This window comes from Haliaeetus leucocephalus, unplaced genomic scaffold (assembly GCF_000737465.1).
Source record: "Haliaeetus leucocephalus isolate CR32 unplaced genomic scaffold, Haliaeetus_leucocephalus-4.0 Scaffold696, whole genome shotgun sequence".
NCBI classification, from domain to species: domain Eukaryota; kingdom Metazoa; phylum Chordata; class Aves; order Accipitriformes; family Accipitridae; genus Haliaeetus; species Haliaeetus leucocephalus.
In genome coordinates this window covers 3,859,162-3,995,089 of record NW_010973132.1, presented here as the reverse complement: position 1 = coordinate 3,995,089, position 135,928 = coordinate 3,859,162, and the positions used below count along the sequence as shown (strand labels likewise).

At 37.5% G+C, this 135,928-nt stretch overlaps 3 protein-coding genes across 5 annotated transcripts in view; 2 read left to right on the top strand and 1 right to left on the bottom strand.

Annotated features, from left to right (window-relative positions):
* The first annotated feature begins 20,978 nt into the window (after nt 1-20,978).
* Nucleotides 20,979-41,683, top strand: SPI1 (Spi-1 proto-oncogene). Its single transcript, XM_010580148.1, has 5 exons — nt 20,979-21,324; nt 27,862-27,955; nt 35,382-35,569; nt 39,991-40,147; nt 40,838-41,683. Exons 1-5 carry the CDS (start codon nt 21,280-21,282, stop codon nt 41,152-41,154), a joined length of 801 nt encoding a protein of 266 aa, XP_010578450.1. The 5' UTR covers nt 20,979-21,279; the 3' UTR covers nt 41,155-41,683.
* Nucleotides 41,684-52,418: 10,735 nt separating this feature from the next.
* Nucleotides 52,419-113,709, top strand: MYBPC3 (myosin binding protein C, cardiac). Its single transcript, XM_010580147.1, has 35 exons — nt 52,419-52,571; nt 61,544-61,810; nt 62,440-62,535; nt 62,797-62,883; nt 63,031-63,179; nt 64,013-64,130; nt 65,542-65,590; nt 66,791-66,835; nt 69,187-69,243; nt 69,956-69,958; nt 74,215-74,238; nt 74,968-75,134; nt 75,978-76,110; nt 76,348-76,350; nt 76,785-76,909; nt 77,491-77,596; nt 81,662-81,828; nt 82,213-82,378; nt 83,304-83,410; nt 83,737-83,766; nt 83,935-84,071; nt 85,615-85,692; nt 86,960-87,119; nt 88,201-88,305; nt 92,289-92,477; nt 94,524-94,658; nt 95,865-96,032; nt 97,390-97,478; nt 102,026-102,221; nt 107,437-107,576; nt 108,342-108,501; nt 109,064-109,200; nt 111,772-111,958; nt 113,053-113,095; nt 113,605-113,709. The coding sequence occupies exons 1-34, from the start codon at nt 52,547-52,549 to the stop codon at nt 113,061-113,063; spliced, it is 3,816 nt and encodes a 1,271-aa protein (XP_010578449.1). The 5' UTR covers nt 52,419-52,546; the 3' UTR covers nt 113,064-113,095; nt 113,605-113,709.
* Nucleotides 113,710-124,071: 10,362 nt separating this feature from the next.
* Nucleotides 124,072-135,928, bottom strand: part of MADD (MAP-kinase activating death domain) — a 71,604-nt gene continuing 59,747 nt past the window's right edge. For 2 of the 3 annotated variants that reach the window (XM_010580144.1, XM_010580145.1), the window contains 3 exons: nt 132,181-132,250; nt 127,259-127,305; nt 124,072-125,607 (listed from right to left, as the gene is read on the bottom strand). In XM_010580144.1, coding sequence (XP_010578446.1) covers nt 125,500-125,607; nt 127,259-127,305; nt 132,181-132,250 — 225 coding nt within the window. In that variant the 3' untranslated portion in view covers nt 124,072-125,499. Of the gene's footprint in view, nt 125,608-127,258; nt 127,306-132,180; nt 132,251-132,504; nt 132,514-135,928 lie in introns of all 3 variants that reach the window. The other variant, XM_010580143.1, reaches the window with a different exon arrangement.

Sequence of the window (135,928 nt, the reverse complement as noted above, 5' to 3'; positions counted from 1 at the left end):
CCCCCCCTTCATGCAAGCCTTAATTATTTTTCTTCCCAGGAAATGCAAATCCTCAGTGAAGCCCAGCTTCAGTGGACATAATCATAGAGACTGAGACTGATGGTTTTGAAGGCTAGAGACTGAAACTAATGGTTCTGGAAGATGCCGCACCAAAATCTATCTTTAACTCCTTCGTGGAAAATAGTAAGTAAAAATAAGACAGGAAGCATTGAAAAACCAGAGAAGATCTGAGCTGATCTCCTCAAAGTGGTCCTTAACCCATCTTAAGGAAAATCTTCTACCCGATCTTCTGAAGTTCTGAGTAGTAACGAAAGTTCTTACATTCCTGAGGGCTATAGAATAAGCAAGTGTTGATTTACCAGACAGGTCTATGGCAGCTGCAGTCTCTCCCTTTGCAATGTCCAGAGCAGAACAAACATTGCCCTCGGACAACCTTGTCCAACCATTTTGTCATCTGATTCAGACTCAAGCTCTCTGCTCAAAGGGAAGAAGTACTGTGAGCATCTGCATAATTGAAACCTGGGACAAGCATCGTGTTAAATAAGGCTAAAACTGCTAAAAAATTTCTCAAAGAAGGGAAACAAAAGTCTGCTCTTTCTCTGAGGTCAGCTCTATCCTGAACATAGCGCTAGCTCTGTCACATAATCCTGACATAAGGAAGTTACTCCCCCTAAGAAAATTTGGTGGAACCAGAATGAAATTGGCATGTAGAAACCCTCTGCCACTCAAAATATACAATTTGCATATTTTAGATACTGATAAAGCGTTTGCTTTAAGCAATAAAGCAAGCTAATGATGCTTTTTCCCTTAAGCTCTGATTACATCAGGAAAAGCTGAAAATTTTTTTCTGCAGTGGTTTAGTTTCAAAAGTACTACTGATCCTATAAAATACTTTATAGATCATATGCAGCTCTGGAGAGGATTAGATTATTTATTGGTAAAATATCTAGTAGTGTAAATGTTCCAACAACTGCAGCTGAAATCAAGAGACCTCAGGCCCTATGAAAATTAAGTCTTAAGTGTGTAAGAGGAGAACAGTCTCCCTTTCACGCTGTAGAAACTGTAAACAGAGTCAGAGTTTGAATTAAACAAAATTATGCCTCCATTAATGTAATAAAAATTCTGTTTTGACCTAACGTTGAATTAAGAAATTGATGGACTAAAATATATGTTAGCCTGAAAGTGATGAAACTGTGTTTTGAGCTTTCAGCCTTCCTTTCATTTTTCTCTTTCTCCATTGCTCCATTGGTCTGTCAGTTTTGTCAATTAATACAAACAACCAAACAAAATATAATCAAATAAACCTGAACCATATTTCACAAAGTGAGTTCTAAAGAGTTATAGCTTAGCAAAATTAGGTTATGAGGGGTTAAAAGAAGCTGCTGACTGCTGAAAATACAGAATAGATACAGAACAACTAGAGTGATTACCTTGCCAGTGTATTTAAGAGAACAAATGAAGGGACAGAGTGAAGTGTGCAGAATCATTTTCCAATTAAAAAAAAAAAAAATCAAACCAGATGATTTTGAAGTAAGAAAAATGTGTTATAGAATGGCTACTGGAGAAACGATGGTTCCTCTTGCTCTCAGTGAAGGCCTATAAAGCTACATATTTATGGTCTTTACCTGAGGCCTTCTATAATCTTGGTAACAACAGCTGAAAGGAAAACTAGAGGAGCCAGCTCAGAGACTGCCCAGGCAGAGTCACAGCCAGGAGGGATACCAGCAGCTTGACATTTTGAAAAAGTTCTCTCCGAAAAAATAGTATGAAATAACTGATTGAAATGCAATCAAATGTAACAGCCTCCTGTAAGACAGATTTTGTTCTTCAAAACACTGACCATGTCCACGTTTTAAAGACTGATTTCCATTTTCCATTTTCTAATCTGCACCCACATGATACAGTTTAATAGAAGTTATACCTTTGCTCACAGAGGGTGTTTTTTCTAGCTTTAAGGGCAATTTTGTACCTACTTGACTTGCAAAGGGCTATGTCAAATCCAACCAATCAATGCTTTCTCCACCAAGAGGCACAGAAAAAGTCTTTCTGACTACAAGAATCTCTCAGCTTCCTAAGCACTTAAAAGTCACTAGTCCTGAACACTTTCTGAGTTCATTTGCATAAAATGCACCCCTTTCCTTCTATTTCTTGCCTCACACATCAGATTATTTTCATACTGCATATTATTAGACCACTAATAAGGTACAAATTTCAGAGAGCATGATCTAGTCTAATAAGCACACAAAGTTTAAGAGGACTGAAAACCCCTGGTTCCCCTGATCATCTTCATTGGCTCTGTGTTTTAGTGCAATGAATTAGTGATAATGTGTGATTTTTTTTCCTCTCAGAACTGACATTTTTATCTGCAGAAGTTAATAATACTCATTTTGGATAGGTCATAAGGAAAAAATCAGTCTCAATAAATGTTAAGCTAGAAACAGGTTGAGACAAATCATCAGACCTCTGGAAAACATCTGGAAGCAAATTGTGAGTTGTAGTCAAAGTTGAATAAAGTAAATGAGGAAGAACTGGTGGAATAGTTTGTTTCTGAATGTTTGGTTTCCAGAATGGATTTTCACAGTAAAAGGCATGGTAAGGATCTCTTCCCTGCTCGGGACAGGTTATTTTTCACATTTACATGGCTGGGAGATGGAGTCCCAGAAGTCCAGTCTTAAGTACATGCACAATATTCCCAAAGGGACAGAATTCAATCCAGACCTCAAATTTAAGTGAGCTAGTGATTTGTGTGTGTGTGTGTGTGTGTGTGTGTATGCAGAGTGGTACGACATATCTTGGAGTTTAAGGATGTGCTGATTTGTACAAAAAATAATAATAATAATTAAAAAAAAAATTCATTAAGCCCTCCATGGAAAATCTGTGACAATTGCATGAACTGGGACATTTTACTAGAAACAAACAGGATCAGCCATATATTTTGCCTAGTTTGCCACCAAGAGAAAAGGATGACTGTATCATGGTTTTCAGGACAAAAGACATGAACAGCACAGCAGTATTCTGTCCAGTAAACTTCATGATTTTATTAATATTTTTAGAATTTTGAAAATAGCCAACGGACAGAATAACCAGCAGGAAGAGACAGATGTTAGGTCAAAATGAAGAGCATATGGATGTGTTAATATTGGAACTAGACATGTTGCTAATCTCTGTGCACACTTGAAATGAAAATGTATTTCATGGCAGGAAAAAAAACACAGTTATGAGCTTTAGAAAAATTCCGAAGTGTGTGCTGTTAAGAGAGTTAACGTAATGAGGGGAGTTACAAGACAAACTGAAGTTGCCTGCTAAATGACTGTGCAGAACAGAAACAATCTGTATAGAATGAGTTACTTCAAAAGGAAGTATTATGAAGTTTTCATCTCAGATTAAGTATTTTCAAAAGTAAGCTGTGCTGAAAGTGTTACAAACTCCATTCTAAAGCAATCTGGAGAACAGAAATCTGGATAGAAGACTCCCCATAGTAACAGCAACAGGTAAAATATTAAATTTATTTTTGGTAGAACTACATTTCCATTCACCATAGAGTAAGATCAATTGAACTGTGACAAAGAAAGAAAACACTTAGGAGCTAGTGCTGAGAGACAAACAAATAAAGCATTTATCCACTCTGCTGAATAAGATATTTGTCTGTAATCCACATCCAGACAAGATCGCTTAAAGATCCGACATACACTTCGTTGCTTTAGTAAAACCAAGCCAACTTTGTAGGGATATTTGTCTAATGTTCTGATGACATTGTCTTCAAATCTACATTTACTCTCTGTATAGCAGTTTCAGCACTTGTAATATAGCTCTTAATATTCTCCATCTTCCAGTAATGCTGAAGACCAGATCTTAGGACTCTGACTGCTTTTCTCAGTTTGGTTGGAGTTGTGGGAATAATTGACTTTTACTGGCTGAATCAAAAAAAGGAAAGCGGGGGGAGAATGCTAGGGAATTAATTTTCACTCTGAATAATTTTTACAATTTTCTTACAAAAATGGAAATCCCTCAAGATTTAATTATGAGTTGAATGAAACACTTGTTTCAAAACAAAATTACATACTTTTTCATTTCAAATTTTGTTACATTTCGAAGCAAGAAAAAATTCCAGCTTTCAAAAGCTTCAGCTGCTGACAAAACAATTCAGAGAATTTAACAAGAATTTACAAACAGTTTGGTTTCCAGGACCAGATTCTCAAATCTGCATTTATTGGACAAATGAAACATCTAGCAGAGAAATAATGCCTAGATCTAGTCTCAATAGCTAACACCATCTTCCATTCCTGATCCTCTCCTGCCTCATATTAATGGCACTTCTTTTGCAGCAGCTTCTCTAATTCACAAATCCTGCTTTTTTTTAATTTAAAAGCTCCTACTAAAATTTTACTTGCCCATCATCCAGCATATACACTTGCATTTTTTCCCCTTTGATTTTGCAGAACAAATTTTCAAGATTATTGTAGTACCCGAACACAACAAAAAACCTTCTCAAATTTCAAGTCTTTTTGCATGTTGTATGTCTATTTTCACTTTTGCTTGTTGTGGAACACCCTGTTTTTCTCTTTCAGCCATTCCTAGTTCTATTCCATGCCCCACAGCACCCCCAAGGAATGGTGTTTCCTACTTAGAGCAGCTTATCGTGCTCCTCCTTTTATATGCAGAAGGCACCTCTATCCTCTGAAATGTTATGGTACAGGCCTTTCTCTGCAGCCACGAGAGTGAGAAATATTTCTTCTTATTTAATACGAAAAACATCCAACTCACAAGATATACATATAAATCTCCACCCTAAAACCACCCATTTCTTCCATGTTGCCAAGGAAATGAGTACACAGTTAATCATGACGAACAAAACACAGCCCTCTTCACCTTCTCTATTTTTCAGTCTGTCAGGCCTCCAGACAAGAAGCTTCTTACTGCATTTCTGTACAAATCTGGGGGATGACACAAAATAATTAAGCAGAAGTCTCCACATTCTGGGTAACAGCATCCTACCGTAGGGGATTTAAGCTCCAATGACTGAGAAACACAGGACATGTTGGCAACTGAGTTAGGCTATAGGCCTGAGAAACTGAAGCCAGGAATTGCACAGGCACCCAAAGGTCAGCAGATTTCGCATCTCTTTCTCTGTGTACCCTGCAGTGTTCTGTTAACATTTTGCAATAGGTTCAGCAGCTAAGTTTTTGGGGTGGGTGTAAGAGCGCACCACTTCCTGTGGGGCCGTTGTGCTTCCTGTTTTCTCAAGGCTGATGGAGACAAGCTGGCGGGGCTGCTGATTTTGAAACAGGGGCAGCTGCATGATTGTCTTGTGAGAGCTCAGAATGAATCACCATCCCATCCTTATAGAAAAATCCCAAATCTTTCCAGAGTTGGAACTCTAACTCTGGTGGCATTGCGCTACCTGCTCGTGCATCGAGACAAGGGCGGGGAATGCCCAGAACGCCAAACAGTCAAAAATCAAGAGCCGGACCACAACAGATCATGAGATCAGTTCAAAAATCATACAACTTTTGGAAAAGATTTTTTTCTGTCCACTTAATTTCCATTCTTTGAGACACATCCCACCTTCTGCAATAAGAGCAAGAAATCTTTTCTTTTTTAATATGAAAAACACAAAGCATCACAAGACTTAATAAAACCACAAGTCAGTAACAGTAGATGGACAGGAAGGTTACTGAAACACGAAACTACCTTTATACAGACTTTTGACCAATAAACATTCAAACCATTGGAGGGTTCAAGTATACACTAAATTCAGTATGTTGTTAAAAGAAGGGAACTTTTTGGTAAAAGACAGGAAAGGAAGGGGAAAGAAATTGACAAAAAAAATGCTCTGATGTAGGATAAAAGATGCAGAATAAATCTATCCTGTTACAACTTTATCCAGTTTTTATTATTAAAACTCTTGTATCAATATGAGACATTCTTCATACCTATTTACAAATAAGTACAATATAAGGAGGATTACAGAACATGCTTCCCTGGGCAGGCCACTCTCAAAACTGAAATGAATATTTGAAGCACCTGCTTGCAAGAACAACAAAAAAAAAAAACCAACAAAAGAAAAAAAAAGGGCAGTTAAATTCATACTGTACTTTGAGCTCCAGACTCACATTGGCCCCTAGATTGTCTAGAAATTTGAGGCTAACACCTGTTAGCTAACATATGCTAATAAATATGCTTGAGAAGTCTTGCATAGACAAGGCAATGTGCATTTTACCATGCACTAAGCTCACTGAATTAAATACTAGGCTTTCCTCTATGCTTTAAGCTATCCGTCACTGCACTAGATGTTTTTGGCAAACTAACATGATTTTTTTTTTAACCTGTTTCAGTTCAGATCCAAGCTCCCCAGCCTGCTCCAGATAGTTTCACAATTAAGGCCGTAATTCATTGCTGATGTCTTCAGTGCCATGCCCAAAAGCAGACCAGGTCTACATTTTGGAAAAAAGACCTACACAAAATGAAAAGGAGACAGTGAGAAAATAATAAGAGCCTAGAAAATCTCTGTTAAGGCTGAAAGGAGCAGTGGTAAAAGGCAGGACTGGCAGGACCCTCCTGGGGAGACATGTGTGGTCATTCCTGACATTTGGAGCCAGCCCAGAGAGGAACAGAGACCACTATTTAAACCAAATAGCTCTGTTACTCCTTGATATTATTGTAAGTCTTATGCCTCAGAGTGATCATATGTTCAACCCAACTGACTGTCAAATGTTTACATTGTGCCGGATGCATTTAACACACATACTGGAGAATGCTTTTATGTTCCATTACCTGTATGCTAACACTTCTGCTTTTAACCATTTATTTGAACCACATGCTACATTGTCTAAAATACTCCCAAATATTTGCACATCATTTTCCACTTCCTCGACCTTCACACCCTCCTACTCTTGCCTGGTGCCCCATAATCCTAGACTGGTTTACATAATTATTCAATATGGATATATGTCCCTTTGCTTTCTGAATTCTTCTCATGGGCCTGCCCTGAGTTTTCATAGAGAAGTGAATACGAAAGAGCTTGAGTTCCTCTCCCCACACTGCATTTGTTTCACTTTCTCCTCTTTTCACTTGCTGAAGTTCTCTGAGCTCAAGTGTAAAGTTCCTGAATTCCCAGTTCACAGGATGAAGACATTAGCACTGCTGGAGGATGCAAGGAACGAAGACACGCCATTAGGTATCTTCCTGATCTGGCTCAATGGCTCTACCTTCAAGCGTCCATTTCTTTACTCACATTCTTTTCTGAAAATCTCATCAAGCCTGCTTAGCAGTATCTACACAGGGTTTTGCATATAAAACACTAGAATAAGAAAGGGCATATCCCAGTCTCCCTACCATACGACTGAGCAAAACTCTTCTGAGAATCAGTCTATGGTGCATTATAAGATAAATTATTTATTTTTCCTTCCTGGCTTTAAAAGTAGAATGACTGCAGTCCCCAATCACATACATCTTTGATGGTCTGGCATGCAGCTCAGTCTGTAGCAATATGGAGCTAGCATGGTTCTTGCGAAGCAATTCCTTATAACCTCAATTGAGGTGTTTACAAACTGGAGAAGCAGTGTAGAGAGGTGCAGACAAGTCTCGGAACTTGAGAGGAAATGCAGTGCTAAAAGACGTGGAGGATGGTAAAATGGACGTGCATGGTGGTAAAAAAAGCCAGAATCTAGGGATATGTCATCTATGGATTTATCAGTGTCCATCATTTTGCATGACATGATGAATGATATTAACTTTCCCAAAATGTCCAACAGTGTTTTCTGGAACTGAACTAACACAGAGGATCAAATCACATCACTTTGCAGTTTCTGATGTACAACAGCAGCTCCAAAACTTCTGCATAAGGAAGTAGGCCTTTGCAGACCTGTGTGATAAACCTGCCCAGTCCTTTGGAACCACATAACAGGAGTGACAGAGCCCATACTGACCAGAAAGGCAGGCTGCTATCTGGAAACTGGCTACCGAAGACTGCTACAAGTCCGTGGCTAACCATCAAGTCAACTGTCAGACTGTTAGGTGGGGGGGTTGCAATGTTGTTATGAAAGTTGTTTATCCACTAATCATCAACAGCAAGAATGTACATGAAATAACAGCAGGCTTTTGCAGAAAGAGCCTCTAAATTGCATTATGGTAACAGATGATGCACTGTGTCCATGGTTTGTGCTCTAGCAGAAGCCCGTAAGTTAACTAAAACCAATCCTACTCCTCTCTTCTTCAAGGCTTGATAAACACAGATTGATCAACACCAATGTGGACAGCACTAGCAAAGTGCGGGATGTGGGAGTTCTAGGGAAATCATGCATATGCAATGTTGGGCGATCTGGAACCTTATTCTTTCCCATAATCATCAGCAGAGTCCACTCCAGACACTGACAGTCTGCAGTCTTGTCCTTTCACATAACATTGGTGTTTTTACTTCAGATGGTCAGGTGGTATGGGGATGAATACAAGCTTGAGCTTGTAGCTATCAGTTAGCTAAATCTTAAGTCTGTTAAAGAGAAAAAGTTGTGGTGACAGAATTTCCCAGAATTTAACAAATTCATATCACTGCATAAAAGAACATATTTATGAGAAGTTGCAGGGCTGGGCTAGATGACAATTCAAAAAGAAGTAGTTAGGAATTCAGGGCCCAATTCTTATTTTCCAGGTAACACCTTTTCTCTGCTCAGGACCAAAATCATGTGTGTATATCAAACCTACAAGTTTTTTAATTTGGATAAAATGGTACGGAATATGGAAGAAGAACAAGACCTTCTATTCTTAATTAAGAGGCCTGTAAAAAGATACTACTACTTTTAAAAAGAAAAGTCCTTTTCTTCATCTTCTTTTCACTCTTGTTCTTCAGGTTCCTGTCCTAATCAAACTGGGAGAACAAGTAATATGCTTTCAACACTGTAATAAGAAACTAGTAAAAAAAATAAAAACTTTCCTAGCCTGAGTGAAACCTCTTTGACTCCCTTCTATATATGAGCGTAAGCATATGCTGGAGACAGACATAACCAAAGCTACTGCAAAATATGAAAGGAGTAGCAAAAGTCAGCAACAAACTGTTCCAAGGTATGTTTTCTGATTGTTTTATGAACAGTTTTATATATAATTTTAAGAAACTGCACCCAGGGGAAAAATGACTGAAGAAATACTTTGCAGAAATTCCTTGCATTTCCAGTCCAGTCAAATACAATAAACATGCTCCCCTGAAATATATACACAAAATCTAGAGATAAGTCATCAATGGATTTATCAATATCCAGAGAAGGAGAGGCTCTGTTGTAAGAAAGAAAGAGAACTCCTCACATGTGCAAGGCTGGTGAACATAGATGATACTTGTGGTGCATGTGTATGTGTGAGAGGCTTTAAGTATTTTGTCTGATAATTGGTACTGAACAGGATGTGTGCCATTTATCCATATACAGTTGGAAGAAAAATAAAGAAAAGTAGTACCTTGTCCTAATAGCCATATGTTCCGCAACAAATCCTACATCTCATTGGTAAAAGGCATATAACAAATGTGAAGGAAGAAAGTGCCTTGGGGATCCATGCGCACAAAAATAGAAGAACGAGAAACTGCGGAAGTACTTCATACCTTTACAACTGCTTCAGATGTTTTGTTCATATTAATTCCAAGTGGATTCCCTAATGACAAATCAGCAATTTCTGACTGCTAGGAAGATGACCACTGGAGTCCTCACCACAGGTTTATAGAAGAGGTCTCCCCCAAATCTAACATCTAATCTGTCAGTCAGGTCACAGAGTAATGCAGTGCAAATGCAATACATTTAAGACAGGCTGAGAAAACAGTTTTAGCCTCAGTGGAGTGTGCTAAAATGCTAAAATAAGAGGAAGGTCCCGCTGGCTGATAGGATTTGTGAGAAAATTGTCCTAGGATTAAGACAAATTCTCTGGGGGAGATTTTTTTCAGTGTGCTATAAACTGTCACAAAGTATGTTTATCCTGAATAATATATTATTGTGCAGAGATCTTCAAAGTGATGCCTGGGGGAGGTATGTGACATACAGTGGCACGGCCAGACCCATGGCTGAGCTGAAGTTTCTTCTTAGTGCCTTACTACTTTGTAGTTATACCAGTTTTTCTGGAGGATCTTGAAGATGCTGCTGCACTCTGGGGTGCGGATAATCCTACTGTGGCCCTCTAAACTGTTTAGCTTTATTTTGAGACTAGAAGGCCCTAAATGTCTAATGTGCATGTTTAGCATCATAACACATAGAAATAACCCTTAGGGGAAAATCCCTGAGAGATTGTAAACTCCTTGCTATATAAATTAGCAGCTGTTTTAGTTACTTTTGTGTAAGGCTTTATTATCACAAGATCAACCTGTAAGGAGGATCTTGCCAAGAGAACTTATTTTCAGACAACTCGCCTTTTCTGAAGTGATAGCAACAATAAATAGTTTTTTATGAAAAGGTGGTAAATAAACAGAATATCACAGATTTGACAAAATTTGACTCATCAGATCTTTGGGTTTCCAAAATGGAGGTGGTTCTCTATAAGAAAGTAAACATGAATCAGATTTAAGAAGAATATATTGCCTTTTAAACTTACGAGAACTACAGGCTAACATATCTAGTTTCAAAAGTTAAGTCTTGATTGTTTCAAGAATGTAAAGAATAAAGATTTTGAAAATTAATCTGGGATGGATTAAGCCTTTACCTGAAAAACAACACTGAAAATGGTTTACATTTAATTTTGTTGAAACAGCATGATAATGACTTCCTGATTTGGGTTATTTTTTATATTTCAATCAAGTGTCTTTCATCAGTGATGTTCCCAACACGATGCCAGATGTAGTCTTGTGGGGTCAAGGTGAAAAATTTGTCCTTGTTTCTTTGAAAGCATATCTAGACCATTTGGTGATGACTGACCATGAAGGTGTTGAGGATCTGTTCACTATTCTTGTCTCAGGAATCATGGTTTTATGCGTAACTATAATAGCTGCATCCAGTTTTGATCTTTCTAAGAACCGATTGGATCAGGAGAATAAACAGAAAAATAATTAGGAAACTTTCTTTCCATTATAGCAGAAAGGCAGCTAGGAGTGATCCCAGGCTTGTGCACATTGCAAAAGAAGTGTATTTATTGGATGGAAAGGAAGCTACACAGTGTCTCTCTCCAAGCCTACACATACCGGCCATAAAGAAAAGCCTGGTCTCTTCTGACCTCATCCAAAATCAGAATAGAAAGAAATAGGGAATGTTGTCTGAAGGAGATTCTGAGGAAGAATACATATCAATTAGGCCATCCTTTCATCATCAAGAGGTAACTTGTGAAAGAAACTAATTTCAGCATTGCCTCTCTTGAAGGTTTGATGTTAATGTTTCAGCAAGGAAAAAAAAAAAAGAGCACTGCAGATCCCACCACCAACTCATAGCTGTTTGCTAAATATGAAGGGCTCTGGCACCAGAGCTGAAAACACCTTGTTGTATGCTGGTATTTCAGGCACTACAAGCAAATGTGCTAATAAGTTTGGTGCCAAAAAGTCAATGATAAAGGGAAAGACGTCATTATAATAAAGTTTGGTGCTTAAACAACCTTTTGCAACTACATTCAGCATTCTAGCAGCCGGGAAGTCATGGGATTCACGTGTTCTGTTACTGACTTTTGCCTCCCTCTTACAGAGGAGAGTTGGCTAGTGCTGTGACCCATACTGCAACAATATAGGTTGACTGCAGATTAAACATGTCCTCATTTTATCCTCAAGGATCATGCCCAAATTTTCTAGGGCATGCCAATGGCAGCCCTCTTGCTAGGAATAACACAGATACTGAAACAGATTATGACATCTTTGTATGTTTTTCATTTTGATTCTTTGTGTTCAGATTCAGAGCAATGAACATGCAGAGAGACTCTGCCAGGTCCTTCTTTCAGAGAGCTAACCATACAGTGTAACACAAAATGCAGTTAACCTGCCGAGCCCCCAAGGTCTTTCCTTCTGCAATGTTTCCTTCTTCCTGAAGTCCTCTGACTATCTCTACAAAAATTTAATCCCATCTCAACTAAAATACACAGAATCAAAGCTGTGATCCCAAAATGACACAAAATAAAGGAGACTAATCTAACTATTTTTAATCATCAGCCTTTCTCACATTATTCCTCTGCTTCCTGGGCTTAGCTTTCCAGTTACTCTCCCTTTGATGCAGTGTATCTTCCATCACCTGGCTTAGCACTTGCAATAGGACCCAAGATATAACCTCACAGGAGGCTTGCCTTCTGGCTACAGAACTTCTGACCAACTAGACTTCCTTCCCAAAATGAAAGGAGTTAGTCTGTGTCCCAGTCCCCAACTGAGCTCTTCAAGAGCACCTTCCCATAGTCCTAACACCCAGTACAGGACAATGCAGTCAGTAGCGCCTTAAATGATTTCCTGCTACTGATGGTTTGAAAATGAGAAGCAGTCTTTCACTTTTCATAGGACAATAAGAACAATCAAGTGAAATCCACAGCCTGAAGTGGATGGGAACATCAGGAAACAATCTCGAGAATAGCTCAGCATATCGTGCAAAGGAGGAGTAAAATGGCAAAAGCTGTTCTGGTAAACTTCTATTTACTGGCATGCTATTGAGCAATAGTTTTGGTAACATGGTATATATTCATACTTACATACATACACAGTTTCTCATATGTATGCACAAAAACATAAAGAAGTCCCTTAGAATTTGGACATGATTTGCAGGTGCTTTTCAGAAAGGGATAAATATTGTGGGATGCTCAGTTTGTGAGGTTATCGCTGTTCTTCACAGCACGCTCAACAGCAACTTAGAGCCAAATCTATTTAAAAACAGTAAAGGCAGAGAAGTGAAGTTGCCTTTGGTTGTGCTTTTTTTTCTCTTTCCCGCTGTAGCTTCCTCTTTCTCTTCACCAGCTCAGCATTGCTGGCAGCTTTTTATAAACTCCGATTCCTACTGCTGTCAGCTTGTTTGGAAACTACATGGTGAGTTCAGTCCAGCAGCCACTGCTGTGGGTTTGTGTTTAACTGCAGACCGGATTTGCTTTAAATTCTGTACCCAGCACCATAATTTTCATTCCAAACACTCAAAGAGCTCTGCATATTCAAAAATATTCAGTACAAAATTTTACACTAAATGTATGCAGTTATGTAGCATAAACTAAAAGTGGAAATGCATTCCCATAAATAAGTAGTAAAGAACTTCTGCACAATGCATAGGGGAGTGATAGCCTCTGGAAGGTTAGACCATGGCAGGGCAGTCAGTAATGCTGGGTTATTCTAGGTTACCAGTAATCTGCACTGAGCATGCAAAGTGATATCGTGACCAGAACAACAGCTGTGAAGCAAAAGGCAATATTGAGATCTTTGTTTCTAGAGGAATCTTCTGCAATACCTCAGACACCTTTAACGCCAGAGTCAGGGTGGATGGGGTGAGTAGAGTGCTGTCCAGAAAGATTATGATTACATGAATGATTAGGAATAAAACAGTGAAAAAGCTTCATCTAGCCATAGCATCAAGGAGAGATTACTAGGAAAGCAGGTAGAAGCAACAACGAGGAGGAGCAGGAGTGGGACTGAGGAAACACCGTGGGTTGGGATAGTGAGATAAACAGCACCAGCACTCCTGAAGTCTTCGTCCTCTGCCTGGTGCTCCAAAGGCAAACTTTGCCATTGGTTTGGTGGAGAAACTAACTTGGGACAAACACATTATAGTTCTTCTCGCCACAGCAGAAATCCTACAGCCAGTCAGGGACTGGGGGATGATGGCAAGATCTTGGCTGGAGGCAAACAGTACTCAGAAGAAAAGCTAGACAAAGAAAATAAAATCGGAGGTTCCTCTAGGTCACAGAGTTCAAAAACTTTTTTACATGCAGATCTCTAAAATGCTTCCATGTGGGTGCAAACATATGTGCAATTTACACGGTCACTTTAAGCCCACTGATAACAGGGTTACTTTTTGTTATTTTTCTCAGAATCCTCAGAAACATTCCATGGAGTTGCAGAGGCCTACAAACCATGAGCTGAAAAGTCACTAAATCATGACTGGAAAATATAGGTCTAAACATGGTACTTGTACTAGTTAAACTAAATTTAATTTCTGTATTGCTGAATTAAATGAAAACAACAACAATGGTAATAGCATGCCGCAACTGTGAACTATGTTAAATTTAGTCACTGTTTAAAACACACAATCCAGTACTTCAATTAAATTTTAAATGAACAGTTAAGGCTTTGTCTGTAGGTGAGGTCTGGGACTGAAGAGACAAAAAACTTGAGTAAGCCCAGGGGCATAGGAGTGGGAATAAGGTGACTGCAGAAGAGTTGAAGCTCCATTTATCAGCAGAGCACATTTTATCAGCAGCTTTACCTACATTTGCCCATGCTGTACATAACTGCATGTAGTATTCCTAATACAACTGTAACTATCTCAGCCCGTTGTGTTATCAGTCACAACAGGTCACAATGGCTACTAACAAGCCCCCCCTCAACAGATAAAGCCATTGGGAAAGTCTGTCCCCTTCTCAGCTGGCAGGAATCCTGCAATCTGGGGACAGAGTCAGCTGAGTTATAAATACTCAGCCGTGGCTCTGTTTTGGTGTCTACTCCTCTGTCTCCTACCATCTCCTACTCAGAAAAGAACCATTTCCCTTTTCTTAATGACCACTGAAATCATTTAGGGAATTTCCAGCACACGGTGTACAGATTCTGATTCACTTTAACCCCAGAAAATGTTTAACTCCTTCTGGGAATTATTGCGAATTGATCCAGTCCTACAAACTAAGATACCCCAAGTTCCTCTTTCCCTTTTTCCCTTGCAGCCATATAAAAGCACTTAGCATCCAAAGCACTCTGCTCCTCTACACCCCTCTGTCACTGCAGTGAAATCTTAGTCACGAGACCTTAGGCTCTCCACACTGTTAATTGCATCAGATCTGTGGAGGTCTTTTCTCCTAAAATGGGAAGATAATTTCATTTTTCTCATTTTCTGAGATATAAATACACCTCTTAGCTTATTCTTCTGTAACATTTTTTAAAATGTTTCACTGCTACCACTAATATAACATGGTCAGAACAAAACCTCTCTGTTTTCTTTCCCTTCTACCTCCTTCTTTTAAGCAAAGCTATTCTTCTTACTCTCACTGTCACTTGGGTATTGTCTCTGACACTATGCCAATCTACACAAGCAGGCTTTATCAAGATTGTGCAGCTTCCTCCTGCAGGACACCTATAAGATCAAATTTTTTCACTTTCCTTTCATTGCCTAAACTCTCACCCACCAATGGCCTGAACTGTGGCAGTCTCCTTCTCTCTGGCCTTCCTGGCTTCAGACTTTCTTTTCGCTTTCTCTCCTTTTGCTGGTGTAAGGGGGGATCAAAATACTCTTCAAATGCTCTCTTTTGTATTTCTCCACTATATTCCTCTCAATTACCACATCAAAAAAATTTTTTGAAGTCTTTTTAATACCCGTCACACAACTAGTCCTCCTTAGTCTTTGTTTGTTTAATGTATAATATAATACAATAATGTAGTTGTTTAATGTTTGATGTAATACTTCTGGCACGACAAGAAGAAGAGTTAAATACAGTTCAGTACAGTCAAATACTGGACTGTAGGTACAGAAAATTGCTTGTATTAAAAAAAAGATTGCAAAATTAGGAGACCAATACCCACAGTTTTGAGAACAAGAGGGAGGAAATAAAGTATCAACCCATATATTGTTAGCAGAACAACTTCACAAAAAATAGTACCAAAATACGGAGCAAAACAATTGCAACAAAACAAAAAAAGTATCAACTCCTTCAATGGGCCTGCAGTCTTTACATGGCTGATGTAGCATTTGTCAAAGCAGTAAGCAAACTGTGCTTCTAAAAAACTGAACAGCTTAAGATGGAGCTACTTATCTCTAGAGTGCTAACTTTTTCTACCAGAAGATTAGTGAAAGATGTCAGCTTTTTACCAAACTCTGCAGATTTCAAGGCACCCGAAAAAACCCACAGCCAGAAAGCAAAAATGAAGACTAAAGAATCTAACTGCATGTGACATATAGTAAAGATGGTCTAGCATTACAAAAGAATGAAATGTAATTAATTCAAACACAATTTTTCTTATCAGTAACTACTTCCGTATAAAAAAAATTTCTATAGATAATATACTAAAGAGTGTGTCATACACAAGTCATACACACCTGTCCACATCATACACATAAAGCTGTGACATAAGGCTTGCATGCATGCTTTACTCTTATACAGCCAAAAGTCTACTGTGAGGATGTATAAAAAGCACTTGCTTCTGGTACTTCAGTACCTCTGTTTAGGCAAAATTCCAGACACAAAGTCCTTGTGAAAGTGGTGGCAGAGAACAGGAAGTGCAGTTGTAAACCTACCTAAAGACACATTTATTTGTGAACAGTGTTTCTCTCTAGAATTCTGAGATATTACTAAGAGATATAATCCTAACAAGATGCAAGTCTGGAAAGTATTATTTACATTAGGAGATCAAGACTTCTTCCCAGATACAGCTGCACTCTCAAGAAAGAACTGCTGCCTAAATATCCAAATCAAACTCCATACAGAACTATTTCTGACACAGCTTGGCAGAGGTCACGATGGACCCAGGGAAAGAATTCTCTCTAATGGTGGGTGTAGATCAGCGATTTAGTTCAGATCATAAGTGCACTTCTAAAATTAATCTTCTGATCCTTTCCGCTTACTGTACTTTAATTTGCACCACATAGCAGTATTAGAGCGCATAAACTGGATTCTTTTCAGATTAAACTGAAGATGTTGCTCAGGACTCCAGCTGCAAATGGGAATTCAGTCCATGGCATCAGACTAGAGCCGGTCTGAAGTGACACCCCTCAAAGGAGATACAGGGTGGTTGTTGAGCCTTCAGCAACAACAATTTTTTTTTCTACAGATATGCTCTTATTGAGCCGTATGTCAGATGCACCTCATCCTTATAGTTTAATTTTGACTGTTAAAGTATCTGCTTTTGGCAGGGGGAAACCTCAATTGGACTGGAGGATCAAGGCACAACTCTATGAAGGGATGTTAGACAATACTGCTTGCATCTTGCTGGTGCTACTGACTGTATGTAGTACGTAGACTGGATGCAGACTTCAAGAGTAGATGGTATTAAAGCATTCTTCCATGTTAATTGCTTGAAATGATACAAAAGTTTTGAGAGATTGGATAACTATAAATGCAGGAATGTGTAAAAATGAAAATCTCTTGCTTGCAGAATGCAGAAGATCATCAAAAACTGACATGAAATCTTGCAGCTATTTGAACATGCCTTAAAGCCAAAACAAGTTTTTCCAAATACAGTAAATAATAAAATGTAGCTGAGATGCAAACAGATCTTGAAGCCATATGAACTGCCAAAGGAAGATCTTCTTCTTTGCTGAAATCTGCTTTATGGACAGTTTAAAAGTTACTAATAAAGTAAGAAATTAAATGCTTTTCATTTCTGTAAGTGATTGAATATCATAATGGTTCTTAAAAAATCCATGATGCTTTCTGGATTAGTACTGACTCAAATTGCTCCCCTTCCTGCCAGTGAAAATCGTTATCTTCATTCTGATATGGATTTATTCTAGTCTATGCTTGAAAATCTTTGCCAATATAGTGAAGTTAGTTAAGACTGTGATATTTTGATTACATTTTTATGATATTTCCCACTGGCCAAAGTCCTTGTCCAGGTGCCATTACATAACACTCAGGAACTCATGAAAGCTGGAGGGTCAAAAGCAGGTTTTTGCCGCTAGGAACTGCATCAACTCTAGGAGGGGATGCCCACATAGTAAGGAAAAGTCTTTGTTCAAATGTAACCATGGTAATAAACCTGTGGGTATCACAAGGGAACATCAGTGAGTGATAATGTTTCACAGTGGAAAGGAGAGCACATATTTCAGTGGAGTCTACATTCAGACTGTTAAGGATCCTAAGGTGAAGCTCCACATGAGAAAAGGTGGTAACAAATTCTTCTCAGCCAGTAACTTGCAGCAGCCATTTTCTGGCTTCTACTCTCTCATTATGGAAAAATGCAACAAAGATATTTCAACTCATACCTTCAACTCAGTAGCAGTATATGTAACAAAGAATTAAATGCAGCGGATTGTGCTCTAGAGCTCCAGATCCCACAGGTTCCACAGCCAGAGACCCATAGGCTCTCTTAAGAGAAGAGGGCAGACTCCCCCATGTCGTCTGAATGGACATTCAATGTTAAAGGACGGTATACAAGACTCACAAGCCATATTACCTCTAGATAAAACAAGTTCAATGGAAAACATAGCTCTGGGAAGAATATGGAACATACAAAGGAATCCCTTGCTTAGAGGTCTTGTTTCATTGTTACAAGAAAACTCAGTAGCGGAATCTATGTAAACACCTATTTCTGAATAAAAGACTCAGGATGAGTGATGTTGTATGTGGTTTTAGTAAGGAGAAAAATTACCTTTCAAGCACCAAACAAGGTCTGAGGTAACGGGACCTCTTTGTGATGTGGCTGCGAGTTGAAACCCTTTTGCTTTGGTAGCTTGTGGTTAGAAATAGCTTGAAGAATAAAGGGGTAGAAGTAGGGGAAGAACTCTTTCAAAAAACTGCACGCAGTGAGGTGATGCTTAGAGGGAAAATCTCTCAGATTAATATGAATGTTAAATGTTTTCAGAAATAATCTTTCAACTCAACAGATTTTTCTCTAGTTCTCCAAATTCCCATCATGGAGAAGGATCCCTAGCCTACTTCAAAAGCCTTTTTGAAGGTCAGATTACACGCTGTGAGTACCACTTCACGTCATATGCCTCTGGAAATCAGTTCTCTACAATTGTTTGGTAACTTCATTTGTTTTCTGCATGTAAGTCATCTAATAAGGTACTGCAAGGATCTGGGCCGAAAGTATCATCTCTAGTAGGCCTTCCTTTATGAGTGAGAAGATTCTGTGATTACATACATAGAATAAAACACCAGTTATATGCAACAGTGAGAAAATAATCTATGTTGAATTTTAGCAAGATTGTTACTAGTGAAGTTCCTATACAAATATGATAGTGTAAACAAGCATTTTATTTTGCTTTCAGCATTTCTATTTATGGAGATACTCTCCTTCCTTGGAAGCTTATTCAACTTCTGGACTTCCTGCTGGTACTCAAACTTTATGACATATTATTTGGTTCTAATTCGTCATAGAGAGAATCAATTTCATTATTTATATTGATAACCTTGGTGTGCTTATGATTACTCATATGGTACATGGTATCAAACATGGTTGATAATGCTGGTAATCTAGCATTCCCTGAGTGCAGTAAGGCTGGTGCAAAATATCTATCCTTATTGGTAATTTCCTATGCTAAGACACAGCACAGAAATATCCTCCAGCATATGAAATATAGTTGCATTCCACTTTAACAGAAGCCTCTCTGTGTAAAACACTACAATTTTAAACCTTCCCATAGCTGCTTAAGCTATCTTTCAGTTTATGATGAATCAGATAGCATATCTTCTTTGTTCTGAATAGCCTTTTTAATAGACACACAATTTCCACAATTACTGTTATCACCTATTATCCAATTACCCACTTTAAGATTTGTGTATGCTATTGTTTGCTCCCTTCTCCTCTGTTTGCACTGAATTTTATCATCAGGGCTGTGCTTTGCTTCTCTCCTTTTCCCCCAGGTTGTTCTGATCACGTTCAGGCTGGTATCCAAGGGGAGACTTGAGAACCATCTCAGAGACAGAAGTGGACTGTTTAGCAGCTTGCTTATTTCTAGGTTAAAGTCAAGATTTCATGGTACTAATAAAATAAGAATGAAATGCTTATGTATTAACTGATGCTGGTGAAATTCAGTTTGGGGCTTCAAGAGTTAATCTCCCATCATGTTCTTAATCTTATCCCATTGCTAATATGGTTTGCTGGTTGAGTTCCTTAGGGTGGGGAATGAGAGGAACTTGTGAGTGGCCTCTGGTTTTACCAGTGTACGAGGGAGGAAGTCTGTAGTGGCTGAAATTCCCCCTCGCACATAGACCCAGGTGAGTGGTGAACAGGCTACTTTCAAAAGCAGAACCTGTGGCACATGGGCATAGATTGAAGGGGAACAACCCAGACAAAGAAACTTCACTTTTTCAAGACATTAGTAACTAATTGCAAGCAAGAAGGCATTTTGCAGAATGAGCGCGTTCTCCCCTTGTAGCAAGGCCCCACCCTCTACATCCTGCCCCATGGCCCACTCACCCCTGCCCCTGCCACAACTTTAGTATGAAGGGCATTTATTCAGTGCAGCCAAATGCAAGTAAAACAGCAGGAGAAAGGGGAGAACACCATGTGAGAAGAGCTAAAGCAAAATCTCTACAAGAAATTTCGGCACCTGACTCTTAGATACAACTCTGCAAATCTTGTTCTCTACTCACTGTAAAAGGCACTCAGGATCTCAGAGAAGTCAAATCTTTGCATGAGACATGTAATACTTCTCCTTTCCCCCACTCACTTTCTCCTTGCAGGAGCTAGAAAAGACATCACAAGAAACAAATAAGAGAACTAAGTGTCTTTCACTGAATTATTTTGCTTTACTGCAAAGTTTATGAAGAAAGTCTCATGGGCTTATCTTCAGTGTTTTGCAGAAACATAAGACTGTATATTTGAAACTGCATACTTTTTTTTCCTTTCTGCTACGTATTGCCACCTAATTCCAACACAGGACTACTATGAAAGCAAGTCTACGCCACTGCACTGTCCTCACAGAAGTTGTCAGGACTATGTCTCTATGATACATCATTAAACCATAAAGCAGCACCATCGTGATGGTTCATCTACAGTGGGAAGCACATAGTCTTCCACAAAGCACTGCACCCGTATGCTTGTTTATTGGTAGCAGGCCCAAGCTCTGGGTTGCTGATTACACAGTAAGCACCTGCCCATGGCCGATCTGGCTCACAAGCAGACTTCCTGCTACAGCACCGCAGCTCCCTGAAATGAGATTTATGCAAACTGGCTAAAGCTGTGATGTCACAGCAAGCTGACAGACCCAAGGGCTATCTCCCTTCTACAGACATTTGATAAAATCAGGAACTTCACGTACAACTCGGGAAGAAGTGCACCTCAGAACCTATTAGGGCAAACTATGAAAACTTGTTAGGGTCCTTCTCCTATCCTGAGATCCATCAGCAAAAGGACTTCACGGAGTCCAAGGATCTCACTTTTTTCTTGTTTTTTCCTTTTTTTCTTTTTTTTCCCTTTTTTTTTTTTTAATGTGATTTTTTCAAATCAGTTATTCTGGATGTTTGAAAACTGAATTAAGAAAAATTCACTCAGAAGTTGGCTGAATGTTGCAAGCTTGCAAAATGGAAGGATTTCCCCTCATTCCCCCTGTGAGTATATGGGGTTTATTTCTAATATGGATCATTGGGCTCAGTAGCAAAAGGTTTTATTATTTGAGAATATCTCTATTTTGGTCTGTATTTGTAATGCCAGGAAGTTGGGCTTAGGTCAATGTATAAAGCTAGTGACAATGCTGAAATGAATGGGAAATTAACATTTCCTCCCTAAACTTGTATCTGATTTTGATCTCCATTTGTTTTCACAGATTAAATGTATGGTATTTTTGTTCGGTATGTGTACAAGTCAGTAAATTTTTTTCCTCAGTGCTGGCTTTGTGATATAAGGCCGAGTCTTTCTTCCAAGTTGTAATTCTTAATAATCTGGAGTCTGACATACTTTATGTGTTTAATTATCTACAGATCTGTGAGAGAAGAGTTGCTGAATGCTGATTTTATGTATTGCAGATTTTAGGACTCTCTGCTCTTTGTTATTATGGCATTTTACTTTCTACCTTCAGCTTCTCTTGAACTGAATTCTCTTGAATTCACTTGCTATGAAAAGCAATTGGTGAATGACGGGAAAAAACCCACAGCCTTAATGGGGACTTTCAATGTTTTCTCTAAGATACAAATTTTTCTGTATGCTTATGAGGCTGTTTCTATCCTTTCTTTAACTCTGAGGCATTGTTACACTGCTGTAATTTATTGTATGGTGAGTTCGGAAATTATTATTTATGAAGAACTTATTGCCACTAACCTGTTGTTCAGAAACAAACCTTAATGGGAAATCTCTAGGCAGAATGTGTAAAAAAGGCCCTAACTAGATTTTATTAGGTTTGTAGAAGCTGAAGAGATGTCAGATAAGGTGTTTTACTTGGCTTTTTATGCGGTAGATGACTTACAGTAATTGCTATATGTGTTCAGAAAACAGAAGGAAACAATGCAGATCCAAGAGTCCTTTAAACAAAACTTGTATCAAGTTTTCTTTTTGTCTTGTCCCATGTAATGAAGGCTAAAGACATGTTTCCTTATCTTCCACCCAGAAAGATGGCCCTTTGAATTCCTTTCATGTTTGGTGTCCATGTTGACTGAAAAAATATGTCTTCTTTTTGGGAGACCCTTTATTGTAGCAGTTTGTCATCAGTGTCCCTGAAATCCCCTATCTACCCAAAGGGTGAGAAGAACTGAAAAATCTTTTTTCTTTTTCTTTTTCTTTTTCTTAATCTACTGAGTTGCCCAGTGGATCTACTTTAAATGCGTCAGGATCGAAATCTGAAAAGAAACTGAGAAAATGAAAAAAAGTACACAAGACATTTCTCAATACGTTACGTATTGAGCTTAAAAAAAAATTAAAAAGAAACCCAAACCTTGTCCTCAACTACCCCAGAAACCAGCATCTCCATTTAAAAAAAAAGATATAATTGTTAATTTTCTGTCCACTCATTCACTTACAGCCAAGTTTTCTGGACTCTTTTTTTCAGTATGGAATTCCAGTGCACACATTGAATAAATGGGGTGAAAATAACACAGTCTGGCCCATATTCTAATTTGCATTGCAGTTAACATTCTGGCTGAACTCTGTTCAGATGAATGATACAACAAGCAGTGAAAATACAATTACGTCTTACAGGAGCACTTGCCAGGGCAATTTTTTTTTTATTTTTGTGATTAAAATGTCCAAAAATTAATAATATTGTGTTTTGTACTTTCAACATTGTTTTAAGTGTGCTCTGAGCACCACCAGTTAGAGCCCCACATGGCATCGTTGTAAATGTCTGTGCCTCCTGGGACTTTTTCAGAGGGGAGACAGAAGCCTGTTTCTAGACAGGGGTTTCTGTGAAGCAATACTTCCCTCCTCTGCCCCTCCCCTTTCAGTTGAGGGTGGGTCAGTAACTGCCCTTCTCTTGACTATGCTAGGAAACTCTTACCCTTCATTTGGAAAATGCTGCTCAAATAGTTTAGGAGTACTGCATCTTTCTCTGAAGATCAGGAATTTTGTATGGAAAAAGTTCTTTAAACTGGGGCAATGTCTTCCAGCGCATGATAGAATCCAGTTGTGCTACGGGGCAAAAAATTATTAATGCCTTTGCCTAAAGAGGACCCCAGTTATTTGTGAATCCCTAAGTAGCCACCTGTAGAAATCATAGCTTTGGAAGTATATTTGTATGAGAGCGAAAATGCCCCATAGAAGTGCTTTGTTCCACATAACTGTGTTGCCAGCATGGTCCAGTGAGGCTGGCTCAATGAGTGATCATGTTAATATTTTTACTCATCTTTTCTAAAATAGTTATACTGTAATTTTTTTCCAAGGAAATATGGTTAATCTTGGCCTTAAAACTTGTCTCAGCAACACATCATTGGAAATTTTGTGGAATATTTCTGAATCACATGTCAGTGAATACTTATGTGAGGATAACAAAGATCAGCATTTAGTGAATTTACAATCACTTGGAATCATGTGACAAAGTCTTAGTGAATAACAAGAATTTTCAGACTGCTTTTCAGTTGAGTCCTCTGTATGTCTCTTAACCAATGCTAACCAAGCTTTCTTGAAGTAGTTTTGTGGCTTTTCCCTTGATTTTCGGGGCAAAGAAGGATGATGGAGGCAACTCTCCATTTATCAAAGTCTGTGACAGATAAAGTATTGTTTGCTGACCTCTTGCTTGAGGTTGGAATACAGTTTTAGATAGCGTACTGCACCTCATGGCATGTAGGAAAGGAGATATCAACTTCAGACCACAGCTATGAGTTGCTAACAAAGCTTTCTATCACTCTTTTACATTAAAACAATTGATAGAACAAATGGCCATTGACATCAGTTAAATATTAAATTGTAACATAAGCCATTCTTTGCTTTTTGTCAGGCAAAACAAAACAGCTCAGTGTCATGGAAGCGCTATTAGTAAGACAGACGATGAAATGGGTGTGTGGGTGGGGAGGTTCCAGAGAAGGACAGGGCAAGTGGGTAAAGATTGGTACAAGAGGCAACAGCAGCACATGGTGAAACCTCTTCTCTGTAACTAGAGAAAATCTGTTAATAAAAATTAAAAAACCCAACACAGATTAAAAACAGGTTCCTGGAAATAGTTTCTCTAATGAATAGAGGAAAATATCCCACCTTTCCATACGATAATCAGAAAGAAACCATGCTGCACTGTCTCCTTTGACCACCATCTGATTAAGTTTATGATACATAAACTTTTAAATATTTAATATACATCTTCCCATATTAGTTACTGTACCCTTGAAGATCAGACACCAAGACAGAAAGTAGTGCCAATTCAAGTCCTTTGTGGGGATGGATCAGTGCAGGTTGCATGAGTTAACAAGGATATACACATACATATTTGATCAAATGGATCACTGAGCAGAAAACAAATTTAAGGAAGAAAATTCCCACAATCAACAATAAAGAGATTTTAAGTCCCAGACTTTCAAAACAGAGTATGTTAAAAAAACAATGATCTATGTGAAAGCAGACTGGTTTTTACATGTTGAGTATCTGCAACTCGCTCTGCAGTCAGCCAGATCTGTAAATATTAAGGGAATCACTTTTAAAGAGTCTACTTAACATATCTTCCTTTAGCTCTGGTCATTGAATACACATCTGAACTTGTAAAACTAGCTTTTCAATGGTAGAAATACTTCATTCTCAGCTCCCGGACTGTGAGCCACTATTGCCTGTTACAGTATATTGGACTGAAATGGAGGAGTTTGGAAAATCTTAGGGAAGAAGAGACAACAAAGGAAGAACACAAATAGGAAAAGTAAAAAATCCTTTCCCATGCCTAAAATATGTATTGTTTATCTACTTTTGGACTGATATAGCCTTCCTGCCAAGCTATACCTCTGTAAAGATATGAGTGATAGAGCTTTTGTTGTAGCAGTGGAAATTTTCTATATAGCAAATTAAGCCTAGATTGACAGGACACTGATTGCTTTGGAAATTTGTTTACTTTTGGCTAAATTTTTATCAGAGCTACAAACTTTGATGTGTTTAGATACAGAAAATTTTTATAACTTCAGTCTGTTTCTGGTTTTTAGTTGAAAGGAAGCAAAGATTTTTCTTTCAAACTATATACATTTATATGAGGTTTTTAACCTCCACTTCTCCCAACTAGTATGATTTTCCATTTGGATGTTGAGGTCTCTCCTTTTACAGAATATGAATGCCTTCCTTTGAGTTATGACAAATTAACAATTCTGAATATGAAGGCAAAAACTTCATACATTCTTCAGTCTGATGTGATTTAACAGGGAGCATATATTTAGGGAAAGGAAATGGGGGAGTGGGGTGAATTAATTTGCAAAGATAATGAAAAGTAAAAATTCTGTTCAGAACTTTATACTGAAGAAAGCAAAACACAGTCTCATTACTTTGTCTTATCAGAGATCAGAGTACACCACAGGTCTAAGGAATAGGGGTGAGTGAATGCGTATAAACACTCATGGTTAGAGAGAACACAAAGAAAATATGTAGAGGAAAACCAGAAGCATCAGAGAGAATCCATGCTGTACTGTGTCCTTTGACCATCCCTCTGAAATCTGGAAAATAGGTTATACTTCCCATTAAATCTCTGTGTAGATGAAGGGCAATTATATTGGAATCATATTGTTGTGGAAAGGGAGACTGCACCTACGTCCTCAGGAGACCAGAAATAAGAGGAATCCCTTCACTGGTATCCCTACTGCAGATACAATTAAATGATGATTTGCTCCTTTTACTTAGTCTTTCCCTTAGATTGTCTTTATTGTGGGTTACTATCTTCTCAAGATTTCCCCAGAACAATTATGCACCGCCACAGATTATATTGGGAGCTGACAGCCAGGCAATGGATTTGCTCCTGAGGCTTTGAATATTCCATGGATCTGATGGCCAGTTAGTGTGTATTCTGGAAGTCATGACATTTTAGGCAATCTTACCAGTGCATTTTAATATCATACACTAATATGGCACGCAGCTGCTACTAAGGATCCACCAAGGTCCAAAGTAATTTCTAGAAGTATTTTCTTTTTGTGTGTGTGTTCTAACATCTTAACCTTCTGGGAACAAGTCTGTCTTTTTCTTGATCTAATTTCTTCAATGTTATCACAGAAATCACATCCCTGGAAAAGGACAATCTTTAAATCCCCACATTCCAACCGAATGAACTGAAGGAGTTAACAGAGTTAATGAGCAATGGTAACTCTGATGTAGTTTTCACCAGAAAAAAAAATCTTTTCCTCTTGCCAGCTGCTTATCTACCACCTCCATCTGGATTTTAATGGCAGCTACTGCTTTAGGTTTCATGTTCTGGAGTAGTCTAGAGGAGGAAGAAAAAGAGAAGCTCGCTTGCATTTCTGGCATGCTGTCACCATAGCCTAAGCTTACAAAATGCTGGTGTTCCAAAAATGAGACAGAGTTATGGAGGGAGATAAGGATTTGGGACATGCAGATAGGCATATGAACATATAAACATAAAAAATATGTCCATCATGTAAGTTATCATGTTGTTTTAAATATTTGTCCTCTAAAGTTACTTATGCTGAAGTCATTAACAGAAGAAAAATGTTTCTATTAGTATCTACTAGAAATAACTTCCTTTCAGAACAAAAAGCAAGAAGGTGTTTGAGTTCTACATTGCTGTTGACACTGTAAGAATTTGTTCAGATTGGAAGAAAATATTGTAACAAACTTAATTGGACAAAAGTTTATCAAAGCCCTTCTCTAACTCTTCATTCTGGAAAAAGACAAAACTAAACATTAAATGAAGCAACAGAATTGTGCACAACTAATAATAAACAGACCACCTATGCTGAAACAACATAAGACGTTAAACAGCATTAACATTGGAGTACTAGGCATGGGAGGAAGACAAGTGGGAAAGTTACCCTACGTCACCTGTTTTAAGAAGAGAAGACTCTAATTCTACAGCTAAGCATCCAACAGGTCACGACTCAATATCTGCCCCACATTTGGACTTTCTAAGTCTTCTCTGTGCATACCTAACAGCCCTGTGCAGCTGATTTGAACCAGCAAACATTTACTGTTCACCTTGGACAAAAACTGAGAAAGAAAGTGTTTTCATGCCCTCTGTCAATGTCATTACCCTCCTACAAACTGCCACCATTTAGTGAGACCTCCTGGAAATACTCATAATAACATGCTTAGGCAAGACAAGTTTCTGCTTTCTCTTTTGTGTACAGGAGGAATAATAATAATAAATGTCTGTCACTACCAAGGAAAAGGTTTCCCTGCCGTGCTGGTGTGATGGAATCTTGGCTTGGGCCTGATGTCCTCTAAGTAGTATCCACAGAAGGTTGGAGGGCGGGATGTCAAGAACTTGTGTAATACCACAGGACAAGTTCTGCTACACAGACTGGGTCTGAGGAGATCGGATTACTCTTTTTTTTATTATTATTTTTTTGCAAACCAGTGTTTGGTGTCAAGCATTTTATTCCTGCTGATTCAGTAAGAACTTGAAGCCTCCACCTTCTTTCCCTAGGCAATGTAATATGTGTTGGCATCTCCCCTTCACTAACTATACAAATAATTTTGAAGGGATTTGTGTAAGCTTACAGTTCTAAAAATTCCTCTTCTCTTTACAGCCCTCTGAAGATATGGTACCCTATGAGTCAGACCTCTACCGACAGCCTCATGACTATTACCAATATCTCAACAGTGATGGAGAGAGTCATGGTGGTAAGTTAAAAAATATCTCCTTGGAGCATAAAGTCTCATGGGGTACCACAGGAAAGAGATTTAGGACATTCAGGAAAAGAACAAACATGTTGCTGTGATCTATAATGTATAGGCACATATTTTGAAATAAATTTTTTATTCAATCAATTCAATCAATAATCAATTATTTTTACCAACAATATTTTATTCTGCTTAATGGCACTGTTCCAACCCTGCAACTGCAACACAGTTTCTCTGAAAGAGAATTTTAGAAAGCACTGAATGATACAAGGAGCTTCCAGTACATTCAGTGTATTGCCAGGAAGGTGGGATCTCATGATCTCTATCCTTCATTATCTTCACTGTGTTTTTACTTTCCTCTACAGATCAAAATCACTCTTGCTTATTTCAGAACTCTTTGAGGAAATGGATTTGCAATATTGTATTTCTCTTCTTGTGTTCCCATCTCCAATTCCTGTTTGATTTAGGTCCTACATACTGTATTTGTGCCTTCAGTTTAATTATGTTTCTTTGGTATTTGGCCTTTTTCGACTCCATATATTTACCTCTTTCTTTTTATCTCTTTTGCATGCTGCCACACCTAGCTTTAACTTTCACTCTTTCTCCAGTACACCCAAGTACTTCCTCTCTCTAAACCTATGTAAAACTTCCTTGTAGTTGTAGCTAGCTACAGCTTCCTAGCTCAGCATAAAAATACTGTACAATTATTTATTGCTTCAATTTATGTATGTGATTTCAAAGCTTTGGTGTCTTTTTATTTTCATGTCATCTGGGCACTGGACTCTAAATCAATGCAGAGGGGAGAGTCTTGCTTTGTGAATTTTGTCTCCTGTGCAATGCAAGGGTCCAGCAACACCACCCTGGAAATATTAGAGTCAATATTGACTCAGGAAGGAAAAGCACCGTTCTACTGTATCACTCGTGGCAGTCCCTTCAGATCCTGGAGTTTCCCTAAAAGACTCCCGCTGATATAGCAACTAGACCCATCACTGCTTAATTTAAGACATCTAACAACTTCACAACATGGCACTGTTCTATCTGTGGCAACAGAAGCTACCTTAAAGGGACAGCAAGTTACAGAATAGGATTGTTCTGAGCATTTAACTGGAAAAGATTGCTACCTAAATTTGTTCTCTACATTGCATTCAAGAAACACATATTATATCCTTAACGCCTGGAGACAAAGAATTAATTCAGTTTTTATAAGTTATCTCATGGCATCTGTCAAGTCACATTAATCAAACAACGCAGCAAATTCCACATGGAAATTCAGGGTTTTTACATTATAACCTGTACCTGTTTACACACCCATAAAATGAGGATAACATTTATTATCTCAAAAGGCAATTGTGACAATTAAACAATAAATATAAAAGATGCTATGTAGGAAAAAGCACTGGGAAATAACTCTTCTGTCATTAAATCTAGGCTACCTCAAGCAACAACATCTCTTTTTCTTTCATAATCTTATCATCCCATCTGGTTTACCGCCCATTTTTCTGGTGGAAGGCTGTTCCTAAACTACACCGCTTAGATCATTAACATGTTTTTACTCATCATAATGAACACAACAAAAACTCAAAAGTCACCTATGTGGTTTATGGCCTAAGTAATACCTAAACACCCACTTTGGACAGAAATTTGTCTCTTCCAAAACTTGTGTTGCACTTGTCCTAAAGACCAAAAAAAACATTGCGTAATGTTTTAACTCCTACAGTAAGTGGTTATGGAAGAGGCAACTTAATCCCAGCACGCACGTTTCAATCAAATTTTTATTTATGAAAGCACCTGTAATGTAGTTGGTTGTATCTAAATACCTAATATTCCCTACGCTTTCCTGAATTGCTCACAGTCCAAAAGAGCAACGAACAACCAAAGGGGAGTGAAAAACACAAATTAACACGTTTTGCTTCTTTCCTATAGATATTGAGAAACCCAACTTTGGCTTTCATTTTGTTAACATGACAGAAGTAGTGGGTCTTGAGAAGAGCTGTGCAGAAGAGCAGGAAAGGGACGTCACAAACTGCTTTTAGAAATATGCACTAAGTGTTCAGAACAATGTAGATAAAAGCACAATGATTGAAAAATGGTGGGGAAAAAGAATAAATAAGGTGCTGCAGTGACAGCAGTCAAGTAAAAGAGCTGAGAACATGATTAGATAGGAAAAAAGAAATAAGTAGGACAGAATTGTGAGAGAGGAGTTCAGCTTGGGGTACAGTGAGATCACTGGCGGAACATAAAAAATTATTTTGCAGGTGTATTCAATATTACTATGGACCTCAAAGAAAACCTACCAGATAAAGTAAATAGATACAACATGACAGAATAATACTTCTGACTTTGCTGATAAAGGACCGCTAAAGAAATAGAAGGACTTGCTCAGGTGTCAGACTAGCTCTATCTCACTGCTAGCAACTTAAGTTTGTTAAAGAAAGATGGCAATATCTTAATCTGTAGATCTGTGCTACATGCATTACTGTCACTTTTCTAGATCATAATGCTGAAGGCAACCCTTACTCCATGTTTACATGAGTAGGCAGTAAAGTACACACAATAGTGTGTCACTAATTTAATATGTAGGAGATCATTGCCAGTAAGTGAACACTAAATTTAACAAGCAAAAACACACCATAAAAATATCCATATGTTCATAACAACATGCATTGTTTGCACTTATTTTGTATACTGTAGTTTAACTGTTTTGTAAACACTGTAATAAACACAGAGACACAGTCATGAAGGACAGAAGCTACTTCAAGTGATCATGTATTAGTCCATCTCCCTACCCTGAGCTTGTATGCTAGTAAGTCTGTAAATGTAATACAGCATATTTTGTAACACTAATGCAATCTTAGTAATTACAAAATTCCACTGCAGCTTTGTCTCTAAGTTATTACTAAACATTATTGGTTTAGTAAAAATCACTTTTTGTATGAAGCTGAATACTGACCCTTGTTCACTTTGTTGCTAGCCTCATGGTACTTACCAGATTTTGTGATTTGGGATTTTATTTTCACCCCACCTCCTGGAGTAATGTGATCATTTAAAAATATCAGCTTTGATTTTGTTAGGACTTTACCCCACACAGAAGTGGAGGAAAGTCCAAACATGTGAACCTTAGTCTTAAATGCTACATGGAATATAGAACTCCAAACTTCATGAAAAAAAGCCCCTCGCTTCAAAGCCATCTTCGTGATTTGCTGGGGTCTGACTCATAGATTTTCGAACATTTGGCATTATTAAAATCATGAAGTTTGTAAAGTGAGAGCTAATGAGATCCTACTGGCGTTATAGATAAGACCACTGCACTGCCTCAGAGCAGAGCATTCCACTCAACAGAGAGCGATTCTGTAGGGAATCAAGACATTAATTTTCCGGTGTCCTTCAATATTTTTCTCATTTCCTCTATGGGTTTTTTCTTGGCATGTTTTTTCAGATGAGCGAAACACAGTGGGAACATCTAAGCTGTGCAATGTAGCACTGTGTAAGAAACCCTCTCCTAGTTCAAAATTACTTGGAAAATCTGTACAGCACAGAGCAGAACCACTCAGAGACACTGGCCTAGACCTCACAAATGCAGCCATGTCAACACAGTCACCTCCCTAGACCAGGCAGGGTGCTGTGCTGACAGAGCTGTCACGTTTCCGGTTCAAGAGCTGGCTCATGAATTTCTGCATGGTTTTGCACTCCATGATGCAGATTTAGCCTATTACTCCACTTTATAATAAATATCTTCCGTAAGCCTCTTTCATATTCTAACTGCTGGTTCTGACATTATTCATCTATTAAAACAGGAGCAAAGCATTTTACATTGGTCAAAAGATGACTGAGTTATGTTTTCTCAGTTGTAGAGTGAGAATCTACCTCCATGGTGAATATTAACACAATGCCTTTAGGTCCACTATTGCCTCCCAACAGGCTAACATCCTCTCTGTCATGGGAGGGAGTTCAGGATTCATGACTGTCCTTCCTCTAACCTTTCACTACATACAAGACCAAAACAAACATGATCTCCATGTCTCTATAAGAGCGAATTTTTTTCACATCCTCTTTCACTTCACATGAAATTTCTCATAATGACTCCATTGTGCAGCTATATCTTGGCTTTTAATGACATTTTCCTTTACCCAAAGAACAGACACTTTCCATTTCTAGAATTTTTCTCTCCTTTCTTTTTTCTTCCTTCCACCTTTACGTTCTGAGAAAAGAACAGAATTGCTGTGTGTTACTGACATAACACTAACAAAGAACACAGAAGTCAATAGCTGCTGATAACTCTAATAACTGCAGGCACAGATATTTAGAATTTTTTTATCTTTTCAAGTGCAATATACTTAGCCAGTGTGGTTAACTGCAGAGGGTCTTGTGGAGACAGAATTCGGAATCTCTCTTTTAATGTAACTAAACCAATATTGTTTTTCCTAAGCATCACTGTCAAATTATAGATAATTTAGAAAGAAATATGGACTTTTCCTCCTGCCACAACTTCAATATTTGGACACAAGTTTGTGTTGAAGTAATTTCTGACATAGATTTATTTTGTAATGTATTAGTATTATGTGGTCACTGTAAGTCCCTAAATGCTGTGCTATTAGTACTATTCTATTGTAGTATTTTTACAGCACCACCTAATTCCTTAAAAAAGGAATTCAGTAAAGACTAGGCTAAATATTACATAGTGATTAACATGAATATGCATAAATAGTGTTCCATAGGTTAATTTATTTGCTAAGAAAGAGTTTAAAAGAACAGTTCTGGAAGCAACAGGAATGTTGTCATAGGCTCCAAAAAACTAAGACGTATCTTGAAGTATAAAAACATGACTGTTGATAAAAAAAATATTTAAGAAGAATCAAAAGCAGACCACTGAGAGCATGCACAAATACTCATGGCTATGCATGTTGGGAATGTACTATGTTCTCCCTTGACCACCATAGTTACTACTAGTAAGGCATTCCACAGCTGAAGACCTGCCTTTGACAGCCTCAGAGACTTTTGCCTGGGCTTTGTCATCCTCACAATTATGCATCGATGTCATTTTCTGTAGCAGATTATCAAAGACAAGGGGCCTTTGAGAATATACATTGCCATCTGACAGAGGACTTTCTGCACAAGGAGCAGAGCCAGATCATTCTAAGGAACGAAAGTATAGATTACTGCAGCAATATATTCTCACCAATTTATTATACAGGGCTGCCCAAGGTATATGGGGCCTCAATGGTTGGCTCTACTTAGAGAAATCAGCAGTAATTTAACCCAGAAAAAGCATGAGTTAGTGTGGCTCAGTCTTCCAACTAACAAAAAAGTTTCAGATTGAAAGTGCCCAAAGCCTCCTACCAGGACACAGCCTTAGATGATCTGTGGATTCAGACCCACACACACTCTGCCATCTCCTGGGTTGGAGCAGATGTGAATGTAAAAGTACCTGGGTACTTTGCACCCATAAAACTCACTTTTTTACCAGAGAAAACAAAATTTTTCTCTAGCACTACAACATGAAGAAGTGCTATTGTGCATTGTAATTATAACTTTGGGCTATAAAATCCACATGTAGCCCAGAGAAACCGCTATACAACAAAGCAAAGAAATTACAGAGTATTGCACCTTTCCGTCCCTTTCACATGCAGCAACATGGTTTATCCATGAATCAGAAAAGCAGGAAGGGCAAAAAAGTAAGCACTGATGTGGCAAATGGTCTGATAGAGCCTCCAAATAAATTTCTACAGGCCTGACCCATAAAGGCAGCTAAAAGAGCTTACAACTTCTCAGGTACAACTATGTTTGGTATAAACATATCGCTGAGTTCCCTCTAAAGGAAGCCACATTCAAAGTCACTATCCCGGATTTCAAATGCTCAATGACATTAGACCTAATTGTTTGAAACATAAGTGGGGAAGCACGAGGAGACAGAAGCTGAGAGAAAGAATGAAACTGGTATTTAAGAAAAAGTATTCACAGCACATTAGTATCCAGATAATGTCATACACAGTAACATCATATTGCAGAACAAGACAATTGCTCCTCTGTAAATTCAGTACAACTACACGTGGAACAACATGTTCAGTTCTGTCCATTGCATTATCAGAAGGATGTCAACAGCTGGGAGAAAGCTTGGAGAAGTGCACAAGTATGATTAGGGGGGTGAATATACTGATTTATATTGAAGGACTGAGAGCTAAATACATGCAGCTGGGTTAAGCGATAATTAGGAGTAGATCATACGGGTACCTGATAGCAACCTGAAAACACATGAGGGGTAGGACAGAAATTATTTATAGTCATACAAGGGAAGAAAACTCAGAATAGTAAGATATAAATTAGAACTGTTACACTGAATATCAAAAAGAAATTTTGGGCATGCATAAAATGATGCATGAAAAGTTAAACTATGGAAGATCAGCTCCTGGTTCAGTCAGAGCAGAGGGCGTGTTGTTGACTTTTTGATTTTAAAAAACAGAATGTACACAGATACATGCATAATTAGGCATGCAGCTACTGTATGTATGTAAGAGAGAAACAGACTTTGCAATGCTTCACATTTCCTCTAGCAGATTTTAAATTTTGAGCAGCAAATATGAAATTGTAAAAATGTTGGAGGATTATATTGAAGTAAAAAACCAGAAATCTAAAACTGAGAATGATATGGAAATTAATTTCAAAAGGAAATAAGTCAGGAAACAGGATAGTGGTTATCTGAGCACTTTTTTATGTTTTTGAAAAAATCTAAACTATCACAGAAATTGCAAACATACTAAAGAGATTAAAAAGGTAGAGAAAGAGTCTGCATCAGAATTTAGCTTCACTGTAAACAGTGTACACCAGACTGCTGCAACAGTTCATCCTTTTATTCTCTAGTACTGGTACTGAAACATGTGTGACATACCAACACATGATTACAGGAAATATCTAGCAAAATGCCAAGCCTTTTCTGCAGCATTCCTGAAATTTTGCTAGGAGAGTAAAATAAAGACTGAAGATAATTGCAGAATAATCTGTACATTTTCTCCATCTCCTCATTTCCATGCCATGAGGAAGAGTGTAATGAGAATATGACAATATGTAAATCAGTAGAATTTGTTGCCTCAATAATGAAAATGTAAGATTGTTATGGTCTCTTCTTGAGAAAGGTGCCAGCACTAATGTCTCTTGGATCTTGTACTAAATTATCATTGAAATCCATCTCTCCATCTAAGAGTGTTCTCTTAATTAAAGTGGCCTAAGTATCACTTTCCAGCCACAGGCATTTATGAGATTAGGAAAAGAAACTTTACAGGGATCTATATAGAATGTCACCAGAGACAGGTCAACAGGAATGGTGTGGAGAGGTCAGAAATGACAGTGACAGAAGTAGGAACCAATGAAAGACAGGTAAATCCCACATTTCGTAATCTTCTAATGACAGACAATCTTTTTTTATTTTCTTTAGATCATTATTGGGAATATCATCCACACCACATGCACAGTGAGTTTGAGACCTTTGGAGACAATCACTTCACAGAACTGCAGAGTGTACAGCCTCCCCAGCTGCAGCAGCTGTACAGGCACATGGAGATTGAACAAATGCATGTCTTGGATTCTGCAATCCCAACCACACACATTGGACTCAACCATCAGGTATGGTTAGCAACCCTTACTCAGAATTTAGGATGACAGTTAAGGGTAAGGAAAATAATGCACCAGGGAATGCATACTCTTACATGAAAGAGATTGCTGAAATGAATTACACAAGTTCCTACTGCACAAGCACTTGATACAAAACTCTTCATTCTCAGGACAAATGTGGTTTAAACATTCTTTTTATCTGGATAATGAGGAGTCATGTTCCTCAAACTGCACCTAAAAAGATAATTGCATTTTATGGAGGTTTTCAAAATTTTGTTTAATTTGGAATGAAAATCAACTGTTTTGAAATTCTGCAGAGGAACTGGACCTGAGAAGCTATGCATTGTCATAGCAAGGGTATCCATGACTACTGGAAAGTATTCTGAGCCTCAAAGTAGTAGGAAAGTTTTAAATATTTCCATGCAACCCTGACAATTTTACATGACCTGTTCAAGAAATGCTAACAAAGACAAGTCACTGGTAATTTTTCCACAGTGAAACGGGCTGAGGACAACCTACTTGTGTTTTTACCTGCAAGTAAATAAGTCATGAGCCAAAACACACTGTCTTGTCTCTGCTCAGATTTTACGTGAAGCCAGTCATGTCCCTGTAAAAAAAGATACTCCATTGTGCAGTAAAGATAGTCACAAAGTGCCAGTGAATTCCCAGTAAAGATGAAATTATAAGGGTTTCCATCATACTGCAATGATACTAAGCAAAGTGGGTGTGATCACTTCTAACTCTTGATCCTACAAGAATATGCCCAAAGTCATTACTGGGAGCAATAAGAAAGCTGGGTGATCCTGTGCTAAGGAGTTTCCCAAGGCAGGCAAGCTACCTACAATGTGCTGAATACAAGACAGAGTAGGACTGAGGTCAGAGAAAAAAGTGTTTGCTGATTACAGTGCTGCATATAATGGTGCCATTGCTGAAGTTTTGTGAGAGAAGCTGCATGCATGGCATTCTCATTTTGGGCTTCTTTGTTCAAAGCAAAGTGAAATTGTGTACAAATACTGTATTAATCAAAAACAAAGAAGGAAAAAAATGGAGTGAATAAGCTAACACTGTCAACAGGAAACTGACTGCAAGCCATCAAACTTCTCACCTACTACTCAGAAAAAAAACCAGGAATAGAATATAAGATGTAGATACAAACAAAGAATTAGGAACAGAAAGTTACAAATATAAAAAATGCTTGATGGAGCAGCAGTCTGTGGGAAGCTTCAAGTTGTTTCAGTTGCTCACTGCAACTGCTAATACATAATGACCAACCGTTACCTCCAACCAAAGGCAAGGAATAAAAATTAGCTCCTTTATGGATGTCTTTGGAAGCACTACCGAAAAAACAAGAGAGGGTGCTTCTGCTTATGCCACTTCATTCTACTCAGTTATCACCTTTAATTTCAGGACAAAAGGCAGAGAATTAATTTTGTTGCAACTTTTGATAAAGAGCACTGCCCCACCCCACCCCAAGCTGCAGAAGATACTAGTAGGTAGAATTCGCCACTACCCTTTTCTTCCTTAGCAGCTGGGGATCTTTGGCTTTTTTACTTTAACCTACAGTAGCTCATGCAAGTGGTACTTGGCGTGCTCTGAGGTTGAGACTCTGGCGTGCCTCAGCCGCAGTCGCAGGTAGCACATACTATTATTCAAGGTATTTTCAAAGAAACAGAAGCAGGAAGCAAGCTTTAATCCTCTGCTGAATTTGCCAGTTACTAACTGCACCCATGCTTGTCTGCAATATCAGAGTTACAGTTTGCAAATAAAGGAGGAACATGCAAAGATATTTCTCTAATTTTCTGTTGATAACACATTATTTTGTGAAATCAAATTTGAGGCTCAAGCTGTTCTTGGACAAGATTTCTTTAAAAAGTTTTGTTAGCCTGCCAACAGGTGGTCTCACAAATAATAAATTAAGAAAATAATAGTCATTCTGAGGGGAGAATTAAAGAAAAGCTTGGGAAACTGTGAAGAGCTTTAGAAAGAGGAAAATCACAAATGGATGCCACAGATCCTGAGACAACATCAGAATATGGAAAGTAGCTAGCAGTTTCTTAAGCTTTCTCTCTCCAGAACCATATTAGTAACCTGGCTCTTTCAGACACACTAACAGGTCCTTTGTGACTCTCTGTAACATAACTGTGTGACACTGTATGTATTCACCTACGCTGAGTTTCAGGTGCAGAGTAAGCGTAAGCAAAAACAGAGCAGATAGGGAAAGTGAGGACAGGGTGGGGGAAGCTTACTCAACTCCCCAGGTTGGCCTCTGCAACTGCCTTTTCTTGTGAGACACCATTGCCTCTCTGTCCCCCACAGCGCTCTCCCACCGTCCCCCTCCAGCCCCAGAGGAGCAGTTTCCTTACTCCCACACCACCCCCCGCAACGCACTCCAGGTTTCCACAACCTTTTGCTCTGCAGGGGCACCAATCTCTGTTCCCCTCCCCTGTAAGACACTGTCCCACCTTCTCATTGCCCACCCCCCCCACCCCCCCATGGCAGAGTCTCTCCCTTCCTTCCTACCCCTGAGGCCGCAGCTTTCATAACTGTAAAAAGCTAAAGGTGACTCTGTGGTGAGGGCTGAAGTTTCGCTCTTGGGGATCTGACAGGAAGCTTACACATACTCTTACCCAATCCTGGCTTTCCTGCCAGATCGGCTCCAGCCAATCTGCCAACTCATTAACCGCCAGCTGCTGCACCCCAAAACCAGCCCTTTGCACACTCCTTATTGGGACATTTTAAGCTGGTGCAAAACTCATCTGAAAAGCACCACTCGGCAAAGCCCAACATGAGGTGGGTGGTGTGACTCATGAAGTGAACACCCACTCCCCGCTTCAGTGCCTAAGGTCCCCTGCGAAGGGAATCATAGAATCATAGAATCATTTAGGTTGGAAAGGACCTTCAAGATCATTGACTCCCACCATCAACCATGCCCACTAAACCATGTCCTGAAGTACCCCATCCACTCGCTTTTTTAATATCTCCAGGGATGGTGACTCAACCACTTCCCTGGGCAGCCCATTCCAATGTTTGACAACCCTCTCAGTAAAAAAATTTTTCCTAATATCTAACCTAAATCTCCCTTGCCTCAACTTGAGGCCATTTCCTCTTGTCCTATCTCCAGCCACCTGACAAAAGAGACCAACACCCACCTCACTACAACCCCCTTTCAGGCAGTTGTAGAGAGCAATAAGGTCTCCCCTCAGCCTCCTCTTTTCTAGACTAAATAGCCCCAGTTCCCTCAGCCACTCCTCATAAGACTTGTGCTCCAGGCCCCTCACCAACTTGGTTGTCCTCCTCTGAACACGCTCCAGCAACTCAATGTCTTAATCAGGGTCAAGATGTCTGTTCTCGGTGGAGGGAGGGAAGAGCTGTTCAAAAGGAGCTGACCTTCCAGGACCATTTATCTGGCCCATTTCCTGAGAACCACTTTCTATACGCTGCTGGGTTTGGGGAATGTTGGTTGGGATTTTTTTAATGTAGGAATTGGGTTCTGACTCCCTGCCCCTCAGACTGATCTGTTTCTCATTCTTAAATAAGAAGCTGCAATAATTCATGGCAACTGGTCATGATCCCTAATAAACCAGACTGCAACTGAGAATTTACAGAGCTGAGGTATATTCCACACTGCTCCTGACAAGACACCTATATAAGGGCAAGAGAATTTAGCACAAAAAGTGGCTTGGTAGCTTTGCAGATGAGAAATCCCCATTAATGGGGAATTTTCAGATAGCCATTTAGGAAAAGAATGTGAACAAGCATGATGTATCCTTCATCTTAGTGCTAAGGCTATTGCCCTCCTCACAGGGGAAATTCAGGATAGGATGCTGACTGACCCATGTAATGCCATCTCCAGAGCTGGATGCAGTGCTGTAGGGATTCAGTGCTGTCAGAAGGTACTATGCCTGAGAAAGGAAGAGTACCATAGAGCCAAAGCCAGTCAAAACAGCCATGCTAGGGCAGAACTGTTCAGCTCTTTCAAATTGAAATGAGTAGTTCCAGAAGGTCTGTGTCAGAAAAGAAGTTGTTCTCAGAAGCAGTTTTACACTGGGGATAGGCAACAGAGATCAAAAACTCATTAGGAAGAATGCTAGCTCCGGGGAGGTATGGGGGAAGAGGGGCAATATCACTTGCATAGGATATAACATAGGGTAAAGTTCTGATATTCACAACCTTATTCCTCCTTCCCTCTTGTAAAGATGCATCTTTGTACATGTGTAAGTGTTGACCTGTTAGCTGTCAGTGTTTCTTAATTGCATAGTATTTATTATAAATGTCAACAACGAAGTCACTCAGTATTACCCTAAACAATCTCATATACCTCTTACTTTCTCCCCCCTTTTCTCTGTAACTCTCTCCATGACATTTCCTTTTTTTATCTCGATGCCCCACTCCCTATCACTACCTCCTCCCTCTCCTACTCTTTCCTCCCAAAGGTGTCCTATTTGCCCCGGATGTGCCTACAGTACTCCTCTCCACCACAGCCCAGTTCTGATGAGGAGGACATAGAGAGGCAGAGCCCCCCACTGGAGGTATCAGATGGGGAGACTGATGGTGTGGACCCTGGGCCTGGAATTATGCATGGAGAAACAGGTCAGTGAAGACAGAGGGACGTCGTAAAGCTATGTGCTGAGCAGCTGTTACATTACCATAAAACTGTAGAACTGCTGTGCTAGTATTTTATCCCACTGCCAAAGCTTCGCTTTCCCTGACTGCTTGCAGTCTCCTGTCCTCCGAATCTTTTATGACCATAACTGTGTCTATATCTCAAGTCTTGTTTCTTCACATACTCCCGCTTCCTCCTTCTGCCTTGCCTATTCAGGCTTCCTGAATGGAAATGGCTTTAGCCATTTCTACTCCAATTTCCATTAACAGGCGAGAAAACCAAGGCAAGAATGTCCGGGAACGGATTTTTAGAAATATTTAGCTCTGTTTGCCCAGTACCTGAAAGTCAGGTTCCATATAACCTGCCCAAATTAGCTTCAGGTTAGTTTCAAATTAGCAATGTTTTTCAGTTAGCTTCAAATTAGCAAATTAATTTCAAAACAAGGGTTTGGCCTTTGGAATTCCTTATTCCTATTTTTTCTTCTTGGTACATCAATCCACCACATTATGTCCTCACTGTGTAACACTGTCTATTGTTATAAATGTTGCAAACTGAAGAAGTTACGTGACTGACAAGCTAGCTGAAAGTTAAATGAATTAAATACGTTCTGCTGCTTCACCAGGAGCTACATGCTAATACTAATGCTCCACTGCCTTTCTTCTCTGACACTCACACAGGTAGCAAGAAAAAGATACGTCTGTATCAGTTCCTTCTGGACCTTCTTCGCAGTGGAGACATGAAGGACAGCATCTGGTGGGTGGACAAGGAAAAAGGTACTTTCCAGTTCTCCTCCAAACACAAAGAAGCATTGGCACATCGCTGGGGCATCCAGAAAGGCAATCGCAAGAAAATGACCTACCAGAAGATGGCACGTGCTTTGAGAAACTACGGCAAGACAGGGGAGGTCAAGAAAGTCAAGAAGAAGCTGACCTACCAGTTTAGTGGAGAGGTGATGGGAAAGGGGGTCACTGATAGGAAGCATTATCCTCACTGAGGCCATGGGACCCTAAGCAAGAAAAATATTAAGACCTCCTGGCTGGGTACCAGCAGAGGAGATGGACGCATCTTTCTCTTTGCTTCCTGCGCCCCCTTCTCTGCCTTTAAATGGCCTTTACCGTCAGATGTTTCTGGTACGAATTCCCTTCTTCAGCATCTGAGAATCCTAAACGTGACAGAATTCTTTGCTTCCATCCTACAAGTTGGACAGAGTTGGGAAATTTAAACAATGTACAAATATATTATTGTCAGGAAAGATTTGGTTTGATTGTATTGTAACTAAAGAATACAGCTGATGAAGTTTTGCCTTCAAAGGTGGTGCTGTGTCATTCACAGTGACACTGCATTAGCTTACAGCTTTCAAACTAGCATTAATACAGGCTCTGCCGCAGCTCTCAAAGCTAGAGAGAAGTTTGCAGATCTTGGAATGATACTCGTTCTTTTAAATAGTAATAACTTGTACATATTTAATAAAATTTGATATAATGAAGTTCTGGTGTTTGCATAATAAATGATTACTTCACAAACAAATCTCATGTGCATTCAGTTATGCAGATACAGCTCATGTGTGGTACCTGAACTAAAAGCACACTGGGTTATAGGGCCTTATCCATCTGTCACTACTTTTTAATTTACTTAGAAACATCAACAATGGTGTCAAACTAAGTAACAAAGATAATAGATGAAATACATTACTGTGAGAGAGATTACAGCACTGAAGTCAATTTTAAAGTACATATATATATATATCCATCATTATTTTTTTCCGTGCAAATGAAGCCCTGCCAGTTGAATAATTTCTATTCACTTATACCAAGAATGGCATTTATAGCTTTATCCGGTTTAGAACATAACAATTAACCATGTTCTTCTGTGGTTTCACTCATTTTCCTGCTCCTGTTCTTTCCTCTTGCTTGCTTACCTCCACAGTGATATCCTGATTTTAGCTTATGAACCTTTCTGGGAAATAAGTTGTATTTAATCATGTCTTTGCAGAATTCTAGTACAAAAGGTTTTCAAGCTTTTAACTGTGGATTTTAGTCCCTACTGTAAAACAGTTAATAGTAACTAATAACAACTGTGTTGTATAGATTACACTCAAAATGCAAAATAAAAGATAATTCAACACCTGAGATACCACGGTAAAGTTACCCAGTACATCTAAACACAGACAAGAAAACCAAAGTCAACCAACACTAAGAAAATTGGCATTTTAACTTTTAACATTATTTAACATATCTCAGCTGTGTTCAAGCACTCATAAATCAGGAGCTATCATCATGACTCTTCCAAAATTGATGAGATGAAATGAGATAGATCTAGAATGAAGAGAAGCGTTTTGTTTAACAACATTAAAATTTAGTAGAACATGCCAAACATGACAATTTGGAAGCTGTAACTAAATAATATAACTAACTAACTTGAAGGTTTTCAGAGCTTGCTCCTCAGTGAAACCAAAAATAGTTGAAAGTGATGAGTTTCTTAAAGACCTGAGTTCTCAAAATTGTATCTAAATGTAGTCAGTTTTATCTGCACTAACAATCTCACTGTGGAAGTGAGAAGTCTGGTGACATCTCTGGGCTGCAGTGTCTCCTTGGAGCCAAACAGAAAGAAGCTCCTGCTTAAAAAAACATCACAGTGAAGTACTTCCCAATTCTTCTTCCCAGTTCATGAACATGATAAATACATCAATTGATGCCAGAAATCAACTGAGAGTTAAAAGTGGGTGAGGGCTTCAGAACTTTCTCTATCCAAGACAAGAATAATAAATAGAAACTATCTTTCAGTCTTATAAAAAATCTTGCAACCCAACTTTTAGTTACTGTTCTTTGAGGGTCATGTATATTCTCCTAGACAAATATTTTTTATTCAGTTAGGGTTAGGATATGTCAAAGCTATAAAACAATTTAAGAAAAGATTTTATTTGTAAAATTGTACTGTAAGAATTTATTTCCTATAGGACACAATGTAATGCTCACTAAATTAGACTGATATAAAGACCATCTGCATCCATATTCAATTGTAGGATGGAAGCCGAAGACACTGAAGGTAGCTCTCAGAAGACTAGAACAACACTCAACACTGACATAATTAGGGTTTCTTCAATGCTGAGCTAGAAACAGGACTTTTCTGCTTGGTACTGATGATGACTCTCCACCACTGACCTGCTACTAGAAAGAGATAAAAGACGTTTGTCCTCATCAGACTTTCAGACCTGAGATTCAAGAAAACTAGAGGATTAATTCCTCTCTTAATAAAAATATCTTTGTCACAAGCATAGCTTGAAAAGCAGAACTGATCATTCTCTGACACTATTATTTAGAGGAGAAGGATCATTTCCTCTTGCAGGAAAACTACGATGACTGAAAAGAGCTAACTGGTGAGCTAATTGTGGACATGTTTAGGATATCACAAAAGCCATTTCAAGCTTGTCAAAAAGCCTTCTTAGATCTCAGACCTAGTTTTCCATTTTCCTAGCAAGTCTTGCATAGAAAACAATTAGATGCTGGAGAAATAATACAAAATTAAAATAAACGATCAAACAGAAACAAAAGGAACCTTTAAATAAGTGATTTGAGCACTGTGCATGCATTACTATAAAATATTATTTTAGAGCAGCTACTTGTAGTTGAATTGAAGAATTTGCATTTCACACTAGTTCTGGCCACAAGTAACATGGAAATGGAAGAATTTGAGGAAAAATATTTATTGGGACAGTATTATTTATAATTAAAACATTTTTAAAAAATACTATTGAATATACTTTAACAAGCAGGTTTAAAATTTTCTTTATCTCCAAAGTTGAAATCTTTTTCTCTTCCTCTTGTTAATGCTTTGAAATACTGTTTCTAAAAATATTCACTCCCCATCTGTTTCTGGTTAGGTTTTCATCTGTGGCATAAAGAGTCTGAATAATCACATGGTTTAGCTGTTAAGGAGACCAAATGATGATGCTTCTCCACTACAGTACTGTTTGTATCCCATCCAATCAAAATGGTCTGGATAGTATGCTGTCTAATCAAGCTGAATTATACTATTCAGTTGCACATGCAAGCAGAAGCTCTTTGGCTGTTTTAGAGAAAAATACCAAAATTAATGTGACAAAATCACTGGAAAATTACAGAGAAGCAAGCATTCCATTTTCTCTGAAAGTGGCCAAGTATCAGATGGGCAGACATGCTGGAAAAAGGTAGGACAGGTCATTATCTGGAGACATGACCCATGGTTAGAACATTTTGCGGTCCGCTGCTGTTAGAGATCATCAGTCAACTTTCAAAGCAAGCATTCATAGTACAGCTGGATATTCAACTTACATATGAACTTTGCAGCCTGCTTTAAAAAAAACAACCACCTTAATTAGCTGCTGACTAGTTCCTAATCAACCCTTGTGGAAAGATATTATTCAGAAAGCCATTGCTGAGCTAAATCCAAAATACTGAACTTCCTACAATATTTTAGACTCTCTCCAGCCATACATCAGAGGTGTAGAAGGTAGAAAAATTGCACTGGCTGTACTGAGGGATAATCTGCTTATAATAATGTACAGAAATAGCATATATTTTTTAATTCTACCCAGTCAAAGAGAGTTTTAGACATTTCTAAACTGAGCCGCTACTCACCTACATCAGACAGAACTGCAGTTAAAGGTGCTATCATTTGTTTTTGCCTGACAGTTCCCATTTATCAAATCCCCAAATTTCCTGAAAAATAAACATATACATATCCTAATATATTTACTGTCTTTTTGTCTCTTCTTTCATTAAATTTTATCTCCATAGCCTCATTTCGGGATCCATACACTGCCAGATTCTTATAATCTGTATTTGTCTTCATTTTTTATTACAACAGGGCTTATGCTCTGTACTTCACCAGGTTTTTTTGCCTCAGTAAACCTTCTACCTTGGTTTACTTTTTCTACTTGTATCCCTTAATCTCTTTTTCTTCCATTTCTTTCTAGTTTTTTTCTCCCTCATTCAAAACTCTGCACAACAAAAGTCACTTCATAATCATCAAGCTTAATTCAAATGATAGTGTCAACATCATAACAAGTACATATATCACACGACAGTTCAATTCAGTTTATTTACTCTGTTGCTCTAATTTTGCTTATACTCTAACCATACATTGTAAATTCATAGCAGACACTTAATCACTAATGACAATACAGTAAGTATTTTTTCTTTGACAAAGCCCAAAACAATATCTTCTCCATGGGAATGTATGGATTACTAGTAGAAAAGACTAGTATGACACAGACTACAGCACTCTGTGGGTACCAATTCCAAGAATTTGCACTAATTTCTAATTTATTTTGTGTGTTAACTTGCTGTCTTACCACCTTTCCTTGTTCTAACCAATACTCAAACCAGATTTACATAATTTCACAAATCCATATACTTAAAACACTAAAAATGTAAAGCTTGTAATAAACAAAGCTACTGTAATGAACCCACTAATCTCATGCTACAGTCAAGTAGACAAAGAGCTTTGCTCTTTGAAACAACTGTAACATAGCTAAAACTTCACCAAGTTTCTTTCACCTTTCCTCTCTAACAAATTTGCATGTTGCAATTCAGTTGGTTCAGTTGAGCCTGTGGTATTAGGGAGGTCTGTACATAACCCAAGTCATCAGAGTCCTATTCCAAGAGTTGGGGAATGTGAACTTCTTCCAAAGAACATGAAAACAGCAGTAGGCTACAGATATTTTTTCTCATTATCTCACTCATAACTCATCTGTGTCTGCTTTAGCCCCATTTATTTCTCTCTCAACACCTCACATCACCACACAGGATCACAGAGTAACTTAGGTTGGAAGGGACCTTTGGAGGTCACCTCATCCAACCCCCTACTCAAAGCAGGCCAATTAGATCAGGTTTCTCAGGGCAACTTTCTCTCCATTCTCTGTTTCTTTCCATTCTCTCCACTCATACAGCCACATCCCCCTTCTGCATGCCTTCAGTTCCCCACAGTGTTACTTTTTACTATTGGGGAGCCAAAGGAGTACGTGAGAATGAGCAGAGCAGTCTACGGACAGGAGGAGAATGAGGATGTGGTACAGCAGATAAGGTTTAGCAGGAGGTGGTGGAGGAGAAGGAAGGGTGGGAGGAGGTGTTGGGGAGACCAAGGTTATGCAAAGGATTGGGGAAGCGGCTTTGTGGTAGGAAGGAATGCAGTTTCTGTGCTTTAAGGGCTGCCTCTGAGCTTTTGTTTTAACTCCCCAGCAGCAGAGCAGCAGTGCTCTTTGTACGAGAAGCCCTTCGACCACTGACACCTTTGTGTGGAATGCTTCAATGCCACTGCCTTATGCAAAATGAAGAATGTTTGGGTGCTGAGCTGGGCATTTGCATATACAAATCAGTTTGGGTTTCTTTTAGATTTAACTAACTAATTTTCTGAGTTTTGAGTGTTTGCTTCTAGAAACATAACTCTAGAATTCTTTAGACTTTCCCTCTTCCACTTTTTCCCACCCACCAACACGTCTGTTCCTTTCTCAGCCAGACCCAGCTATCCATTCCCAGGTCTTCGTTCAGCTTTTCTCCATCTCTAGACTCAGCCACCAAATGCCTCCATATTTAGTATATCCTAGTTACTTCACTCTCAATGTCAGGTTTCAACTTTTGCCCAGCTAGTCTTATTTCTTCCTCTCAGACCAACTTTTCTCACATGTGCCTCCAGCTAGCCTCTCTTTATGCGAATGGTTCTCAGTTCCAATATATTTGTTCAGCCATTTACAGTCTTCCCATCCCACATCCTCTTATACTTTCAGTGTTATCACCTACAGACTCCCAGTTCTCTTCTCTTCCTCCCATTTGTATCCCAGCTCCCCATTCAATATTCTTGTCCTTTGAGGATCTATTTCAAACCCCTCCCACAACCTCTAGCCTCAGTTTTCTTCTCCCCACCCTTACCCTTTAATTACATATTTTTATTTCCTTGTCCCACTCTACTTGGTGTGTTCCCTTCTCTCTCTGAAGGTCCAATTCTTTGCCCCCCACAGCTCTCCCCTCCATTTTCTATGTGCCTGAGGGAGATGCTATTTGGAGCACAGGACATACATGCTGTTTGCTCTTAGTTCAAGCGTGTGAATTCAGCCCAAGCCCCACAGTAACCCAGAGACAAATGCAGAGAAAATTCTGCTGACCTCCACACTAGACCCAATTGATACAGTCAAAACTTCTTCAGAGGATAAAATCTAGAAAGTTCTCACTGAGCATACGTAGACTGCATTTTTTTCTATAGTCAAGAATATGGAGCAACTCAGGTTGGTTATCATGCAGCCAGTTAAAAGTACATCCCTAAAATGAAAGCAAGTTAACTGTCAAATGTCCAGAAAGATCTCAAATATGGAGTGTAAAGTGTAGGGATACAAAATGGTTGTGCAGAGGGAAGCTCAAATAAGCAGGATCAGCATTACCCAGATCTCATAAGCCCTTGCAAACTCAAGTTCTCTCAGTGAGCCCAAGTGCCTTTGCACCATACACCCCAGAGCTCTGTGTTCCAAAATCACAAAGGAAACAGTCTGACTGGTTTCATGGGGTGCAGCACTTCAGTGAATAACTCCTGCTGGATCTGCGCTCTGCACTGAGCCAGCTCAGCTGTCCCACTATTCACACCAGTAAATCTGCAGCCCCTGGAACCAAGAGTGAATTATACTACCTTGTCCTCAGAAACTGCTGAATCATGGAGGAGGTGATATTTAACAAAACTAAGAGGCAGAGAGACAAATAAACAGAGACAGAGACAAGAAATCAAATGGCATGACAGAAACTAAAAGCAAAAAAAGCCCAAAGTAGAAGAGTAGTATAAAGATTTTCCACCTGGATAGCTACATTTGGGCAAAGTCATAGCCATCTAAAAACATAGCCTTTAAATAGAAGTTGGATAGTCTTATTAGAAGGAGGTGCTGTTAACTTTGTCTATAAATAATAAATCCTCGGGTTTCTCTGCATAAGCCATGCTGCAACTATCCAAAATCAGGAAGATATATCACATGGCCTGTCACTGCAGGCCACCTATTACTGTCATTTTTGAACTTGACTTTGAACTACATGATGGAAGCCACTGTCTGAGGCACAGAACAGTAATTTCAGACTTGCAAGATAATTCCTCTGACAAGGAAGGACACCCTTTCCCCTCTCGTTCACTTTTTTAGCAAAACCCCAGAGACATGTATTATGTGTTGCTTCACTATGCTTGTACGTCAGCTTCATTTAAATATCAGATGAATCTTCACACACTTTCTAAAAAATTGTCTAGTGTTGCAGTGCACTGGTAAGTAGTTATCACAATCCACTACACATCTATTTTGGGCCAGTGTAGCCATCACTATTATATATTTCATTTGCATAGCAGTTTTGTTATTAAAAGTAGCTAAATAAATAAATAAATAAAATGTAGAAAACGCTAGAAAAAAGTTTACTTTTACAACAATGCTGCCACCTGGTAACCAGAAGTGTAATAGCAGAGAAAACATTCATTTTGCTCTGCCTTGAACATACAGACACTATTTTAAATAACATTTAAAATCACAAAAGCTGGAAAGTTATAACTGGAATAGGATCATTTCCCTGCATCAGATTAAATCATTCTCGTGGCAGTGTTTCATTGTGGGGAAGAAGTAACTCATACCCTCCCCAGATTAAACTTGATTCTGAATCCTGGAAAGTATCTATGGAGAATAACCAGCTAAGGGACTGACTCACCACAGTACTTGAATTAAATATGCCTGATTTTGATCACACAAGTAGTCAGAATTAAGTCCACGTTTAAAGTTATTCATGTCCTTGAGTAGCTTGCTGAATTAAAACTATACCACTAAATGTTTACAGAAAGAATCAAATCTACAGTGAGAAAGATATAGAATAGATAAAATGAAATCCTGAGAAAAGAGATCCAAAGAAAATAAGATGTCAAGTGTTGTCATAGGTGGAAAATCCATTCATGAAAAGTAAAATGCTACAGCCATGTTAAATAAGGAATATTTATTTAAACAAAGGAAAAAAACCCACATATAAAGGTTGGGAAACATGAAATGCATTGGAGAAAGGTTCCCAGGTGCTTATGAGAGTCCATAACTCTTCATGTCTAAAATAGTTTCTAAGTATCTGTAATAAGTAAGCAGGAGAGAGTGTAAAACAGAATATTTACATGATCCCAGCAAGCATCGTTGGGATGAACTCCTGCACACCATACTCCCTACATTAATAAAGAAATGCAGAGTATATTGTCTAGCTTTTCTTTCTAATACACAGTGCGAATGCTTCATCATCTTATTATATATTTTTAGTGACCTATTACCCTAGCATATTAGATTTTTTAGATTAGCATAAACTTTTTCCAAATTCCCTAGGAAGTAATGGCTCATAGACAGTTACTGGGATACGACCCTCAAAAAATACACCCTTAGAATTCAGTCTAATGAATGACTGTATCTCCTTTGAATGGCAACATAGTTTGGATCATCCCATAAATTTCCAGAGAAACATACAAATGCAATTTTTCTGCAAGCCATGCAACGGCAGGATGAAATCCCCATTTGCCCTGGAAGAAGCAGGACCTTTCCATCACAGTCAAAGTGATGGAAGTGACCTCTTACAGACACAGTGTCGTCAGACACATGCCTGACAATTTTACAGACAAATACCTGACAATAAGAAAGCATCAAATAAAGGAAAATGTTTCCGTATGTAATGTCAGGTTTAAAAGTGTTTTAATGTAGATTTACACAGCTGTATATTTTGTCCTAAAAAATTGGAGGTGCTGTGACAGAAGTATAGAAAACAACCAACATTCAGGCACTGAATGGCAATTTATGTTCTCCCAGAAATTCAAATTAAAAGTTGGAAAATTCAGAATCAATAATGGAATTCCTATTTTTACAATGTGTATTTCAAAGATGGAATCACTGCTATTGGAAAGTATTGAGTCCAAGGACTTAACGTCATTTTAGACAAAAATTAATATTTAGGTGAATCAATAATATTGGGAGTTCCAAGAACTTAAAAGAAATATTTAAGATGTACTTAAGCCAATACCTATTAGCATTGAATAAGTTCTGTGTTAGATATGCATTATCCCGTATTTAATTATTCCAAGGTTCTCTGTTCTTGCTTTGAAGCACCTCCTACTGGACATTCACAGAGAACAAATACAGGCTTGGAGTATATGATAAATACTACATGCCTGCATTTTAAAGAGTTTGTATATAAGTATATATTTCCTTTATATCCACACAAATGGGTTTATTTCCACTTACACTATTTTAGTTAATGGTAGTAAAGGCCTATGGTGCTAACTCTAAAAAAACCTTCAGAACTGAACAGTCTTTTGAATCCAAATCTAATGTAACATGTCAGCATACTATGTATTCTATAAAATCAAGAACCTCAGAAGCATGGGCATAGCATATGGGCTTTCAGTAAAAACAATTATTTGCTAATAGGTGAGGGACAAAGGAGAAGTATCAAAACTAACTTCTCTTGGCAAAATGATTCCCGAGAGACATTAGCATATTCTGATCCAATTACAAGAGGTTCATGTTTTAAATACCGTGGAGGTGACTTCTAGTCAGCTAATTTTCTTTGTAAACATTATTTCAAGGACACATACTAGAGAGGCAACTAAGTTGAGAAGAAACATGGCTCTGATCACAGTGCACCTCTGGATAATCTGCAGAGATTTTTTTTTTTTCTTTCTCCATATCAGTCCATGGTAGCTCGGCCTCTTGTGGCCTCCATTGTCTAAGGTTTCAAGGAGACAACTCTCTTCCCAGAAGGGATCTGGATGCCGTTCCAACAGTGTGTTGGGGATCAGCTCTGGAGAGAAGAGGGAGTTAATGGCAGGTCCCTAATAGGGAGAAATATTTAAGAAAGGAATAACAATCTTCACTAGTCAAGTAACAGATTTTTCATACTGTGGGACCCAACCCAAAGCAAATAGCAGAGATTTCCTTACTCTCAGTGAAATGCCTCAGGCACAGGACAGTAGGTCAAAAATATATCATGCTAACTTGTGCTCCACTAGAAACAGAGGCAACATAAAATGTACATAGGTCACATCCTGCTCATCTTCCTCACTCATATGCAAAAAATTCCTTCAGGGGAAGGGGAGGAAGTATTTGGCCCAAAATCAGGAGAGGTAGCAGCAGTCATTCTTGCATGTTCACATTTGTCCTATCAGTCTACCCAGAGAGTCAGATGTGAAAGACAGACACAAAGTACAGTGACTGATGGGCTGTGTGCACACTCATCTGTTCTGAGCTCCCTGCCAAAAGCAGAAATCCTTTAGATTGAGGTTTTTACAGGCTAGCAAACTGGAAAAACTGAAACCCTCTTTTTTTTTAAATTCTTTTTTCAATACTAGTGGTAGCTAAAATGTGCTAAATGCTTGGCCTACAGAGTTTCTCTGATAAAGCTCAAAACTCAAAATCAGACAGACAAAAGTGACAGGAAATGGATATACCACCAAGTCAATAAAGGGATGATTGTCCACAGTTACTATTTTGATATATGCTAAATGTATGAATAAATAAGAAGCGTGACTGAGATTTCCCCCAGATCTTTTCTATATAATTAAGCAAAATTAAAACTTCTAGAGGTATCTAACAGAACTTTGGAACTATTTTTTAAATGGTACATAAAAAAATTATTTGCTAGTTTTCAAGAAATGTATGCTGCAGATGAAGCGGGTAGATAGGGAGGAAGGACTGAACCCATTTAGTTAGTGTCATGCTTTCTGGTTGTGACTGCAAATGTCAGTAATGTGTAAGTGTTTCTGAAAAAGAAAGTTGTTTCCTGAAGGTTCACATTTAGTTCCACAAACACAGTCTTCAGTGGAAGAGAAAAAAAAGAAACAAGAAAAAAAAGCTCTCTGAGGGCCTGTTCAATTCTGACCCAATTATAACAATAACAAAGACTGAAACAGGTAGCAAGAATGCAAGCAGATACATACTTAGAGTAAGTACAGAACCAGCATACAGGAGATGTAACTATCAGATCTAGTTTGCTGAATGTGTTATAAACATGGCAGTGTAGGAATTCTTAATGCAACACATACATGAAGCTGGAAAATGTACTGTACGCATGTGCAACATCAGATTGTGCTCTGGTTTGTACCAATAGATCAGTGGTAGCCAGTCTTGGGTGGTTTGAGCTCTCTGGCTCCTGGAACTTGGCTATATTTATCCCGGCTGATGTAGCCTGTCAAGTGTGTCCTGCTGTTGATAAGGTGCCATAGTTGACAACAGTGGGGGATCAAGGGGGAGGAGCAGGATGGGGGCTTCCACCAAGTATTTCTTTAGAGGGTCTCAAAAGTCCTGCAGTCTCATTCCTGTTTAGCTCGGACCCTGCTTTCTAGAGACAACTGGGAGCCTCATCAGAAACAAAGTGAAGATGCCAGAGCCTGTAAAGAAAACAGGTAAGGATCACAGCTGACAGACAAAACCTAAGAACAGCTTGACAGAGAAAAATGTGAGTAGCTTTTGTATGCTAGTGAAATGAGATGCCTCAGTGGAAAAAAAGAGACGATATTTTATGAAGTTATAACAGATGTTGAGTGATCTTGCAGAGAAATCAGTAACTAGTTTGGCAACCCTCAGCCACAGAATTTTCTCAAGAGACTTTGGATGAGGAAAGAATAGAGGTGAAATGCATTTAATTCTCAGATTCTTTTCATTTCTCATTTCCTTTCCCAGTCACCTTTAGGACTCTGAAAAAAGCTTGTGGTCTCTCTCTTGGGCAGTTAGGCAGTATAAACCTCTCCTGCTTTTGGATTTTTTTCCCTGATAATTGCAAGGAGGTGTTATCAGCAAACTTTGATAGTATTTGTTGTTAGTGAAATCTCTGAGAAAATGAAAGCAAATGGCACCTGGTTCAGAGCTTATTCTTTCTAGTTCTTCCAGCCAGTGACAGCAGAGCTCTAGGAAAAAAGAAGGCATTGTACTGTAAAGAATATATGCGTATTTCTTTTCATTCACCCTCCTCCATCCTTTCCCCTTGAGCCAGAAGATAACTAGCCCTTTTCAGAAAGCCAAGGTCAAAAAGCCCAGTGCAAGTCTTGCCTCATTAGAAAAATATCAGGAAAAGATTTCAGATTTAGAAAAGTTCTAATTTAAAATTGAGAAATAAGGAATCACTCGGAGGCTGCCCACATAGGTAAGAAGGGGAGGCCTAGGATGAGGTGTAAGGTCCAATGAATCTGTTTGTCTAAGAAGGAGGAAGAGAACCTGGGAAGCAAAGGTAGGGAGAGTTTAGCTTCAGGACACCTGTGTGTGGGTAGAGGAAGATGTCTCAGGAGCACTTTGTGTCCACAATTAAGTTTGGAAAAAAAGTTGTCAAAAGCTGAAGTTATGATGGTTTGAAAAGTGTGCACATATTCAATACACAGGGCTGGAGAAAACTGTGCTAAATATGGGATTCTCCACTTTTAAAGCTCTCACTTCACTGATGCCAGTGCATACCCAGAATCACTACTTCCTGAATGTACAGCACAAGGTGCATACTTTTTTAATAATGTACAGTTTCCAGAGTTAGTCAATAATAGCTATTGATACTTATTAATGTAGGCCTTTGTGCTTTGCAAAGGACTGAACAGACATCAGTCTCCTGTTATGCTGGTCAATGGGATGTCCTGTGGTCACCACAACAAAAGAAGAACTTGTTAAGAAGACCTTTCTTTTTGGCCAAAAAAAATATGGAATCAGCCACTGCCAGAGGCAGAGCACAAATCCAGCCTGTATCTCCCATTAAGAACTGCAAAGCACTAAAGTATGATTAACAAGATTTTTTTATGTTCCCTCTATATGATAACTCTAAAGCAACAGTGGTGTCACCAATCTGTCAATTTTATCACAACTATAACATCGTTTGATGTTCTTAAAGCTCCAATTTCTGAAATCAGATGGAAGTAGAATCATAGGTTAAAAAGTATATACCAGACCTTGTAATTGTAGAGAAAACCTTGAGAATATAAGCAGTAAAGGTTCAGCAATCACCCCCAAAATAAGACATTCATAATCATATTTTATTTTTAAAGTCACATGATTTTTGAGATTTATTGAAATGTCTAATGTTTGTGATTGACAATGCTGGCAAAAAGAAATATGACAGAGTAGGCAAAATTTGACAGTGTGATCATCTAGGCATTGTGACTTTTGATTCCTAAAGGTTTAACCGGCTTTAAATTAACATTTTCAGTGTCAGTGGATGAGAGGCAACTTCTCTGTTTGTGAAGATGCCCACCTTTGCTAGCTAATGGTGAGAAGAGAAATTCTATTCCAGCTTATTTCTCCAGAGAAATCTCACTGGTGTCTAACATCACTAGTCCTACACCATTCTAATGAACAAATCAGCTCAAACACTGTGATTATTACAGCAGGGGGAGGAAAAGCTCTTATTACCTACTGTGACTGAGACAGAACCAGTCACATGCCCCGTAACTTCTAGAGGGGATCTTCTCATTCTCCCAAGAGACATTAATCCCTTTGGTTTTCTATTTCATGTTGTTTATATAGTTCAAGCCATTTCAAGATGGGATAATGTTTAACATAATCTCAGGAGGGCTGAATAATCATCTAGCAATTCATACAAAGGAAAATGCTTCATGCCAGAGAATGATCAGAGATAATTCTGCCTATATCTGCTGTTTCAACAACCCTTTTAACATGTTAAAAAAGAGAAAGGGGAAAAAAACCAAACAAAACAACAAAACAACAACAACCAAACAAAAAAACCCACAAAACCAGTGTAGCAGGTTTTCTAGCAGACATTCTTTTACTTTAAACTGTCCAATTAAAATAATTCAGGATAAGACACTGCCCTATTTATTTACAGAATACCAAAGAACTGTCATAGCTTTCCAGAAAATCTATACACTCCCCAAGAGCAACAGGATTTAGAAGACTTGTAGCAATTTAGTGTCAGAGCAAACAATCAAACATCGAAAAGCATCACTTTTTGCAGGGTTCTGTTGCAGAAACTTTATGTTCCTCTCCCTTTGATTTAAACATTTCATAGTTAATCTCTGTTCAAAGGCTCCCTTTCAGAAAGTTTTGACTGTTTTTTTCTTTGTTGTGAAAATTCAGAAAGGTTAAGAAAACCCCAACCATTTCCCTAACAATATTTTGTGACACTAAGAGGAAACAGCTGAGCTTTTAAACACCAAATTTAGTAGATAAATGGGACTTAATGGGAAACGTGTGCATTACTATATCTGGAAAAGGAGAAGTCTGGTATTACTCACCTTCTCTGAAAATCAGTCAATTTTTATTCATGTATTTTATAGGTTGAGTCGTCTAGATTTTGCAGTTCACATTAGGAAATTTTATCAAGGGTTTATAAATAACCTGGCTTGTCAGTACACAGAGGCTTTTGGCATTAATAATAACAATCAACGCTGCATAATGAAGAGTAGACTGTAGAATTTTAGTCTGAATATAAGGTCATTGTTTTACATTTGCAAGTACCTAGCACAGTAAAGTACTGCTCCATGAAAATTAACTTCTGTGTACTACAGTAATACAAAAATAAATAATTATAATTCACATAGAGATAATTTCCTCTTTTGTACGTTAAGATTCAAAGCAAGCTGAACATTATTATCCCCATTTTACAGAAAGTATGATGGATGCACAGAGAGAGAGAGGTGACTCTGCTTAGTGAAACTATTCCTCGCCTGTTGCTCATGTTACAGGAATTTACAATCTCAGCTGCTGAAGTAGGCAAGGAATGATAAGATTGAGTAGTTCAATAGCTTTTGGATCAGGGAATGATTAAGCTTGTAATTGCAAGAAGCCACTTAGGTCCTGACCGAGGAATGCGCAGCATCTTTATATAGTTCCTCAGCAAGGAATTTACAAGCTCCATTATTGAAGTCTGCTTATGCACACTCTGGCTTTTAACTCAATGGAAGAGCAAATGGTATAAAAGGAAAACTAGATGCCAAGTGTAAGTACTAAAGCAAAGATAAATTTTCAACATGAAGCCTCAACAAATTAAGGCATTCCAAAAGCTAATACTACTTTTGAAATATTAATTCAATACATTGGCCAGATACGTATTTTAATACCAAATACACAGAATATGCAGTCAGATAACTCAACTTTGTGGGAGAAAACCTGTGACTATTTTTTCTAATTACAGTCATCACAGATTTCTGCTGGATGTGCATTCAACCAGCTACATTAGAGTCTCCTAAAACATTTATATCTTTAACAGTTTTTATTTCAGAAAGGCAGAAATATAATTTGAAAGCCTTATCTAGCACACATTCTCCTTAAGTGCTTATCTCCCTCTCCTCCATGTACGTATCACAAATAATGAATGATGAAGAGCTGAAGTCAGAGCCACCACTCTAAAAGGCAGGATGAAAATAAATAAATAAATAAATAAATAAATAAAATAAAGCAACAAAAGAATGGCTCTCCCCTATCACTCTATCTAGTTAAAATGACTTGTGGAACCCACACTTCTTCCTCACTTTCATTTCACATACTTCACACATACTTTGAAATTCTGTGATTTTAGGAAAAAGTTTTCACCTAATGCTTGTGATTCTTAGCAAGCCAAATTATTTAGAGAATGTGGCTAGGAACTGAAATTACTCCAGTTATTTCAACATAATTTTAATATACATCTCATCTCCATTTTTTCTGACAATAATCAAATAGGAATGTGTCTTTTAGCTTCTAATACTAACTTTTATTCTTATTAGGGATACAACAGTACTTAGTAGCTACTTACAATTTGATGCTGTACAAAGACAAACAGAAAAAGTCTCTGCCTCAAAACACTTACAAAATAAAAGCCCATTAAATAGATAGATAGTTCAACAAGAGAGCAAAGGAAACAATTATTACTACAATAGATAGTGACCTGGGTAGTAGCTTAGCCATTTTCTACGTTTTTGCATAGGAGAGTGTGAAAATGTTTTGAAGCAGAATAGTAAACTAGGTTGATGGTGGATGTTAGAAGGAGATTTCTTCAAAGCAGCTCAGAAAGTAAGGGAGAAAGCATGAAGGTGCTAGTATGAAAATTTAATAAATGGCAGCAGCAGGAAGGCAGAACACTAGTTTTATTATTTCACTTAAGTAAAAAGTGAAGGAAATTGTTTTTGGAATTTAAATTATTTAATTCTATTTTAATTTGGCCAAAAGCAAATGTATTTTACATTTCCTCAGCCTCCTGAGTGAAAAACTTATTAATAAATTATTATCAAAATGTAATCTGATCATGAACCTCCAAACAGAGCTTTTTATTACTAATTAATGAAGATGTAACTCATGTAACATACATAACTGTATGGCTGATGTGTACATCTTCAGGTGTTACAAGACTTTTAAAGGGTGGGTGCTGCTTGGAAGTTCCGGTAACAGCAGTATTAGCCACTGAAAAGTTTTCTGCAAGACTATTGCAGACCACACACAGCCTGCTTCCTCTTTTGCCTGGGGTAGAAATTTGCTGTTTTACATTACTCAGAAGTTATATGAAGTTCTTTGCATTATGGAAGCTAGAAGTGGTTGGGAAGGTCTGGGATATAGGAAGTGAAGTGCTGAAAAATGGGTTAGTACAAAGTGGCTCCAGGCTCATTTTCTTTCATTAGCTCCACGTCCCTCTTCTCTCCCCATGTTAACTCCCCACAGCAATTCCAATTCCATCCCCACAGAACACACACACACAGAGCACCTATCATTCTCCTTCCCTTCAATAATTCCTGTCATCATCAGCACTGGTAACTCATCTGCGTCTATCCTCTCTCTCCAGAATTGCTGTAGTATGTTACTACTAATGTCACCTTTCTCTCCCTTTGTGCAAGATGGGTTAGAATTTACTGGGAAGCAAAGAGTTAACAAAGTGGCCTGCAGAGGACATGGGCTACTTGGTCATCAGGTGCCCCAGCCCAATGGCTCCTAAGTGCGTGTTTGGCTGGAGTCTGGATAAACATGTGATAGTGCCTGAGATCTGTCAGTGCCTGACAGGCACGAGAGCTGTAAGATGTTCCACAACATCACATGAGAGGTGTCACAGTCGCTGGGTTTTCCACAGCCTGATGGTGGTGGTCCTATCCAAGAGCGTTTTGAGTACGGGATGGACTTATAGAACTCAGGGGGGAGTATCTGGGTAGAAGCCAAATGTTGAAATAAGAGAGATTGCCAAATAAGGAATGTGTTTCTGATAAAAGCAGGCAAAAGTGAGGCTTTCAGGACAGACATGAAGTTTTGAATGGTGTTTAGGAACATTCCTAATGAGGAAATAGCTGGATTAGATTGGTAAAACTGCATGAGAAAAAAAATATCTGCTGGTGAACTTGGATTTATTTGTCACTTAGAGTAGCAGCCACAATGAAGGAGACCAGGAAGAGCTGATCTCTCACTTCTCTTTCTTCTGTTAAGCAGCCCGTTTTTTCCCCCAGAAGGAAAAATGATGGCATTCTCTTCACATGCTTCTTCAGCAATCTCTCATCTGCACCAAAATAATTTCCTGTAAAATCTCCAGCCATACATCACTACTTTTCCTTTGCAAATATGAACAGTGAAAGATGAAAAGAAATACAGATGGATACAGAGACATGACTTTGGACACTGTCACCCACTGACTCTGAATCTCAAGTGCAGGGAAATGACTCTGAGAGTCTCCTTTACCTGCAGAAAAGTGGGTTCTCAACAACTATTCTTGCTGGCCTTTAGTCTCATGGGAGATTTTGTGTTTTTCTGATTTTATGCTTTAATGGAAGAACTCACAATCATTTTAAGTTGGAACTGAAATAAGTCTTTTGGCAGGAAAGGGAGAGAGAGAAAAAAAAAGACAAGGAGACTTACTTGTAAACTTCTACATATGTATTTAGATTTCCCAAAAGTCAGAAACATTATGTGGCGGTGGGGATTTCTCACTGTACATGCAGTTCTGGCCAACAATCTGTTTTTGTTGAGTCATCTAAAGTAAATGTAAGAAACCTAATCACTTTACAGGGTGTGCAGCAGATCAGAGAGTTACTTCCAAGTATGCATGTCTTGAAACCCTGCCATTTGTAGGCTGGAACCTTTACAAGCCACATTGCTGTTAAGTAATTAATATATTTATAGATTATTTTGTGCTTAAATAGAAGAGTGATGATGATGGCACTCAGAGACAAAAACCATGCCTCTTAGCTGCTTTATCTCTAGCTTCATAGGGAGAGGAGCCAGATAGTGGGTATTTCAGGAGTGGGTTCCTGAACTGACCCACCTCCTCACTGTGCAGCAGCCTGGCCACCTTTACATGTCTTTTGAATTCTGTACATCAAACCTGCTGTCTACAATAACTCTTCTGCAATTATTCATGATACACTGCATCAAAGTATACCCTGCTGTATTATATATTGAAGTGCAATACTATATCAGAAGATGTGCGACTGAAAACAGGCATGTGAGTATTACATTATACTATAGAGCCCTATATTCTACACAGTATTATATTCTGTTTAAGAACAACTACACCACTTACAGGACTAAGGTTAGAAAAAACTCAGATAAAAGCATGCAGGGACATTCCACTCCCAGGAAATTTCACACACTTATGATTTAACATGGAAGAAAAGCATGCAGAAGAATACAACAGGAGCTCACTCAAGGCTACTATAGGCTCAGTGCAAAGCAAAATTGTTTTTTCATCAAATATATAAAATGTGGGGAAAAAAGAAAGAGACAAATGTAATTTAGACTTTTTATGTAACACAGAGAGGCAAGATACAATAGACACTAAATTATAAAAGTATTTGTAATTGATACTTTAATTGATGTTTAAGCAGCTTTGAATCCTTTGCAAAAACAATGCAAGAAACATGAACTGTGTTATGACTAAAGTTCAAAGGCCATCAGATGAAATCTTTGCAGATGTAACTCCAGTGAGGTCAGTTAATTTGTGCAGTCTGAGGACATGCTACAGGAATAGAGATTTTGTGCAATGAACAGATGGTATTATTAGTAATATACCATTTATACTAACTACAGCACCTGTTTGAACATGAATATAAACTATTTCTTTTAAAATATTTCCATGCCATGTTCCTTTCATTCTTATAAAGCAGAAACAAAAGTTTACAGCTAATTAGAACCATTGTTGCGGTGTTTGGAAGAGTTCTTGTTGCTGCCCAAGTAGGAGAGCAATAGACAATTTGCCACAGAGGTGACAGATATAATTAAATGTGATGAAATTACTAATATTTTATAAAAGCGTGGTTATGTAGGGGTAAGCCAGTAAAAAGATGACATAATGATGCACAAAACCCATTCAGTTTATGCATCAGAATGTTAATTACTGGTATATTTATACATGAACATAGCTCATGACAATTAGCAAAAAGATAACAGATTTCTTTAAGACCAAAATATGAGCATAAAATTAAAAACTTGATTCAAAATAAAGTTGAAGAAAAATAAATAAATCAATCTGGGTAAAGAAATTAGTAAAATAAGTTACCTTACTAAAATCTAATCTTGAGAAATATTAGGATACTCATGGACCAAAATCACAATACATTGCTTGCTTTCCAAATTCCTATCTGTTGTACTACTTTGATTAAATGAACTAAAACATCATTTGGTTTATGCTTGTTCAACCCATATATTAATAACTTCATTAATTCTTATTATAAGCATCATAAGTGCTTCTTGACACATAGAGGCAATATTTTGATCCACCTTGTAATTAATTAGAAAACTAGTTGTTGTGGAGTGCTATGTAGGCAAGTACTTTAACTTTTAATACTGAACTAAACATTTGAATGCAAACAACAATTGATATTATTTTAGCTGGGATAGAATTACAAGGACCATCATTGGAACATGTATCCCTTTCCACCAAAGCCTTGCTCAGACAAACCAGAAGGACTAAAGATGAACCATTAATTCATTGTGGTATATTAGGACACAGGTTACTGCACAAACTGCAGTTTTATTGGAGGAACAAAACCTGATCCTGTTTAACAACTGTATTAAGCAACTGTTAGGACAGAATTCATATTTCTAAATAAAACTGCATGGCAAATTAATGTAGAGAGCTTGATATGTAAGAATATATATCATGCCATGTTGTCATAGACCAAAACATTCACTTACAAAAAATCAGAGCTCATTATGGGGGGAAAGAAAGAGGAAGATGGACAGTGAGATGAGTTTGCTATCCATTCCATTTTATTTCATGACAATATGGAGAAGATATGACATCTCAGTCAGAGACAGAGCTCAGTAAACTCAAAGACAATTCCACAACTTCTCTGTGGAAAGTGTTGTAATTTATATCTTGCACAGGCAGATGGGAGAGAAAGGAGACAGCTGTTGCAGCCACAACAGCTGACTACACCAGATATGCCACAATTGCAAAACAGGTTTTAGTGAGCCCTCTCTCTTTTTTTAGTTTCTGCATTTACCAAGAAGCCGAAGACAACAGAGGTGACAGCCGGAAGCGCAGCTGTGTTTGAAGCAGAGACAGAAAAAGCTGGCATCAAGGTGAAGTGGCAGCGAGCTGGCACAGAAATTACTGAAAGTGAGAAATATGTCATCAAGGCAGAAGGAAACAAGCATTCACTGACAATCAATAATGTAGGAAAAGAAGATGATGTGACATATGCTGTAATAGCTGGAAGTTCCAAGGTCAAATTTGAACTCAAGGTCAAGGAACCAGGTACAGTATTTCCTAAGCAATTCTCATTTCATCAGTATTTCCAGCCCCACATGTAAACTTCATGAATGAGGCCCATGGAAATTAGCCTATCTGTGAGGTCATGGTTTAATTGAGACGCCATAAACTTCCATGAGCCAGGGGAAGAAACAATAGACAAATTTTTAAAATACTTTCTCTATATTGATTACTAGCAGTGCCTAGAGCTTTTCCCAAGCTGCACACAGCAATAGCATTTGGAACATTACATTCCAATAGCAGAGTTAAAGAAAATCTCATGAATAAACAAACTGTTTACAAAAATAATAATTGCATCATTTTTCATTACCTTTTCTATTTAGACCATTGAAGTTAACATCAAAGTGTTATTCATCAGCTGACAAGTTTCTATACATCAAGACTATAGAATTCAAAAATCTAGGCATCAGTTCTTCCCAAGCTCAGCAAAAGAGCCTCATCAACCAGCTTCAGTAGACCCTTTCTGCTTCCAGCACATCCTCTAAGTTCTAGAAAACCACAGCTAATTTCTCTGCATTTCCTAACATATATTAAAAGCTGTACTTTTGCAAAATTTCTTAAGAAAAGAAGTAGAAACATGACTTTTTCTAATCTTGTCTTACATTCATTTCCAGAAAAGAGTGAGACAGTCACTCCTGCTGAAGCTGCTCCAGCCCCAGCTGCCTCAGAGTTGCCTGCTCCACCAGTAGAAAGCAGCCAAAATACAGAAGGTAATTGAGAACACTGTTATCAAGTCTGGTTCATTAACAGAAAGGAAGAACAGGAACAGGGAATCCTTAGAATCAGTGAGGTAGAGACAGTAGCTGAAAGCAGACCACTAGTGATGAATGACAGACAGTAAAGAATAAGGAATCTCAGAGACAGAAGAAACATATTGAGATACTTTGAAATTACTTAACAAACTCACTATATAGGCTGTAACAGAAGCTGATGCAGAAAGTTCTAACAAATAATTCTGATGTTTATTTCAGTTGTATCTGCTGGGACTCAACCAGAAGAGCCTCTGGACCCTATTGGGCTCTTTGTGACACGACCCCAGGATGGAGAAGTTACTGTTGGTGAGTACAAAATGTGAGTCAAGTGATGTTTGTAAACTGTACCTGTTGCTTGACTATATAGCTCTCCATGTACAGGATGACAGTAGTGATACAACAGATAAATTAAACACTATTCATAATCTCATTTTCACCTACTTCCCTTGCAAGGTGGAAATATTACGTTCACTGCCAAAGTGGCAGGCGAGAGTCTGCTGAAGAAACCATCAGTGAAATGGTTCAAAGGAAAGTGGATGGACCTGGGAAGCAAAGTGGGGAAACATCTCCAGCTACATGACACCTATGATCGAAATAACAAGGTACAATTGGCAGAGTAAGGTTCTCAGTCTTCTAGATACTAATCTTTAATCTGGGGAAAATATAAGATAATATAGGATTGTTTTGATATTAAGGTACCCAAAGCTACACACAATGCTATACTTATGCATAGAAGTCTATGTTTTGACCATGCAGACAAGAGACAAGCACTACATACAGACTCTTGCATGTCTTATCTATGACGAGATGAGAAAATATCTGGAGGACTAGGGGAGCAGTTTTGCACTATCTACTGCAGGATTCCCTCCATCTTCCTCTCAAGTAATAGACACTTGTTATATTTAAGAGAAGACAATAAATCAGACATATTTAAGTATGGTCTATCTTGGTTTTAATAGATCAAGCATTCAGCTATCAGTATTGGAATTTATTGTTCTCTTGCATTGTCTAGACTACTTTGTAGAGCTGAGTAAGATCCATTTTTACCACAAATGCATTCAAAGATACACAAACAGGAATACAAGAGTCTGTACCATGACCTCGCATCCTGTGTGGTATATGAAACACTACTACCCTCTCCTGGATGGAACGGAACAGACTTGTTCACATTAGCCACTCCTTTTGCTGAATTTTTAAATGTACTGTATATATTCTGGGTAGAGGCTGTATTTGTTTAATGAAAGCTCTATTCCTGTTTCCAATGTACATGTAATTTTTATGACAGTAATGAGTTACACACTCAGGAGGTTCTAAAAGGATACAGACACGTTTCATCCCTTGTCTATTTCTCTCCATGCCTTAATATGCTGTATTCTCTCTCTCTCTTACACCATTGGCTTTTCTAACTTATGACTTGTATTGGTGTCTATTCTAGGTATACACCTTTGAAATGGAAATCATAGAAGCAAACATGACTTTTGCAGGAGGGTACAGATGTGAGGTGTCTACCAAGGACAAGTTTGATAGTTCTAATTTCAGCCTGATAGTCAATGGTAAGATGAATTCCTGCCACCTTGTTTCTTCCTTTTATTTTTTTTTTCCCTACCCGTATGCCCACCAACAATTCTTTCTGGTACATAGCGGCTACTAGAGAAGCATAGATATGAAGTATAGAGCTGAAGAGCTACAGGTACACTTACAGAGGCACACAGATGAGGATTGAGATGGGTTGGCAGAGATACAGAGCATTAGAAGTAACACTTGGATGTCACCCAAGTCAGAACTGTGATGCTCTTAAAGAAAGCACACAGAAAGATGCAAACTAGCCCAACTTTTCTCTGGCTTTATTCTGATTTCAGATCCATTCTTTCATGATATTTAATTCCACTACAATAAAAGAGAGGTCCATTCTTACTTTGGCAAAAGTTCAGTATTAAAAATGGATACTTGAAAAAAAAAAAGGGGGGGGGGCACAGAAAGCTTTAGACATGTGACACTTATCAATTCCTTTCTTCCAAATAAATTCAAGTTGTGCAGAAGCACTTCTGATATAAAATTGTTTTAAGATTAGGTGACTCATTTTACATAATACATGGTGCCACCCTCACAACTGCTACACTGAAAAGCTTATCAGCAATTGAAAAGGAAGTACATTTTAACATCCATTTCCCCCTGGTGTGGAATAGTTTAAGTAAAACAGTATAAGGATGGACCACCTGAAAGTGTTGAATGTTTGGACTATTTCATGTTTCAGTGGTTCTGTTGAAGGGACTGCAACATTAATTTGCATCCAGCAACCAATGAACCCAATACGCAAAGACAAAAGTTTATTGAAGATCCTCAAATCAGCAGTGTTCATTTTTGAAGTTCCGCTAGTTGGCTGTAGGCCTCATAAGACTTAGGAGTTGTGATTGGGGACAGTTTTTCTCCCAGTGGTAGCAGTATACCTATTCATACCTACAGAAGCTTAGAACAGAGCAGTAAAGTTCTCTCTATGCAACATCCTCGGTGGAGTTTCTGTACATCTCTACATATTTCCAGGAATTTACCTTTGCTTTCAGAGAATGGATTACAATTTATTATTAGCAATAATATTCAGTTGATATCCAGTGGTTTTCTCATTAGGGCTTAAATACCCTGTGAAGCCAGTATTGAAACTAAAATTTACCAGCAGGAGAATTGACAAACACGAGATAAGACAGTTCATCATGCTGCAGGTTATTATGAAGCATGAAACAGAATTCAGTTATACATGCAACACTGGATGTTGAAAGCTAGTTAGTGAAGGCTACATGTTTAAAGATGATGCTTCAGTCTTTCAGTATGATATTGTAAATTGTGATCAGTTGAAGAACTTTAGGGAAAAAAAAAGTCTGCAAAGGAAAAGCTTTAGAAATAGCACTGTATTTTTGCATTATTTTGACTTGCTCTCCCATTCTTGTTCATCACTTTTTGTCCCATCAGAAGCACCAATAACTGGAGACTTGGATATTCGCTCTGCCTTCCGACGCACGTGAGTATGTGCAGTAGAAACTCAGGTAGATCAGATTATACTTCCATGTGGAATTCATTACTTTCCTAAACTAACTAAAATCAAAGCTGTTGTGCGAACAAGCACAAAGATAGTGATGTCTACTAAGAAAATATTTGTATTAAGAAAATATTTCTACTATTAAATACTATACAACTCCTAGATATCATCTAAGAGAGTTTAGACTTTGTACTAGCACAACGATCCTGCTTATCTTCAATTATGCAATTGATAATGTGTATAATTCTACCAAGAACTTCAGCACTTTTTCCAGATCTGTAAAAAGCACTCCAGATGTGGACCACTAGAGAAGGAAAAGATTCTGTGTAGTGCCTAGTCTTGATTTGGTCTGGCTTGAGGAACTACATGTACCTTAATACAAACATTTGCTAAACAAAGAAGTGGAGTTTGATGTGAGCTCTGTAAGCAGCATATCACTGATAACATTAATACAAGCATTTTGATTGTATTTGTTTTCATGTTCTGTAATTCTGTTAATTGAATGGAGACAGTAAAAACTCAGATATATGTAGGTCTTAGATATTAGAGACTGCAAGGTATTGCACTGATGTTGAAAAAGCTATTCTCCCCACACCTGTAATACTGAGTTCCATATTAATGGAATAATATTCCCTTCTATTAGTAAAATTTGCAAAATTTTTTTTTTTATTTAGACATTAACAACATGTGTTTTTTCACTGCTGAGTATTTCTCCCTTTGTGTAATTCAATTTCTGTTTTAGTTTTTGTATATATTTGCAAAGTTACTAGACCAAGAGTAGTCCAACAGACATCTATTTCTGCGAGTTTTTCCCCTATAAGTGCTATTTTTATATGAGTTTTGGGGGGTTTTTTTAAGCATTCTATCACAAAGAACTAAAACAGGCTTGCAGAATTTGTCTACAGTCAAATCCATCTATAGGTAGCTGACCAGCCTCGCTGTAATGCCTATTAAATGGAACGCACTCAGTGCATATCTGCATTGTGTTATCTCACTGCAGTGAAATAAGGCTTCAAGAGTTTCTCCTCTTACTAGCACAATTAAAAGAATTTAGAATCAGTTCACAGTGAGCGCAGTGTGAAAAGCTTCAGGCTGTTCAGAATTTTAGTTTCTTCTGTAAGAATGGAGCCAAATTTTGAACTGAACTGTTTAAATCTAAAGCTTTGTCTTTGATACCTCCAGGAGCCTGGCAGGAGGAGGGAGACGGATGACTTCGGCCTTTCTCAGGTAGCCACCATCTGTGTCAGCATATTCAAGTCTAACAATGAACTGTCTCTCTCTGCTTAGGAAAAGAAAAAAAAAAAGAAAAAAAAAACCACAGAACTAGCTGCACCTTAAATTCCAAATAAATCATCATTTATAGTATGTAGTATTTATATGAGACAAATACATACAAGTAGTAATGTAAGATGAGTATAAATAACAAAAAGAGTAGTTTGATAGTTCAATGAGAGGCAGATTCATCTACAGAAAAGGCATGTGTTCAGCAAGTGGCATCTTCTCACCATTGTTAGAAGAAAATAAGTAACTTCAGATTATATGCATGTCTGCCCCCTCTGTATTACATGTTTTCCTCTATACTAAGCACACGCTGACTAATATTGCCACTGCTCACAGAAATGTACCAGCACACATGCATAGGAAAATCTGTTGTTTCCTGGCACAGTCTTTATGCTAGTAACATTAAATTTCCCACCCTATCCCTTTTCGTCCCAATGTCTTCTACCATAACAAAAATAGGAACTCTGAAACTTAACTCTATGCATGTTAAAGCAGTTATTAGGGTCTTATTCTTCAGAAAAGCTAAATATTGATTGCTCGGCTTTCCTGAAAATCTGATTTAAGTACCACCTGGGAAGCAATAAGGTGACTAGTTATTCTCCCAGCTGTAGGTTCTGATTTCCTGAATCTTTGATCACAAGAAGCCGTTTTCAAATTTGGGATTATACTAGTGATTTTTATGTACATTTTATGCCTGCAAACACTGAAAATCCTCTGAAAGTAGGGAACAAAGTGACCAAAAATAAACTTTTCTGTTTGAGCTTTATACCCAGAAAATTACCCTTTCCAGTACTGTGCTATCTTGAAAGTAATCACAGAAGTAAAAATGGTACTTAATAAAAAGATCTCTTCTCACAACATATTCAAAATTACACCGATTCAAAATTGTTACTTATTCTCACTAACCTTACATTGTCAAGCAGCACAAGAAGTTTGGGAATCATTTCTCTTCCATTTTATTAAGAGTACTGTTAAAATGCCCATCATTTATCTGTTGAGACTGTTTTCTTACTTTTAAAAGTATTTGTTCCTGCAAGATTGAATTTTTCTGACATTCTGGTTTACGCTTCTACAGACTGATTTTCTCCGAAGCAACTAGCACTGTGTATTGACAAAGACAGCATTACAGGCTGCCACTACCACCAGTGCAACTGAAAAGAACGATTTCTGTGTATAAAACAATAATTAAATGTAAGGTGTTACTGCTGGAAGAATCTGAATGCTGTGAGATGGCATCACCAGATTCTTATAATCAAGACAAGAGAGGTGTCAAGAAGCAGCTGAACACTGATGATGGGAGACTGATTGAGATGAAGAAAATCCATTTTGACTTTCTAAACCCTGTCTGAATATAAAAAGACCTTTTTTTTTTTTGCTAAGTTGAATAATCAACAGTCATGAAATCCAGTGTAACTCTCAATACTTTTATATCAAATCCCTGAAGTATTTTTTTAGGAATTAAACCCAAAGAAGTGATTTTAGTAACTTTATGCTAAGTTTTCAGAGTAGATCTGTCCTTCAAATGTTCAGAAGCACAGCTAAAACCACATTTGATTCAGAACACCAAAAATAACACTCTGCATATGAGTTCACCACCATATGTAACAGACAGAATTGCACATCAGAAAACTCCTGCTTGTTGCTTCTTGTTCTCACGAATGAATTCATCACAACATTGCTTGCCATGATGCTTGTTGAACAACTGCATATTGAACCTCATCTCAGAATCAAAGTCAGATCACAGAATTCCTCCTTTAACTCTCCCAAGCACCAATGTTGTGACACTTTTTTCAGTATAATGAATTCTGGAATCACAAAGAGCCTTAAGAAACAATTAGAGCTGGGATAATACTATATAAAAAAAGTGATTTTAGATTGTAAAAAGTCCCACAAAAATTTTGGTTAAATACTGCCCCACACTGTAAACAATATCCACATTCCTGAAACTACAGCTTTCCAAAAGCAGTAATGATTCTAAAGGAAAGCTTCTGTGATGTCTTTATGATAATTAATACATTCCAGATCAATATGACCACCAAATTAATACCCTGCACAACTTTATCCATAATCAGTACAGAAAAAATACAAGTTCATTAAATATATTTCTTAAACCTATATGAAGACCAGTATAGACAAAGAGCCTAATTAAGTCACCTTCCATGTCAGCACACATTCTAAGTCATTCTAAACCCATCTACTACTCCCCTACAAAAATATATCATCTACATAATTATTTAGCCTCATAAGCTATTCCCATTTCCTTCTGAAACTAATTATAGTATTCTGTTACTATACAGTACCGAGGGACATGAAGAAGGTGGAGAGTTTAATTTTAGTGCCCTACTGAAAAAGAGGTGAGTAAAAATCCATAGACTTAAAGAAATAAAGTAACGAGCTTCTGTTGAACAACTCTGAAAACACTAAAACTAGAATAAGTGAAAGTTTCATAAATTCAGAATCCTTGTAGTTCTGCTAAAGCAGTTCTACTAACTGGAAAAAGCATGACAGGTAATTATGGCAACTTCCCCAAATACTCAGCATTTGCTGCATTTCTGGTAGGTTTATACTGGAGAAAAAAAAAAAAAAAAAAGACTGATCTTTCCCAAGATAGACAAGGCTGGGACTGGGGTAATTACATGCTTCCACGTTTTTTCATTAAAAAAAAAAACAAAACACAACAACAATTCACAATATCTGTCTATAATGCTGCCTTACTAAGAATTTTCTGTCCTAAGTTTTCACAATACTTTGAATCAGAGAGCTGGGAAGACAAGCCTTTTTATTAGATATCTAAATGTTACTATTACGCTATATACCTATATTACATATAGCTGTTTATCATATATATAAAAAGATATTCTATGTTGTATAAATATTATATAAATATTTTTTACTCTTCTGATTCTAGTTTTTCTTTCTTGCTTTTATTTCCACTTTTTTGGTGGAATTTCCTCTACCATTCTCATTCTTCCTTGCAACATCTGTTTTCATAACCTGTCTACTTACGTTTTTCTCTTTTTACCACCATCTGAATCTGGATGTTTTGGATTCCACTGTTGCCAACAGAGAGTAAGATTTCTATTTCATTTTATTATAAATGCATGGGTCAGACTGAATATAAGAACCATTTGGTTTGAAATAACGCATGCATCTTCATCTTTCTTACATGTAGAGCATGACAAAAATTATACAGTATGAAAATTGTCAGCCACCAATTTCTGGTCCAGAAATGCTTTTAAACAATTAGTAGAAGTTAAGGGTGGACCATTCAATGCAAATCAGTGTATTTCTCTGAATGTCCTTTGGTTTTCACTGTCACTTGCTTTTATAAGCAGCTTTAAATTGTCCCTGAATTTCCAGATTTTCTCAATAACCTTGTGCTTTAAATTCCTATTGTTGTAGAAATTAGAATCAGAAAAATCATTTGCATAATATGCCTGCTGGTGCCTATCAAATATGTGCTTTTTGTTCCATTCATTCTTAAACATGTTAAGTGAACATATTACTGAAGTCGCTTATTCCATAAACATACAGGCTTCTCTGTTACAAAACATTTCTTTTTATTCCAAGTAAAGTTTCCATTGCTCCGTATCACCCCATTGCTCCAAGCATGCTTCTTTCTGTTCACTGCCCCTGGTTGCTCACTCGTCTGTCCAGCTCCTGAAGTTACTATCAACACTTGTCACTAGACTCATGTTTTGCAAATCTAAACTTAGTTTAAATTTTCACAATCAAGTGCTTGGGGTGAATGTTGTGAATCTGTGTTCAGTCTCTGCTCAGGTACGGGTATCTCTATTTATAAAAAGTGTTTTAACTTCACAAAGAGTACAGGATCACGTAGACATCTGAAGTAACGTGGTTACGGAAGGCAATAAAGCCACAATAGCCTCATGTTTCACTCAGGTTAACTCACCCAAATTTCAGTGGGGCAAACAAGATCACATAGGTGTACAAAGCCCTGTATTATGCAATATGCAATGTATCCAACCAGAAGTGAATTCTGGCTTTGCAGTAACACTACAACCAGAACTCTCAAGGAGGCCAGCTAGATGAGACAGAAAGTACACCTATCAAATCTTCCATAGCTGACATTGATATCAAAGTTTCTTGTTTCATCATGAACCCCAGAGAAGCCTGAAACAAAAAGTGCATTAGAATTTTTTTTCTAATTCTAAAGTAGGGAAAATATGTTTTCTGAAGAATGGCAGTAATCAAAACTGTACAGGTTTGAAAGCTGAAATACAATAGCTGTACACACATTCTAATTTCTATAGAAAATGTAGGGCAAAAAAGAATTATTGATCTCTCTTAAAAAATTTCAAATAAATGGAGGACAGCATGAAAATATTTGCATAATTTCATACAGTGACTCCAGCTGGAATGAAGTGCTAAGTACTATGAGCCCCTCTCCTAGTGCCTTTCCCTTCTGCTTTCATAATTAGTTTTGAGCAGTGATAGAACTCTAAAAAGTAGTAAAAATCTCCAGTATTTCCAGAAATGTTCAATTTGTGGATTTAATTTTTCATTATTATTAGACTAGAAATATAATTCATGAAAAGAAGCTTATAAATTTCACTGCATTTTATCAGTATTTTTGACCTTTCTTGACTTATAAGTCTCCGTTTAGTGAATTTAAGCATACTGATAAATTCACTGCTCCTAGTTTTTTTTCACAGCCACTTTAGAAGTAATTTGTGGATCCTTCAGGCTTTGCACACCACGGCTTGAAGACCACTCCTATATTAATGAGAACTGATAGGCATAAAAAAAACTCATCATGGAATGAAAGTGTTCTTCATTAAAATAGAATAGAAAAAGGGACCTCATGCTGAGGAACTCTCAAGAGCTATGCAGATTCAAATAGAATTGAGGATTATTCTTTTACTGCTGCTGCTTTGTCCCACCTAATTTACAAGTGCTCCTCAATCCAAAGGTAATAAACATTCTGACTATAATAAAGAGAGCTCCATTTAATACTGTATCTCCTATCACTGTAATTTAATTAACTGGTGTTGACATAGAGATGTCATGGGCCAAGGAGAGGTCATTGGGAAGAGGAAGGGAACAGCTGTCACAGAACTATTAAATGGGATAGTGAGCAGAGACCTTGAAGGAGGTGACAGCTGACAGGGTCCAATCAGTTGACAGTAATGGGATAGGAAGGAACCATCTCTGAGATGTACAAAACTATTTTTAACCCCTCCACATATGTTTAAAACATATCAGCTGCATATTCCATTTACAGCAGGTTCACTAAGCTGCATCTTAATGCCCCCAATGCATAGTTAACCTATGAGGTGATCACTCTGAATAAGGATCCCCAACATGAGGGAGAGAAACGCAAGGGTGGGAGAAACTTCAGGAGTCCAAGTGCTCTATTACTTTTCATATGCTGCTTAATTCCTGTTGGTAGTGGAAGAGTACAGCCTAACTGTGGAAACTCTGTGTCTTTATGGGATCAAAGAGAATGTTTTAACAACTACAAAATGGTGAAAAGGAATACTGGGATGGGAAAACCTTTGCTCAGAGGCAAAGACATGTTTTTCTTTTCATTTTCAGAACTCAATTGAATACTATAAAAATTACAACCTTTATCTTTTAGTACCATTTTACATGCAACTTACAAGTCTTTCCTTGTAATTAGAAAGTATTAGTATTTCCAAGGAAGAGACTATACTCTTGCATATGATCAAATTTCTTGTATTTCAGCTTGCATACACCAAAACAGCATTGCCAGATATAACAATGGGCTGACACTGAGTAATGGAAAAGCTAAAGCAAAAATTAAGGAAGTCTTCTCAATAGTGAGATATACTAGACTGGGGAATTGCTTCCAAACTGGAATATTTTTCTCATGATGTATTTAAAAATAAGTCACACAAAATATTTTTGAAAACTCCATGAATAATCCTACCCGCAAATTTTCAGGTAAAGGGGTGTATACAGGTGAGCATAGAAACAGGCAGATAGACAGAGAGAGCACCAATGTTTATATAATGCCTGAGGGAAAATAGTAACATTTGAATCTGTTAAGTCTTTCTTCTTTCCTACGATTTTATATTTCCTTCTGAGATACAGTTTGCTTCACAGAACATTAATTGTACTAGTACAAAGAACTCAGCACATACTAGAAATATTATATATTCCTAGTTTTATGTATTTATATATCTATTCCAATTTACATGTATTTAGAAATATTTTGAAGTTGCTCATTGATATGATCAGGGCAACCAGCCCAAGAACATAGTTTAAAAAAAATCTACAAAACTACAAACTAAATGATAGATATATAGAGAAATCTTGATTAAATTTGTGGGTGATGATGCACTGTTATAACAAGGCAAATACCCAGTAGACCGCACTTATCGCAGAGTCCAAACCAGATACGCCTATCAATTCAGTGAGTGCTAGTGAGAGCTTAGTGCTTAGCGAGTGCTAAACCACTCCAAAGATATAAGATATGCATGCCATATTTCAGCTCAAACTCACTGAGCTGAAATCCTCTTCTCTTGCCTCCTTTCTGTTCAAGAGCTACAAGGGTGCTGGAAATCCCAAGCCTGGACTGCAGTACTTTAATAAACATAGCCCTGTCGTTACAAGCAAGCCTTTTTTGGGCAACGAAAGGAATACCAGAAATGTTTGGTTCTACCTGCTGTCCAGACTGACTACAGTCATGATTTTTAAAGTAGTAATATTTCTCACAGACTAATGGAACTGTTCTTTTCCTGAAAAAAATGGAAAAACACCCAATAATCCTCCACTTTTCTCTGCATTACCTGCTGCATAACTTGTCTTCTTGGTGGGGGTTACCACTGAACATGGCTTCATTATAAAGGTATGTTCTGCTGCACTGGAATCTGCTTGGTCCTGGTGGTATCACAAACAACAGCCACAGAAGTTCCTTTTCCTAAGGACATTTTTGAGAAAATGTTACTTCTTTCATCCTTTCTCCGATTACCAAAATGCAAATTACGACAGGCAACAACTCCATGACGACAGGGCAAAGTAGAGCAATTTGTTTCCCTGTAAGGTGATCAGCCATAATTAGGAATACACAGAAGTGCTTACACTTGTAATATAAATTGCAGAGTGGAACTGTACAAAGCGTGGGCGACTTTGGTTTCAATAGGGAATAGCATTTTTCTTAAGCCTATTTCAGAGCTTTTGCATGAGCTCCTTCATCTCCCCACTACTGAAGCACAGGCTTGTTCTGCTAAAGGTGAAGCCATTCATGGCTTTTTTGTATTAACACGATGCCCTCTTTTCTGTCCATTGGGATGCTGCATGTTTTTCCAAACGGTTCTCTGCATCATTCTGGAGTACAGCAGCTTCTTGCGCTCAGTAAATCGGTAAGGTTACACCCCTTTTTCTATTTATGATCTTTTAAATAAAAAATACAATTACAGGAAAAGAATGCCTTTCCCAAAGCCAGGCAACCAAATTTTCACTTGGTTTTGCTAAACCAAACATTAATTCGTCCATAATCACTAGTTCCTTGGTTAAACTATCAAATAAGTAGTGCATTGTAAATATTGTCTTCTTTGCCACTACTCACTAGTCTTTATGTTTTATAGATTACTATAGCCAACAATTGTCTTTACAATAGATGACATATATTGTAATAATTTATGATTCATTTTAGTGAAGAGAAAAAACATCCTGAGTAGAAAAGGACTTGTTTCTTATAAACATAAACCAACTGCCTTGTTTCTAAGGCATTCTCAGAATATCAGTTCAGTTCCTTGCTTAGCCACATGTTTTGTGTATGACCATCACCGGAAAATAAGTCTCCTTGTGTTTCCATTACCCATCATTAAAGGGAAGTTAATATTTATTTGCTTCGGCTATTAGAAAGTAAACCCTTCAGGACAGTGACTGGATTTTAATCACTGTATATATAAAAAGAAGTAAAACTACTGACTAGTTCTATTTCATCATTTTAGGTAATAATACAGTAAAAAGTTAGACTGCTAAATTCTTTATTAAGAAATGGCTTCAACAAGCAAATATTCCAAGCCTATGGCTGTTTTTAAATCCTCTCAATAGTGGCACTCAGATACTCTAATCCCTTTCTGCAGAGGTGAAGCAAAATCTGAATCACAATCCGATGTTGATGTCTGGGAAATCCTGAGGAAAGCTCCTCCGTCCGAATATGAGAAAATTGCTTTTCAGTATGGTATCACAGATTTGCGTGGGATGCTGAAACGCCTCAAACGCATAAAGAAGGAAGAGAAAAAAAGTACAGGTTGGCGAGCTGTATTTATTCCAAATATATGTGTCCATATCCTCTTCTTTGTGAGTTCTTCAAATATTAACATCAGCTGGACAGCAGCCAGATACAAGACCAAGGGAAATAGTAGTTTCCTATTCCAATTGTTACACAGTCTTTACATGTGAAATGCTGATTACCAAAGATTAAAGCTATCCCCAAAGCTCTGAGCTACTTTGCTCTGAAACTCTGGATATTCAGAACCTGCTCATTTTACCAGTTTCTTCTGCTCTGCCCCTTGATCTTTCCCTGAACATAAAACAACGATACTCCCCTTACCCCTAAAACTGGTCAGTATGTCAGGCATCAGTGATACATTTAAAGAATTTAATTTCCATTGGGATGACACATTTGGAAATCTTGAGCCTTTTCTAGTCCTGTGAAGTACTAATTACCTAATTTTAACTAATTTGTTTTTAAAGTCTGAAACAGAAAAGGCAAGCTGCCATTCATTAGTACTGAGAAGATCAGTATAATTTTCTTACATGGGCAGACATAGCTGTAACTCTATTTAGGATGTGTTGAAGTACCTATTCACATCTGATTTAGAATATTCTACTTTGCTTATTTTGGTTGATATCACATGCTTTTCATGCTATGTTAAGGAGTAACAGAGAACAGGATGAAGAACAGACAGAAATGGTAAAAATGCAAACAGGGATGCAGAAAGGGGGGGAAGGTTTAGGATGATGGTAAACAGCAGGAAAGTGAATAAAGATATACTTTCCTGACAGAGGATGTAAAAAAAATTAAAAAAAAAAAATAAATAATCAAGTATAAAAATTATTAAGATTTTTTTTTAATCATTCTTCATCATAGCATTCCAAAAGAAACTGGATCCAGCTTACCAAGTGGACAAAGGGCAAAAGATTAAATTAATGGTTGAAGTTGCCAACCCAGATGCTGATGTGAAATGGCTGAAGAATGGGCAGGAGATCCAAGTGAGCGGCAGGTAAACTAGAAATTTAGTTTCCAAATCCAAAAATGAATGGGCTACAGCTTGGACAAAGTGGGAAAACTAGCTTTTCTTAGAAAGAAAGGAATAAAATAGGGAGAAATAGGAGCTGAGAAAGAATGTACATAGTGCTTTGGCTCAGAGTCAGTTTGGTGTTCTCATGACTGTTTCTTTTTCTTCCCTCTGCTCTATATATCTACACATGGAACTGGATGCTTACATCTACCTACTTAGCAAGTAAGTCCTCAGACTATATTCTGATCTTTAGGTGTATATCCAGAGTTCAAAATTACTTTCTTGTGATATGGCACATACTTCAGCGTAGCTTGTTTGTAAAACCAATTTCCAGTGATTTTGTTCTGAAGCCATGACAAGGCATTTTTAATGGTAGTCAGGTTTGTTGTATGGCTGGATGTTAGAAAAGCATCCAACACCATTTGCCGGAGTTTGTATGTCTCACACTTGTATGAAGATTTCTCCATAATTTCCTATGCTAGTCTTTCAAACACTACTGCTGTCACTGAGACAGGGATATAGGGCTTGAGTCTTAACAAACCCTGCCACTGATGTCAGGAAAAAAGTAGGAACTTTTTCCTCTGCCAGGCAGGGAAAGACAGTGACGGTCAAAAAGAGTTACCTCTCCGATAATGACATTTAGATTCTCTTTTCAGATATATTTTTGAGGCTATTGGAAATAAGAGAATACTGACCATAAACCACTGCTCTCTGGCCGACGATGCAGCATATGAATGTGTGGTAGGAGAAGAGAAGAGCTTCACAGAATTATTTGTAAAAGGTGAGCAATGGTAGCAAAAGGAAAGAGACCTCCCCTAACATTTAGCATTGAATTACTGTCATCTTCTCTACTCTCAGATTAATCATGTAGGAAAGGAAATTCTCAAACATATGAATGAATTCTGACATCTATCGAAGTAGATATTTTTCTTACAGTTAAATGAAGGAAAGTTTTCCCTATAGCTGCAACTAAAAAAGCACAGGAAAACAGCACAGTAATAATTACCATTAACAGGTCTAGAAATTTACTTTAAAAATTTGATTCCACTCAAGATAAACATGTGCCTTAAGCTCTACAAGCAGATCAAGTAGTATAGAAAATTAATGCCTCTAGTTTAGAATTTCAGAATATATATGAAAACTGATTAATCCTGTGTTTGTATTCTGTCTCGCAAAGCAAAAACGAAAAGGTCATTTGATAACCATAACATGATCTGGCATAGTAAATTTTAAGTTCCAACAAAGAGAGCATCACCATGTATTTGTACAGGGGTTCTTCCTGTGGAGTGCAGAGTCGTGAAATCTACCTCTGGTCTTCAGTCTTTCATGATACTGTTTCAATAGAAGTCTCTTCATTTCCAGAACCTCCAATCCTGATCACTCACCCACTGGAGGACCAGATGGTGATGGTTGGAGAGAGAGTGGAGTTTGAGTGTGAAGTGTCTGAGGAAGGAGCTACTGTGAAATGGTAAGGGAATAGAAAAGGGGAAAAAAAGTCAAACAACATCAAACTGTATCCTTCCATAGGACATTCTAGTACCAGTGTTTGTGGACAAGAGCTGTGGAATAAACAGGAAGAAGGCATCCTACATAATTGTTTTCAGGAAAAGATTGATCCTCCTCATATATGTCAAATATTGAGGAGGAACTGAGAGGGCAGAACATGGCAGAAAACAAATTCAGTATAGATATTTTATAGTGTCTCTAGGATTTCTTGTTCAGTGTTTACAGGATGCTACTGACTGTACCAAGCTGTTAGCTTCGAAGTTTTCTAAACACTTGACAGTAATGTCTAACTATTGCCCAGACTAATCACATCTGTATTGTGATGAGCTTGCTATACTTTATGGAATCTTCTGGTCTTCTCAACTGCAGTGAGTTTGGTTTTTTTTAAAGTATTTTTTTCTTAGGTAAAAAGTTAGTGTCTCTTGAGACAGAGAAGGAATGTCATTGACTTATTTTAACATCTCTGTTGTGGTGGTCCTGCAAAGCTGGTCATTATGCATATGCAGCAAGCAGGATTATGATGACAAACATTTAGACCGTAGAGTCCATTTTGTTGGGCATTCCAGCTGAGCGGAAGCTGGAAGGTTCACGCTGCTTGGGCAGGCACAGCAGGCAGTGCTCACATACCAGGTCTTACACACACTGTTCTCACTTCATTTCTCCACCAGATGAAATTCTCTTGTGCTTGTTAACAGCTTCAGGCACATGGTTATCAACTGTTCCCACAATGCCCATTACATTCCTGGAAAGTGCCAACCACTCATCTGCTCTCCCAAAGGAAGGAACTGAGAATTTAAATAGAGCCCAAGAGCTAGTACAGTGTATGCATTACACTATTAAAGCCACATGCACAGGCACACACATGCTATTGTTCAGGAACTGCTTACAGATGCCTCGTCACAAGAGATGGGGACAACCAGATCTGTCCCTCTCAGAGCACAGTGCAGCTGCCATACTTTGATCCTATGCCTTTGAACAACTCCCATACATCTTGCAGAGCTGTTATCTGTGGGATGGGCATTTGGTATGACAAGGGCAAACCAGCAGCTGTCTCAGCCCGAAATGCAGCAAGTGGTCAGAGAAACTCTTCAAATCATAGCAACAGAAAACCGAGCAGTTAGACATTTACACTCTATTTTACTGGTTTTATTATGTGAGACTCACTCAATGCTCTTTGGCAACAAAGGGAGCATTTTGGACAATGGAGAGAAGTGTCCAGGGAAAACATGAAACAGAGTATGAAGAGCTGCAGTTTTATGGCTCATTAGGGAAATGCTCAACACTTTAAGCCAAGTAACAGGCACTAACTCAGGGCACCTGTTATAGCTCTTGTAGCATTTAAACCTGGGATATGAAATCACAAGCACATGAACAAAAGCAATTATGTGACTTGCACAAGACAGAAATAAGGCTTACAGCCTCTTAGGCACCGCCATCAGACTAGGGCTTGGAGAATTCATTATGTGGGTTTCTTCATAGTTATGAGGAAAGAATGTTCTCTTGATCACCCGGAAAGGTCTCACATTATTATTATGCAGTACTATGGAATAGTTATCTCTAAACTTCAGATGGTCTTGGAAATAATATAATTCCTGAAGAAAAAGATGTAATAAAATACATAGTTTTGACTTCATTTTTCCATCTCTGAATTCTGGATGTATCATCTTATCAGCTCCAAATGAAAACAAACTACAGTAATGTAACAATAAATCTGTGTGTCCCTATTATCACATAGTACCTACATCAATGATCTCTTAGAAGACATTAACCAACTTATTCTTAGAATCTAAACAGGAAATAGGAAAGCATTTCCAGACAGAGAAAAGAAGCATTGAGTGGCAAAGTTGAGAACAGATTTTTGATCTTGCAGATGTTTAGGACTTGGAGAGACTAAACCATGGCTGACCTACCTATTATTGCACTAGCTCTGCTTCAAGTGTGAGGCTGGACCAGATGGCCTACCGTGGTCTTTAAACCAACACTTCTATGGTTCTACAAAATCCTCCACTTTTACGCTTTAATATCAACTGATTCTTCTACTGCATTGCTCTAGTTACCAAAGGAAGACCTGTAATATTACCTTATATAAGGTTTTTCACTGCAGCAGTGTATTATTTTAAGCCAAATGATATCTGGGCGTTCTTTTTTGACATTTAGTTTTATCACTCCACCATTTTGTCAGTACACCCCTCTGCAAACACTCTACTCACACACAGCATCAGCAATGTCCTAGTCACTAAACCAAACACAAGTTAAATACACTATTCCCTTCCCAGGGATTTAAGACACTACCCATTGCAAATAATCTATTTTCATTATTTAGACAAGATTTCAAGAAACCTCTTTCTTACCAATGACTGAATAGAGCATTCAGATAACTTCGATGAGCCATGTGTCTCATCACCAAATACATCACCATCAAAATACATCACCAAAAAATAAAAGTTCAGCTTTGGAACACTAGCCACAGTGCATGTGCCTGGTTTTGCCACAGCAGCATCTTGAAATTCTGGATTACAGTCCATTCTCACCAATTCAGCAAAGGTTTACTTATTGCATTGTAGCACTTGTTCCAGAACTCATCTGCATGAATGAGAATATCAGCCTTAGGAGAGCATCTTGCATGTGGCCTCAGACTATTGCCACTCAGCAAGCAGAGGAAACATTATCTTGACATAACACTAAGCATTGTATTTCATGTGGTTGTTACAGGCATCCTCTGTTTCCTCCCTTACTAGTGTTGTAGTCCTGTGATCTGGAAGGGAGGCCAATATTTTCCTAAACCAATTGTAAGTTCCAATAAGCTGTGCTGTAAAGAACAATTAGGAGGGAGTAACCTGTAGGTATTTTGAAATGCAGTTACAGCAGGTACATCTAAGTCACAAGCTGTAGGATTCCTGTCTCTGCTTAAAGTTTTGATCTTGTGATTTACTTCAGCAGACTCTAACAGAGGCAAAAGGTTTTCTTGCATACATCTACCTAGAAATTAGAGCTATAGTATTTTAATGAGTCCCTAAATAGCATTTCAATTTGCTATCCTGTAAGCTTATTTATTCAGCTGAATAGTCACTGGTAACAAATAAGGGAAATAACACAAGATAGAAAGAAAATTCTTACTCTTTTAAAAGCATAACATCTTTTCTGTTTCTTTTTCCACATGAGTAAGTATCAAAGAGAAGAATTTTTTCATTTACAAACTGCTGCAGTATTCAAGTAACATAATATAAATGTATTCAAGTAATAATGAAAAATATAAAATGCTGCAAAATGAGTAAGTTGGAGAAATTACAACTTATTTTCTTGTAGCCTGTTTATGTTATTTAGCATTTGGAATAGGAAATCTTTAAAACATCTTATGTATTTTTGTGTGACCTTTACTAAACAGAATGAATCCTCTCTGCTCATTTCCCTTCATGATGATTGGAAATTACAATAATTAAATTTCCTCCCAGGCTGGATGGTGAAGCTTAATTTAGTAATGTCTTAAATATACTGTGGCATCTTGAATGGAAAGGGCTACAAAATCTGAAATACATATTCATTTAAATGCATCCTAAAATTTTCTTTTTACTGATGCCCACAAACCATGAATTTATAACAATTATAATTCACATCAGGAAAATTAAGACTTTTAAGTCACTTTCCAGCAAGTCCAATTTACCTTATGGCAGCTTTTAAGATAAAAACTCCCTGCTGGTGAAGTGCATCTTCATCCCCCTATCTTCTACAGCATTTAACATACTTTCATGTTTATCTATAGCATGTAAATAGTAAGAATCAAGTAATTCCTTGTGAGTGAACTCTCTTAAACCAGAAGTCAAATACCTAGTGAAACTTAATGGTCAAGCTAGAAGCATTCTGGTTCTGGTTCCACTAACATTTGTGCAATGGTCTCTTTTTTTGCTAACGTGAAATGCTACAAAGATTGGATCTATCTTGTGTCTTCCAATCTCTAGTAACATTGAGATGACTCTTACTCTCTTCTTCCAACCATAGAAAAACGACTCAACACTGTTTGGCATTGCAGGGAAAAGGACGGAATTGAGCTGACACGGGAAGAAACATTCAAATACCGATTCAAGAAAGATGGAAAAAAGCAGTATCTAATTATTAATGACTCAACCAAGGAGGATAGTGGACACTACACTGTGAAGACCAATGGTGGAGTATCAGTTGCTGAACTAATTGTACAAGGTAGGCAGAGGTAATATTACAGAACCAGAGAAGCTGAAAAATGAAAACAGGCTGAAGGTAACCTTCTCCAGGATAGTGCATAGGGGTAGCATAATCCTCATGCCAGGGAAAAAGAAGACGTAATAAGGGGCATAAGGTTTGATAATAAAGGCCTCAAGGAGAACTCAGACCTGTGTGCCGGATGTAACAGATACTCTGATAATAACAGGTGCTTAACTATCAGTCCTGTTAAAGCCCTGCACACTGTGGATTTCCCTTCATATTTCACCCTTCCACAAACAGCTTGCTCAGTCCTAGCCTCTTCTACTCAGTAAATCCACACCGTTTACTTACAGAGCTATTCTTATTTGTTGATGTGCATATTGATTATCCTCACAATATCAGAGAAAAAGCTGGAAGTTTATCAGAGCATTGCGGACCTGACAGTGAAGGCACGTGACCAGGCAGTCTTCAAGTGTGAAGTTTCTGATGAAAATGTGAAAGGAATCTGGTTGAAAAATGGAAAGGAGGTGGTCCCAGATGAAAGGATAAAGATCTCCCATATTGGCAGGTTAGTCTTGTTTCAGAAAGCAGGTACAGGCTTGGGTATTGCATTACAATCCACAGGAACTATTATCTCGGGGACAGGAATATAAAACAAGACTTTGTCCCGGCTCCAGCTAAAAGGAAAAAAGTTTAAAACCTTCTCATATGCAACCAACATACAGTCACAGACTTGCTTTGGTATGCATGCAGTCTTTCTGTGTTTGTACATTTTCCGTATACGGCATCAGTAGTACATCAGCAGAATTCATTCTGTTTTCATTAGGATTTTGTGTTTTCTTGATATTCAAACAATCTAGAAAACATATTGTTGATAACTTTAAAATTAGCAGTGGTGTTTAGACAGATAAAGATAGCACGTATATATAAACCCCTTCAGAAAAACTAGTGTTTATAGTAACACATACAGTTGTGCAGTTCTGTGCTCAAGTTTCTTAGCAGTCTAACTACTACTGGAAATGGAGACCAAGAAGATTCAGAAGATACATAAGCACTACATGTTAGGTAAAGTCTTCCTTGGTGCTCTCTACAGGGATGGAGCATCACTTTTTAGCTTGTTTTTCCAGAATTTATTGTAGTCACAATCTGATCAAATGAAACCAGTCAGCAGTGTTACAACTGCCCTTGTAATAATCATAAAGAACTGGACTAAAGCAGAGAAGATGCTTCCTCTATTCAGACTAGACTATGCATCTACCTTGACAAGAAAAATCCATTCATAGACAACATGCTGACATGGATTTGCTTGAACACCGAAAGCAGAGCAATCTAATCTACAGCCCTGGTGGTTGTTGACTTGATGTTAGGGTAAGGGGAGAAGAAATAGTAATGTCTATTAATATCCTATAGCCTGCACCTTGTGTCTTGAGATAGCCCTGTTTCTCCTGGAGAGGTAAGATAAGGGAGCAGAATGTATTTGTTCATGTTTCCAGAATCCATAAGCTAACTATTGAGGATGTAACACCAGGTGACGAGGCTGATTATTCCTTCATCCCTCAGGGATTTGCTTACAACCTTTCTGCCAAGCTTCAGTTTTTGGGTAAGTTATCTTAGAATATGTAATGGGAATTCCAGAGGGGTAAAATAATGGTATTAATCACAGTTATACCAGGAAAGAGCGTGCAGAATCTCTTTCCTGATACCCCAATATAGGCACATTGCTTTTCCCTGTTATTTTGTGTTATCATTATCACATTATTTTACAGAGCCTGTTTTCCATTTTATTGCATTAATCTCTTGATGTATATGCCTTATGAGGTTTCAATGATGAATAGTTTTAAAATTATTTTTTGTGTGCAGATGCTATGTAAATTCTGTTTTCTGATCTATTTCTCCTACACCCTCCCCCTCCTTTTTTTCCCCCAGAGGTCAAGATTGATTTTGTACCAAGAGAAGGTAAGAACAGCAGTCATTATTTATATACAAGTAAACATGTTTTCAATAGCAAAGGAAGCAGTGCTTTTTCATTTTTATTTTAATGTATGAATATTCACTTTTTTGTTGTTGTTCCATATGGAACACTCAAACTATATTTAAAAATTATTTTCTCTGCTTTTGCTATAGAACCTCCCAAAATCCACCTTGACTGTCTGGGCCAATCCCCTGACACTATTGTCGTGGTGGCTGGGAACAAACTGAGATTGGATGTTCCCATATCAGGAGATCCAACACCCACTGTCATCTGGCAGAAAGTAAACAAGGTAATGTGTAACCTGACACAATGTCTGAGGCAAGGAAGTCGCAACAGGAAATTTATTTTCCTTCTCAAATCTTACTTTGATTTACAATTCTTAGTTACATGTATTTTCACCTTCCTTTTAATTTTATTTTTTCTTAAACCTCAAGAAAAAAAAAATTAAATATCTGCAATGCAGCTCTTTGGGATTTAGCTGTTTTTATGAGAGTCATCCTGAACTCTTCTTTTTCTGAACTGTTGCCTGTTTTTCTATTCCAAAAGAGAGGGCTGAGTATATATGAGTAGACATATGTACATGCAGACAGTAGGATACCATACACATTTATTCTCTTCCTACCTCAGAGCAAAAGAAATAAATGAGTCATCCCCATCACCTTCACCTGACAGGACGGACATGTTCTGGAGATGGCAGCTTCTTTTTTAATCTTTCTCAAGAATTCTACAGTCTGTGAAGAAAATGTCGTCTTAGCAGACCACTGGGATAAAACTGTATTTGGTATAATGAAAATAGAGGATACTTGCTACTTGCCTTATCAAAGCAATTACAAAACATCAAAGAAAGAATTTAGAAGCTAGACACAAAATGTTAAGTGAGCTTCCTTTCTGGCTATCTCAGAACATTCCCATCCCTCACCATCTGTGGGCTCTTGAGCTATAACTAGCACAAAACGCAGAAATACTTTGCATAATATTCTACAGCATCATTACACTTCCCATAGGTGTAGATAGAGACAAAATAATATTGCCAATTATATTAATTTCCCTGATCTCATTTTTTCATGATTCTGCCACGTTCTTTGTTCAGGTTAGCATATTTAATTACACTTAGGACTATTTTCTGCAACACAGAATTAGTATGGAAACAAACAAACAAAAAAGCCATTTATCTCTCTTTTGGGAACCAAGAGAAATTGACACCCTAATACACAAGTTTCTCTGATAAAATGATGACTGGGTGTCAGGCAACCCCTATACAGTGTTATTTCTAAGGCGTGTGGTCTCAACATATGAGTAAAAGAAGCCAGTCTTGATTTGAAGGATACTTACTAATGAAATCCTAAAGAAACAGTAGCACAGCTTCATAATATTGTTTGATGTGTTTTACAGACCTGGCTATATTTCTGAGTGTTAAAACATTTACATTGACTTACTAGCCCATTGTTACAGAAAGAAGTAATCTTTATTTTTGTAGTTACACAAGATGAGTAACTAGTACCACAGGACACAGATTCACAACCAGTTACAATTCTACTGCAGCAGTCATGCATCTTTCTTTGTTAAGCTGTAAATTTGGTTTTGCTGACTTATCCTTCCCTTAATTCACTGCAGTCTGATACATCTATTTCCATTTCTGCTTTTTTCTTTTATCAGTTGATTTGCTTCCCAGGTCTGCTTGCTGCCTCACTTTGCTCTTTGCTTTTCTCACACCTCCATATTCAACCCACCTAACAAACCTATGGACTCTTCTCCTCTGTCTTGCAGAAACAGCTTTACTGCTCTGCTCAGAAAGACTTAGCTTACTTTCTGTGGTTTCTTTGCTTATCTAGAAAAGCGACCTTGTTCGAAGCAATGATGATTCCATGACTCCCTCAGAAAATAGCAGTGATTTAAATACTGATAGTAAGGTAAGCTCCTTATTATTTATGCAGACACACAAATATGTTTAGTGTTTTCCAGATAAAAGGTCATATTCAGAAGGAAATAAAATTAAAGTCAGTAGATATTAAAACTGGTGAAGCAAATAGCACATCAGGCCCAACATCCTGCCTCACAATGGTAATTACCAAACACTTTGAATGGGCACAAGAGATCTGGTGACTAATTTTAGAGTAGGATGCTGATTGAGGAATCTCTTTCTAATCACCATCACATGGTGGCTGGATTACAAGGAATCAAAGCAGTTATCCGAAAACTCTTTTTAATATATTTGTGACCGTTTATCCCTTTTTTCCCCACTAACCTGTAAGCTTCAATAATAACTAGAGGAAAAAAACTAGGACAAAATCTTACAGGACAGAGGGAAAGATGACAATGGGTCAAGAGAGTGGACTATGTATGTACAAAACGGTGAAAGAGGATTCATTTTCCAACAAGTTTCCTTTTTGTCATAAATAACTTACTTTGATAGAGTCAAAAATATTTTACATTTATTATGCAACAATAAACCTTTCCCAGGATTAGTGTTCTGCTGTACTAGTCATTATTCAGGCACATATGCTTTCTAATTGTTTCTGTTCTAAGTCTAAAGATACACAGGTACATAAAGAAGAAAGGACTGTGTTACAAACGTACAGCAAAGTTGTGGTCATTATGTTTAGACCTCAGCTCAGAGAAGAGTATAAAGTTACCCCACATGATGTCCTTGAGTGACAGAAATCACACTGATGCCATTAACAGTTACAAGCAACATGGTAAATTTTTTAGAGGGAAACTGTTCAAGTCCATGTTATCTGATGCCAAATGTAGGTACTGTTGATGAGGAACGTTTGCTCAACCATTTGAATTTGAATTTGCAAACCCTCTTGAATTTACACAGTACCCAACTGTTATCTATGAAATTCTTTACATTGATACTCGCAGCTAACCCAAGTAGGAATTTGTGGAAGTACTTAGCAACTTCTTTGAAACGTAACTGGGTATGTGTAACTAGCAGTGAATCTTAACAACCTGCAGAATTTCGGAACCAATTTTCCCAAATGTCATTTATGTGAACCACTTAGTCTATATTTTCTCTCTTCTACATACAAATAGAACTTGAAAAACATTATAGCTTTTCAATAATTGTTATAATATTCAGTGATTTGAAGATTTTCACTAGCTTACATGCACCCTCATCAGGCTGTCCCTGGCACAACTTACAATGAATTTATCTGTTACTTTCACTGCCCACAGCTTCTGTTTGAATCTGAAGGCAGAGTTCGTGTGGAGATGCATGAAGACCACTGTGTCTTCATCATTGAAGGAGCAGAAAAGGAGGACGAGGGAGTATACAGAGTTATAGTTAAGAATCCAGTGGGAGAAGATAAGGCTGATATCACAGTCAAAGTTATTGGTAAGTGAAGGAAGGAAACAACCAGAGCATGAAAGCATCTTGAGTTCACTGAAACTCACCCTTCTCTAAAACTAAGGCAGGTTCTGACTTTAGGTTTAGAAAAACAGAAAAGGATCATAAAGGCAGGAATACTATCAATCACAAAATTTGGCAGAAGTATTTTTCACAGGTAGTTGCCTTCTGTCTGAAAAGGTAACAGAGCAACTCCCAGTAGAAATCCATGTATTTCCTTTTTATATATTTCCAGTTTCAGCTGATACTATTTATCATTTTATAGATTACATTCTGTTCTGAAGTATATGCTTCATGCTTGTCTGAGATGAAAAACTTCTTGTCATTTTGTTGTGGTTTATGTTTTTAAGCAAAGATTACTTCATTCTATAAGCAGTAAATGGTTAATGGTTTAAAGAGACATAATGTATCTGATATAAGCAGATTGCCACTATGAGTCACAGAAGAGCTGGGGGAAATATGATTTTGAGTCAGTAATTTTTACGAAACTTTTCATAGTATTTAACTTGTTTACACCCTGCCACACATATGACAAAAGGTCAGGTTATAAGCAAACTTAGAAATGATAAAAGAAAATTACTTTCACCTACAGTATTAAAATCTAGAATTCACTGCTTAGGTGAATACTAAGTATCTTTCCATCTTTTACAAATCTTAAATCAGGATATTTACTATGAATACCTCTAAAATATCAAAATATGCGAGACACGTAGCCATTGTATTCTATATAAAGATTATTCTAGAGAAAATAGGAAACTCTGGAGCAAACCTCTTCTTACAGAATTACCTTGTTACCTTACATTTTTGCAAAAAAGTTGATTATGTCTCGGAAGAACAAGGGAGCTGAGTAATTAATGGTATTTAAAGGAAAACTAACCTAACACAGAAGCATCAAATAGCAGGATTCACTTTACACTAAGATAATACATTCTTGATTGTACCTACTCTTGCTATCTGACAAAGCTGTATCAATATGATACGGAAAAAATGTTGAAGAAAAATATTTCATTGACTTGTATACAGAAATTGAAACAGAAACAACTCTCATTCATTCTCACATTTTCTTCAGATGTTCCTGACCCTCCAGAAGCTCCCAAGATCAGCAACATTGGAGAAGATTACTGTACTGTGCAGTGGCAACCCCCTAAATATGATGGTGGGCAACCAGTACTTGGTAAGAAGTGCTAAAATGTAAAGTCCCCAGCAGCCTAGCCTATATTTTTTGCTGGTCCTTTAAAATGGCACAGAAGGATTCTCTATGTTTATTCACTCTAGGAAGGCTGACCCTCAACAACTAACTAATATATCAAACCTTCAAACTGGTCTTGATTCTGGTCCTTCAATTTTAGGGAGAGAGTGCCCCCTACCCGTGCTATTTGAATCAGAGAAATATTTCAGTAAGTTACCGAAGCACAAGATGGTGATACCAAATATAGTTAAAGCTAAACATTCTCATTCAAGATTGAAATTTTGGGTCAGTAAGACAGGCCTTTGGACTTACTTAGGAATACCACAACAGATCTGTGGCCATCTCAGTCACCAGCTCCATTTGGCTGCAATCTCAAGCACTCATGCAATACATGTTTCTTTAAGAAAACTACTTCATAACTCTACTTCATATACAACCACACACCATGGGTCACAAAACACGTTTCAATCATTTTAATGACCTCAAAATCTGTACTAAAAACTAGAGGCCAAAGTTATCATGCGATACAGGAAATGAGCAGGAGCGATCAAGAATATCACCAATACCATTTTAAGTTCTCTGCAGAGCATGGTGGTTTTTAGATAAAACTCCCTGTGATGCTCAGAAAGAAACGGAAATAATGCAGGGTCTTGGCCAATTTTAGGGGAAAATTCCTCTGGACTCCAAAGCTAGCAATTTGTTTAATAATGATCACTGGAGTTTGAGTTTCTTTTCAAAAAAAATACACTTAAAGCTATATGGACTCTCATGGGGTTGCCAGGGCTAGAAATGTTCTAAAATTCTTTTAACCCCCTGCATAGTATCTGGAAGAGAGGAGTTTGTATTTGCTTTTGGATATTTGGACTTCATTCACTTCCACAGGAATAGAGTAACCTCATTTAATTCAACAGAAGTTATCTGTGCAGGAATAAACAAGATACTACTGGGCCAGTCCCTTGTGGTTTCACCTGTTCTGACAGGAGACAAGCAAGAAGTTAACAATTTAAACTATTATGTGCAAAGATGTATACCAATAGCTGTCCCATTACCACAGCCACCCCCCCGCCTTGACTATGCAAAGCCCATGATTTGGTTTTGTAGAGTTTTCAGGACACATGTTTTGGAAAGTTCCTTGTTTTGTTTTCACTGTCAAAGGAATGATTTTATTAACATTCCACTAACAACCCTTTGCACTACCTGAGGAGGTTTATTCAGTTAGCACAGGACTGTAGTACTAATAGAGCTAGAATAAAACACCTGGGCGGGGGGAGGAGATCCAGCACTATCCAGTCAAACAAAGCTTTAGGAGCAAGTTAAAAAGGCAGGGGGAAAAGACATATGCATCCCTACCTGTCTTCATATTGTTACAGATGGCATTGTAGGCAGTCTACTACAGTCTTTATTAACTATATCCAACAGATATAGAAAATAAGTTCACACCCCATCTTTACTGTTACGTAAATCTTTCATGAGGTCTCATGTACTTTTTATATTACTAAAGCAGTATCTTTATCTGTAATACATTCTGTTCATTTGGGGAAATAATCTGTTTTACCAAATGTCACTAACAGTACCAGTATTGTCTTTTTACCTCCTTTTTACTTTTTTTTTTTTTAATGGCAATTCTGGTATGCCACAGTGAAGAAGTGTCTCAGTTCTGACAGGAAACTAGGCATATCTAAATTGGCAGAAAAACAGAAACTGAGTTGCTGAAACTTCTTTCAGTCTCACAGACCCTGGTGAAGAGAGAAAAAAGCAGGAACGTGTAAAAGGAACCATAGGTTCTTTGCTTACAGCATTTAACTCTGTTTAAAAGTTACTGAAAAAAAGCATGCCACGAGTAACTTTATACATTAGAAGTGATGATACAACCTGTCAGCTCAAAGGTACTTCCACCACTCATTTCCCAAAACATTCTGTAGACTCCCATGCAATTCAATATAGACAGGAAAGGCTCCTGATGCAGGATGTGTGTGCCTGTAGCACATCAGCAAACATGCCTGTCGTTCTCCATCTCCCTTTAGATGCTAAGTGTGAATCATACTTCCCAGGTATACCAAAGGGACATCTGCAAGTTTGATAGCTGTGACCTTTGTGAGCAGCAGGGACTGAATCATTGACCTACACAGCTCAATTCCTAAGTCTTTACAATGTGTTTGCTATAGACATACTATTGTAGCTGACCACTGTTATGGACGTATTCTCTGTAGACTATGGGTAGAAACAGACATACAATACATGGCATGTGTAAATTACTATTCAGTGTGTTTTCTGATTATTCACTCCATAGTTAAAAGATTAATAGCTTTCAAAACAAAACCTATTTAAAAGAAGTCTACATGCATCACATTCAGGCATACCACCTGCAACACAGAGAAGCAGCATCCTCCATATTAAGGATCAAGAATCACAGATTCTATTCCCAGTTTTGGGAAATGAGTTTATCTTTTAAACTGATAACCCAGCCTGATTTAGGCATTCTGAAAAACAGCACAGTAGTGTAGGAAAGGCTGTGGATGTTGAGGGGGTGAAGATGTACTAAAGACCTGGATTCTGGGGATACAGACTACATCTATGCTATACCATAGATTTGTTCTGCAGTGCATCCAGGTCTCTTGGTTCTCTGTAATCACACAGGTTCACTTTCTTCCCAAGGGAATCAGAGCAAGAAAAATGGTGCGTGGCCAGGACTCACTCCACTATAGGGCTGAAGCAGAGATGGGATCTGCACTGTCTGGGAAGCACCCTGCAATTCCATCACTTAGCAATGGACACAGAGATCTAACATCAGTTCTTTAATAAATCATATTAAAAAAAGGGCGGGGGGGGAGTGTCAAACTGTTCTTCCAACTGATTTTTGTATTGGGATTTATGTTGTTAGTCAAGATTAGTAAATTGCAGCAGAATATAAGAAAGTGTCCTGGTTTCAGCTGGGATAGAGTTAACTGTCTTCCTAGTAGCTGGTACAGTGCTATGTTTTGAGTTCAGTATGCGAAGAATGTTGGTAACACACTGATGTTTTCAGTTGTTGCTCAGTAGTGTTTAGACTATAGTCAAGGATTTTTCAGCTTCTCATGCCCAGCCAGGGCACAAGAAGCTGGCACAGGACACAACCAGGGCACCTGACCCAAACTGGCCAACGGTGTATTCCATACCATGGGACGTCCCATCTAGTTTAGGAACTGGGAAGTGGGGGGCAGGGAATCGCCGCTCGGGGACTGGCTGGGTGTCGGTCGGCGGGGGGTGAGCAATTGCCCTGTGCATCATTTGTACATTTCAATCCTTTTATTACTACTGTTGTCATTTTATTAGTGTTATCATTATCATTATTAGTTTCTTCTTTTCTGTTCTATTAAACCGTTCTTATCTCAACCCAGGAGTTTTACTTCTTTTCCCGATTTTCTCCCCCATCCAGTGGGGAGTGAGTGAGCGGCTGCGTGGTGCTTAGTTGCTGGCTGGGGTTAAACCACGACAGAAAGAAATTAATTTTTTAACTCTGTCTCACACATTTCAAGGCAATTTCTCCTTCACTGAAAGGGCTTTCTGTTGAACTGCTGTGTCTCATGCATTTCTCTGCCATTAGAAGTGAATGACCACATTCTCACCAGAAAGACCATTTAAACCAGCTCTGCTAGTATCTCTATTTTGCATACATCTAAATACCTTAATAGTAGTGTACAGCATGCAAAATGTGCTTAAAGCCTAATACCAGACACAGACAATTCTAAATAACTTCTACTCTGAAAAGTATAATTGTTCAGGTAAGAATGTCAGAGAAAAGGAAAGTAATACAAGAGGAAACTGGAGGAAAATATCAAAGCTTCACACAATTCAGTTATATGCAATAATTCTGAATCACATTTGGCTTTTTTATGCCATTGGGAGAAAAAAAAGGTGATTTTCTTTTTTCCTACATGTGAGAGAAGAATTTGCAGTTCTTTCACATCAATAAGAGCTATTCTTTCCAGGCTATATTTTGGAGAGAAAGAAGAAGAAGAGCTATCGATGGATGAGACTGAACTTTGACCTTTTAAAAGAGCTAACCTATGAAGCCAAACGAATGATTGAAGGAGTAGTTTATGAGATGCGGATTTATGCTGTGAATTCTATTGGCATGTCCCGGCCAAGCCCTGCCTCGCAACCCTTCATGCCAATTGGTGAGTTCTACCTATTATATTACTTCTAGTACAAAACCAAGACAGGACAATTTTCACCTCTTCTCTTCAACTGCCCTTATACCGAAAAAGAACATGTTAAGAAAAAGGCTATCGATTATCTCTATAGTCTATATTTAATCAACCTTTTCATTTGTTATCTTCCTCTTCTCTATCTCTCATTCCCCTTCCTGAGAAGCACAGAGGTTCCAGTTTCATGAAATTGCTGATGAATTTTTAGTTGTTATAATTAGAAGTGTGAGAGTCAAGCTGGATCTGGAAAGGAGGAGAACTAATTGACAGAAATTTCCCTGTCCCTCTCAGCTTCTCCCATTCCTTTATGGGTGCAAATATCACAGTATCCCACCCAGTACTTCCTTAATCCTGACCCTCTCCACAGCTAAAAGGATAGCTGATCAAGAAAATATTTGAGGAATTATTTTCTATAAATAATCCTTCCCAACACAGCAGTGCAGTGTCTCCTGCAGTCCCTGAGCAAGGAGTAAACTAAAGGAGTCCTCAGGAAAACTGCCTGCTAAGAGCTTTAGAAAGACAACCCACAAAAATACAAATAGCTGAAGATTAAAATGACTAGAGTTGCTAGATCTACAAATATCAGCGAAGGGGGACAGCCTGCTGAAGGAGATAATGTAAAAGCAGATGATGCAGTGAAGGGGTCAGAAGGAAAGGATGAACTGCAAGAAGGGTCTCCTAATTCTGGATTTCAAACACACAACGGCTGGTCTGCAACAAAAGAGGGCAAATGGAAACCATCAAGTGGAGCTACTGATAAAAAAGGTCCAAAGTTTTCATGGGATAGGCAGAGTTTTACTTGATTAAGGATAAAGTTCACACTTACTGCTTCAGAGAAGAGGTTTGGGGTTTTGATCGTGTGCTGTGTGGTTGTGTATGCTCCGAACTGCCTTTGCCTCCTGTGTGCTGTTCATAGTCCTTGCTGCCATTTGAATATGAAAAATTTTGACACAGCTACAGAAAGGAAACTGGGTGATATTTTTGTAATTTTTTTTTTTTTACAATAACTTTGCAAACTAAGATCAATTTCAATCAGTTGCACAATTTATAAATCTGTTTAACTTAGTTTATATATGAAATAATTCTAATATGTAAAATCTGTTATGTATATTCAAAAGATGTTCAGTTTATAATACATATACACAGAGTACGCCAAACATACATGATTGCTTTTATGCCATGTATACTAAATTTCATGTTCCAGCACTCTAAATGTAATTCTGAAAAATTTATCTTTCTGTTTGCTTTTAGGAATCAATGAGTTCACAGTAGCATTTGTGTGCATTTGGGATTCTCCAGTAAGGGCTCTTCCTGATTGTTTTTTAATTAGTAGACAACAGTCATGCTTAAGATGACTGAATTTAGCTAGTGGTCCTTCTGAACTATGGATTTAAAAAGAGCCATGACACTCCTGTTCTGAAAAGATATGAAATAGCTATATCTGACAGAAATATTTTTGTCAGCCCCAAAATATTTTTCCCAGGCATGTCTCTATTACAAATGCACAAATCAGTACTAGTGTTTCTGTAAACATGTAGTCGTAACTTTTGGTCATTTTCTCCACTGTTAGAAGAAAATGAGTGAAGTCAAATTTAGCCACTAATGAATTTGGTCCTCTGACTACGTGAATTTTGTCTAATTACAGTCAGGGTGTAAATACAGCATACAAATTGTATGCATTTTTATTTCTAAACTTTTCTGCAGACTTCTGCTGACAATTTGACTCCCTTCTACAACTCTTCTTTTTTCATTGGCTTTTACTTATGAGGGAGCACACGTGAATAGGAACTACCGTCTTAACGTCTTGTTCCCCTCACTATTATAGGAATCTTATGCTGCACTTCTATTAAATGAAGTACTAGCTGTTACATTTTAAAACTGAGCTTCAGCTAAATTTATTTTATTAAAACAGATAGTGGTATATAATTCAGCTGCTAATCACTCCTTCTGTAGCCTTTGAATTCTCACAGTTACATTGCTATTTCTCAGAATTTACTTCTATGTATTTCCTTGTAGCTCCTCCAAGTGAACCAACCCACTTTACAGTGGAAGAGGTTTCTGACAGCACTGTTGCTTTGAAGTGGAGACCCCCTGAGCGGATTGGAGCTGGGGGATTAGATGGTTATATTGTGGAATACTGCAAAGATGGATGTAAGTAAGCACAAGTACTAGGCAGCAGCAACTGAACATTATTAAAATACTACAATTGCAGTAGCTTCACTGCAATAGCCCAATAAATTAACCGTATCCAGTATCATTACATTTGAACTCTAATCTATGACTAACATCCATGACAACCATCACTAGACTTACCACGATACGACTGTAAAACCATGAGTCACATCAACCATAACATCATCTTCACAATCATCATAAACTTTAATACAGAAAAGTACTACAGAAATACCAGTGCTGTTCTATAGTCACTACTATACTTTTGCAGCATTCACAAATTGTGTATTCCTTAAAACCGATATAATAACATGACTGTAACAATATCAGTTAAACCTTCAAGTAGCTGATACCTTATCACATCTAATACTTGTGGTCTGATAACAAAAAGTATAACTGTACCATATCTACAACACTCAATTTACTGCAATGCTAAAACACAACATTTATGTCATAAAAATCAGATAAATTTATAATCACTTAAATCATGAAATTTTCACTGACACTAAACTCAATTGCCATATAACCTAAACTAGGGTTTTTACAGGGTATAATCTATTCAGAAATATATTATAGTCTTTAATGAGATATCGTCATGGAATTACCAGAATCCCTATGTCATCATCATAGAACAATGATTTTACCAGTCATACTCCTGTGTCATTAGAATAACTAAGGAAGCCCCAAGAATTCTATTCTACAGTGTCAATTGAGAAATTAATAATAAATTCCAACAGTTACGTGGTTTGTTATTATTTTCAGCATATGTGGCTCCCACCAAACCATTTGGACACCCACAGAAGATATACTTATTTGAGAAAGGCTTCACTTTCTTGCTAAAATTACTTCCAAAATTCTCTCCCCCTACCCTCTTGCTAATGAAAATAAATTAGAGAAGCCCCACAGCTCTAAACTCTATAAAACAGAACGCCAAAGGAACTACCCAATGACGATTCCCTTACCCTTAGCTATTTTGAGTAACAAAATGTATATATTCCTTAACTCCATGTATAAATACATCTTCTAGATCCAGAGGTCTTTTTCCAGCTTAGTTTATTCCCTTTTAAGTGTAGTATTGCATGTTAAATTCATTTCACCCTAACACAAATTTACTTTCAATTGTAGACAAGGCATCAGTTTGGAAAAATAATATATTATTACAATATGCAAATCCTGTACTTGCAGCTACAGAATGGATTCCAGCTCTTCCTGGTCTAACTGAGCGCACATCTGCACTGATTAAAGACCTGGTCACAGGGGACAAACTTCAATTCCGTATAAAGGCTATAAACCTGGCTGGTGAGAGTGGAGCAGCAATAATCAAAGAGCCTGTTACTGTTCAAGAGATCCTGCGTGAGTATCTATACTGAATAAATCTTATTAATCTATTTCCTCTGGTCAAAATTCTAATCATGTACACATGAAGAAAACCTCTGGGACTGACAAGCCTGTGCCGCCTTCTGAGAATACCACCCAAACAGCTCTTCCACTTTGACTAGGCACCCAGTATCTTCTGATTCTGAGAACATTACTATACTGTCCAATATTTCTGAAACATAGCTCTTAAAACAAAATCCTACTTCTTACTTTCAAAATATGGACATTTCACCTCTTGTAATGGCACTGTCAGCATTTAAGAGACACTTTTTTTTAACATTTAGCACTCTGCTGGAAAAGCTGTTATATTACTGCAAAATAACAGCTGCATCGGCTACAGCAAGACATCTATTTAAATAAAAGCATTTATCTGTTCTTGATTGTCCTAGGTTATTAATTAACACCCTGTGTATCACCCAACAGCAGTAGATTATAATTCATTTGACTGGAGTCCAAAAGATATCAAGAGCTGCTAATAGTGGATTCCTCAACCTTGACTCATACGAAGTGTCTGCCAGAGTCTCACTGACAGTAAAATGACTTGGTGTAAATGAAACAAAGTTGTAATGCACCTCAAAACCAAATGGACATTAAGACAGATACTCCAACTGTATGTTAAGAAATTCTTTCTGTAAATGGCTAGGAACAGAATAAGGAACACATGGAGAACATAGAAAACTTTCCAGTGAGGTAGAGGAAAGCAGGAACTAGATGAAAGAACATGCACTAAGGTCTTTTTGTTAGCAGTTAAGTAAGCTGCTACAATGAGACTCCACTCCTTCCACCTCAAAGAAAGAACTATAACTGAACGACTGTAGAAAGGTAAAGGAAATCCAATGATTGCTCTACTTTCTGAGTAAGTCCATAAATATCTCCAAATGGCAATTTACAAGGAGCTGCAGTATCAATATAGCAATAGATTAATCATAGTCTATAATCACTCTTTTACTCCGATACACCCTTTGTCCCATTCCTTCTATTGAACTGATAAAGTTCTCCAAAGAAACAAAGTCCACATAGAAGGCTCACATCCAAAGTCACCCAAATCTGCCATTTCAGACACAAGTTTCACAAATCCTGCTGTCATTGAAACCTGCTCAGTTGTAAATATATAACTGAGATTTTCCACTAAATTTGTATCCAATAGTCAAATAAATTTGAAAGTACTTAGAGAATTAACTACTCCCTAACTGAATAAACAGTGTTTGCACAATTTTCTTATACTTACAAGTGTCCAAGCCTCTCCTCTTTGGTGTTTTGTCTTATTTGTGCTATAAGTAATATTTCAAACCATCAAAAGCTGTGTATTTAATGTACTAATGCTTAAATGCAGAGCGTCCCAAAATCTGGTTGCCACGCCATCTCAGACAGACTCTGGTGAAGAAAGTGGGTGAGACAATCAATATTGTTATCCCTTTTCAGGTATGTATTGGTTTCTAGTTCGTCATGGTTATTTATCATTACTTACCTAAAGTACTTTCCTTTATGCAAGTTCCCTTTGCTTCACTGCTTAAGCAATATTACATAAAGTATGGCTGATGATTTAAAAAACCCTCTCAAACGTTAAAGAAAGGGAAAAAAAATATTACTTTTCTTTCAGTCACAATTTTTTTACAGTCACAGTTTCTCCCATAATCCCTCCTTTTGGGGAAGAAGAAAAAGTAAGTGCTGTAAGTAAGTGCAAGCCCATTCTTGCTTATTGACCATAGGATGCATCTTAAAGAGAGAAGTACACAAAAGCATAAGAATTCAACTAACTACTCTTCTGGAGCCAAGGTACGTGATGTTACCGGGCAAATTCTTTGTCAAAAGTGTGTATGTTCATTTCTGAAAGGCTGACTACAAAAATTAGAGTTTGTACTTAAACAGAGTATCACAATTGGCCCTGTATAGAACCTGTGTGTTTACGAAGAATAGCTTGGGTATTACTGTACATGAGCTCAAGGTGTAAAAAACACAGCATGCCAAGGATTATCAAGAGTGCATGCATGTAACTACATATGCTGCTATGGCATGCGCAAAATTGCTAAAATATACACACAGACAGACCTCACCAGTTACCCTGTCTTTGCATTTTCTACAGCAGTATAAGCAACTATAATGACTATTTGTAAAACACCACATGCATTTTTTTCAGATGCAAGACTATAATATCAATACAGTGCAAGAATTAGTGTGTGAAAGGAAAAGGTTTTCTGAGTGAGACACAGGAAAAGAAATTGTAAATTGCAGATTCTGGCTCTGACAGAGATAGCCTCAGTAATAATAGATATATCATTTAATTTAGTCCTCATTTATAATTTGAAGAAACTAAAATTATTCTGCTGTCCAGGGTTGACATTTACAAAAATGTAATCAATGTTATTAGTGAAGAGTTTTGAAATTCTCATGTAAAAGATGCTGCAGATATGCAAAGCATTTTTTGCAGCAGGGGAACATATATGCACAAATTACTGATATTCTTTTGTTTGGGCAGTAACAGGAGGGAAAAAAAAAATCTATATAAGAGCAAAATCTAAGTAAAATAAAATATATACGTCTTTTGCCCTGCGGTTACTGGGTTACAGGAAAAGTTGCTTTTTCACAAAGATATGTCTAATCAGTAAACAGTTGCAAACCAATACATGGAGTAACTGCCTTGAATTGCATGCTCGCACTACTTCGACATAATCACATGCTTTTTTTTTCTTTCATGTTTCTTATCTCCAAAATTGCTAAAATGGCCCCTTCACTGAGGTCTAGCCACATGCAAAATTCAAGATTTTACATCTGATATTTCTGAGTTATGTACGTCTTAAAAAAATTAAATTAAATAAACAGATATTTTTGCTGCTTTGATGCCTGAGTTGAAGAAAATTTGCACAAAATTGGCAAGCTGTCCCATAAGCAGAAGAACAGATAAAGTTTGGCGTTTTTTAGATTTGTGCTTGTGTACCCTGTATCACCATCTTCCCAGCATAATAACCCAGCTGTTTTGCTTAGAGCAGCCTCATGGCAATATTCCCAGAGATTTGCCAGTTCTTTGCCCTAGTCCCCTCGGTAGTCCTAGTTGACATGTCCTCAGTTCCCTAAGCCAGAGAAAGTATGTGTAGCAGCTAATCCAGAGCTTCATTTACCCTGCCTGATCACTCAGCTGTTGCCAAACAAAATGGATAAAGACCAAGTCTTCCCTGATTTTTCCTCAGTGGGGACACTAACTGAGGTTTCAGTATTTCACCGTCATCAGTTTTCACAAAACTGTACTAAGCTCATCTTAGAGATTTCTAGTGCATTGTCAAATTTAGCTGAAATGAACCAACTGATTCAGAAGTACTTCGAGTAGCTGATGGACAGACAAATCATGTGTTGGTATAAACTCTTGTCTCCTAAAAGGTAAGGCTAACAAAAATGCTAAAATCTATCCACCAACACCAAATTTTAGCCCGAGAACAAAACCAGAGGATTTTCATTCAAGAGGTATTTTTTGCATTAATTAAATTTGTAATAGCATTGAACTGCAGCTATAGCTACAATTCTTAACACTGCAAAACTATTTAGAATACGCAAAACTGAGGATCTTTCAAAAAAAAGCAAAGCAAAGAGAACATTTCACTTTACATTTTGAAAAAGCTTAAATCACTGACCATTTCTATTGAAGAAATGAATCTTATCTACTCTAAGTAGATATGATTGCAATCTTCAAATTACAAAAAGGATATAGGAGAAAATACATAAATACTAGAATTACTGTGAACCCTGAGCTAGGGAACACAAGCAGGCAGAGTATCATCTAACTAAAGTGTAAGTCAGTGTCTTCTACTATTTACAGTTTCTGTGCAACCCTCTGTGGTCACTACTGTGTCATTTAACACTGAAATTCTATTAAATACCTTGTCAAGGTATCCCAGGCTAAATGCTATTTGCAAATCTATTCAAATCTTTAGATTAAAATGTACAGAAAAAAACAAGTACAATGTTATTACTAACCCTTTTTCTGTTGAGTGTGTAAAGCAGGTGGGACATTCTGCTGAAAGGAAAGGAATCAACACATTCTTGTTTTGAAATTAACTATATGGGCATGTGATTGAAGGGATATGATGTGCTATAAGTGGATAAAATTCACAATATTGCTGAGTAATCTTCTTGCCCATCATATATGTGTAAATATAAACATGCAAAGGTATTTAAATTCATTCTTCCCTGGCAGTAAACTCCCTGAAGTTTCTCTAGTGTGCTATTTAGCCGCTCTGTCACTCACTGTTCTCTCTCTCTCAGATTACCTATTACACATTGCAGAAATCCAATCCTCTGAGATATCTATTAGGAACATGCTTTCTATCTGTTTATGCTTTTCACAGTCTATAAATATAAGAGTATATGAAAATCAACACTTTGAACACTTGCAATCTTTCACTGGCACTCATAGCACCTCAAAAAAGGAGGTGCTGCGAGTTAACATATCTGATCAACCACACTCGAACATCAGCAGTAGCAAAGCCCAATTTATAGTCAAGATATTTCTTATGATAAAGATAAAGCTATGGTTTCTCATGCCTGTTTTTGCCAAGACATTTAGGGCCAGATCCTCAATTCACCTCATTACTAAATCCATCAAGAACTACTGAATCTTGTAATCAGTCTGAAAATCTAGCCAAGTATTTGTCTTGATAAATTAGAAATTTAAATTAAATTTCCATATAATTATACCATTTTAAGTAGATTGTTTTTACTTTGAAAGCATTCCCCTAGCCAAAATTTTCAAGCAGGATCCTCATATAATTTTAAAATATACACATATGTGGAAAGTAAAATAGAGTCAATTCTTGTTAAGTTCACCGATGATCAGACATAGATATAGAAAAAAATAAGTAAATATGCAACCACCACATCCTTTAACTTGTTCAAGAATTTCTATACCATCCAGCTGAAGAAGGGAAACCATGTCTTCCTCTAACAGGTTTTTGTAAGGGTTCTATGAAATGAGACCAGGGTGAAGGTACACTAGAACTGGACAAAATAATCTTGTATCTATTATTTCAGAGCTATAGGCCTGAGGTGGCAGCCTAAGCAAATCTGACTGCTGGCTTGCATGGTCTCACTTTCCCTCCCCACCCATTTGAGTTACTCCTGGCATTCATCTAGCCCTGCGCTGCACTGTTTTACCATGTTAATCTGGCAGAAACTTAAAAAAACCTACTGAGATATTTTCTGCTAGATTGAGTATAAATACAGTTAATAAATATGATAAGGCCCTTTTCTGTTTTCTTGGGATTCTTGGTTTGGAGGTGTACTGTGGAAGTAGTACTCAAACAACTTTTGAAGAACTAAATATTATCTACCAGTTTTCCTGGAACCGACTGAGTGACAGTGATGTAAACCACAGATATCTTACTGATTCCCCAACGTCATCCTCCATGGGTGTAGCAACACTGACTGCTTAGGTTGACAGTCACCAAAAGAATTTTTGCAATGCATAAAAAATTGTACAGTAAGTTTCACATCCCAAGACTTCAAGATTATAGCAATTTTTCAAAAGATCTTAAAAATACCTGGGGATAGAGAATCAAATGTTTTAAGAAAGGGAGGAGAAGGGGGGGGGGTGTAATAAACTGCTCAGATATTAAAGACTTCTGTTACTTAATAATAGAGTGAGCCAGATCAACTGTTGGCTTCACAGATGCCTGGGAAAGAGTACCAGACCAGCACAAGTATATTTTTTCTGGATTTGTTCTCAATATAATTTCAGTCTCTTCTCTAACTATAGCTAAGCGGCACCATCAGGGCATGGTGCCACTAAACCACACAGATGGGAGCAAATATTTGTCTGCAAGAAAAAGAAACTGGAAAGTATTTAGAGAGTTTACTATCTCAACTCTGCATATTAAATCAGGCTTTCTAGACTTACAGATCACAAAAAAAAAAAAAAAAAAACCACAAAATGAAAAATTGAAATCTATTACAGCCTAAAAAATTCCTTTTTTTCTCTTCAGGGTAAACCAAGACCCAAAATAATTTGGATGAAAGATGGTCAAACTCTAGACTCCAAAGATGTGGGAATTCGGAACAGCAACACGGACACAATCCTTTTCATCAGAAAGGCAGAGCTTCATCACTCAGGAGCATATGAAGTCACTCTTCAGATAGAAAACATGACTGATAAAGTTACAATAACAATGCAGATCATAGGTAAGAGCCTAACAACATCACAATTAAGCATATCATACAAAACAAAATAGTGGCCATACTGAGGCAATCCAAAGATCCAACTACCTCAGAATCCCTTCTCTGACAATGGTTGATAGCAGATGACTAGGACAAAGCTCAGAGCAGGGCTAACGTGTCACTTTATTTTCCTAGTATATTTTCCCAGCTTGAAATTATCTGTGTCCTAGAGACTTTTGGAGGGAGAGGGATTATCTGTGTGTCCCATAGCTCTTGAGGGATTTTTTTTCTTGCATGATTTTATCCAGTCAGTTTTTTAATCCACATCTAGTTTCAGAATTGAAATATCCTTTAGTAAGGAATTTCAGTTTAAGTGCATGTACAACTACCTGTTTGGTTTGTTTTGAGTCTCTCTCCTGATAATCTCATTTGATATCCATACAGTTTTGTGTCAGAAAAAACATGAATAATCATTTATTCACCTTTTCCATGCTACTGATGATTTTGTAGCCTTTAGTCACACTCTCCTCATTTAACTTTCTCAAGTTTTAGATTCTTTGTCTGTTTTCAAAAAGATGCCATTCCATATCTTTGATCATCTTTATCACTCTTCTTTCTACCACTTTGAGAGTGATAGAAAGAATTTGATAGTTCTGGTGTTCTTGGGAGTAGCCATATTGTCCTCAAGGTAGGAAATACAAATCCTAGAATGGATATACTCTTATCGCATTTCTTCAACAGATGAGGACATTGAAGGTAAAAATCATTGCACTAATATACCTCTACTATTGCGAGAATTAGAAATGACAAGACACAGTCCTGTGGAGTTGGAAAATTCATGTTTAATGCCTCACTCTATTAAGAGTGTCTAGTTAGCTTGAGGCTTCGTGGAGGCTTATTCTCTATTATACAATTTCTAGTCTCTTGTCTAGTGTCATTTTAAAGAAATGCACTGCCAGTGTCCTGGTTTCAGTAACTTCTCTTGGGATTTTATGATATATTCCGAGATCTTGCCTACTCAGATTTCACTAATATTTAGCCAGAGTTTTTCTGTTTTTCCTCATTACAGCTCTATGTAACATTCTTGATAATTATTTTTATTTACTGTCATCCCAAACTTCCTCTAACGTATCAATACATTTTTAGAATATGTATTTTGGCACAAAAAGAGTATTTAAACATAACTCCTTATGCTTTGGAATTGAAGATACAATGCTGACTGTATTCTGCTTAAAGTTTTATAAAATAATGCTGGCAGAATGGGTATGCAGTGGTGCCAACAGCAAACAAGACAGGCATAACAAATTGGAGCAAATACATCTTAATACCACAAGTTGCTTCCACTCAAGAGGACGGCTGCAGTTCTGCAACAGCAAAATAAGTAAATAGCTGCTAAAACAAAGTAAACCCAAGGGACTCAGATAAAGGAGAGTAGTGCACCCTACACACCAAAATACCTTTCTAAAACTGGTTAGTGACTCTAGATTTTAGCACATTGCTCTTACAGCACAGTACCAAGTATCTCCCACCCATTGTTTGGTACTGTAGAAAGGCATAAAACCACATATATGTACCATTGTCAAAGAGTTATGTCATATAAAAAAATGAAAAAAAAACAACTAATCTTATTACACAGATTAAAACAAGTCAGAGTTGGGAGGACAGGCATTAACCTTTTTACTTCTTGGGCAGCTTGCTCAACTGAAAAAGAATAAATACATTTCATTTAATTCCTGGCCCAGAAAGGGCTTGTAACATATGCAGATACTTCTGCAACCAAGGCATCTACTCTGGTTCTTGATACTGTCACTCTTTCATCAGAACTACCTCTTTTCAGTTCTCTCAACAGCACTTTTTGCTCTCCAGTTTTTATATTCTCTTGGCAGGAGAGAAATATGGGTCATTCAGGCACTCTTCCTATACTACTAGTAATGCTTTAGGTGCTGTAGAATGGCATGCTGAAAAGCCAACCCAGCTTTCAGAGATATAAATCATCAATCAGTGATCTTTTGAGGTTTCTGTTCATCAGCTAATTTCCCTTGGCAAAAGTCTACTTGATGAAAGAGTAATGCTTGGAGCTTCAGCCATTATCTTTTTTGGAGTAAGGCAAGAATGCAGGTAACCAAAAGCTCTGCCACTATGATGAGTCACATATCAGTTCCAAACAGGAGAAAACACTTCTATTACTGCCATCACCTGCCCTTATTGCCAAAACAATTGCTGCAGTTTACTCTAGAGATCTAAAAAATATGGACTTTTACTATGGGAATAGAGTATATTTCAAATACTTATAGAAAGGTCTTAGATAATGAAAGTATCTCCAACCTCTGAAAAATATAGTTTCCTCAACTTTTTTCCCCCCTCTACATGAATCAATAAATGATGCCTTCCATTATGCCTTCTGTTGACCAAAGCAAACCTCAGTTCTATATTTTTAATTTTTTTTAACGGGAATTATTTATTGTTCTTATTATTTATTATTTGAAAATGTAAATCATAATTTCTTTTTGAAAGATAATTCACACTTTATCTCTTCTTCCCATTCTATAAAATCCAGTAACATACAAAAATCCTCAAATGAGCTGGTGTTGAGGGTAGAAGAATATTTCCCCAGGATATAAATCCCCACTCTGACACAGTGTCCTACAGAGGAAAATAATTTGCTACAGATGCATCACTAGGATTAACTTTTCCCATCCTCTGTTCACCAGCTAGAGATGTACTAGTTAGTACTGAGAAAAGAATATTCTACAATTCTACAAAGGAATTTTGAGCAGACATTCCTGCAGATTGCATTATCCCATCAAACAACAAAGATCAAGAATAGAAAAATCCATTTAGCAAATTTATCCATCTCTACCTTTTGTAAGATTGTCCTTTACAAAGCCTTACAAGTATTGAGGCTTTCAGTACACTCATTTTCTTTATCTATACCACCATAGGCAGATGTAATAATTTATTAAAAATTTATAAAGGGATTATTTAATACATCATTGAGTTGTTATCACATTAATATAATAGCAGGTTAAGGCTTAAAGTGTTTTTCTGTTCTTAACTCCAAAATTGTTCCCCCTCCCAAATCAAATCTGTATCTATGTACATAAACACATACATAAGAATGAGTTTTAAAATATATATATATATATATATACACACACACATTCCTGAAGTCTAACTCTTCCAGTAGATTACCAAATTAATAAATGACGTGCCATCCCATTGCTTTTAGTTTTGAAGGGAGGTTCCCAGATAATTGCTTTTAGGTAACTAGGAGCAATAAGGCACAGGCTTCAAAAATTTATTTGTCCAGTGAGGCCTCCCCAAAAAGTGTTTTTCCCTTTCATTGCACTTAAGACTGTATTTTTCTTCCATTTATCAATCTCTTCCTATAGGATTTACACCAACCACCATCACCAAGATCTCCACAGTTTTTGACAAAGCATTGCCTAAGCATTCCTTTAAAAATAAAAACAACTGTTGTGTAGATATATCTGTAGGTAAGCACACAGGAAAAATATTTGTAAAACTAGGCAGATACTGTGGAGGGTTATAACAGTAGGTACACTTGAAAATAATTAACAAATTGCTAAACATCACAACATCTGTCTACTATTAGATGATAATACACTTATTCAGGGCTTGTAGAGCTTTGCCCACTGAGACTGTTGCAGTTTTCATACCCACACAGGTATTCATATGTAGTATCCGTAATTGTTCTCTTCAAATCAGAATAGATTAATTGGTTTCTGTATAATGAAAATACACATCTGGAAATATATCTAGATTTTTTTTTTTCCCTTTTAAGTTGTGATTCAAGATAACAACAAATACATTTCCACATCTTCATAAGCAATGTTATTCATTTGACAACACATTACCATTCACTACCTCAGAAACAGGGAAGAAAAAGAAAGAAGGTCAGGTACCTGTTGAGAAACACAAAAGATGGCAGCTTTTTTCTCTGAAATGTCAGTGTAAGAGAGGAAGGAAGAGGATGATAAATGGAATGAGAGCAATGCATTCCATATTCCTTATTGAGCTTCATGCAGTGCTCTAGCTGGCTCCAGTGTTTAGCAGTTTGAAGGAGGACAAAAAGGGTTAAAGCTAATTATAAAGCAGTCTTTGATTCCAAAGTATGCCAGTGAAAAGAGAATTAGCACATTCTGCTTTGACATAGAAAGGCACAGTTCCCCTAATAACAGTTAAATGCTGGTTTATTACTGCTTTGCATATCCTTCTTTAAGGAATTAAATTACAAGCAATCTATAATTACATTCCTTTGTGCTTTGCTCATCTCAAACCTACATCTGTCAGTTTCTTACTATTTTCTTCATTTTTCCAGCTCAGCTACAAAAACGGAAGGCAGTTTCCATTCAGCTATCTAGAATGATCTCAAACTATCCTTCATTTAATCACAAGACCATCTACCCAGGCCTAATGATTGTCTCCCCAACAGGCCCTGTAACTGTGAACAACAACCTAACATATCAAAAAGGGGAATTAGCAACTTCAAGTTAAAACAGACAGGAATATTATTTAATAATTCTAATTTAAATGTTACAGCATTTGACTAAACAACATCCGTATAAATATGAATGATCCTTAAAAGAAGGAAAAACATTATTATAATTTTATAATATATATTATTCTATATATTTCCAGGTATCTTAAAATGGACATAGACTTCTGTACCTCTTCGAGAGTTTGTTCTTTTTCTAATTATTACAGAGAAATGTGACTAGTGGGCAAGCTAACAAGCACTGAGGCAACAGGAAAAAGTCAGGTGTATTCCCAAATGGCCAGCCTTCCTTAGCTGAGAGGAATATATACCCAGTTGCCTTGTTGTTTATATTACTCTCAGTGTATCTAAATGGCTGAGACATTGCACTGAGGTAACAAAGCAAGTGATAAAACTGTACTAAAAGAGTTAATCACACCTATCCAAACAAAAGAAACTTCTTATTCAATTTTAAGGGTTTGTCTGGTTCCTATGTTACTAATTCTACTGCGTTGTCTATTTCTCAGTAGGTTTCAGGCCTCTCAGAAGAGTATTAAGAGGGTATTTGAAAATTTCCCAACTTTCTTGTTTACGGTTTCAACTTCACATAACTGAAGTGTATTGCTATGGAACAATTCTAGATTGCTGTCAAATTCTATTTTTTCCCTGCATGGGAAGAAATGACAAAGCTCTTGGATCTTGAACCAAAAGTTACGGGTTTTTTTCATGTCTCCTCTGCAGACAAGCCTGGTCCTCCTCAGAATATAAAGCTTGTAGATGTTTGGGGATTTAATGCAGCCCTGGAGTGGACACCTCCACAGGATGATGGCAATGCACAAATCTTGGGCTACACAGTCCAGAAAGCTGACAAAAAGACCATGGTAAGAAATTGCACTGAATTAGTGACTTTGTATGGAGTTTAAACTACTACCTGCTCTGGGAACACAGAGACTTGAGGAAAAGAGCTGAATTCGTGACTCTCAGTTCTGTGTCCAAGGTGTCCTATGGCATACTGGAGGCAGTTAAACATTGAAGAACAGAATCTAAGAAGAACCAAAAGGCTAAGTATAGAACTAAATAAAATGCCCAGTAGAAAATATAAAAAGAGAGACCTAGCCTGTCCCATCTCTGGTGGTGACTCAACAGATAGCTCTACTTAGAAAGTGGAATTATATTTTTTATTTGAAATTGTATTTTTCATAAATGCAGGGAAAAAACGAAGGGGAGGGAGGAAGAGTTAGACTTGAACTCAGATGCTGGGCATACTAGAGTATATACTGGGAGAAGTATGTATGCCAGTCAAACTGGAAAACATCTTTCTCATGGAAGTCCCCATAAAGTAGTCATGTTCCGAGGACACATCCTGTATCAGGTTCCCCAGATATGAGTAGGGCTAAAATGTGAAGAGGTTTTTTTTTCCTCAAAATGCAAGTATTCATACATCTATCACACCAGGCAGAAAATGAAAGTAAGAAAATATATCAGCTGATCTTCACAGGAAGCAACATAATATTAATTTTGCAGTCTAGTGTTAAATACCTGTCTACCTGTCTTTTCCTTGTAGCAAGAAGGATCTTTCCATACCAAAACTAGCACCATGTCTGACCTCTCATAGCATCTTTCTAAACAGTATAGTCTTGTTACAGGAATGGTATACTGTTTTTGATCGTTATCGTCGCACAAACTGTGTAGTGTCAGACCTGATTATGGGAAATGAGTATTTTTTTCGAATCTTCAGTGAAAATTTGTGTGGATTGAGTGAAACTGCTGCAACCACCAAAAATCCTGCCTATATCCAAAAAACAGGTAACATATTCTTCAAAACAAAGATCACAAAAGCTGCTAAGTACCAGAAGTAATACACTGGTAAATGGAAAATACAGTATTACTAGATGCACCACTAGAGATATTTTCATTACTTAGTAACTAGCACTTATAAAGTATTCTAGCATCAAGAGCCCTTATCTAGGGAGATCTCCTGTACTAACACAAACATCTGTTCAAAAATACTTAATCAAACACTCTTCCTAAACTATATTATTTTAAGAAAATAATACAACTGGGGGGTTATATTTATATTCTGGGGTTAAAAGTTTAAGATGTCTGTGGTGAAGACTTCCCCCGCAGACATATGGTTTTCATATTTTTAACAGAAGCTGAAAACCCATGATTGCCAGGACCTTTAACTAAAGCATTAAACATGAGATGTGTTTTAGAGTAAAGTGAATTTAAAGATTTGTTATATCATAAATGCCATAGCTTTGAAGCTTCTCTAAATCATACAGGCAAATTAAATGACAAATACCTTGTACACAAGTCAATAGAATTGAGAACACAGTTCTTACTATTTTGTTTCTTTGAATTGCAGGCACTACTTATAAGCCACCTAGTTACAAAGAACATGACTTCTCCGAACCTCCTAAATTCACTCACCCTTTAGTAAACCGTTCTGTGATTGCAGGATACAACACCACACTCAGCTGTGCTGTAAGAGGAATCCCCAAGGTACAGATTACATCAGCTGTCATTGATACTGTTGCAACAAGTCAAGATGCTGCCTTAGAATTTGTGCCAGTTCAGTGTGACTGGAGCATAACATGAGTATATTAAGAAAAAGTAAAGGTCACCCAGTTATCTCCCACCTCACTCATAATTGATGCTTAACCAGAATGCACAGTGCCAGTGTTTTGTGTGGTTGTACACAGAACCAGTGGAGTCATACAGTCAAGGAGACAGTGGAAAGGACAGTCACTGCTTATGGTAACACCGTGCCATTGAAAATGTACCATGTGTACATAAAATTTGCCCACTGAAGAAGGTAAACAACAAAAAAGTATCTTCTCCCAATGTATATTTCGTTCTCTTCAGTCTTTCAAAAAAACCAGCAGCTAATGTAATACACTGTTCCATTAACCTAAATGATACATAGGAACAACCAGTTTTTCTGTTAAGTCAATACATCCACATAACTTTGAGAAGCTGAGTTATTTTGCAAAACTAACTAGAATAAGACCTGCTGTCATGTGTGAAGTTTTGGGGCTTTTTTTTTTTTTTTTTAAACTCACAGGAATATCTTCTCAGTCTAAACGTATTTGTCGAAGTCTCTTTGAAGAGTACAAAGATATGTACATTTTTTGTTAATCAGGAACAAGCAGTAAAAACCTGTATCAGCTAGGAGCTAAATTTAGGTTTCTCAAAAAAGAGAAATAGGCCTTTTGTCTGCAGCGAAGGAATTTACCATGTTATGACATAATCTTGTCATAAATTTAAATTAGTACAATCACAAAAAATGCAGTAGCCTTTTCCCCTTCTGGCTGTTTATTTCCAGCTCCTCTCCCTTCCTCATGCCTGCACAAGGATCTGATAGCTACACAGCAAAACATGTAAGATAATTGCTCAAAGTTCAAATTAACTCAAAAAAAATAACATAGTCTTAATGCAATCATTTGCTGCAGTTCATTGGATGAAGAAGGAGCTCCAGACAAAACTCAAATGTAAAAAGGAAGCATATCCAAGTAAATACCTACAAAATAACACTGTAGAAGAAATACTGGCAACTGTAGGCAAAATCCATCCTCCAGTAGCTGCCTCAGCTTAGATTCATCACGAAATGACAGTGTTAGTAATGATATTCCCTTTTGGTTAACTGACCTTTTTGTGCATCTGTATCTACTTCATTCAGTTTCCATGGTTTTAAGAAGATTCTAGGAAAAAACTTTGTATTTTACAGCTGTGAAATACAGCAGTTACAGGCTTTTGAATGTGAGCATGCTAGCTCTTCCTTCCACATTAGCCTGAAGGATAAAATAGTCCTCATCCTTCAGTACACCTAATACTCTTAAAGCAGCTTTTCCAGATACATTTCTGTACTTGCATTGCCCAAATTAACCTTAACGAAAAGTTTCTGTACCTACTGCAGAACTCTGCAACAGGTCTTTTTCCATGGAGAATAGCTTATGTTGATAAAGCTTTCCAATTCTGAATAACTATAGATTATCAAGCATACCTCAGATATGATCTGTATGACATGAAAAAGTTACCACTTCAAGCACAGCCAATATTCATGCCCTGGTAGCAGTGTTGAAATAAGACGTCTACCCAGAAAGATAAAGAGGCTATAGAAAAAGAAGCAAAAAAATTTGAGGCAGGAAAAAATCCAGCTGATACCTTTAAAGAAAATTAAGCATGGCAACTGGGATACACTGAATTGTATATCATGCAGGTCAAAGACACAAGTGATTCAGTAGATTTGAATGCACTCTATAAAACAGTGCAGTAGGTTTATTTTTTTTAATGGGTGAAGAAACAGAAGACATTAATTCTGAAAGTAAAACAGGTGAATGCAGAGCTTGGTCTTCTACTTCTTAAAGTCTGTTTCTTCACTATAGGTAGGTACTAATGAGCTTGAAATAAACAAAAGCAGTTTGCTTTATATCAGATTTTTCATTTTCAAAATTTCATTTATAAAAATTAAAGGCAGATTTTCAGGTACTAGAAAAAAAAACCACAATGGCTTAAATTCATACAGAGCCAACCACATTATTGCTCAGCTGAAGCCAACAGGAACTTTATTTTGAAATTTCTGAAGTTGCTAACAATATGCTAAATGGTTTGGAAAATCCTTTCCCAGCCCAAACCTTGGCATCACAAGTTGGCCACCCAACATCTGCAGACCTTTATGACACTTCTGCTCTCAAACTATGCATTTTAATTCCCCTTCTGTAAGGTACTTGAAGCATTCAAATACATTTTAATATGCACAATTAAATAACTCCTGAAGGAATGAATTTGTACCCAGTTTGTAGGTTTTTTAAAAAAATTGCAATAAAGTAGGCTACAGACCTACATTCTCTACCTGCTATTTGAGAGTTAAAGAAAATACTGAACACGTGAATTATTAGTTTCGTGAGTTTGTACTGAATGAGGAGAGGTTCCTTGAAAAATTATAACACTGCTGTGTAATACATAGCCCTCATAATGCATAAACCTTTGAAGGCTAAATTAAAGCTGTAAGATCAGCTGTAAGTCTTCCATTTCCTACCTTCTATTTGAAAATTCTTCTTTTGTGTTCTTCAGCCAAAGATATTCTGGTACAAAAACAAAATGGATCTCTCCGGGGATGCCAAATACCGCATGTTCAGTAAACAGGGTGTGTTGACCTTGGAGATCCGGAAACCCACTCCATTTGATGGTGGCTGTTATACCTGTAAAGCTGTTAATGAGTGTGGTGAAGCTGAAATAGAGTGCAGACTGGATGTCAGAGGTAATCAGATGAAACTTATGGATAACACTAATACTGCAATGAAGAATGAGTAACAGATAGCTTAAAAAAAAAAAAAAAAATCATCGTTCCCCTTTAGCTAACCCCGACTTCTTTGGTGTTATATAAAAAGTTTGTTAATTACACGCACCAGCAATAATATGTTTTTCATTCTAAACTGTTATGATATAATTAGGCTACTTGCTAGGCATTACAGGTCTGAAAGTGGGCAATTATTACGCTTCTGGCTTAATATTCCTAGAGAAGATACTTAGCACTGGAATGGAGGTCTATTTACAAATAGTGCATTGTGGATAATTTTATTATCCTTTGTGCCATATTCTGTAATTGAAAGTTTTAAATTAAGTCATTAGCCATAAAAGTTAGTACATGCTACATCACAAACATTTTTCAAGCATTGATAATTTATTTTGTTTGTCAAAAGGGCCAGGAAAAAAAATCTCACGTGTTTATAACACAGTAAGAAATATTGACTAAATATTTTTGGTAAAGCTGCTACTAATGTATCTATTTGTCAATATGAACCTATACAGCAGCACTTTAAATGCTCATCAAAACCAGAAAAACCTGTGAAAGTGATGGGCATAACAGCCATTGATGGAGATCCGTCTTCAGCACAGCACGCCTGAAGGTATTCCTACACAGCACAGAGTTCAGTATTTTACTCAGTGCTAAGTCAGGAATGTGTACACAGTACACCTTGCAGTGCTGGGCATCAATATCCTCATCGGTGTCTTGGCAGCAAGCAACTCAGCTGCATTAGGACAATGATGAACTCAGACTAAGAACTCTGAAATGCATAGCTAAGCTACGCAGCAGCTTATTATGACATGTTACTTTCAGTTCAATGGCTAGCTCCAGTATCTCTGTTCAGTGCTATACTGTACAGTGTAGACAAGGCTCAAAGCTTAACACTATCATATTCTGAAGCTTTCCTTAGAAATATTAAATCTCCTTGGAATCACCAGATAAAAGCAACTACCATAAAGCTTCTATATTTCACCTTCAGCACCAAGTCTCAATTTAAAATTAGCATCCTTTAATGACTGTTTTGTTTTTTTTTTTTCATTCTCCAGCACCTCAGTAAAACTCTGAATCTCAATTCATCTGCAAGTCAAGGTAGGAATCAAAGTAATTCAGATGGATAGAGGAACAATGGCTGTTTGGTTAGATATAAGATTAAACAGCCATTACATATTCATGTTTGAGACTTTATGGAATTTTTATAATGTTGGCAGAGGGGTGTACTTGTTTTGATTTCTGTTTGTTTTTTCCAGTAATCACACTAAGATCACATTCCTGCAAGGCAGTTTATTTGGTTTATATTAAACTCAGGATTTCATGGGTCTCAACCTTTAATATGCTATGTTAATGTAAAAATCTGTAAGAAGAGAATACTTTGTTGACTTTTTTTTCTTAACTCACTATAAGCACTCCCTCTAGGAAACTGTTATTTATTAATATAGACCTAACTAGTATCAATAATCCGTGTGCACTACTTTAACCAAGCAAGCAGAGTTAAAATTACAATGCGTCTAGAAGTGTAATGTACATTTTAGACTTTAAAGAAGTGAAATAGCTATAATAAACAACTGACAATAAATCCTTCTCCCCATTCTCTGTCTCAGCATTGGAATGGAACTTGAAAAGAAGAAAACTGAAGAAATTGATGAAGGATAATTTCAGTTACATTTAGGAGTCCTGCTCATCTTAAAAGTCATTTCATAGATGTGTACTAGGAGGTGGCAGTGTCTTGTAGTGTCCTGCTTACTCAGCATGTTTTCAGACGGTATTTCCTCTTTCCATACATTTGTTTTAGTTACACTGCCTCCATCTCTATGTGAAGAAATTCAGGGAAATCAAGATTAAACTTTCCTCCCATTACATAAATAAGATATGTCTGAAAAAACCCCAATATTACAATTATGTGCAAACCCAGTCCATTCTTAATGTCCAAAATGACCATAAATTCCCTGCTTCTACAGTTCTCTCCATTTTCTCTTCTCAGAATTCTGACATTCTTCATAAGAAACAAGTAGCTCAGAATAATGAGACATTAACAAATTATTTGTAATATTTAGTCACCTTTCATTATACTGATCTCTGCACAATATAAAGTAACTTTCACTCCTACTGCTTTTACTGTCAGTGCTTGAAATACCCAATTCTGTGCTCTTGAGCAGATCTTTGCAGAACCACGTCCACAACACACCATTTGGGAATCTCTGGCTAAAGCTACTGTGCTGCTTTATATAGAAAATAGTTTCTTTGATAATTACTCATTACTGGTTTTCTAGCTTTTAAAAAGACACCAGCATAGAATTCCAGTTGTTAGATGTTTCTGCAACCAATCACAGACATCATACTAATCTACTGAGGTAATTTTGTACATCAGATGAAACCGTGAAAGATGTAACAAGGAAGATTATTTGCACGTAAATAAAAAGTTTCAAAACAAAAACTTGTGATGAATGCAATAAACTTAGTGTCATCAAATATTACTGAAGACTTTTGAAAGTCTACGAATGGTATGTATGTATTTTTGCAGATGATTTTGTCTAATCAAGTGACACAATAGCGTTTCTGGCTTCTCACCTACTAGTTTGAATAGTATTTGGGGTGAGGTTTTTTTGGACCTGCAGTAGTAGTTAGTAGCTTCTGGCTGGTACTTAAAAGTACTTTTTCACTATCACAGTGCAAGAGAAAGAGGGAAGATGAAATTAATCCAGGAAGCATTGTCTTTTGGAAGAATCAACACAAAGGAACTTAAGTAATACTACTCCTCTGCCTCCAACATGCTGGTTGAGATGGGAAAGCATGTGACACAGCATGTTAATTGTACTAAACAAGCAAATACATCTTCATAATAAAACCACTGATGATAATGAGATGTGTATTTTGATTTTTTTATTATGGTATCAGAACAAAGAAGATTACTCCTCTAAAACCAAAGTCAACTTATCCAAGGTTAACATTTGTCTGTTGCACATTGTTATTATTCAACAAATAAATAAAAAATGATGGAAAATATGCAAACATGTTTACATTGTTTTATACTTTCGTTTTCTGAGCAACACTATTATTTAAAAAATAAGGCACATACCACACATAAAAGTCAGAGATGTTCTATATTATACAGAACTTATAATCAGAACACAGTGGACTGAGAGGATCACCACAGCATCTGTGGGACAATGTCTGCTGAAAAGCAGAGACTGAATTGCAAGAGCTTAGATTACAAAGGACAGTTTACCATAAGGAGAGTTAGGTGCTATACCAAATACATTCTATTATCAGAAAGGTGTTTCATGAAGAGAGTAGACTTTCATGCTGTAATAGGGTACAATACTGAAAGAGTACAAAAAAGTCCCTAAGAAAGTGGCTTTTTCTGCTCAATTCTTAGCTGTTCAACATGAGTACAATGTTTCTGGGAAGAGCAGTGCTTCCACAAATGAACACTTATTTCACCTCTCAACTGTGAAAAGCAGTGTACTGCAAACCGATGCTTGCACTAGATGATAGTCAATTATTTTTTCATGAAATTTCATTGTTCAAATGGTCTTCAAGTATGAAATTCTACCACATATATAAAACATAAATGTCTAGTGCTCACAAATTTACTCTCTACTGTTTTGAAATCCTCAAACTAATGACAAAGAAATGCCTCCTCAGAAAAACTGGCTGAGATACTACTTCTGGAAGTATTTCATGCAGGGTAGCACAAAAGAGTTAGAATCTAATTCTATAGGGCCTTCTAACAAAATGCTGTGCTCCTACATGAAAGGCACAAATTAGTTTTAAGTTCCAAAACTTTCAATGACAAGTAGTGAACCAAATCCAAACCCGAATAGTTACAAAAAAGCAGCATACTCTAGTTAGGTTTCTAAAAATTATTCCTAAAAATGTGAATTCTGCAAATTCAAAATACTAACCACTCCTTACACACTGAGATGAGGAAAAGAGGAAAGGTGCACCTGCAAAATCTGAACTTTCTGTTATTAGTTCTAGAAGGGTCTTTAGAAAATTGTAGGCATTTATTGATGTTTTGCAAGCATACAGTATTGTCATTTATTTATCTGTTCCATGGCTGATTTTGATCCTGAATGTATAGTTCACTAATTGCCCATTAATTCCGTGTTGTTAATAAATAAATAAATTACTTTCATCCCAATCTGATTAAAAATACATAAACTGAACAGTTTCTCCCAAACCTAGCTGACTAGGACCAACAAAGTACCTCACAGTTTTCCACCATCACACCTGAAAGACTACTTGACAAAAGACAGTTTTAACTAACTTTTCCTGTGTGGGATCTCCTCTGATGCAAAAATCAGATGGACTTACCTCTAAATGTCATGGCAAATATTCTTACCTAGTAGTTGTTAAGTACTGTTAGAAAGAAGAGTATCACACAGCACAGAAGTAGTCAAGCAGTCATTTCCTTTAGTTACTTGAGATTGCCTTAGTGCTCAAATCCTGTTATTCTACGAGCAAAAAATAATAGCAAAATAAGTTAATGGTTGACCAATACTTCATAAAATAACAATAAAAGAAAAAAAGAGTATGAAACCCAAGTGGAAAAAAAATTCAAAAGCCAAAGCATAACATAAAGAAAACCATCAAGCGTTAATTCTAAAACTGACTAAACGTTTCAAAGATGAAAGATTGGCTCCTTCAAGCCTGTATCAACTATCTTCTCATTTACTAATCCCACTCTAAAGCATTACTCAAATCTTACTTAAAAGCCATAAAATTGAGCTTCTCTTCAGGATGCTCACAAACTGAACTTCAGAGCACTGACAGGACTGGGGCGGGGATGGGCAGAGAGCGGGCGGTGTTGCCTTCAATGCCAACACCTGAATTTTGGGTAGTGGCTGTAGCAGGATTTGAGGAGGATTTAAAATACCACCCCGCTCCAGAGCCACAGGTGGGAGCTGATTAGGATACCTCGCACAGAACCCCCACCCTGTGTGGCAGCCTCCCTAACTCCCGGGGCTGCCCGGTTTTGCCCTGTCAGGGCCTAGGGACGCGCACGTTGGAGGTGTGTAACGGGGGAGCCCCCGGAACCCGTTACCTCCGGGGCCGGGCCCTGAGGTGAGGGTGCAGCCTGCCCTCCGCCATGGCGGCGCTCTGGCGCGGCGCTTCCCGCCTGAGGGGAAAGCGGCGGCCGCGCGCCGGCCCGGCGGCCGTTGGGGCGTTCCAAACGGCGGGCTCGCGCCGCGGCGCTACCTCCCCTCAGGGCCGGGAGCTCTTCCACCCCCTCGTCCGCTCCTGGTCTGAGGCGGGATTGCCCAGGTCTGTCAAGCCTGAAGGAAAATCGCTTCAAATGGTGGTGGGAGCATAGAGGATTAAGGTAAAGCGTGCTGGGTTTCATCCTGTTCCTCTTCCATTTTTAACTCGGCGGCCTTAAAACAGAAGCTGTCAAAGGCTGTGTGTGAATTAACTGATGGTCCCCCACGGAGATAATTAATTCTTCCTGTTAACAAATGAGAAGTGGATCAGTTGGAGCTAAAGAAGGAAATAACGTATGTCCACACTGAAGTCATGACAGTGACTGCATTTGGTGGAGCTTCTCGTATTGCAGCCTATTTTGTATTCTGCTATCGTAAATACATGGGTACTGGTTTAAAACTACCAGGCATCTCCATGGTAACAGCTGCAGAATAAACATGTTCATTGTTTCTTTCCTGAGCATTAGATTTCTGACTGGTTAATAAAAATGCATGTAGTATTTCATCCCCAAGCCACTGTAAGTCCAGGTATATGTTCTATTACTAGAGCTATTCTTGTAGAAAGGGTGCCAACTACTAAATGCATTTTTATAATATCCTCAATGCAGATGGATCCTTGTGTGATCAAGGAAGGGGTAACCTGCGTAACAAGAAGTTATCTTTCCATCAATGTGAGTATGTTGTTGCAGATTAGGTACTGATGCATTTTATTTAGATATTTGAGTTAGGATTAACTACACTAATCAATACTCATTGTTGTAACTGAATCTGCACTAGTATGGTTATGCCGATACAAATACCATAAAATGAAAAAGTCCTAAATTTTCACACATTCACATGTTTGCTAATAAATTGTTACTTGGAAGATCATTCGAATGTTAGGCAGAAATCAAAGTAACACAAAGAAAACTACTTGCATTCAGTAACATGTTTAGAAAAATCTTGCTTTCCTTAGTGGCTTGTAAACTCTAAATGCTGTCCTTGATGGATTGCTTCAGTTTAGGTGATCACTTCATTCACTGCATGACCTGATTTTAGCACAAGCTGATGATCTGTGCCCCTGCTTTACTGCTGAAGTTACAATACTTAACTGATACATTGGGGTGAAATGCAAATTAAATGGATTGAGCTCAAATTGTTTCAACAGAATGTTTAAAATGGTATAAAGTGCCTTACCTGTCATGAGTTTATCTTTCTGTTCCTTCTACAAGAGGGAACCGTTATCTTTATTGACTTTTTCAGATTTGTCTAAGTTTATTACATAAAATTATATATAAAAATTCTACTTGTTTAAAGTTATTACATAAAATTACATATAAAAAATTAAATTCTACTTGTTGAAAATTACAGTGAGAAATCAAGAGGTTCCCATATATTATTGTAACAAAGCTTTTCAATGCAGGGCCAGGCAGATATTTAAGATAGCTTCAGCACACCTCACCTGCAGATTTCATTCCTTCTAAGAAAGGATTATTGTGCTAGCTATTCCAAGGGAAATATACAATTGAGTAGAATGAATAAAAACACAAGAAAATACTAGTTGATCACATTCTGGAAATCAGAAAAGTCATTTATGTTGCTTTTATCACAGAATTTCTTTGAAATAAAATCCTTACATGTGTTTAGGAGAGAGGTTTGTCACTAACATATTGTCTTGGAGCAGGTTTAGAACTACAAGCCATTCCTGTCTCCTTACAAATGAATTTTATACGAACAGTCTGCTGAGATTAAAAATAGCCCCACTGATACCTTTCAAGTGCTTCCCAACCACAGAACTCTATTTTAGGGAAACAAAAGCTGTCAGTGAGATATCCTTTACTTGTCTTTGGGCAGGGTCCCCCAGCAGTCTGCATAAGCAACACATCTTAAAACAGGTTGAACTGGTGAAAGTTTAAAAGAAATAGATAAGAACAGCTTCATTTACTAGGTCCCGATATGGAAAAAATAGTCTAGCATCAGCTTTCTGTGCCAGACAGAAATGTTGACAATAAGCAGCCCTAAAAACACAGATAACTGTCATAGTATGAACACATTCCAGTCATAATTCTGTGTTAGGATAGCTTTACAGAAGATAAATAATCCAAAAATCCAAAAAATGGACTAATCCAATATATATAAAATATCAGTGGATAAGGAAATCTATGGAAATTGATATAAGGTGGAAAAAATAAGTGGTAAGTGTGCCCCCTTTTTCTTCTTCACCACGGATAATCATCTGAACTTGATTTTATATTCATTATGGGTTTTTAACAAACAAAGAATATCATACATAGTTTTCATTGTTTTGCTTGGAAGCATAAATTGTGGGACCCAAATATATGGACCCAGATCGTGGATGAATGTAATTTAATCTTCAGTAAGGTTGCATTTGCTTGGTATCTGTCATAATGCAAATAATTGCCCCAGCAGTCCAGATCTATTCCAGGGAAGTATGATCACAAAAAGTCTAATTACTAATACAACTCTCAAGTACAGTTTTGTTGTTTACTGCTGGTTTTCATATAACAAACCCAGAAAAAAAATGGCCGAAGATTCCAAGCTTTTCTACTGCTTTGTAGGTCAGTTTATGTATATGTTGCCTTAAAAAACCCTAAGTATAGTAGATTTTGATCATAGGAAAGTCCTCAAAAATTTCTACCTGGAAATGGGACTTGTTCTTCCTCACTGATACAAGGGGGGCTAACAGTACTACGTATTTATGAAGCATGATATTTCCTCTTATGCTTTTTTGTTTCCTACAGCACTGAAAAACTTTAACAATTTGGACAATTTGTTAGTCCTAAAACAAGTCTGGTTTAGACAAATTTATTTATTTTTAATATCAGATTAACTGGTTGAGCCATTTCTAACAAGGATTGTAGGGAAGAGCTGCTGGTGGGAGCTATTGCAGAAGAGCTGTACTAAGACTGGAAATCTTTTCTGTTCCCTCTATAGCACTCTTCAGCACTCCACCAAAAATAATTTTATTTAAATGCAAAGGATGTTAGAGTGGAATGAGGCTGAGGGATGAAAGAAGATGACAGAGAGCTTGCTAAGAACAGGAGAGAGGAAGATGACTATGATGGGAATCTGGAAAGGGGCAGAGACCAGCTGAGCAGGAGACCAGGGAAGAACATAGGTCTGAACTGTTTGGGCAAAGAGGCTGTAAGATGATGATGGTCAGAGAGGCAAGAAGAATGTATGAAAGAACACTAAGTGAAACAGATGGAGATATCTGATGAGAAATTGAGGTGCAGAACTGAGCCTGACTGGCTGAAGAGAGTGTAGGCGAAGAATGAGGAAACAGTGAGGAATTCAAGCAGGGAGAGGGGTAAAAAGGGAAGAAGAGAGCACTTTGATACCCAGAGCAGTGTGCATAGACTGGCACTTACTGGAGTTAATAAGAGAAACTGAAAAGGCAAAAAAGAGTGGGAGGAGTGGAAATACAGAACTAGAGTTTTCGTGTACTTGAAGGAAGCAACTGTTTAGAGTTTTACTGGTGTTTTTCCTGCCACCATTTGTTCCTTTTTATGTAAAGCTATTTTGGGAGAAGGGGATTTCTATTTCTATGTAGGTTCCTAAACCACGTTTATCACTATAGTAACTGTTGCAAATAGAAGCAGGACTGTTTGCCCTTGGCTGTTGTATATGATTCTTTGTTGGACTGATGCTTTAAAACAAAATTAGTCAATGCTAGACCTACTATGCTGCAGAAGTTTCAAAAAATTGTACACATGTAAACAGAAAATTAACTTAGGATTTTACTAACTTTGGTGTAAGTGTTGAGCTATTTTTTATCATATCTGAGCACAGAATCTGCCTGAAAGAGGTCCTCTGTAAGTCTGGTTTGTACTCAGCTGCACTCAAACCTCATTTGTCACCATCAAGCTTTTAAGCCTTCTGATACAGTGCTGGAAAGACGGGTCTCATAACCACTGTTATTTAAAGCATCATCGCATTTCTACTATTTTAGTGAAATAGCCACACTGGGAATGGCTGTAGGAACTCAAAGCTGTTGCTTACACTGAACATCTTACAAGAGTGTTACAGGGCTGTACATGAAGCCATGGCTGTGAGCAGAAGCAAAGTAATACCACACAGCTGTTTGTTTGGAAATGTCTTGCCCTTGTAAGAAGCAGACACCTCTGGCTGAATTGCGACTTCCGGAAGAGCAAGAGCCTCTCCGGCAATGCCTTTTGTGTGGCAAGGTCCTTTGCACAAAGCTGCTGCTTCTTGGTCCTAATTCCCACTTCTTTAGGAGCTAGGAGATGATGCCTTTCACCAAAACCTGGCTTGTCTAAGAGCAGTAACATGGAGTTCCTAAACACCACTGGAGTCAGAGTTGAGCAGAAGCCATTTTTCTCACAGAAGGAAGATCTCGACTCAGAGGCAACATCTTCTGACTTTCATCCATTTGGCAATGAAGGGGAACTGGGATGTAAATATTGCTCTTTGTGAGAAGTTTAGCTTCTATTTTCTGTCTAGTTCTGAATTCAGTGGTAACAGGAGCCTGTGCTTGACACAGGGGCATGCAACTGCTTTGTTCCCATTCTAGGCAACTGTTTCTGTATTAAAAATACACCCAGTGGGAACCAAAAGCCCTCCCTCTGGCGTAAGCAGCATGATCTAGAAAGATCTTCAATATCTTTGCAACATAAAGGCTCCTAAGAAGGCTTAGAATCATACCCACATTTTTCCATCCACTTTGATCACTAAGATAGAACTTTAGTTGGAATCAAAATTCTTCATAATGTACATTTACTAGCAATTTAGCTTTTGAATACTCAGATGAACATTTTATTCTACACACTCTGCTATTCTGAAAGTGTCAAAGTAGGAGGGTAGAGATTATCTGAAGCTAGGAATCAGGGTGTAGGAAATCTTTACAATGGTTTTCTTAAAGCAATGAACTCTTTTCTTCAACAGATATCTTCAAAGTTTTTTCCAGAGAGATCTTTAACAATTATCACTTAATAAGTACTGTTGTCGTGACACGCACTGATGTTAAAACCTTTAACCTTTAAAGTGTGGATGCACTCATATTAGAAATTGACACTGCATTCACAAACAAAACAAGGGCATTTTTTTGGAACACAACAATGAAGATCTGCGATCCAGAAGACATAAATTAGTAACCTTAGTTCCACTTTGAAAACTGCCAGGAAGACTAGTCCCAAACCCCAGTGTTTGCAGAGAACACTTAATGGTCATTTTGAAAACTAACTTCCATAAACAAGGAATTGTAGGAGAAAAAGAAACTTGTTCAGGGTAAGCAAATACCTTAAGTTTTAAGGCAAGTTCATGAATCTTTGTCACATTTGTATAAGTGCCTTGGAAATATCACAAGTGGTAAAGGGTTGTCATCTTGAAATACTTAAAAATTAAGACACAGGCTCCTCCTAGTGGTAAAAACGGAAGCATTATTCATTTTGTTCTAAGAATTTTCTAGCACTATTTATTATTACCAGTTATTCTCAGTTAGTCTTCCATTCAGTTCTGGAAGGTTTAGAAGCCTCTAAGTTCTCACTGCCACAAAGGAATTCTTAGCTAAAGATCAAAATAAGTAGGACATGATAAAACACATGCAAATCACTGTAATTATTTTTCTCCTAAGTAAAGTTTATGTACCTCTCAGTGCTTAGGAGTGACGAAGTGAAGGTGGAAAGGACGGAAAACTGCATTCCAAATGACTTATGCATTCATACCAATTTTAAGTCTGACCTGCATTTGGTATCCAGAAAACAGCATTGTGTAGTGGAAACGCTACACGGCATGCCTTTGTCTCAGATGAATATGCTACATTCCAACAGTTAGGAGAACACCTGCCAAGTCACCTTCATCAAGTAAAAGAAAGATTTTGTACATTTCAAAAATTTCTTCAATTTTGAAGCCAAGTCAGTTGCTCTCACCTAAAGAACAGAAGCCCAGTGTCAGTCCACTCGCTGAGGTTGTTACAGATTCTTCCTTGCCACTGAACAGCAAGCGCTATAACTATTCAGCCACACCTGTTGTTTAAAAAAAATTATGTCAAAGGGGACAGAGGGCCATTTTTATTATTGGACTTTTGAAAGTCTTATTCCAGACTGAAGTTTCTCAGCAGTCTAGAGCATACAGCAGTTTATGTAATATTATGATTTTAAGTCACAGCAAGATACACTTGCAAAAATACAGCTTCTACAGGGAAAAAAAAGGAGCTGTATATATTAAATGATACTGTGCATGTGCATTTAATTATTTTAAACTCTGATCTTCCCCTTATAATTTTAAGTTAGTGGTCTGAATATGTTAATAGGCCTGCTAACATAATTACAGTTTAAAAATTAAAATTGTCTACTTAAGTGGGACCCAGTATTGCAGTAAATGGAACATCTATTGTAGACCAAAGTGATGTCAGTCTTAACTATACTTGTAATATAGTAGTATCAAGAATACTGTAATTGCTAAAAATTCAGATACTGCTATAAGAAAATTTACAGTCTCAGAAGATGAAAGAAAATAAATTAAATATAAAACAGGCTAATTTCAGGGTTTGCCAATTTCAGTTTTGCTTTTATATTAGGAAAGGATGAAAAATCCTTTACATGTTGCTTCTATTTGCATGTGTACAAAAAAAAAATTTTCAATATTTTAGATGCATCTGTTTTCCCTATTCATGTTTTTCAGACTTTTTTTTTAAAAGGCAAATTACATGGATGTTATGATAGAAGTAAAAAAAAAAAAACCCAAATTACTTTCAACTGCTTATGTGGAAAGAAATGTAGGTTTTCCATTTATAGTCTTCTCTTTTTCATTATTTCAGATATGTGTATGATGTATTTTATATATAGTTATATTAATTTCAGAATAAGTTGCATCAATAGAAAAGCACAGGAGGATGAAAACCAGTTGCTGGTTGAATGACATTTTATTTTCACATTCAGACAGCTGTACAGTTTCTATAAATAGATGTGGTACTATAATATTTACATCATTTCCTCACCCATTACTAGTGTATTCCATTCAAAATGGTAGATACCCTGACCAAGCCAAAACAGGGTTATTTATGGGTGCATTTACTCAGAATTCTATGTCAAAACATACAATACATCAGTTTGCATCAGAGCATTTTTTTCCAGGTATTTTATATGTAACATTATTTTCTCTAGACAGTCTCTCCTTCCAGCATCCTAAGAGCTTTCCGGACAAGCACAGTACAGTTCAAGAACAAAAACAGGATGCAAAAAACATTCATAATCGGCCTACTTAAAAATAAGGAATGTGATGAATAGTTTTAACTGTGTGAGTTTCATTATCCATTAACACCGTATTTGCAAGATTCCTTGATATACAGGTACAGATTGAAAAAAAGCAATGGCTTAAAAAATTTGGAGACAGCATAATCCTTTGGGCTTCTGAACGTGTTCTGCGGATTGCTATAGAAATATCTTGTGTATAGTTACAAGCCCAAAAAGACATGGGTCTGCTGGGTGCTTCTGCCAATAACGTTTCCAAGTTTTAAATTTCCTTATTCATTTTCTAATCCCTGTGATTAACTGCTTTATGTAGTGCTTATATGCATCTGTTAACTCTACTGCTGGGATATCTACAAATGTTAATCTAAACTCCCATTTGAAAATCCAAACAATCCATGAGGTGTCAGGGTTTTTCACAATATACTGCCTTCAAAGTTTCTCTCGCCACTTCTTTTCCCACTTGAGAAGCAGTCTTCTCCACAGATGGACCAATTTAATAGCCAAACTTCAATTGTCACATAACATTTTAAGACTATGGTAGCTAAATTGTTCATCTCTACCAAAAGGGTCTGAAGAACTATGTGACAAGAACTCCACTTTCATGGGTAAAAATGAACAACACAGAAGGAAAACAATAAAAACACAACATTTAAACAACATGCAGGACCAGACTGCTTCCACTGTGCACATACCAGAGAATCTGAAAGCAGAAGCCTGCAGTTGTAAAGTGATTCATCTGTAACAAGTACCACTAGAAACAAAAAAAAAACCCAACTCAAGCTGTTAGTCATCTTAAGAAAAATGGAATTCCAAAGGAATGGCCGGAGTAGGTCACTCACAGCTCGATGCTGATGCTCAGAACTGTCTGCTTAACAGCTCACATCAAAACTCCATTAAGGATGGATTCAGAAAGAGACTGAGCAGTGAAGTCTTAGGTTTTTCTATGGGGAAAGACTTGCAGGGTCATACATAAATAATCAAGTTCTCATAGAATACAGTAAAGTGAGCTCCAGTAACTGCAGTAAAAATCGGAGTACTGCATGTTAACGTGCCAAAGGGTAGGTATTTCCCAATATTGTGATCAACTGGAAACTGGTCGAGGTGGTTTGCTTTTGTTTTCTGCCTCTTTTCCACGAATGGCAGCCACATAAGAGAAGAGACACAGCACGGAGTAGCAGATCTCATGAGCCTACAAAATTTAGAAAAGGAGATAATGAAATACAGATGCCCTAGTGTTTTACAAAATCCACTGCACATTTTGTATTTTGCTGCATGTCTTCCTTCATGGGACAACTACTCTGGTGACAGACAAAATCAGGAGAAAGTGTCCCATACTACCTTCTAACTGAGATGGATAAAGAAGAAAAGCCTTGTAACAAATATAACAAATATATTTGCTTTTGGTCTGTTGTATGAAGTTACGAGAAGTGTTCTGGGACGGGTTGAAAGTGCTAACTAAGGCAGCTAAAACTAAACATCCAATACTGTACCTTGACTCATGATATGGTGGGATTCTTCCTTATTCACAACTGTCTTTTTATGCTTAAAGGTACAAGGACTGGTAATCCTTGTAATTTTTAACCAACGCTAGTGAATCCATTAATAATACAAGCTTTTTTTTCTCTTTCTTCCTTTTTTTTAATTAAAACCCCCCACAACCCAACTTTGCATATTTCATATGAAGAATACCAAGCAATTATGTCACCTTAAAGCAGAGGGTTTCACATAACATTAGGAAGATTTAGAATTACTGCTTTTAACTTAAGTGTGCTATTATTTAACAGCAAATCCTCTTTTCGCATGCGACTGGCAGCACAATTCAGTGAAGGTAAGACTTCTACTTAGTTTATGTCCTAGTTCTAATATTGGCTATTCTGGTGATCTTAAAGGTTCTTGTCCTGTAAATTGACATTTATAATCTTTGTAGAGGTAATAAGCATAACAACATGTTTTGTTGTATTATAGCACAAGCTAAAACACTTGTGTAAACTACAATTAATTTTCATTAAACTGGCTTTTCTTATTAAAAGATACAGCTGTCTGCTTCTTAAATTATAAATATTCTAAGCATTTTGTTTCTAAAATATTTCTAGCTTCTTCAAGTAATTTTTCTCTCTCACCTCTTGAAGGACTGTGAGTTTCCATGCAATCACCAAATGTACACACTGCACTTCAGACATAAAATAACTGAGGAAATTTCAGTTCTGATGACAATCATTGGCTTCTATTTCATCCTCATAAGTGCATATAAGCCTGATCGTTGGAACTATTATGTGTAAAAGTGCTAAGTATCATTATCAACTAACTGCTGGTGTTCAAAAAATGTTATAAAAACTGAACACTAAACCACAGCAATAACTGACCTACATGGCCTGAATTGATACTTACACTGTTCTCTTGCATCTTCAATGCTCATTTTTATGAGGAAATGGGAATTTTTCATATATTCAGTTAGCAATCATTTTATGCCCAGGAACTAGTTTCCCTTTCCATCTGTTCTGTGGATTAAGGATTGTGTTCTGCACTGTCTTAAATTTAACAGTTCCACTAGCTCTTATTGTCCTGAAGTTCATGCCAAACCAGCTACCTTACATCTTTATCTATCTTAACTAAAGAGACCAAGCTTTCTGCACTACCTGTGAGTTTCTCTAGTTGCATAGAAACAACAATCACCAAGTTTGTTGTCTTCCCTTAAGGAAAACTATCATAAAAGAGCAGCTGGTGTTCCACTGCAGTATTATATTGCAAATCCTGCAATCTCAATATAATTCTTTTCACCACATGACAATGAAAAGATATATCCTTTAAAGAACTACCAGAAGGCATCACAGTTGACTCACCATTGGCGTCTTGTACTTGTGGCTCACCACTTCTTTAGTTTCAGGAACTAAAACCGGACGGGCAAGAGACAAAACAAAAAGTTCAAAAAACGAGAGGAAAAGGGGAAAGAAATAGCACAATGTTCCCATAGGAAAGGGAAGGGATGCACACAGACAGCAGGTGCAGGTACAGGGCACCTCACTATCCCTCACTTCTAGATACTCTTCCTTCTCTTCATTTACATTACGTATGTCCTTGAAGATACTGGTAATGTCATAATAAATTATTCAGGTTGGCAAAAATATTTCGCTGCCTCTGTTTGGAAAACAATAGTAGGTATTTGATGGTTCTTAGAGACTCTGGCTTTTCTCATACTACTTATTCCTGCTAGACAGCAAATTTAATAACAAAATACGCTTAATGACAAAATATGCCTAATGTCTACTACAATAAAACATAAACCAGCAATTCCATAGGAATTTGTCAGTATGCGATTCCCAAAGATTTTAGCCTTTAGATGTTTGAATCCTTCTCTGCTGAATAACACATCTCAAAAGAACTGTTGGAGACTCTGTAGTAAGTTAGTGAAATCCAGAAGAAAAAAAAAAAAAAAAAAAAAGGAGCTGAGGAAGAAAATTTTCTAAACTGGAAGACTGTTTCCCAGCTCTATTTCAAGTTTCTCAAGACATTATTTCTCCTGTCTAGGATGTGTGTGATGGTATTTACTTGACATACTGAAAACGTTCATTGCTTTTGAACAAGTTGCCTTAACATAAAATACTGATTTCAGTTACACGTGTTCTTAACATACCAGGCTTGTCGATTTCTAGAAGAATTTATATATAACAAAGATTAGGGGACTGGTGAAAAAAAAAATCTATTATCCAGAAAATGTCATCTTGCTCCCTTGCACTGCCTCAAACTAACAGAAAGGAAACAGGCATAGTATAGCTAAAGAAAATTTGCCTTTTGTTCTCATTGTGGAATGCATAAAAAAGCAAGTGTGCATTGCATCTGAACTGGTGCCTTTGACCCACACTTGGTCTACAAATATTGTTGTGAACAGATACCATGGGAAATCACCAGGAGAGAACAAAGACCACACTAAGAACATACAGATGGAAAATTTAAAATGTTAAGATCAGTGGAATATCAAGACCAACTTTGAATACTTCTCTTTCCAGAATAGCTGAAATTTGCCATGGAATTTCTGTGTCACAACAAAAAAATTTAGAAGAAGCAATACAGAAATTATGCAAAACCAAATCATACCAGGTTCACAGAGGAAGGGTAAATGTTTTATTACACATACTACTAGTGACAAGAAAAGAAACAGAAGCAGATGAGTTCAGTATGAATTAACTAGGAAAAGTCCACAACAAAACCTATCCATGCAGATGTCATCTTTTCAACTATGGTATGACACAGCTAAACGCTGGAGAGGGAGACGGATCACACTCTAAGGGGCCAAAAGTAGGCAGTGCAGACTGGGTTTGAGAAAGTACTCTAAATATAAACCAGTGCCTACTAGTTCTCATATGTCATGGTATTGTCATTCTTGGAAAAAAATCTAGTGAAAAGTACAGAATACAATTGTAAAAACTAACATAATATTTTTGTTTAGTTTTTCAATTCTCTTTTCCTGGAGTTGGCAGTTATATTAAGGACTGAGAAACAGGGGAAGTGCACACCCAGGCTGCACTGCCCCAGTGATACCAGTGACTAGAGTTGGGGAGATAAGGAGGTGCACATCCAAGCTACCTTACCCGTTGGCACCAGATGTTCCAAATTAACTCCATGTCACCAGGGGATAAAGGTGGGAGTGAGGCTGGTGCACAGCCAAATAGGGTAGGACTTTTACAGCAGTGTAAGTCTCACTGCCCACTGGATGACATACAACTGTTCATATACTCTTCAAAAAGCAGGAAGGAAAAGCTGTAAGAACCTTGTGCCACAAGGGAAGGAGAGAAGGGAAGCCGCAAAGACCTGTATCATCATTGAGAATATGAAGAGAGGGAACAGGAGAGCACCTAGGCAAGGTACTGTCTCCCCACTTCACAGTAAGTTGCCTTGTCTTTAAGTAAAGTACTCCTTCACAGTCCTTCCAATGGGGAAAATTCTCCCGAGAGGACTGAGTTAGGAAAAGTAAAAAGAGTGGGATTGGATTTACAGTCAGAGAAGTCAAAGCACTACCTCTGCAGAATACAAAGAAAAAAGAAGGAAAAAAGAAAAAAAGAAAGAGAGACCCGAGCCTCAAATTAAGAGATTAGCAGAAGCACTTTTCTTCTAACATTAAAAGTTATTCCTGATGCTGTTGAACTAAGTGGATGAAGGGAGTAAATTATTAAGCACCATCCTGCAGCCTTTGGTCCTGTGAATGAAAATATGGCGCTAGCATAGCAGGAGTTTAGGGGACATCACTTTACCTGCTGGAGAATGAAGGTTTTCATAGCAGCGGCGAAGGGGCCACAAGAAAAGTAAAGCACAAGTACGCAGCAGTAACTCAAATTCCAGAGGGAAGAGCCTTACATTTCCTCACTTACTTAAATCTCCACTTCCATTTGTGGGCAACAATTCCTGAACTTCTGCTTGCATCCTGCTTTGAAATCACAATTCCAACTTTCATGCTGCCATCTAAACCCAGCGTTAACACAAACAGACCTTTAATTTCCTGTTGCAATATCACTAAACTTGGAGTGCCCATGCTTGGCAAAATCAAATAAACAAATCTTGCATTGAACTATTTCCCATCACGCTGGAGTACGCATGCTTACCACTCTCTACCTTTCTAAGCGGAGATAGTACTTCAGTATACTCCTACTATAATGAATCTGATTACAAGGTTCACAATGTTTAACACAGCTAAATAACTTCATTCTTAAGGAGCCCATGCAAGTTTTTGCTGAATGCTGTTAGTATACTATTAACAAATTAACATGTTAATCTCTCTTGAACAGGACAGATTGGCGTATCTTCTCATCTTTATAACAATTAAAAAAGCAGCTCTGAGGTAGTCTCATCTCTGCACAAGAAGAAAAGGTTAGCTCCCCTGCAACATCATTCTTCCATTCTTCTTCTTCTTTATTAGCTGGATGGGCAACTTGTAAATCTCACTTGGTACACCTAAATTGGTTCTTGTCTGTGACCTCTATTTTGGGAGGAGGGTGTTTTTAATTTAATTGGTTTAATTTCTCAGTTTTTGCTTGTAGTGTCCAAGTCCCAGTTTATTTTTAATTACTTCTTAAAATTACCCTTTCATAAGTTCCATATCACAATTCTAGCTTTTGCAGTAGGCCCTTGATTACAAAATTCTCTGTAAAAAAATAAGTTCTTTTTCTTCCAGTTATTACAGTCCTTATTTAGGGGCTAAATGCTGTATTACAGAGTCATCAATAGAAGTTGACTGGAAATAACTAAGTCAAACACTGTCTTTCTTCTTGTGCAATATAAACAAACTATTAAAAGAAATACTTCGAGTTGAAACCTCTCAAAAAAATGATCCAAAATTCATTTCTGATCCAAGTAATTTCTTTTAAGTTAATTTCAGAAGCTGAAGCCATTCTTTAAGCTAATTTTATGGCTTCTGAACTCTCATCTTTATAAAACTCGTCAATAATCTTTTACAGCCTTAAGCAATTTCTGGAAGTAGTAAAATGAATCATGCCCGTCAGGGTGAAAACATGGTATCAAAGGAATATGCAACCATAAAGCGCAGACAACTTCTGAACATCTAAACTATTAGAAATTTTTTAGGGTTTAAATACACTGATCCGATCATCTGAACCATGAACAACATTTTCAGAAAATGGGAAAAAATTGTTCACAAATTCATATCCCAAACTTCTGGGAGATTAATTTATGGCAAACAACAAGCAAACTGTAATAGTCAGAAAGGCTTTATCATCCGAATACCTTATAACTTTGAATCACCGAAAAAAGACAACACGTTATTATGGACAAATACATTAATTTCAGCAATCTCATATTAAGAGAGAATCCCTCAGCCAGCACATTCTATTAACAGCACCAAAGAACAATGAGAGTCTTGGTAAAGGGAGCTGCTGATTTTGATTAACAGCCAAAGTATGGATGCTGATCTACTATGGAAAGAACGTTGTAAATTTTATCTTTTTTTTTTTAAATGTTTCATACATACACTTAAGACCTAGACAAACGTCTCACAGATGGGTGGAAGAATAAACCAATACGGGTTTGGGCACTACTTCAAGAGAAGTATGTTGATCAATTTTCTGGAGACCTGCATCTGAAGTCACTCTTTTTTCAGACACTAGTTAAGTATAGTGTGACTGACACTAACACTGAATAGTAACCCAGAATTTTCCCCAAACTAGACTGTAGGCAGATTATATGTAATAGCAATAACTGACCAAAATAGCACAAATTCTGTATTCTCCTTAACCTTTACTTTTCCACTCTTTACCAGTCATGCTCTGAAACAAAAACCACAGGATAAAGTGCAACCTGACAAAACATCTCCTGCTCCATACAACAAAAATGAAATTCCACATACAGCAAAGAGGAAACTTTGCAAGTAACAGTAATTCTTTGTAATGAAACTGTAATGTGTTGAGAAAGATCAGCTATAAGCCCTGCTTAAAAATGTGGTTTCTCAGAAGAAGGAGGAACATACCAAATAAAATTCCTACACACATCCAAGTTTAACTGTTGTTTTGTTTGCTTCAGAAGACTCAGAACATCATCTCTGTCTATTAACAAAAAACACCTAGGCCACAAATCTTACTATGATAAAAATCAATGTGTAAATTTTTATGTTAAGTCACCCATCTCTCAGGCAACATCTCATGTGCAGTCTACATTTCTCTCCCATCTCTGAAGCTGCAGTGCAACTCTGAATCTGAGGACTGGAAATTTGAGTTACTGCCATGTGAGTACAGACCTAATATCAAAATAATGTAATTACCAAATTCCTCCAGGACAAAGACTCCTCGCACAGTATTGCACTTTTTAATGTGATTCAGCTCTATGAAAACCTACAAAAACAGGAGGAAAAGTAACATAAAATTAGTCAGGTTTGTTTTTTTTAAAGTAAAAACCAAAATTAAACAAAAACATCATCACAGCAGATACAACCTGAAGTAATATAGCATACACTACCAGTTCATTTACAGTTTAATATAAAAATAAAGGGTGAAATAAATATTCAAAAGACAAACTTGCCACAATGCTAGAAATCAACAAATAACTTAAAAGTGCTAAGAAGCGAAGACAGCAGAAGATGAAGTACCTTCCGCTCCTTGCAGGAGGAGAAAGCATGGAAGAGAAACGAAGGAGTTAGTAACTCTGACATATCCAACATTGCTACCCCTTCAGGCACTCAAATGAGTTATTGCAAAAAGAATACCAACACACCTGAAATACAACAGAAGAGGGGGACGAGAAAAAAAGCTGGCTCCCAAATTTGGCACGATTTGTAGCCTCTGATCCATCCCAGTTAGTTTCTGCCCCTCCATGCATCCTCCTCCAGCACAGAGGGCAGGTAAGGGGCACTATACTTCCCACCCTGACACTGATCCTCCTAACCTATTCAGTAGTTGAATTTAATCCAATGAGGAACCACTGATCTTCCTTCTCCCTCACAGCCTTGCAGTTTATTACTACAGTTTGTGATACATAACCTGCATACTTACTCTTGGAACTGTCTCCTTTAACAGTCAGTACCAGTTTTCTGCTTTAAGCAGGATGGGAGTTTGGATCCTTCTCTATTGTTTGCTCACTTCACATATGGCTGCTACCAGCTGAGCAGTCACTTAGAAAACAAACCTGCTTTAAACTTTAATTTTACATATGTAAACCCCAAAAGACAAAACAGTTGAACTACACGACAAGGTTTTTCAGTCCAGAATCTAGATGCCAAGAGTGCACGAATAAACAAGTTCTCTGAGCGTAATGAGTTTGTTCAATATCCAGTCGATTTCAAGATACAAAACAGTCCCTTCTTATATGCACATCTCCTAAAGGGTCAATCAGTACACAGACATAAAAGAAGCTGTAAGAAAATGCTATAAGGAATCAATTTCGTATTCCAGTTTCTAATATACTTGCTTTTTCAAGGCAAGAGAAACACTTAAGAGCTACATTGCCCTACCATTCAGAGTAAGTCTATGCCCAATACCTCAGAGAGACCCTTGCAAGACTATATTACAGTAGTCTGGATTGATACTTTCAGTGCCTATACACTTATGACACCAATCTCAGGATCCTGTTTAAAAATGTTACTAGAGAAACTTCATTGTCTTGGAAAGCAGGGAAATGAAAACCTGCAACCCTCTTGAATCCAATAATAGCAACACCCATGTAATCATAGATGATATGCTACCCAAGAAAAGCAAAGGAAGTCAACATCAGAAATTGTGGGTTTTTTTTAAGAAACAGGTTTATCTGTATCAAGAGAGATCAGTAAATGCACCATACATCTGAGAGAAATCAGCTTGATTTTCAAGTGAAAGGTGTTTTATTATCATTTTTATTAGCAGAGAACTAACAGACACAGATATTTTTTGCTCAATATAAAAAACTAAACTTCCACTTACTTAATCAGAAAATCTGAAGCTTGCTTTCTGCATACATTCAAGCACTCAAGAGAAAGGAGACTTAATCCCATCTTTTTTGTTTGCCTGTTTTCACCCACGTTCTTTATCAGTTTAGTTGGTCAAAAATGTTTTATTTTTTGAGGAATAGTTACAGAGTAAACAAGTCAATAAGAGAACACTTTCTTTATTGCACTTGGTTGCCTTTTTCTGTAATATTTTCTGTGAAAAGTTTTTGCCAGTAGTCTAAAGTACAAAATTCAGAAACTCAACAGCAAGGCTCGGGCAAAACATTGGTTATCTGGTAACAGTAAAGCTGCCTAAAAGATTTGACTGCCCCAGGTGCTATGATCTGAGTATAATGTTGAGGAGAGCTGCATTTCCACAAGAGTTATGAGCAAGATGAGAATTTACTGAGTTTGGCACAATTACAGTAAGTTATCCATTTTCAGAAGACATAGGAGTTGATGGGCAATTTCTTGCTATATTGTTTAAGGGACACAGATGCTCTCCTCTCACTCAATCAGAAAACAAGCATAAAGGAAATAACAGTTACTTACCCTAGGGAAACTGTGGTTCTTCAAGACAGAGCATTCAGTGTGGATCCTACTGTAGATGGGCATGTGCCTGCTGCATTTTATTAAACTTCCATCTATTTTTGACACAGATGAATTCATAACAGGGACAGAGTTACTGAGTCCCAATATTATAATGTAATTTGTAGATGTAAACTCAGAATAATCTGCCAATGCCACAGGTACACTTGATTCCTCCCTATTCCAAAGGACCTCCTCTGACCTGCTAGGCACAGATAGACTTGAAGATTTTTTCTTCTTAAACTTATGTGTGCTGCTGGCATGGTGGGAGAATTTGTGAACACTACAGACAACTACTACATGTCAATAATGGGTTGGCCCACCATGCATCTAAGACATTTCCTGAGGAATTCAGAAGGCACTAAGAAAGTATACACGCTGCAAATCAAGAGCCTTCAAAAACAGTTTTATGAAAGCAAGCACCATTCTAACACTGAAGCAGTATATTGTCTTCTCAGGTAGGACAGAATAGACTCCGTTTATCTTTTTTTTTTTTTAAAGTAGAAAGCCATCTTCCTATGTTCTAAATGAATTATTTCTTTGATATCCAACCAAACAGAGCAATAGAAATTCCTTCTTTTAGTAAATTGCTTTGCTGAAAAGAGTACTTGGAAAGGGCCAAACCCAGGACCTCTATATGGAGTAAGGAGAGGAAGATGAAGAGAAAGCTGTGCCTGACGAGGTCCTGTAGGCATTTGTTGGTCAGTATCCCCATCCAAACTCAACAGAAATGGAAAAAGGCATTTTCAAACACAGAAAAATGGCTGTACAATCCTGGTTTTGATCATGCTCTTATACATATTCTGAAATCAGCTGCCTTAGGGAGCAATTCATATAATTTAAATGAAAATTGGAAAGAACAATTCCTCTAGAATAGCAGACCTTTTATTAAGAAAGCAGACTGGTTGATGAGTGTTAGAATAAGAATGCAAACATTCTTTAGCTCCACAGATTATGAAATTGGAGGGGATTTTTTCTTTTTTTGCATGGTGCAACTTGTAGGAGTTCTTTACATAACTGCTACAGTAGTCCATTCCATACAGACCCTCAAATGGCAGACTTTTGATATCTGTCTAGACACTTTGTTTTGAGAAGGAAAACAAGGATATGTCTTAGGTCCACTAAATGGTACTGAATGCCCTTGCCAGCTGGCAATGTAAATCTAAAAAGCCAGGAATTAAACATACTGAATAAATTAAGTGTATTTTCCAGAACTGTACTTGTTTCAATATCCATCTTAAGTAATGGAAGCTCATCTGGCTACAGCCTCATTGGAAAGGGGATGAAGAGGAGGAATAATCTTTCGGCTGGGGGAGACAGCCAACATACTTCCTGGGTCTGACCTGCACAGACTGTCTTCCAGAAAGGATGTAGTAATTTTCATCAGAGACAACAAATTAGAACACCATTCTCTGTGAGGAAGGATATGATAAAGCTAGTACTCTAAGAGTGCTGGTGGTAGCACAGGACTCAGTATCTGTGGTACGAAATTCAACTGGTAATGGTCCTGACAATCGTATAATAA

Excerpts from the sequence above, each read along its gene's own strand:
- MYBPC3 (XM_010580147.1), top strand. The coding sequence starts at position 52,547 with ATGCCAGAGCCTGTAAAGAAAACAG. Across the intron at positions 61,811-62,439 it reads ACTCAAGGTCAAGGAACCAG|AAAAGAGTGAGACAGTCACT; the intron begins GTACAGTATTTC and ends ATTCATTTCCAG. Across the intron at positions 88,306-92,288 it reads TGGTGGGCAACCAGTACTTG|GCTATATTTTGGAGAGAAAG; the intron begins GTAAGAAGTGCT and ends TATTCTTTCCAG.
- SPI1 (XM_010580148.1), top strand. The coding sequence starts at position 21,280 with ATGTTGCAAGCTTGCAAAATGGAAGGATTTCCCCTCATTCCCCCT. Across the intron at positions 21,325-27,861 it reads GATTTCCCCTCATTCCCCCT|CCCTCTGAAGATATGGTACC; the intron begins GTGAGTATATGG and ends TTCTCTTTACAG. Across the intron at positions 40,148-40,837 it reads AATTATGCATGGAGAAACAG|GTAGCAAGAAAAAGATACGT; the intron begins GTCAGTGAAGAC and ends ACACTCACACAG.